Source organism: Lagenorhynchus albirostris, chromosome 1 (genome assembly GCF_949774975.1).
Source record: "Lagenorhynchus albirostris chromosome 1, mLagAlb1.1, whole genome shotgun sequence".
Lineage (NCBI taxonomy): Eukaryota > Metazoa > Chordata > Mammalia > Artiodactyla > Delphinidae > Lagenorhynchus > Lagenorhynchus albirostris.
This window is the reverse complement of record NC_083095.1, coordinates 9,587,248-9,731,426: the sequence shown is the minus strand read 5'-3', so window position 1 is coordinate 9,731,426 and position 144,179 is coordinate 9,587,248. Positions and strand designations below refer to the sequence as shown.

General features: G+C 43.1%; 1 protein-coding gene across 2 annotated transcripts; it reads right to left on the bottom strand.

Moving 5' to 3' along the window:
- Positions 1–63,298: 63,298 nt before the first annotated feature.
- DICER1 (dicer 1, ribonuclease III) lies at positions 63,299–130,561 on the bottom strand. Of its 2 annotated transcripts, none has more exons than XM_060165143.1 (30): positions 130,327–130,561; positions 113,365–113,428; positions 111,968–112,068; positions 107,887–108,075; positions 107,079–107,241; positions 105,968–106,098; positions 104,915–105,049; positions 104,295–104,455; positions 102,141–102,309; positions 100,378–100,850; positions 94,527–94,659; positions 93,051–93,293; positions 92,265–92,419; positions 89,581–89,713; positions 88,537–88,612; positions 87,727–87,866; positions 85,300–85,479; positions 84,858–85,071; positions 84,501–84,654; positions 83,334–83,516; positions 82,950–83,055; positions 82,337–82,512; positions 80,591–81,371; positions 77,618–77,773; positions 73,709–74,594; positions 71,458–71,726; positions 68,805–68,967; positions 68,638–68,713; positions 67,653–68,285; positions 63,299–67,169 (listed from the first exon to the last, which is right to left on the bottom strand). In XM_060165143.1, exons 4-29 carry the CDS (start codon positions 108,028–108,030, stop codon positions 68,120–68,122), a joined length of 5,766 nt encoding a protein of 1,921 aa, XP_060021126.1. In that variant the 5' UTR covers positions 108,031–108,075; positions 111,968–112,068; positions 113,365–113,428; positions 130,327–130,561; the 3' UTR covers positions 63,299–67,169; positions 67,653–68,119. The 2 variants fall into 2 exon arrangements, with proteins under 2 accessions (XP_060021126.1, XP_060021206.1); XM_060165223.1 differs by lacking the exon at positions 130,327–130,561 and adding an exon at positions 116,468–116,557.
- Positions 130,562–144,179: the final 13,618 nt, after the last annotated feature.

The following is a 144,179-nucleotide window of genomic DNA, read 5'->3' as shown; positions in this document are numbered from 1 at the left end:
CTGGGGCCAGCTGCCCTCCTTTTAGGCTGCAGAGAAATCTCTTCCATGCTCTAAAATAAATAAATGGAAGGAAAATTAATAATTTTTGTGCGTCATGCATAAAGCCAAAAAGCAAAAATATCCTCCTTTTTGCAAAAAGCGGGAAATGCTGAAATGATGAACTACGTGTCTGAAGTTAACCTACTGACGCGTCCCGTCAGATAAACAGGCTCTTATGAAAGTAAATTATTTCTCGGTTGAGAGAAGATTCAGACTGACCAAGGAGAAGGAGACATTTGTCTCCAGGCCCATCAGCTCCAGCATTTAAGCCACAGGTTGGGGGGAATGAGCTCAACGAGACACCCCTTCGCCCCTTCATTAATTTCCAATTCCATTAAGAAGCCGATCTGCTCTGATCGGCCCCTTCGCCCCCACTTCCAGCGGCCTGATTTCGGATGCAAGTTACAGCTCTGGAGTTCAAGTTGCTGCCGCTTAAGAAGGCTTATTTTGACACAGTAATTACAGGGCTCGAACGATGCTTTACATTAGAGTATAAAACACTCATTAAATTAAAATTCTTCCATGAAATCATGAAAATAAACAGTCTGTCCAAACTGGCATCAACAAATTCACAGGGCGTCTCTGCGTTTTCTCAGGCCCAGGCTGCATTTAACCATGAAGTGTGAACGGCTCACATTCCTCTGAAGGCCGCATTCTGCTTCTTTTTAAGATTATTGCTTTAATTGTTTTTACAACTTGTAAGATTTTAAAGCTATTAAGCTTCAAAGTTGGGGGGGTGGGACAACTTGAAATGGGGACCCTTGTACCCTGCTCAGCTTGCTGGTGGGGGACAGGTCACCCCTCCTAGCCCCAAGCCGATTAAAATGGAACAATTAAAATGCAAGGGATAAGAGGGGATGGATAATTTTTGCACAACCCCTTGAAGGATAGAAAATAAACCACACATTTCAAGGGTTTTAGACAGGAGAGGAGGCAGGAAGAACATCAGGGCAGCATGGTTTGGTGGAAAGAGCAGGGGACTTAGAGCCAGCCGACTGGACATGAACTTGGCAACTGGCTTTTCTGAGCTCACTTTCCTTATGTATAAAATGAAGCGTGATGTGGTAGCTATGCTCTATAAATGTCATCACAAACACTGAGTTAGCCAACATCGAACCATTGCTCTTGGGAGAAACATAGGGTCAGTCTCCCGAGAGCCTCTGATCACAATATTTTCATCAACTGATCAACACGTAACCTTGTTTTATGTGTGTCTCTGTTTGGAGACACCTTATTTAATAGGTATTGCTGACTCATCAACATTGAACTCACGGCCAGCGTAACTCACATCTGAATTAATGCACGTATTTTCTCAGTAAGACACATTACAGCCTTCTTGACCTTGACAGCATGACGCATGGGGGCCACTGTAACAGGGATATCACCAACAAAAGGTGCAAAAATGCAAAAAATAGAGCGCTAAATAGACTGCAACCAGGACCCTTGTTTCCAGCCCGTGAACAGAACCTGGAAAGCAGAGCATTGCCTCGTTCAACCTCGGGTGTGAATATCCACACATTAGGTGACCCAAAGGTTTCACTGCTCTGTGCATGCCCATGGAAGACTTCCAAAGCACCCCCAAGTTTGACTCGGGGTTTCAGGTAAATTTTAGCACAGAGGCAGAGTCACATATACAGACTCCACGAATAACGAAGGTTGATGGTACTCGATAGGCATGCAAAGGGGGGTTTCTTAAAAAGAGAAAAAGGGAAGGTAGACACTTTGCCTTCCTAGCCGGGGCTTCAGGGAATGGAGTGGAGATGACACAGTGTCACCTGTATCAGGAAGAATAAACCTCAGTACTGCTCCCTGCCACCTACAGAGACTGGAGGGACACGAGTTGTGACAAACAGTTTGTTCAAGTTGCAGGAAAAACAAATTTTAAGACGCAGGGTCTCTAGTAGCTTGTTTAGCAAAATATGTTGATGGGCCAAAGGCTTTGTCCAATAGGTGGGGGGGAGAAGCTCTAGAAAGAGGACAAAATTGAAGCAGGGATTGTTCAAGGTTTCTAAGGTATTCAGAGAACGTGGCAAGTAGGTGGGAGGAGAGCTGTGCAAAGATGTCCAGTATGGCTAAGTTCTCCTGATGAAGATGCAGCCTCCCCTGACCAACCCGTATTCCATTGCAAGCTGTGTGCATCACTGTGCTGCCAGGGCTGCAGGTTCCATGTGCTCGAGCTCCCATACCTAGGGGGATTTGGGGGAAAAACAGGTTGCAGGAGGGACCAAAGAGAATGGACCAGAACACAGGAGGTAAGTTGGGGGAAACATGGAGAAGCTGCTAGAAGCAGAGCTTAGAGTTGGTGAAGATGAGGAGAAACATACACTCTAGACAGAGAGCCTCCAGAGAAATTGGTTGGAGCACGCTGATGGGGGTCCCCTCACACATAGGGTAGGGGTTCAAGCCATTCCCCTTTGACTGTTCAAAGGAAAGGGGGCCCCAAAAGCAGTATTAGGAAACACCCAAGAGGCTAATACTTGGGTGGCTACGAAGATCTAAAATAATTTATCCAAAGTGCTCAGAACATAATGGAGCTTAAAAAAGAGTAATGTAGGCATAACGGTTACAAATAAAATGTATTGCCTTTAAATTCCCTGGAGGTCCAGTGGTTAGGACTCCACGCTTTCACTGCCAAGGCCCCAGGTCTGATCGATGGTAGGGGAACTAAGATCCCGCAAGCTGCGAGGCATGGCCAAAGGGAAAAAAACATGTATTGTCTTTCCTTTACCTCCAATTCTCTCCCCTGCCTCTCACAGTATGACAACTCCTCAGAACAGAAACTGAGTCTTTGTCATTTCTGGATCTGCTGTGCTTAGAAGGAGGCCCGGTACACAGTAGGTACTCAGGAAACATTTATCAAAAGCAGAAAATGACCATGTATTACATGAAGACCATCACCTGCCTTCTGAAAGGAAGCGTTGCTGTGATGGGAAGAAATTTGCAGGGCCCACAGCCTGGAATAGATGCCCAGTGTCTCCAAAGCCAGTACCAGAAAATAACCTGGCTCCCCCAGGGTCCCAGACTTTCCAACCAGGGCCATGAGGAGCCCCAGATGGCTGTTGGGTGTGCTCTGGGAACCAGGGGGACAGGTCAAGCAGAGGGAAGACCAAGCAGGCCTGGTTCAGGAAGCCCCATTCAACATATTCCACCAGCCAAGCAGCAAAGCTAGAAGTTTCTTAGATTATTCAAGGTAGTATTCAACAAAACAGAGATCTTTGTTTTAAAAAAAATAAATAAAGCACACATTTGCACACTGCTTATAGCTGATCACTTAATAATGAAGAGAAGAAAACTGAGATTCAGAGTGAAAGGGACTTGACCAACCTCACGAAACAAGAAAGGTACAGACGTCAGCCCCAAAGCCAGGCTCCACTATCCATTATACCTCCTGGCATATGTCCATTTAAGTATGCCTTCCTTATATTAGTCAGGATGAACTAGACCAGGCTGCTGTAACAAACAAGCCCCCAGATCTCTGGAGCTTAACCCAAAACTTGGTTGCTCACTCACACAAGCTCCAGTGCAGCTCTGGGTGATTCTCCAGCACAGCCATCCTCCATGCAGTGACTCAGGATTCAGGATGTGTCTTTTGTGTGGCTTCACCATCTCAACATTCTGTCCTCCTCCATCATCAGGGAGTCCAGGGAGGACCAGACAGGAGAATCAGTCACACAAGAGCTCTTCCTTGCCTCCACCTAGAAATGTCATGCACCACTTCCTCTCACACTTCATTGGCCAGAACTCGTCACATGACCCCACCTCCTTGTGCGGGGGCTGGGAAGTGTGGTCTTCTTATGCCCAGGAAGGAAAAAAGAACCAGATATCGGTTCTGACCAGTTGTGAGTTTTTTATTCAATCCCTAGGAGAGTAGAAAAACCCTGGGACCTGGAGTCAGCAAACCTGAGTTCAAGTCCTGGTTCCACCAGGTTGTGACATGTGATCTCAAGCAAGTCAGTAGAGCATCCTGAACCCCAGGCTTCCCTCAAGTGGGTGCAATAGTCATACTTACCTTCTCTCAGGAATATTTTGAGGTTCAAAGGACTGAGGCATATAAAGTTGATTTGAAAGTTGTAATGAAGTCTACAAATGTTATTTATTTTAATCATTACCAAAAGGTTAGGCCCTTGTCAGAGCTAAGCCAGAGAATTGTTAAACCCAATGAAACCACATAATTAACTCTCAGATGAGTATACACTTGACAAAAAGAACCAGTGCAGTGCATAAACAGTACATGCCTATGGAGGCCTGAGAAAGATCCAGAACTGGAAAGAACTGGGAAGATCGTCTCCTTCCTGCTTCTCATTGTATGTGAGACTGCACCTATCATTCCAATCCTGTCACTAAAATTATAAATACCTTTGCAGACTTAGGAGGATTCACTGAACCCAACTTTTTTTGGTTTTGCTCATAATCGGCATTTAATGTTTTTATTTTTTTAATTGAAGTATAGTTGATTTACAATGTTTCAGGTGTACAGCAAAGTGATTCAGTTATATTATACATATATGTTCTTTTTCGGATTCTTTTCCATTATAGGTTATTACAAGATATTGAGGTCTTTGTTGTTTATCTATTTTATATATAGTAGTTTGTATCTGCTAATTCAATTCCTAATTTATCCCTCCCCACTTCCCCTTTGGTAATCATAAGTTTGTTTTCTATGACTGTGAGTCTTTTTCTGTTTTGTAAATAAGTTCATTTGTATCATTTTTGTAGATTCTGCATGTGATATAATATGATATTTGTCTTTCTCTGTCTGACTTACTTCACTTAGTATGATAATCTCCAGGTCCATCCATGTTGCTGCAAATGGCATTATTTCATTCTTTTTGATGGCTGAGTAGTATTCCATTGTGTATATATATCACATGTTCTTTATCCATTCATCCCTGGATGGACACTTAGTTGCTTCCATGTCTTGCCTATTGTAAATAGTGCTGCTATGAGCATTGGGGTGCATGAATCTTTTTGAATTAGAGTTTTTGTCTTTTCTGGATATATGCCCAGGAGTGGGATTGAATCGAACCCAAGTTTTAAAATCATCATTTGACACTTTCTCCATCTTGTTCATCCTGGAACTTCTTGTAATGCTTAGCTGTCAGCAAAATGCAGTTGTGATGGAAAAAACATGGATGGGATTCCGGGCTGTTGAGCATAAATTGAGATAGACACACGCATACCTTGCTGGTCCGGACGTGGATCAGAACAATTTTTTTTTTTTGGCCGTGCCACTCGGCTTGTGGGATTTTAGTTCCCCGACCAGGAATTGAACCCGGCCATGGCAGTGTAGGCACTGAGTCCTAACCACTCGACCACCAGGGAATTCCCCAGAACAATATTTTTGAATAGAGTAATATCAATTAATATATCAAAACCTTTGACTCAAGAATTCTATATTGAGGACTCTATTTAAAATACATACATAACATAGAGTTATGTACATAGATATTAACCATAATATTTTATATAATCATGAAAAATTTTAAACTCTTTAAATATCCAACAATGGGGGGCAGTAAAGATAAAGTGGTGGAACATTATGCAGCCATTAAAAGTAATAACAATAAAGAATTTGTCATGAAATGAGAACATGTTTCTGATAAAAATGTTATAGAAAAATAGCATTTATTTACTTTCTTCAATTTCAATGAGAAGCTACTATCTACCAGGCTAGGAACTGAGATGAAAAGCATTTCTTTCTTTCCTTATACATTTATTCAAACAAAATTTATTGATAGCCTGGTATGTGTCAAGCACTCAGCTAAGATCTGGATACAAAGTCATCCATTTACTTATTCATTCATTGAATATATATATTTTTGAAAGCTTCCTAGTCAGGCAGTACAGTAGGAAGTAGGAAGCAAAATTGCATGTTAGTAAATAATACCAATGTGGAAAAAAGGTTGGAAGGAAAATACACTAAAATGTTCATAATGATTAACCCTTGGAGTGGGATTCTGAATAATTTTTATTTTATTGTTTATATTGTCCGAATTTTCTGCAATGGATATTTGTTACTCTTGAAATCAGAAAAAAAAAATGAATAGAAGGAAATTTAAAATCAGAAGTGGGGCATAGTTGTGAACATGAGTTTGCAGAGAGTTTTGCATGGGGGACAATGAACTCAGATGCAAACCTTGTCCCCCGGCTCCAAAACAAGTTCCTGCCCATCTCTGCTTCCTTCTGACACCAATGGCATTTGTTTTCTTAATGAATGGGGTTTAACTGTCCTTCCATGTTGCAACTAGTTTTCTCTTTGAAACAGAAAAATCACAGAACTTTTAAACAGATCTGAATTTGGGCCCTAGCTCTGTCACCTACTTGTTAGGAGACCTGGAAAGAAAATTGTTTAAACTCTCTGGGCCCCTACTTCTGGATCTGTAAAATGGGGCGATAATAGTTCCTCCTTAGCTGCCCATGCTGGGTAAGTATGTAACGCACCTGGTGCATAACTGAGAGATGTTCATCACATGTTATTTACCTCCCCTAAATATCCCCCATCCTCCATCCATTCTGGGAAATACCAGGAATTCTGATATGGTATTCTAAAATATATTCAAGAATAATAGACTTATGAGAAATATTCCAGGAGTCCAGAGATAGCTTCCAGGGTGGATACACCATCTCTGTGATGTCCTCATGGCCAGGATCTTTCTCCCTGCCAGATAAATGGGTGGCTCCCATCCTCTTGGTCTCAAAACCACTCCTTTTGAAGCCAGAAAGCAATAGTTTTCCCAGTAATCTGAAGTTACAAGCTGCTGTTTTCTCCTTATTGAGTCAAAGGGCAATGCCAGCTGCAAGGGAGTCTGGGAAAGTAATTTTAAACTGAGAACAGTGCTATCCTGAACAGAATCCGAGGTTCTGTTTATAAGGAAGAAGGGAAGAGGGTAATGAGTATGCAACTGTGTCTGCTGTGGTTTAATATCCTTTACCAGGAATGTGGCTCTGGGACTCTGTTCAGAAGAAGTAATCCAAAATGACTTGATGTATAAAGACATTTATCACTGAATTATTTTTAATAGTAAAAAGTTGAAAGCAAATTAAGTATCTAAAAGAAGGGATTGGTTAATCAAGTTATAAGGTACATTCACTCGATAAAATATTATGCAGCCACTAAAATTATTCTTAAGGAGACTAGGAGGCAACTGGAAAAATGCTTATGCTATTATGTTAAGTGAAAAAACAGAATATAACATCATCTCTACTCATGTCTAAAACTATGTAAAATATGTACACACAAAGAAAAACACTGAAGGGAACTATAGAAAATGATAGCAGCCCGGACCAGGTGACAGTGTTGTGTATGGACAATTTTTTTTCTTTATTTCAAAATGTTCTGCAATGTTACTCGATTATTTTTTCCAATAAAGAAGTTACCCATCAAAAATCAAATTATCCGAAAAGCCTAGCAGAAAATACAATCAAATATTTGTCAGACTCCGGGAAGGGTGGTGATCTTCTAAGCTTTGAAGCCAAAGAAAAAATTTGCAAAGGAAAAGACATGCAAGTCCGATGAAACAAAATATAAACATTCTGCCAAATGTAAGCTTTAACCAATACACTTTATTTAGCAAAAGAAATCATTTTAACAGTACACACACTACTGGCAATGTTACGTTGTAACCCTGGGCTGGCTGGCGGGGGAAGATGGCGTGAGGTTTTTGGAAGGCAATTTGGCAACATAAATCAAGAGCTGTAAATACCATCACAGGTTTTGTCTTGGCATGACCACCCTGGAAACCGTATGCTGAAGACACGGTTCAGTAGAAGATAAAGCTACATGCAGGTTGATTTTCCTTGCAGTGTTGTCTATAAATGCCACTCTTGTAAAGCTCCTCGTGACATGCCAGTGGCTTAGAAGAGCACACATGACACTTCCTGCAATACTCTTCAGCCTTATAGTATGAAGACAATGCCGTAAACTGGAAACGTGTTTTGCTATAACAACGGATGTTAAAGAATAGAGTGGACAGGGCTGCAGAGGCCACTTATTCAAGAAGCATTTATTGAGCACCTACTGTGTACTAGATGCTAAAGCTAAGCACAGGGCTTTGGGAGGGTGACTGGAGGGGAAAAGTGCAGAACTTTTGGTGTGCAGTCACGTGACTGTGTGTAGGTGTGTGCACATGTGTGTGAGGTGTGATGCTTTGTGATGTGGAGGGTGTGTACAGGGCTGCATGGGAATGTGCAAGGTAAGATTATGGGTGATTTGTTTTCTCTGTTCAGAACTTTATTATAGTTGTTATATTACTTTTAAAAGAAAAATTTTAACTTCCAAGCCCAAGAAATTGAGAAAGGGCATGTGTCTGAGTCATTTAAAAATGTAATCATCATCCCAAAAGTTGGATATTTAGACAATTGAGAGCAAAGTTTCAGCCACCACCGTTTAGAAATGTAACTAGTTAAGCAACAGGACCTACTGTATAGCACAGGGAACTATACTCAATACTTTGTAATATCCTATAAGGGAAAAATATCTGAAAAAATATATATAACTGAATCACTTGACTGTACACCTGACATTGTAAATCCACTACACTTCAGTTTTCAAAAATTTTTTTAAAAAAGAAATGTAACTAGTGCTGCTAAGGACCTGAATTTTTAATTTTATTTATTTTACTTAAATTAAAAAACTGAAGCAGTATAAAATATTTTCTGGTAAACACTCGTTATATTCATTACCTATCATTATCATTAATTAAAATGAATTTTACCTGTTTGCCTTTCCTTTTCTATTATGGCTACCAAAAATTATAAAACTCATACATACCTTCCATTATATTTCTATTGGACAGTGCTGTTCTAGATGTTAATCTTTGCCAATTATATTTTACAAAAATATGTTCTAGTTTGGAACTTGTCTTTACACTGTTCATAAAATCTTTGGGTAATCAGAATTCTCTACCTCTGTCGCTTTTAGGTAGGGAAAGATTTCTTAAAGATGACCCCCAAAATCACAGGCCTTAAAAGAAAAGATTGATAACTTTGAGTTCCTCAAAATTTTATCTTAAATTTTATTCCAAAACTTCAGAATTTTTGCCTGTCACATTGAAATCCTTGATCCATCTGGGATTACTTATAATTCACAGCATGAGGTAGGGATCCATTTCTTTTTTCCAATATAAATTACCGTTTGTTTCAGTCTCATTTATTGACCAGTCCAACTTTTCTTTCCCTCAGTCTGTCAGCCTATCCCATACCAGGTCTGCACAATGTGCTAGTCTGTTTCTGGATATCTCCTCTGTTCCTTTGGTCTATTTGTCTGTCCTTGTTCATACACACCACTGTCTTAATCACAATCATTTAATACTCCTAACACCTGCCAGGGTAAGTTACCCTGACAGCTCTTTCTTCTCCAGGAGGGTCTTTGTTATTCTTGGCCTTTGGATCTTTTGTATAAAATTTAAAATCAACTGTCAAATTTCTTCCAAAAAATAGTGGGGAAAACCCCTGGGAGTTTGATAGAAATGGCATTGGATCAATCAATCAATTTGGAAAGAACTGATGTCTATCAAATAATAAGTCTTCCATACATGTAGATGTACATCCTTCCATTTATTTAGATATTTTTAATACCTCTCGACACATTTTTATAGTTTCTGACTTTGTCTTGATCTAATTGTCTTGTTCTATCCCAAGATACCTTAATTTTCGTTGCTGGGGCAAATGATGACCTCTTAATGCATTTTCTAACTGTTCATTGTTGATATGTAGAAATGCAATTAATATATGCATATATTGCTTTTTTTTTTTTTTTTTTTTGCGGTATGTGGGCCTCTCACTGTTGTGGCCTCTCCCATTGTGGAGCACAGGCTCCGGACACGCAGGCTCAGCGGCCATGGCTCACGGACCCAGCCGCTCCGCGGCACGTGGGATCTTCCCAGACCGGGGCACGAACCCACGTCTCCTGAATCGGCAGGCGGACTCTCAACCACTGCGCCACCAGGGAAGCCCCATATGCATATATCACTTTTACATCTAGTTTATTATTCTGCTCAGGCTGCCATAACAATACCACAGATTGGATGGCTTAAACAACAGAAATTTATTTTTTCACAGTTCTGGAGACTGAAGTCTGAGATCAAGGTGCTGCCAGAGATAGTTTCTGGTGAAGCCTCTTTCCTTGGATTGTAGACAGTTGCCTTCTTGCCATGTCCTCAAATTACCTTTCTTTTGGACACACATGGAGAAAAATCCCTGCTGCCTTTTTCTCTTCTTAGAAGTACACTAGATTAGGACCCCACCCTTATGATCTCATTTAACCTTAATTATCTCCTTAAATGACCTGTCTCCAAATATAGTCACATTGGGGGTTAGGGCTTCAACATATGAATCGCGGGGTGGGGAGCACAATTCAGTCTATGACATCTAGTAAACTCGTAAAATCCCCTTATTAGGTCTGATAAATTTTCCATAGATTCTTTTAGATTTAGGACAAGAATATCATCTGTGAATAAGGACACTTCTGTTTCCACTCTTTACATCCTTTATTTCTTTTCTTATTTTCTGTTTTGACTAGGACCTCCAGCCAAGTGTTAAGTAGAAGGAATGATAGAAATTTTTGTCTTATTCTTGATTTTAAAGGGAAAGATTTTAACATTTCGCTATTGAGTAGGATATTTGGTAGAGGTTTTGGGCATATACTTTTTGCCAACTTATGGAAATTCCCTTCATAGCTGCTAAGAGTTTCTACCATAAATTGAATTTCATCAAATGCTTTTTCTGGAAATATTGAGGTAATCCAATGGTTTGTCTCCTTCAAGCTGTTAACATGGTGAATTTTCCTAATATACTTTCTAATGTTAATTCAGCCTTGCCTATCTGGATGACATTTAATTTCATCATAATTTGTTTTCTTTTTTTCAACATTTCTGGATCCAGTTCACCAATATTTTGTTTAGGATATTTGCATTTCTGTTCATGAATGATATTGACCTGTAACTTTCCAAAACTTAGCAGCTGAAAACAATAAACATTTATTATCTCACAGTTTCTGTGGGTCAGGAATCTGAGCATGGCCGTAGCTTCAGTCTTATCTGATGGCTCAAGTGAGGAAGATATGCTTCCAAAGAGATCTTAGTGAATTGGATCCAGAAATGTATCTGATCACAAGGAGGAAAAGATCATGATCAATGGCTACTCCTTCTCTCCACGGAGTGAGCTCACCAACAGCCGGGTCCCCCATTCCTCTCCCTCCCCTGCTCTCAGCCACAAAGCAGGGATCCTGGGTTTTAGTATCCCAACAGCATTCACTAGCTATGTGACTTTGGGAAAATCATTTAAACTCACTCTCTTTTCTGGGTGGAAAATACCTTGGTCTTTTGAAGAAGCACTTGAATGTGACAGATCAGCCTCAGATCAGGTCTGAAAAGAAAAGGCAGAAGAAAGGGATAACGAAATGACTCTGCATAAGGAAACGGGCTGGGGGTTTTGTCCCTGAGAAGTAGAGGAAAGACAAGGGCTCTTATCAACAAGAATAACTAGTATTTAATTTTAAGCTCTTTATTATATAAGCAAATTTGACTCAATAAAGTCTGACACTCTCAAAGGCCTAAGGACTCTGTGTGTGTGTGTGTGTGTGTGTGTGTGTGTAAACCAAGGAAAGGAGATGAGGCCCACAAGGGAGCCGGGTGCACATACAGAAGAGAGACAATCTCTGAACTGGGTCTACTCAGTCAAGACAGCAGCTCCGAGCTATGGAAGCATAGCCATCTGGAGCCCCCAGAAACCTTGAAAGGGGAATGAGTCCACACAGAACGTGGAAGGAAATCTTGAGCCCATCTTTGTGGTTCTTTACAGGCATGGAGTCCCAGTTGTCATGGAGACTGGAGGGACCTGCTTCCCTGAAGAAGGTGGCTTCCTGGTGGCTCTTACAGCTTGTCCCCTGTTCAACAGCCTTTCTGCACTGAAAAGGGAAAGACGTGTGTCTCTCCGTATGTGCAAAGAAGTGTTATTCTCCCTGAGAAACAGGACTTGGGACCATAAAAGTTTTGGGGAAGAAAGCATAGGGTCTGGAGGGTGAGGAGGCCTCCTGGTCATCCGGGGGAAACTGGGTTCCCGACAGCTCCACACAGCCTGCTTCTGGAGTCTTCTCTCCTCTCTTTTGGCTTTGGAGGTCTGAGCAGTCCTGGAGCCCCACCTCTCCTTTCCTCTGGACAAAGGTGGCCTGGGCTGGCAGACATCGAGTGGGATAGGGACCTCAAGTTAAGGCCCCTATGCACAGTCCTGGAAATCCTAAGCTGCTGTCTACAGGGGAGCAGCTGCTCCATGGTTGGAAGCCTCAGTCCGGGCTCCCCGAGAAGGGCTGATGCAATCATGGTGGTTGGGAACATTCTTGGAACAGCTCTGTTCCATCAGAGTCCTCAGTTATGGCTGCTGGGGCTTCGTCTGAAGCTGTCCCAGGAGATGGCCTGCTCGGTAATTGCCCCGTTTTATCTCAGGATGCAGATCCGGAGGCTGATCTCCCAGACTTATGAAGTTACAACCGGCTCAATGCTTTTTCCATTTGCATAAAGCAAATCTGAAACATACACGTACATACATTTTGTCTTAAACTTGTGAAGATGTACAAACCCCAGCAACGCCAAGAGGACTAAACTCCTGACCGTTTTATGAATCCAGGTTGTGCATCCCAGACCATCTGGGGCGGCGGCGGACCTGTTTCCGTGTTCTCGCAATTTCACGGGAATGTCTTTCGTGGATCATGTTGGGTTTTCCCTGCTCCAGCCACACACATTAGTGGATGGTGGACATCCCTGGGGGACAGCCAAACTGTGCCCAAACCATGCCACCACTATTCCACAGAGTCCTGTGAGCTGGCTTGTCATGTTCACAGTGTCCCCCTCCAGCCTAGAACCTTGATATTTTGATACTCCACAACCTTGAAAGATTCACAAATGTGAACACACGGTGCCTGAAAGCATTGTCATGTAGCCCAGCACTTCCCAATCCTCTTCCAAAATTGTGGTTCATAGGAAGCTGATTAGTGGGCTTCAAAACAAAACGAAATGAAAGTGTTTATTAAATGCTGGGTTAAATTTTTTAAGAGTTCTTAACCTTTTTCTGCAGGACTTCTCAGAGCCTTTAGTATGCCAAGGTGCCTTGTGAATTTCTAAGAGGGGGATACAGTATGTAGCATTTCCCAAACTAAGGACCACAGAGCCCTTTTGTGGCAGGTGCAGTGGGCAATTCCTGTTTTTGCTTTCCCAGCATCCCTTCCCTCTTTCAGCAACAGATTCTTCTTGTTTCCATGGTGGTTTGAAGGGGCTGAATCTGAACCTCTGCCATTTCCCTCATCACAAAAATAAACAGGTGATTCAGGGCTGGTCTAAAAGAGTCCTCCTTGGAAACTCTCTGCTGGCTCTATTTGTGAAGAAGTCCTTTTTTTGTCGGAGTTACTGACCTGATAGGATCAACTATCAGTGGGACTTAAAGCTAAGAGGCACAACATGGTCAGGGTCTTTGGATCCAGCCATGCCTGAAGCCATCTCTTCCTCAGACTCAGGATTGGGTTTTGTCCCAAGGAGCAGGAAAAGCCCTAGCTGGTACAGAGAATAAGCTAAGGGACAATATTGGTACACACCAGAGAATGCCTGTGTTGATCAGGATGCTTCCAGCTACAAGGAACAGTCTCCGCCCCTCCCCCTCAAAATGGCTTCACCAATACAGAACATAGATTTTTATTATCCAACCAGAAGCCCCTGTAGGGTGGCCCCTGGTTTGGTGAATACAGATGCTCAATGTTGCATCAAATAACTGGTTCCTTCGCAGTTTCCATCCAGGATGGGGTCCCTTTAAGAAGTGTCACTTGGGCTTCCCTGGTGGCGCAGTGGTTGGGGGTCCGCCTGCCGATGAAGGGGACGCGGGTTTGTGCCCCGGTCCGGGAGGATCCCACATGCCGCGGAGCGGCTGGGCCCGTGACCCATGGCCGCTGAGCCTGCGCGTCCGGAGCGTGTGCTCCGCAGCGGGAGAGGCCACAGCAGTGAGAGGCCCTCGTACCGCAAAAAAAAAAAAGTGTCACTTATACTGGTGCCTTCACATTTCCAAGCCTCAGTTTCCTCATTTTTCAGGCTAAAACCTTGGAGTTATCCTTGATTTCTACCTCTTTCCCCTTCTCATCTGCATCCAACCCATCAGCAAATGCTTGGAAATAGCTGTGTAAACTGTGTGGTCCAAACCACCCTCATCTCTACCTGAAATTTTTTTAAACAGCTTTATTGAAATGTAATTTACATACATTTCATCCATTAAAGTGTATCATTCAGCTTAGTGTACAAACATCACCACAATCTAATTTTAGAACATTTCCATCACTCAAAAAAGAAACTCCCTATGGTATAGCGGTATCCAGCACCCCCATCCACCACCACCAGCTCCAGGTAACCACTAACTGTCTTCTGTCTCTATACAGTTGCCTATTATGGACATTTCATATAAATGGCATCATACAATATGAGGTCTTTTGTGACTGGCTTCTTTCACTTAGCATAGTGTTTCCAAGGTTCATCCATGTTGTAGCATGTGTCAACACTTCATTCCTTTTTATTGCATAATAATATAAATAATAATATAAACAGACCACATTTTGTTTATTCATTCATCAGTCGATGGACATTTAGGTTGTTTCCACTTTTTGACTTAAAGGAATAAAGCTGCTATGAACATTTACATATAGGTTTTTTTGTGGACGTATGTTTTTACTTCTCTTGGGTATATACCTAGGAGTAGAATTGCTGGGTTGCACAGTGACTCTGTTTAACCATTTGAGGAACTACCAGATTGTTTTTCAAAGCAGCTACACCATTTTACAATCTTCCTAACAATGTATGAGTGTTTCATTCTAACGAGTGTGAGGCAGTATCTTCACTATAGTTTTGATTTGTATTTCCCTGAGGATTAATGATCTTGAGCATATTTTCATGTGCTTGGCTATTTGTATATCTTCTTTGGAGACATGTCTAAATTCTTGGCCCACTTTTTAATTGAGTTCTTTGTCTTTTTATTAATTACTGGGTTATGAGAGTTCCTTATATATGCTAGATACAAGACCTTTGTCAAATCTGATTTCCAAATATTGTCTCCCATCCTATGGGTTGCCTTTTTATTTTCTTATCCTTTGAAGCACAAAATGTTTTAATTCTGAGGAGGTCCAATTTATCGGTTTTTTTCTGAGGTTACTTGTGCTTTTGCTATCGTATCTAAGAAGGCTTTCCCTAATCCTAGTTCACAATAATTTATTCCTATATTTTCTTCTCAAGTTTATAGTTTTACCTCCTGCATTTAAATCTTTTATCCACTTTGAGTTCATTTCTATAAAAGGGGTGAGGTGAGGGCCTGACTTCATTCTTTTGCATGCGGATTTCAAGTTGTCCCCATACTGTTCATTGAAGACACTATTCTTTCCCCCATTGAATTGTCTTGGTATCTTGGTTGACAATCGATTGACTATATATTTGAGAGTTTATTTCTGGACTCTCAATTCTATTCCATTGTTCAGCATATCTGTCCTTATGTCAATGCCACACTATGTTGATTACTGCAGCTTTGAAGTAAGTTTTGAAATGGAGAAGTGTGAGTCTTCCAACTCTGTACTTCTTTTTCAAGATTGTTTTGGCTATGATGGGTCCCTTGAATTTCAACAGGGATTTTAGGATCAGCTTGCCAACTTCTGAAAAAACACCAGCAGGGATTTTGATAGGGATTGTATGGAATCCATAGATCAGTATGTATAGTATTGCCATCTTAACAATATTAAGTCTTCTGCTCCATGAATGTGGGATATTTTTCCGTTTATTTCAGTCTTCTTTAATTTCTTCCACAGTGTTTTGTGCCTTTCAGAGTATATATTTTATACTTTTTAATTAAACTTCTCCCTATTTTATTTTTTTGATGCTGTTGTAAATGGAATTGTTTTCTTAATTTCATTTTCAGGTTATTCACTGCTAATTTATAGAAATACAATTGACTTTTGTATATTGATCTTTTACCTGCAATGTGGCTGGACTTGTTAAAGAGTCTTAATAAATTTTCAAAGGATTAGTTAGGATTTTTATACACAAGATCTTGTCATTTGCAAATACTGATAGTTGTACATCTTCCTTTCTAATCTGAATGACTTCCATTTCATTTTCTTGCCTAATTGCCCTGGCTAGTACTTTCAATATAATGGTAGATAGAATTGGCAAGAGAAGATATCCTTGTCTTCTTTCTGATCTTAGGGAGAAAACATTTAGTCTTTCACCATTAAGTATGATGTTAACTGTGAGATTTTCATAGATGCTTTTGTCAAGTTAAGGAAGTTCCTTTCTATTCCTAGTTTGTTGCGAGTTTTTATCATAAAAGAGTATTGGATTTTGTCAATAATTTTTCTGCACTTATTGAGATATTCATGTAGGTTTTTGTCCTTTATTCCATTGATATAACAATTGATTTTGGATGTTGAACCAACCTTGCATTCCTAAGATAAATCCCACATGGTCATAGTATATAATCCTTTTTATACACTGCTAGATTTGGTTAGCTATTATTTTGCTGAGGATTTTCATCCATATTTATGAGTTATTAATCTATAGTTTTCCTGTAATATCTGTGTTTAGTTTGGTATCAGGCTAATAGTACCCTCACAGAATGAGTTGGGAAGTGTTCCCTCCTCTTCTTTTCTGGAAGACTTTGTGAAGATTTGTTATCAACTCTTCTTTAAGTGTTTGGTGGAATTCACCATGGATCCTGAGTTTTTCTTTGTGAGAAGTTTTTAAATTAGTAATTCAATCTCATTACCTATTATAGCTCTCTTCAGGTTTTCTATTTCTTCATAACTCAGTTTTGATAGACTGTTTCCTGGAATCTGTCCACTTCACCTAAGTTATCTAGTTTGTTGGCATAGTTATTCATAGTATTTCACTGTAATCCTTTTTATTGCTGTAAAGTTGGTTGTGGTGTCTTTCTTTCATTCCTGATTTTAGAAATTCAAGTCCTTTTTCTTTTTCTTTTCTTTTTTGGTCAGTTGAACAAAATATTTGTCAATTTTGTTGATCATTTCAAAGACCCAAGTTTTGACTGCATTGATGTTTTTCTATTATTGTTCTATTCTCTATTTCATTTATTTCCTTTCTAATATTTATTATTTTCTTCCTTCTTCTTGTTTTAGGTTTAGTTTGCTCTTCTTTTTCCAGCATCATAAGTAGGAAGGTTAGGTTATTGATTTAAGATCTTTCTTTTTAAAATATAGACACTTACACCTATAAATTTCCATCTAAACATGACTTTAGCTGCATTCCTATGTTTCAGTATGTTGTATCTTCAATTTCATTAGTCTCAAGGTATTTTCTAATTTCCCTTGTGATATATTCTTTGACCCATTGGTTATTTAGGAATATGTTGTTTAATTTCCACATATGTATGAATTCCTCTAATTTCCTTCTATTATTGATTCTAATGTCATTCCACTGTGGTTGGAGAACATACTTTGTATTACTCCAACCATTTAAAAATTTATCAAAGCTTGTTTTATGACCTAGCATATGGTCTATTCTAGGGGAATATTCCATGTGCAGTGAGAAGAATGTGTATTCTGCTACTGTTGGGTTTTATGGATGTTTGTTAGATCTAGTTGGTTTATAGTGTTGTTCAAGCCTTCTAATTTCTTGTTGGTCTTCTGCCAGTGGAAATTTAACCTTATGAGCAAGCTGGTGACTGGGGCCCCAGTAATCTTGTCCTGCTTGTAGCCTCAAATGGGAGGAAGGGGGAGAGGGATCGATCCTATATTCTTCACTCCACTCACCCAGAGTAGAGCTTTTGTCATGCTAAGCTGGGAGTGGAAAGGAGGGGGTGGATTGTACATCCATTGTCACAGATTTAATAGCTTTTATTTTATTTTTTTATTTATTTTTGTGCGTGTGTGTGGTACGCAGGCCTCTCACTGCTGTGACCTCTCCCGTTGTGGAGCACAGGCTCCGGACATGCAGGCTCAGCAGCCATGGTTCACAGGCCCAGCCGCTCCACGGCATGTGGGATCCTCCCAGACCGGGGCACGAACCCGTGTCCCCTGCATCGGCAGGCGGACTCTCAACCACTGCGCCACCAGGGAAGCCCTAATAGCTTTTATTGAATAAATGTCTCTTTATTTGCTGTATGCCCTTAGAGTAATTTCCAGAGATTTTAATTGTTGTGTTTTTATGATTTTCACTAGTTGTCATTATCTCATTAGGGAGGGGGTTTGCAGAGCTTCTCACACTGCCATTCAGGAAGCTATTTCCTCTGCCATGAATTTTTGCAACAACCTGGTAACTGGGCTCCCCATTTGCACCCTTATTCCCCTACACCCATTCTCTACCAGCAGTCAGATTGATTCTCAAAAAGCATAAATCAGGTCATGTCACTCCCTTACTTATCACTTTCCAAAGACTTCCCATCAATTTTAGAGTATCAGTGGCCTCTTTATTCCAGAATATTCCAGCTACTGTCTATCCCTCTAACCTCACAATGCATCACTCCTCTCCTCATTCTGACCATATGAGCTTTCCTTCTGATCTCAGAATATGCCAGACTGTTTCCCACCTCAGGGCTTTGCACTTGCTCTTCCTTCTGCCAGGAACACTTTTCCCTCCAACTGTCACATCACTGGCTGTTTCCTGTTATTCAGGTCTCAGCTGAGATGTCACCTCCCCAAAGAGGTGACCATCCATTCTATCAAAGTTGTTCTCCCTCCACCCAGAGCTGCATGTCACTTCTCTTCATCATATTGTCCTGGTCCATTTTCTCCATGGCTCCCCTCACTCCCTGAACTTATCTCATTCATGTATCTTTTCACTTTCTCATTATCAGTTTTCCACCAGTAGAGAATCCGAAGGCCTGCCATCCTATTTCCCACTTTTTCTCCAGTACTTGAAACAATGCCGGACACATTGGAGGGGCTTGGCAACCAGCCAAATTCAGCACTGGATTTTATACTCCTTTTAGGTAGTTTGATAAGTGTGACAGTTAATTTTACACATCAACTTGGCTAAGCTACAGTGCCCAATTGTTTATTCAAACATCAGTCTTGATATTGCCGTGAAGATACTTTTTAGATGTGATTAATCCTTAAACAAGTAGACTTTGGGTAAAGATTAACTTTTAAATCAGTAGACTTTGAGGATAGCAGATTACCCTCCATAATGTTGGTGGGCATCATCCTATCAGTTGAAGACATTAAGTACAAAGACAGGTTTCCTGAGGAGGAGGAATTCTGCCTCTAGACTCCCTTTGGACTCGAGAATGGCAATATTAACTCCTGCTGGAATTCCCACCTTGCTGTCCTGACTTGCAGATTTCAGACTATCAATCCCCACCATCACATGAGCCAATTTCTTAACATAAGCCTCTCAATAGAGAGATAGGAAGAGAGAGAGAAATACACACACATATGTACATATTCCCCACCATCACATGAGCCAATTTCTTAACATAAGCCTCTCAATAGAGAGATAGGAAGAGAGAGAGAAATACACACACATATGTACATATATACACACATACATCTTGTTGGGCTGTTTCTCTGGAGAACTCAGACTAATATGATAAACGTCGGTCCTACTTTAGGAGAAGGACTGAGATTCCTCAAAGGCAGGAACAATAACATACCACACTTTCCATTTCTCCACGTCTCCCCAGCACCCAGCGTGACACCAGCGTACAAGAGCTCCTCCATGAGGCCTTGATGACTTGACTAATAAATCAACAAACATCTCTGGATCTTCTTGCATATGGACCCTTCGCAGCTGTGCAAGAAAGGGAAAAAGAAAACCTATCTGTGCCCCAGGTTTCCAATCTGTTTCCTTTAAAACCAATGACGTTTATATTATACGGGAGCCTCTTAAAGGCAGCAGGCTTTAGCCCATTGAAATTGAGTCTGTAAATGCAAAACATTAAAAAAATAACGAATTGGTATTTGATATTCCTATATTTCAATATTCCTTTGATATTCCAATATGAAATTGAAACTGCTGGGGTTTTATGCATTCTTTGTCTTTCCTTTGATTTGGCAAACTCGTTGCTTTGAATATGTTTGCTTTAATCACTGGACCATGGAGCAGGAGGGATGTGCATCTTGTTTGGGGAGGGGCTGGAGCGGGGGTGGTGCAGCCATCTGGGCCCCGAAAATGACTGCCTTCTGCGACTCACTGCATCTTCCCGCTGGAACGCGGCTGGTGGGGATTGCCAGGCCCGTGGGGAGGGGCGGACTTCCCTGGCCTTGCTCCAAGGGGGACACTTGAACCTCTCTACCTTACAGTTCAAAGGCAGAAAAGCAGAAAGAGCAGCTGTGGCAGGGTCCCTGGCAGGTGTCAGGACTGGGGACAAGATCCTGGGACATCTGATCGGCCACAAGTGTGCCAAGTGCCCGCTGCCAAGGTTCTGTGCAGGGGAGTCGGGGGCGAGGAGGGGTGGAAATATGGGGAAATCTCCCCTCATTAATCAGGCAGGCTTCTCCTAAAGAGAAGACCTGACTTTGATGATCACAGGGTGTGGACGGTAACAGTGTTGATGATGTGACAGGGGAATGATAGAGCTACAATGGCCCATGCTTATTAAGCCTTAACTACATGCCGGGGATGGTACTAAGCTCTTGAGATGGACTGCCTCATTTTACCCTCAAAATAACGGTCTCCATTTGCATTCCCTAAAAGCAGACCCCCCGAGACCAGGACTCGGGTGCGGTTTTTCATTTGGAGGCTGTCCCAGGAACAGTAAGTAAGGGATGGAGCAGCCGAGCAGGGCAGGAAGTGTGTGCTAATGCATTAGTCACCTCTACAGGCACTGGGGCTCCACCTGGTTGGGGACCCTCTCGGGGATTATGGAATACACCTCAGAACTGCCCCATTGGACGACGTGGAGGCTGGTGCATTTATCCACGGACGCCCCACTCCCATTGGTGGAGGGTTTCTCCAAGGGCGAGAACTTCCCTGCAATTCTTGAGTTGCAGTAGCCAGCTGGGGACAACCCTCATGGTGACCTGGAGCCAGACAACGCCTGTAGGCAGAGCAGCAGGGCGACCCAGCCTCTTGACAAGGAGAGCTATCCTCCAGCCAGAAACAGTCCACCACCACTAAGGTGAACTTGGAGATGGGCCGAGGAGATACAGGACCTGGCATCAACAAAATCTGCTACAGCACTTTTTGGATAAGTATTTTTATGAACCCCATTTGCCACAGATGAAGCTGAGGTTTAGAGAAGAGACCAGCTCTTGTCCAGGTTTGTCTGCCTAGAAAACGTACATAAACCTCAGCAAATGTTTACTCACCACCTACTGTGTGTCTGATGGGCTCTGCAGGCTGGGAAACAGATATGATGACGACAGTCCGTGTCCCCAAGGATGTCGTGCAGGACGTGAGCAAGCAAACCCCAGCCCTGAGTGACACATGCCACCTGAAGGCAAGGACAGAAGGAACACGGGAGAAGGGAGGCTCCTACTCGGCAGGTGGGAGCTGGAAACGCCCCCTGGAAGAGGTGACAGCTGTTATGGGGGTGGATTTTGCTGTATATCGTTTATTTTTATGTCAAACCATCCCGTTTGTTGAAGAACAATTGAGAAATATCTATAAGCAAAACAAAGCTGGGAGACTTGTGCATGGTCCTGGCTGAGGTCCCGGCACCCTCCACGCCCTGGGCCTTGGTAACCCCACCCGCCTTCTGCGCAGAGGAACTGAGGATGGCCGGGGCCCTCACCAACCTGACAGCCAGGCTGCCCCCTTTCTAAGCGCTGGTTACTCTTCAGAGGGACCCCAAGCAGCCTGACGGGCTAGCATTAGGGGAGTTGGCATGGAGTTGCCCTGAAGGGGGACAAACGAAGGAAGAGTAAGGACTCCGAGAGCGGAGCCCTGATTTCCACCGTGCAACCAGCCACGTGCCCCAACTTTCCTCCCACCGAGCCTGACCACCCAGTGGATCCAGCCTGCAGGAAAGAGCCCCAAGGCCGGGTGCCGTCTAAGTCCCCTTCGTACACTTGGGATGTCTTTGGGTGCAAAGGATAGAACCCAACCCAAACTGATTTGGACCAAAAGAGGGTTGATGGGTACCTATAGGGGAGTTCAGGGGTGGCTCCGGTACCGGGCACAGGCTCCCTGGGAGCCCCAGGGTGTCAGAGGAACACGCCCCTCGGGCTGGACTCTGCATCCCCCGTGTGGGTTCACTCCATGCAGCTCTGGATCCTCAGTCCACCAGCGCAGCCAAGGGGACGTCCTCCTTCCGGAAGGTTCCGGCCGAGGGCTCCCATTGACCGAGCTGGGTCATGCGCCAGAAGGAGGCTGGCCTCTGCTTTGCCTGACCCGGCTCACTGTCTGGGGTCCATGGCGGGCTCAGCCCCAACTGAACCGTGTGTACTGAGACCGGAGAGAGGCAGGTCCCCAAAGAAACAGGCTGCTGATGCCAGGAGGACCGACACGTGCGGGGTAGAGGAGGGAAGTGGGCTCACAGGCAAAATGATGATGCTTCCAGGAGGGGACACCTACCCTCACTCTTCTGTGGGGAGGAAAAGAGTGTCCTTGTGGAGGGTGTGTGTGTGTGTGTGTGTGTGTGTGTGTGTGTGTGTGTGTGTGTTTGAAAGGACATGTGTGGGCGTAGTATGGGATGGGAGTGAGTACTGGGGCATGGGGGCGGGGGACGAGGGAGGGGGAGGGGTCTGCGGGTGGCTGCAGGGGCCCATGGTGGGAGGAGTCTGGCCAGCCAGGAGGACACGCAACGGGGTCCTGCCACTCCCCCGCCTTTCCCTGAGGCTTCCGGATGGCCCCGAGGACGCAGAGCCGCAAGTGGACACAACAGGCCACCCACACGCCTCCCCGCTAGCCAGACAAGATGGGCCACGCTGCCCAAGGCTACATCTAGGAAAGGTCTGCACCATGGCTGGCCAAGGGGCTTGAAGACAGAGCTGCAGTCCTGTTCGGCCCTGGGCCACCCTGTGGCCCCGTGTCCTCATCTCCAGGACAGCACACCCGGGAGGGGACTGGGCCATCACACATCCCTTCCCAGAAGAGGGGCTCCGAAAGCAGGCAGCACAGCTCTAGATCTCAGGCTCCCAACCCAGGTCCAGCCCAGGACTCCTGGTCAGTCAGCTCCACCACTTTCCTACGCCCAGACCCCTCACTTTTTCCACTGAGGGTTTCAGCCTCTGCTGGAAAGACCAGCTCCAGCCTAAATCCACCCCTGAGCTGGAGACTTACCCTTTGCTTCTCTTTAAACAGCACCAACCACGCCCTCGGGCTCCCCAGGTATTTACAGGACAGAAGAAAAACCAAACGAACATTCTAGAAAAGGAATGTGGCCCAGGCTGGAGCAGTGGTCCCCAAGCCTTGGGTCTCCCAGATAGTTTGGGCAAGGGTAGGGGGAGCGTTTGTGCTCCCAGGAGGGGTACTGGGTGCCTGTGGCAGTACGTGGAGGGGTGGGGAATGCCAGGTCGGTGGCCTCAGGACCATCCCACACCCTCTCGCCTCCTGACTTAGCGCTCATAGACCTGGACCTTGACCCGAAGGATGAGCGTGACACAGAGGGCGTAGAAGCGAACACTGTTAGTCAATTCATCGTGCCTGGCTCAACACCAAAAAGGATTTGGGGCAGCATGAAAAGATGCATAACGTGTAATATGAAAATGCTGTGAAGAAACCAGCCAAAGGGAACCAGAACAGGAGGAACAAGATGAAGCCCAGAGTCAGATCAGGAAACAAAGATGAAACTGAGGTCCCGGGCGCTTGGGCCGTGGTGGCCTGCAAGTTGGAATTGCACCTTCCAAAGAGCAGAGTTCTCTACAAGTTCTGTCACCAAGAGCCACAATATTTAAAACAGATGGGAGTGGGGGAGGGGAGAACTCAGGAGCCCAGGCTCCACCCTCTCCGCTCCTGCTGCCCCTCACAGCTGCCCTGAGCCGCCCCCCAGACCCCCAGGCTCCAGCTCCCACCATCTGGAAACCTCCACACTGGTTGGTTCTGTCTCCTGTGCGCTCACAGCAAACCCCTGGGGCTGGAGCAACCCAAGCTCTGCCTGGGACTAAAGGAAGAGAGAAATGTCCCCCTTGGGTCCTCACGGGACATGCTGCCATGAGCCGATCATAACATCCTGACAACATAGAAGTGGGTTCTAGGTCTACTTCCCTGTCCTGTGAGGCCCCTGCCGTGCCAGGCACCTCCCCATCCCTTGAGATGGGCCCTGTCCTCCCCCCATCAAAGAGGAGCACATAAAGTGTGACAGCCCAGGACTCAGACTCATGCCTGGCCCTGCCACCTCTCTGAGGGCTGTCCTTGGGAAAAGAGAGAGGCTGGTCCAGTGTGTCCTCAAACCCCAGAACTGAGACCGGGAGGGCCCGCCTCACGGCCAGCCATGTTCACAGTCAGGACCACCCACAGCCGGCTGTCCAACACCACTGACCCAGAGCAGCACAGGGGACCAGAGGCCACAGGGTCAGGGGCTCCCACCCACCCCGAAGCCCTGTGCACCCAGAGACCAGGGGGTTTCTCCCTCCAGCATCCCTTCACCTCCCCTTCTACCCCACACATCTGGACACCCAGACGGGAGCTCGTGCCCTTGCTGACCTGGACGCTGACCTCTCTCTGAGGTCATCTGGACCCCGCACTGTTCATTAAAGCACAGCCATGACTCTCCACCACCAGGGGACAGGGTGCAAGGGAGTTAGTTTCCTCTGACTGGTCGCCTGGCAACGGGCATCTCTTTTATGCCCTCTCTGCGGTGCACATGTCATTGACGGGAATTCCTCTCCTCTAACAGTTTGCGTTGTCAGAGGGCAAACTCTGATGAGTAGCAAATGTCTCTGAGTTCATCAGTAATAACCCCCAGGAGATCACGCGGAGGAAGTTATCTGCTACCAAATAATAAAATATCTGCATCTACTTTCAGAAGCTTTGGACGGCAAAGAGAGACCGCCAGGGGACTCCGAAAACCTTCAGACAGGATCTGTCTGGCTCGTCCAGCCTAATTCATAGTGACTTAATACATCATGGGGAAGGGGTGGCGGGGCCAGGAAGCCTAGCACAGCCAGATTTCCTCGATATAAAATACCATCAACTGAAAGATTTACCAACCGTTCAGCGAGGGGCTAGGGGGTGAGTAGCCACACAGATGCAAGATGTACCCTGACTTCAAAAACGCTGCAAAGTAGAAGGAAAGAGAAAGATCATATCCATTTCAAATGAAGGAAATATGGTAGATTGCTGCCCCTTTAGACCCGCCGTCTTAGTTTCCAGCCCCTTTCCCTGGGTCATGCTTTTCAGAGGTCCAGTAGCCAACGTGCAGTATGAATCACACACTCTAAAAATTAAGGAGAGAATGTTGCAGGCCCAACACATCAAAGGGTCCCAGGCAGTCCAATCCGTCCCCTCAGCCCGCTGTACTGCCGCCCCCATGCCTCACAGCCACCCAGCACTGTCCATGTGTCCCCGGACAAGGAGACGCTCAAGGAAATTCAAGGAAAGGGGAGAAATGAACAAGCCTTTATGGGGCACCTGCCCCGGGTCAGGCCTTACTGGATGCTGGCATGGCCAGGCTAAATGAGACCCAATTCCTGCCCTCAAAGAGAGGAGATGAGAAGATGATGATAACCCCCTGAGTGCCTGTTGCACCAGCCACTGTGCTTGGTACCACGCACAGAGTATCCCATTTGGTCCTTGCAACAGCTCCTACAGATAATGATTATACCCATTCTACTGCTGAGAAAATAAAGGCTGGGTGAAGCTAAGTGACTTCAAACACTGGTCGCCAATAGAAGGCATAGCCAGAACCTGGACTGAGCCACTGTCCCCAGAGCTTGTCTGCGTTCTTTCTACCACCTCAAGTAGCCTTTTCTCCATAGCCTCAAGCCCAGAGCGCCATCGCTTAGCCCAAGATAGTGTCAGGCCCTGAGGTGTCTCCACACGCGGATCACATCTCTTCCACCTCCTGACTCTCAGCCTCTCCAAGCTGTCCACCTGTCTTAACTTCCACTGCCAAAGACTTAGACCAGACCCCCATGGTTGTGGTCCCAGGAGGCCACCATTACCTCCCAAAGAGCCTCCTGGCTTCCCTTCTCACCGCCGTGGTCCAGTATCCACACCCCAGCAAGCACGGTGTTTGTAAGACACAAACCATACATTTCTCTTCTGTTTAAATGCTCTGAAGCCTTCCCCTTGCCCTGGAGGCAAAATGCTCCGCCTATGAGGACTCACACGATCCAGCCCAACCTGACCTCCACCCCCTGGATCACGCTTCAGCACTTCTGCGTTCCTTCTATCCTTCCAGAATGTGCAGTTCTTTCCAGCCTTTGAGTCTTCACACATGCTGTTCCTGGGCCTGGAATGCCATTCCCCTCCATGAACCGACACCTCTTCATCTTGCTGGGAAAAGACTGAGGCATCCACGCTACCCGAAGTTATCTTCTCTCCCAGATCCTGGCTCTTTTCCTTAAAGGCCTTATCACAAGGTATAACTATCTATTTTCCTGTTTATTTGTTAAATATCGTCTCCTTCACTGAGCCGTAAGTTCACTGGCCTCTGGAATTGGGTCTCTTCTTCACCATTGAGTTGCCCACAACGCATAGAGTCGGTGCCAGCCAAATGCGCTGATTGAATGTGTGAATCAGTGAATCGGAAGAGGGTTGCCGGTCACCATGGTGCGTCCTCTGCTGACCGGCACGAGGCCTGGCCATCCCTTGTCATTGTGTCTCAGGCAGCTACCACCGACTGGGCAGACTCGACCGTTCTGATGGGCTTCGGATGACACAAACCATGGTACGTCCACCCTGGGGACTATGCCTCGGTCACAAAAAAGGAACCAGCTTGAATGGATCTCAGGGGCATCGTGCTAAGTGAAAAAACCAGTCTCGAAAGGTTACATACCATATGGCTCCCGGATATGACATCCTCGAGGTGAGCAAATCATAGAGACGCAGAAAAGATAAGAGGTACCGGGGGGTCCGGCACGGGGAAGGTGGGTGTCACTAACCCGGGGAAGCAGGAGAGAGTTCCTTGAGGCACACGATCTAGATCTTGATCTTGGTGGCGGTTACATGAATCTACAAATGGGATAAAATGCCATAGAATGATACACAAAGACACACAAGAAATAAAACCACGTGGACACATGTAAAAACTGGGGAAATCCAAGCAGAGCTTAGAGTCCTGGTCCCTGCAATGAGCCGAATGATGTGCTGGTTTTGATAATACACGTGAGCTGTCACCACTGGCAGAAGCTGGGAGAAGGGTACACAGGACCTCTTGGGACTATTTTTGCAACTTCTTGTGGGTCTGTAATTATTTCAAAATAAAGAGTAAAAAAATAATTAAAATTTAAAAAGATAGAATTGATGTGTGACCCCAGACTCAGGCTCTCCATACCCACCTTTCTCCCCCTTCCTTCCTTGGGACACCAGGTGACACCTGCCCCAGGTGGTTGCCTCCCAGCCAGGAACTTGCAGACGACCCAGAGCCATGGACCAGGCTCCCCCAGGAGGAAGGGACTGGACCCTTCAGACCCACCCCCCGGTGTGGCTGGATAACACGTATGTAAGTCGGGCACCCTACACAGTCTCATTTTTGCACCAGATTCTGAGGGAGGATCCCATATGTTTCTGGTGTGATCTGAGATCCAGTAAGAGAACATGTTCCTCTGATTATTTGTTGCTCACACCCGAAGCCCTGCCTCTACGTCTCAGAAGCAGCATCTGGGGAAATGGCCACATGCAAACCCCACACTGGAAACCTTCCCTGTAGACCCCTCCCTGACAATTTAGGAATGAGGAGTCTTTAACTGAACCGCTTTGTCCCAGAGAGGCCAAAGCTTTTATCTATCAGCTGTGTCACAGGCCACAGGCAGAAAAGCTGCTGGTTTTTGCTGAGGGTGAACCCTTGCCTGTGCCGGCTGCGTTAGACCGTAAGAGGGATGCACACGGAGGCCCGCTTGGGTCTGTGGCTCAGAGATGGCAGGTCTGGTTCGAGTTTGGTCCAGATTCTAGTGGGGAAAACTGGAAAAGTAAAAGTAAGTTCCCGGCTTGTGGCCACACAGACAGCAGGGACTGCGTCTACACTGACACAGGGCTGTGGGCACAGTGTTGCCTTAACCCTTGGCTAGACTGAGCACTGATGCCTACGCAGGCAAAGTGCGGGCAGAGACGGGGGTCTCCGGGGTGAAGCGAGGGACTGAGCTGGCCTGGAGTAGGAGAATGCCCACTGGATAAGGACTCCATGGGGTCCTAGACCCGGCTCTGCCCCCGATTCACCATGTTACCCTCCATAAGCCCCTTCCCCTCCCTGGGCCTCAGTTTCACCATCTTCAAAGTGCCCTGACTTCTGAGGTCCTCTTCAGAGCTAAACATCTACCCGCCTCAGGGTTTCTCAATCTTCGCACTATGGACACTTTGAGCCAGAACATTCTTTGTTGGGGGGGTGGGGGGAGAAATAGTGAGCCCTGGAGGATGTTTAACAGGATCCCTGGCTTCTGCCCACTAGGTCCCAAGAAATATGCCCCTCTCCCCCCTACAGTGTGATGATCAAAAATGTTTCCAGACGTTGTCAAATGTCCCCTGGGGGTAAAACCGTCCCTGATGGAGAACCACTGCCCTAGACTCACGGACGCTCAAATCAAGGAGGATTGGAGAGTCCAGACCTGCCTGAGGGCGGAGCCTGTATACCTCCTCCATCGGGCCATCTTCCTTCCATCTCGGCTCCAACATCCTCTGCTCTGGGAATTCTGGAGCAAAGTCCTTCCCTCCAGGACAACACTCCCCGGTGAAAAGGGCTCTTTGAATTGAACTGTAGTGTCCATCACTGTTTAGGACCATCCAGAAGTGGTCTGTGCCACCCCTTGTGTTCCAGGCCACTGTCTATTTGAAGAGAACCATAATTTCCCTTCTCTTGTCCAATGCTACACTTGGGAGAGGGCAGGCACATGCTGATGTAGAGGGGAAGAGGTGGCCCCCACTGGGCTCCGGGAAGGTGAGCCCGCCCCACTGCTCCAGAGCCTGACAACCAGAAACGACACCTGCCTAATGCGATGGATCTGCTGCCTCACTGCTAGGTTAACGACCGACCTTGGAGGGTCACTAATAGCCTCCCTAGGTACAGTGTCCTTACCTGCCCTGCTCTCTACGTGGGTCGATGTGAAGCACTAGAAACGAGTATAAACCAAAAACACTGTAGAAATGGGTGTGATTCTCTCAGGGTTTTCCTCTTTCCCCACAGACATTTTATTGCATCTAAAATGCCCTCATCTGGGACAAGAAATAGTCACAAACTACCCAGGACGGATGACCCAAGAAATCCTTTATGTCAGCAGGAACAAAGCCTTATTAGAGAGGCTCTCCTTGGACACTCCCAGCCTGAACTCTATCCTAAACTCTATCCTCTCGCCCTGCTCCATCTTTCTCCTTGGCACTCACTGTCCCCTGGCAGGGAGTACACATCACATTCCCCCTTCAATGTCAGCTCCATGAGCTGGGGTCTTTGTCTTGTTCACGGCCATCTCCCCAGTACCTCGAGAGGATGTGCAATACACTCTTTTTCTTCGGTATTTATTTTCTTTATTCCCATCATGAGAATTAGTTTGTGTTTCCCTTGGTGAATTTTGTTTTATTTTAAAAAAAATTTTATTGGATTATAGTTGATTTACAATGTTGTGTTATTTTCTGCTGTACAGCAAAGTGAATCAGTTATACCCACTCTTTTTTAGATTCTTTTCCCGTATAGGTCATTACAGAGTATTGAGTAGAGTTCCCTGTGCTCTACAGTAAGTCCTTATTAGTTATCTATTTTATATATGGTAGTGTGTATATGGCAATCCCAACTTCCCAATTTATCCCTCCCCCCACTTCCCCCCTGGTAACGATAAGTTTGTTTTCTACGTCTGTGACTGTATTTTTGTTTTGTAAATAAGTTCATTTGTACCGGTTTTTTTAGAGTCCACATATAAGCGGTATCGTATGATATTTGTCTTTCTCTGACTTACTTCACTCAGTATGACAATCTCTAGGTCCATCCATGTTGCTGCAGATGGCATTATTTCATTCCTTTTTGTGGCTGAGTAGTATTTCATTGTATATATGTACCACTCTTGTTACATGAAGGCAGAGACACTGAGTGAGTTTTCATTGGGGAAGTGGCCAGTGGAAGGCAGCCAAGTGAAGATGGAGGACCTAGCCTGAGCTGCCAATGAGCTGGGGTGGTGAGGATCTGGGTGAATAGGGTGACATTTAGAACGTTGGTGCTGGGAGCTTGAGACACACAGGGACAGAAGAAGAAAACATAGAATGCTAGGCTTGGCAGCAAACTTAAAGGCTCCAGCTGCCACCGTTACGCACACGGGATTATATACGTGTCACCTACCATGGCAACATACATTAGTACATGAATCGATATATAAATACAACTTTGAAAAGCATTTAATTTATTTTAACATATGTGAGTGTATGTAAACAAACCAGATGTTATTAATTATAGTAGAAATGGCTCAACAAATCATTCTAATAATTACTCAATGGACGGTTGATTCTTTTTAATTTTTTTTATTGAAGTACAGTTGATTTACAATATTAATTTCTGCTGTACAACAAATTGACTCAGTTGTACATATATATACATTCTTTTTTAAATATTCTTTTCCATTATGGTTTATTAGGAATGGACGGTTGATTTTTAACAATTGTTGAGCGATCCTTTGACCTGGCTGTTACTAACTAAATGACAGCCCTGTCCAAGGCATGGTTTGACATGGGGAACCTCCTGTCAAACTAAGGCCCTGACTAGGCCTGACTAGGGCCTTAGTCAGCCCTGGCTGCAATCATGAAATACCCCTGACTGGGTGGCTTAAATGACAGATATTTATTTCACACAGCTCTGGAGGCTGCATGTCCAAGGTGCTGGTAGATTTGGTTCCTGGTGAGGCCTCTCTTCCTGGCTTGGGTGTCTGTGTACATTGTGTGTTCACAGGAGTTCTCTGTGTGTGAGCAGAGAGTGAGCTCTGGTGACTCTTCTTAAAAGGGCACTAATCCCATCATGCGGGCTCCACCCTCATGAGCACATCTAAACCTAATCACCCCTCAAAAGCCCCGCCTCCTAACACCATCACATTGGGAATTAGGGCTTCAATATACCAATTTGGTGGGGGGACACAGTCAGTTTATAGCACCCACAAACTCTCCCAGGGGCCTGCCATCAAGAAACATTAGGACCCTGGTGCCAAGCAGGTGGACAGTAGCACCATCTGTGTGACCAGACCACACACCCACCTGGACACCTGACCCCACGTGACCCCACCACGTCCCTGACCTCATCCCCATCACTGTCCCCTCACCCCACCCCTGCCTGCACCTGTCCCTTGACCTTTGCCTCCGCTGGTTCCCCTGCCAGGGGTCCTCTTCTCCCAAGTACATACATGTCCTTCTACGTGGAAAACTAGGTGGGTTTTCACTCCAAGGTTAACTTCCCAGTTAAACCTGCCTTGGCCACCCTTCCTGATGCTTTAGCATCCCCACTGCTGACAGCCCCTCTGCCTCGTTTTCTCCCTGCATGGGGCCCCAGCTGGCCTTCCATGCTTTGTGAGTTGGGAAGGAAGGAGCAGAGGGTGAGGCCCTCCTTTGCGGAGCCAGGTGGATGCCATAAAGTGGCCTATGGCCGCCACAAGAAGGCTGCTCCCCAAGGACTACCAGGTCCTCCCTAACGAAAATAGAACAGTATTTTAAAGGAAAGCGGAGGCCAAAGGAAAGGAACTTTCCCGAGGGCCCAGCACCTTCTGTCTATTATCTCTTTCATTCCTCCCAAGAACCTATGAGACAGGTGTTTTCACTCCCACATTCCAGAGGTGAAATCCCAGGCTCAGAGGGTTGAAGCTCAAAGTCACAGAATCATTAAGCAGAGTCAGCCCAGCTCTGAAGCCCGGGTCCTCTCTGCACAGCCTCTGCATCTGTGAAGCAACGATCACAAAAGACGGAAACCAAACCCTTTCGGCAAGGAAGCCTTCTTCTATTCATGTCCAGCCCGGGAATCCAAAACGCCTGGATCTCAGCATCTTCAGAGGGACGTTGGCGGTAAAGACCTGACACTTTGGAGCCACGAGCTTGCGTCCTCCCACCGAAAGGAACCCAGACCCTGTGCCCTGCTCTGTGTTCCTGCCCGTCAAAGCTGTCTGCTCCCATCAGGACAGGGTCCCTGACGTACAAAACCCAGGCCCTGCCTCAGGCTGGTTTCAGGTTTCTACAACACAGTAAATCGGCATGTTTTTATTTCTCCATCTGTAAACATCTCTCCATCTAATACAGTAACTGCTGTTTATACAGAGCTATAAAAACAGAGGTCAGAGCACAATAAGCTTATAGTCTTACTTCAATACATCCAGCCCATAATAAAATAAAATCTTACAAACCATCCAGAAGACCCGTCGAGGCGTTCTTTAAGAATTACTGTCTGTCGTGTGTAAGGATTCTAGCTGGGCATAATATTTTCCACAGCTGTCAGGACCTATTTAAAAGGCAATATCCTTTTGCTGGCATTTGACTTAGACTCTGTTTATACCATGTGGAGGATTGTTAATTCTGCGACATCTGACTCAGGGGTGTTTGATTACACTGAGGCCACCGCCAAGGGGACGACGCATGATGTGGTGTGAGGTCGCGCGGCAGGACCGCGGCCCCGCTCTCGCCAGGCTCCCCCTTGCTGACGAGGTGCACCTGGGGGGATGGGACCCAGCAGCGGGGAAATGAGACGGTCTGCTTTCCAGGCAGCGTGGGCTGGTGGCTAGAGGAGATGTGGGGCAGGATAGGCAAGACGTAGTCCAGTCACATGCCGGTGACAAGCCTTGGGCGAGGTCATTTGCCGCTTGGAGGGTCAGTTTCCCAGTTCGTAAGTGGGGAACAAGCCTGTACCTTACAAAGGGTTATGGGCTGAATTGTGTCCACCCCAAATTCATATATGGAAGTCCTAACCCCCAGTGCTTCCGAATGCGACTGTGCTCAGAGATAGGGCCTTTAAAGAGGTGGCTGAGTTAGAACGAGGCCATATGGGTGGGCCCTAAGCCAGTCTGACAGGTGTCTGAGAAGAAGAGGATGTAGACACACATAGTGGAAAGGCCAGGTGAGGGCACAGGAAGAAGACAGCCATCTACAAGCCAACAAGAGAGGCCTCAGAGGAAACCAATCTAGGCATGTGTTTCCTACTGCTGCTGTAATAACGAATGAGCACAAACAGTGATTTAAAACAATACACACTTATTCTCTTACAATTCTGGAAGTCAGAAGTCCAAGATGGGTCTTACAGGGTTCAAAGCGAGGTGTAAGCACGGCTGGTTCGTGCTGGAGACTGTAGAATCCATTGTCTTGCCTCTTCCAGCTTCTAGGGGCCACCCACATTCCTTGGCTTGTGTGCCCTTCCCCCGTCTTCAAAGCCTGGAGTGGGGCAAGTTCTAAGCTCGCCCTCCCTCTGACTCTGCTTCCTTACGCCAGCGCGCCTGACTCTCCACTGACTCTGCTTGCATCTTTGCCCCGCACAGTTTCTCTCCCACTAAGCAGCCCAAGTGACGCTTATGATGTGTATTTAGATCCTGACACTGCACTCTCCAGGGCTTCACCTCCTGGGAGCTGAGCCGGCCTGGGGCGGCCCAACAGCCCCTCAGGCTCCAGCTCCCGATGCCTCTGGCCGCCTCTCCTGCCAGCCGTCCCTCGCTAAGGCCGCTCCCCTCACGCTGACCTCCTGCTTCTTTCTGGATCGTGCCAAGCTAGTTCCACCTCAGGGCCCACGCCCTCTGCACATGTCACCCGGAGACCCTCACTGCCTGCGGAAATGCCCCTTTATCAGAGAGCTCCTCCCTGACCCTACTACCTAAATAACACCCCAATCCCCCCAGCTCCCATCCCCCCGCAAACCTCTCCATCCTCCCCTGACTGCGCGCTTCTTCAAAGCACTGATCACAGCCTGTGGCACATTCATTTGCTGACTGTCTTCCCCACGAGGGTGTCAGCTCCGTGGGAACAGGACGTAGTCTGGCTGCATTCCCACAGCTGGCCGGCCCAGGAGGCCAGGTACACACCGTCAGCGTTGAATAGACACCTTTGAGTGATCTGTGGTTGACGTTGAAACATGAGGAAAATCATTAAGTGGTTCTTTTTTTTTTTTCCTATCTGCTGTGAATTTTATTTTATTTTATTTTATTTACATCTTTATTGGAGTATAATTGCTTTACAGTGGTGTGTTAGTTTCTGCTTTATAACAAAGTGAATCAGTTATACACATACACATGCTCCCAGCAAATGTCTGAGCTGGAAGGCCCGTCAGGATCGCCCTGTCCTGCCTTGCCCCACCTTGCCCACCCAGAAATCCCCTCAGTAAAAAAAAAAAAAGAAATCCCCTCAGTGCTCTGTACGGCAGGTGGTCCACCTGGCCTCAGGTTGAAGAGCTGAATTTCCCCAACTATCCCAGGATTCCCTCAGTGGCAAGGACAACATAGTCATCTTTTGAATGTCAGGATTCCAATAAAGAGCTTGATATAGATTGGGCTTTCAGTATACGTTTGAAGGATAGATAGGTGGATAGTTGGGTAGATGGAAAGGTAGATGAATGGAAGAAAGGTAGTTTGGTGAATGGATAGATGGATGTGTTAGATGGTTGGATGGATAGATGGGGGTGATGCAGAAGATAGATGGGACCCAGGCTGAGAAGCAGAAATTTGTCCCCTGTGGACAGATCCTCCAAGATGAAGGGGAGGAGAAGCTGAGCCCTGCCCAGATAAAAGATAGAGTCCACGTATTTCTTATTCTCGAGGTCAAGGAGACCTTCCTGACTATATGTGAACAGAAAGGCTCCTTGGACGTCAAAAACAGAGTGATGTCAACCTACCCATAGACCTCTTCGCTGGAATCCATCTTGGCTAAGAGATGCGTGCACACACATGGAAGGACCCTGAGATAAACCAAATACAGACTCAGAACCAGACAAAGCAAGATGATTGGCCGAAGGAAACCTGGAAGAAATATCCCACATAAGTGATTCAAACTACCACGAGGGCGCAACTCTCTCCCTGAGCCCACCAGCATGTCTATCCATACGTACTCTTTTTCCTCCTAATAAACACTTTACTTGTTTCACTACTTCCGTTTCTTTGTGGACATTCACTTTCTACAAAGCTGACAGGCCAAGGGTCTTGTCACTGGCCACTGGTCTAGAGGCTACGATTCAGCACTCTCACTGCTGCAGCCTGACTTCAGTCTCTGACTGGAGAACCGAAATCCTGCTTCAAGCCGCTGCAGGCCAAGGCCACCTGGGATCAGGTGGATGGATAAATGGTTGGTTAGGTGGATGAATGGATAGACGGATGGATGGATGAATGGATGGAAGGATAGGTGGGTAGATACATGGAGGTATGGATGGAAGGATGGATGTTTAGACGGATTGATGAATGGATGGGTAGCTGGGTAGATGGATGGAAGGACGAATGGATGGATGGATTGGTGCATGGATACATGGAGGGATAGGTGGGTTGATGGATGGATGGATGAATAAAAAGATGGATGCTTGGATAGATGGATGCGTGGATGGATAGGTGGGTGGATCGATGGAAGGATGGATGGATGGATGGGTGGATGGATGGATAGATGGGTAGAAGGATGGCTGCTTGGGTGGATTGATGAATGCATGGATGGAGAGGTGGGTGGATGGATGGCAGGTTAGAGGGTAACAGGCATGGTTGGATAAATGAATGAAAATCGGTGACATAGAGCTCATCACCTCCGAGGCAGCCCTTGTCCATTGGAAAGAAGGGATGGACACAAAGCCCTTCCCTGAGTTGCACTGGAGCCCATTTCCCTGTGTGTCACACTGCTGTTGTCCCAAGAGTTGTGTTCTTTTCATCTTCAATGGATTTTGGGGCAGAAAAAGAGACTGGCAATTTTGTTATCCCTCGTCTGCCCTCAGCTAACACCTCTGGTAGAGCACCACCTACTGGGCTGTGGCCCGTTAGGTGCACTTCCCCCATGCACCGTGGGCTCTCAAGGTCCAGCACAAAACTCAGGACATCATGCTGCAGTCACATAGGACAGCAAGATCCCACCCCACACCTGCCCTGCTCGTTCACACTGTGGTGACCGCATTCTGAAGGAACTGTCCCCCAAGGGCCGTAGGGAGCCATGAGAAGATGCAGCTTGCGAGCCTATAAAAAGAAGGCAAGGCCAAATACTTCACGCCTGCCCATTCCAGGAGATCAGCAAGAATCACTGGTGTGATGTTTTTACAAATGTATAGTAAATACCAGGCCCACATTCTCACCTACTTAACCTTCAGAACAAACCAGTGAGATAGCATCACCACTCCATCCTGTAGACTGGAGAAATGGATGCTGAGTTCAGACTGGTCTGCCCGAGGCCACACAGCTAGTACAAGGTGGAGAAGGACCTGAACCCTGCTCTCCCGCCAACCCTGTCTCTACAGCTCCACACTGTGGGGAGGGAAGGACGGGTCACTGGCAGGCACCTGTAGAAGGAGCTGCAGGCAGGACAAGGCGGACCTTTGTGGGGTCCCAATTTCTGCTCTGTTCCTCTGGAGACCTTTGAATATTCCAGACAGGGAGATTCCCAAAGGCCACCTGTTACACAGGGAGACCAGCACAGATGGGGAAACTGAGGCATATAGCAGGAAAATGCCTTCGCCGTGGTCACAGAGCAAAAACATGGCAGAGGTGGGCCCGATCTCGGGCGTTTTGCCCTGTCCCTGCCCAGACACCACCCGTTTTCCTGCTCTGCAACCTATTTCACCCCTCACAGCTCCCTGGCTTGACCCCCTTCCTGGGCCATGCAGGGAGCCCATTTCAGGTTGCCGAGTCCTAGGCTATGACTCCTATGGTGACTTCCACTCCCGAGAAGATGTCTCAGTCAGGGTTTTTCAGAGAAACAGAACCGATAAGATATCGATATGTAAATATGTATATATATATGTGAATTAACTTCCAGTTATGGAGACTGGCAAGTCCAACATCTGCAGGGTGGGCTGGCAGGCTGGAGAGCCAAGGAGGATGCCAGTGCTTCAGCTCAGGTCCAATGGCGGTCTGCTGCAGAATTCCCTCCTGCTGGGGGAGGTCAGTCTTTTGTTCTAGGCAGGGCTCCACATTAGGGAGGGCAATCTGCTTTACGCAAAGTTCACCAGTTTAAACATTAATCTCATCCCAAAACACCCTCACAGAAACATCTAGAATAACGTTTGGTCACGTATGTGGACGCCGTGGCTCAGCCCAGCTGACACACAGAGTAACCGTCACAGAAGGTGGAACCATCCCCGCAGCGCTCACACAGCCCAGCAGCTCGAGCTAAGGCGCCACCCGCAGCGCCACTCCTCGCCGGCTGTGGGACCTGGAGAAGTCACCTCGTGTGTCCACTGAAGATGGGAGTAAGAGTCCTGTACCTTGAGGCCGGGGCGGATTGAAAGTGACAGTGCTGGTAAGAGCTCGGCAGGTGGCCCGCACACAGGGATGTCCAGGAGACGCTGTTTCTCTGCAGCAGCTGCAGGGCCCCATTGGCTACTGTGCCGAGGGCCTGCCCCACACCGTCCACTCCCCTACTGCTCTTCCACTGGCCTCTTTGCGTCTCACAGCTGCCCTTTGCTGAGCCTTTAGCTTGACCCCCTGCCCGCCTCCTTGGGGGCTGATCCGTCACTGCTGAGCTTCTCCACTCAATTCTGGATGCTTCAGCCCCTAGCTTCTGATTCAGCCACGCCCTTTGGACCCCTCCCTGGCATCTATCCATGTGGCCACCAGCACAGCCCACCCTGGAGCTGATCCCCGTTCCCCCGTCACACACATACACACCCAACACATACACACGTGTGACATACACACACAGGCACCTAAACACACACATGCGCACACGACCCAACCCACATGCACACACACACACATATGCACACACAGTCCAGAACTGGGCAGCTCTCCTCTCCTGATTTCTAAAAGAAAGCGTTTGGTGTATGAAATCCCCTTTCATCTCCAGGTGGACATGCGAGCCAGTCACATCCAGCCCTCTTAGAGGGCTGTCATCCTGAACTAAATGGTTCTAAATATTATACAGTTTTGTTCAGAAGTTGTTTACAGAGACCTCCTCTGTGCCCGGGCCAGCGCGGCATTCTGCGTGTATAGACCCAACAGTGAGAATGTGGGACGTAATCTTCTCAGCGTCACGATGTTACTTTCAGGGGTGATGTGGTCGAGGAGCAGACGGACGCTCAGCACAGTAAAGGGGCCGACGGCCAAGGCACTTTCCTTCATCCCACGGTGACTGAGCCCCTGCCCGTGTCCCGGGGGCTTGACTGACCCCTCTGAAATTTCCCACCTGAGCATGTCATGGTCCCAGCCATGAGCTGCCCCTTGGACGGGTCCCATGGGCTGTCCCGCCCCCAGTGTTGCAGGAGCCCCAGCTCCAGGCATGGTCCGTGACTGCCTCCCTCCTCTGCCCTGGGAATGCTTCTCTGCAGAGCCAGAGGTGGGGCCCCATCGCTCAGAGAGCGGCAGGACCCTAACCCCACGTCATCTATGACCAAGCATCATGAGCGGCAAATCTGTACCAGGCCCAGAGACACTGAGATGGATCACCATGGCCTTGTCCCCAGGGAGGAGGATGGTTAAACAAATCCCCTTGGATTATAGGAGCTGACCTTCAAGGCCACTCTGGCTGTTAGTCTTATACACAGGGAATGTTCTACATTCTTTCTAGACTGGCAGCAAGCTGTAGCTTATGAAACTTTTACAGGTAACTTCATCCTAGAAAACTGCTAGAAACCATAGCGACACAAAAATTGTTGATAGAAGAACCCAGGGTTTGTCCCAGACATGAATTAGGGCCTCAGATGGGCACCAACAGTGTGTAAGAACCCAGCCTCTGAAGTCAGACAGACCTGGCTTCTAATCCTGGCTCTGCTACTAGCAGGCTGTGTGACCTTAGGGAAGTCACTCGACCTCTCTGGGCTTCATCTCCTTCATCTGCAAAATGAAACTGATGACAGTCACACTGACCACAGAAGGAGAGGTGAGGGTGAAAACATCACACAGGTACTTACCGGCAAACTGCCAGACAAATAATAAGTGCTTCTTACATGTTTGTTGTTATTATTATTATTATTGAAATGTGTTCCTGGACATATTTCATATATGAAACCCCATCCACCGCAGCCAGCCAGCCACAGGGCCAAGCAGCTCACGGCAGCATTTTGCCTACAAAAACATTTTGGTGCAATTTTCTGACCCGCAAAAATATTTTTACAGCGAAAACGCACGTCTGGCTTGCACTGCTTAGTCTCACTGGCTTGCGTAGCTTCTCAGGAAAATAAACACAAGTGAATTTGCGGACACCAGGGGATGGACCCAAGTCAAACAAACGTGGCCCCGGACAGCCCCCAGCGTGGCCCCTGCCTGACCCAGCCGAGCAGAGGAAATCTCAGACCAGGTCGCCCGACGCGGTCTCCTGAGAGGCCACGGGACGCAGAGCCTCACAGTCTGATGGCGGCTGGGACCCCGGGCCAGAGCCCACCTCTGGCTTCTCAGAGGAGGTGACAAAGCCCAGAGCAGGAAGGGGACCTGCCCAAGATCACACAACAAGATTGAGTCTGCTCTTTTCTTCACTTGTTTGGAGATTTGATATTACTTATTGAAGACACAATGATTTTTTAAATTAATTAATTTTTAATTGAAGTATAGTTGATTTATAATGCTTCAAGTGTACAGCAAAGTGATTCAGTTATATATATTTTTTTTTCAGATTTTTTTCCTTTAAAGGTTATTACAAGATATTGAATATAGTTCCCTGCACTATACAGTAGGTCCTTTTTGTTTATCTATTTTATATATAATCGTATGTATCTGTTAATCCTCTACTCCCAATTGATCTCTCCCCACTCTTTTCCCCTTTGGTTAACCACAAGTTTGTTTTCTATGTCTGTGAGTCTGTTTCTGTTTTGTAAATAAGTTCATTTGTACTGTTTTTTTAGATTCCACATATACGTGATATCACATGGTATTCATCTTTCTCTGTCTGACTTACTTCACTTAGTATGATCATCTCTACGTCCATCCACGTTGCTGCAAATGGCATGGTTTCATTCTTTTTTATGGCTGAGTAGTATTCCATTGTATATATGTACCACATCTTCTTTATCCATTCATCTGTTGATGGGCATTTAGGTTGCTTCCATGCCTTGGTTATTGTGAATAACGCTGCTATGAACACAGAGGTGCACGTATCTTTTCGAATTAGAGTTTTCCGCACACCAATTTTTTAAGGAGGCCATTCAGATCGCTGTAGGGAAGGAAATGCAGTTTGGGGAGACGGCCTGATGTCCCCAAGGTCATCATGTCCAGGGTCCAAGCTTCCTTCCTTCTCTCTGCTCTTGGGAAGCCGCTGCCTTGCCCTGGATGACTGTTTCCCAATCAACCTACTTTGTCCAGAAAGACGGTGGGAAGGTAAGGAATAAGCACACGTTTGGACAGAAAACAGTTTCCAGCATCACAGTTGATTAAACGTGTGACCACAGACATGCTAGTAAATGCCTCTACGTTCCACCTTTGTCCTTTGTAAGATGCCAGGGACAGACGAACAAGCAGTGACAGCTCTGTACAATGGAATATTACACAGCAAACTGCCCCCCCACCCCGCAACACACGCTCCCCTCCGACGTGCTGAATCTCCCAGACGTGGGTGGAGTGAAGGAGGCCAGGCAGAGAGGCCTGCTCCATTTTGTGAAACTCAAGAACAGACAAAACTCTGGGGGTGATAGGGGCCAGAACAGTGGTTGCCTCTGGGGTGGGGCAGGGGCTGAGAGGGCACCCACAGGGGGAGGGCCTGAAATACCCCACATCTGGGTCTGGGTGCTGGTCCCTGACTGCTACATGGGTAACAATGTACCCAGCTCTACCCTGAAGTTTCCCGCACTTTAGTATTTGTAAACCAGGCCTCGACACAAACAATTAAACAAACAAAACAAACAATTAAAATGACAACGACAGAAGCAGCTGCTGTGCAGAGGTCAGCGGCACTGCCGACACGCTGTGGGGTATTTCATTCATTGTCTTGATCACTACCTCGAAATCGCACGTTTTTCTCCTGCGTAGATTCCTTCGTGCCTCAACTGTTCATTCATCCGCTCAGTGGCCCTTGGGCTCCACGAGGGAATTTGGTGCAAGGCACCGCGCGATCGGGCTAGCACCTCAGCCAAACCACTCTGGCGCCAGTGGAGAGGGAGGAGGGGCCAGAGGGGAGGCTGCAGTGCTGACGGTGCCGGGCAGGGGAGCAGGAGACAGGCACACCTGGCCTCTGCCCTCCTGGCATACGCCAGTCTCCAGCAGGTGCACACGGCACTGCGATCAGCACCGTGACAAGTGCTGCAGGGGAAAAGCAGGGGCGCAGGACGCGAAGGTCAGGAAGGCCTGGCCTTGTCTGGGGTGCAGGAAGGCCTCCCGGAGGAGATGGCATCTCAAGGACGAGATAGCAATTGACCAGAGGAAAAGGGGGGTGGGGGAAGGTGCGCCAGGTGGAGGAAACTGCATGGACAAAGGCCCTGCATGGATAAGGGGTGCGCAGGGAGCTCTGGCGGACGAGAGGGGTGTGGTGCCTGCCAGCGGGGAGTGTGGGCAGAGCAGCACGAGATGAGGCGGGAGCAGCTCAGGCCAGGCCTCCAGGCCGCGGTGAGGATTTGGGTCCTTCTTTGAAGATGGGCCAAGGGGCTGGGGCTCTGAGAATTAAGCAGGAGCCTGACTTGGTGGAAACTAGAGTTTTTAGCATCATTCTGCCCACCAGGTGGACAGTGGCTTAGAGGAGGTAGGTCTGCACAGGACAGGAGAACTTTAGGGCCTCTACGAGTCGTCCAGGCAAGAAGGAGAGACTGACCACGGAGGTGGAGAGAGAACAGACCTCCTTTACAATCCCCAGGGCTTGGTGACCAGGCTGGGTGGAGGGTCAAGAGAAGGAAGGATTCCGGGCGATGCCCAGGTTTCTGCTTGAAGCACCTGGGTGGAAGCAGCGGAGGAGGACAAGTTTGGAGCCCATGAAGACCAGAATGTTCTCCTCCCGACATCAGCCCTTGCAGACCCCAGTTTGGATCGGTCACCCCAATTCCTGTGGAAAACCCAACTGAGCTATAGGCACTGGAGAAGCAAGTCCATCCATCCTGCTACCTTCCTCGTCCCAGGCCCGGAGCTTCTGCAACACCACATGCCTGCAAGTCACCAGACATCTTGGTAAAATGCAGGTTCTTGTTCGGTAGGTCTGGGCTGAGCCCGAGAACCTGAGGTCAAACAGCCACTGCTCTTGGTCGGCGACCACACCCAGTAGCGAGGTGTTTGCAAACTCCGCCTGGGCTGAGTGGCAGGCCGGCCGGCCCCCGCCTGGGCCGACCAGGAGCACAGTTACCGCCAAACAGTTTTCCTCTTGCCTGTCCCCACCCTCAGAGACAGGCTTTCCTCCTCTCTCTCTCCCAACCCCATCCTTGGCTGTCCCCGGGAGTCCCAGTAGGCTGGCAGTGACGTGCTCAGGACCACGTCCTCTTGGCCACCAGGTGTCTGCTAATTTTCTGCTCACCTGCTCCAGGAGCCCGGGGCCACCACAGGAGCACGACCAGGTCCTGCTGCAGGGAAGCTGAGCTGCGGGGCCCGAGGAGCGTCCAGGTAGACACGGCCGAGTGGTACTAAGGTAGGTGTGCGTGGCGGGCGTGAGCCATGAAGGGACCCTAGCACAGGCCTGGAGGTGGATGTGTGAGTCAGTGTCGTAGGGCGGCCGTAACGAAGAACCCACACGCTGGGAGGCTTAAAGCAGCAGAAGCGCATTCTCTCTCGGTTCTGGAGGCAGGAAGTTCAGCATCGAGGTGGCGGCAGTGCCAGGCTTTCTCTGAGGGCTTTGGGAAGAATGCTTCCTTGCTTCCTGCATCTTCTGGTGGCTCCTGGCAATCCGCGGTGGTCCTCGGCTTGTGACAGCCCAACGCCAATACTCGCGCCTGTCTTCACATGGCCTTCTCCTCTCTGTGTCTCTGTGTCTTGGCCTGGCCTTCTCATCAGAACACCAGGCATGGGACTCAGGGCCCATCCTACTCCAGCATGACCTTGTTCTAACTCAATTACATTTGCACAGATCCTACTTCCAAATAGGGTCACATTATCACGTATCTGACGTTAGGACTTCAACACGTTTTTGAAGGGACACATTCAACCCACATGAGTGGGAGGACCCCAGAGAGTGTGTCAAGCCAGGCGGGAACCAGGGGCCTCCCGGAGACGCCCAGCCAGGCGGCCCCAAGCAGCAGGCGCGTCCCTAAAGTGTGCGGACCGGCTAGAAGTCTGCTCTCTCCGCAGCCCCTCAGGGCCGCCGGGCAGTGAGGTCCTGGCCTGTCAACTCTGCTCCGTTGGCTGTAAACTGTTTGTAAGGTTTTAAATAAACAGCCACAGTCCCGAAGTCTGGTGGCTCGCCACTTCTCAGGGCTCTGGTAGTTGTCAGCAAACTCCACAGTCCCAGAGCCTGAAAACTAACCAATGGGCAGAGCCACCCACAGAGGCCAGTGAGGGGTGCCCGCGGGGGCCGCCCAAACCGAGCACCTCCCACGGCCCTGCCGGGGCCAAACCAGCAGTGGGGACGCCACCAAGGAGACCGGGGACGGCGGGTTCCTCTCTGGTTCAGACGCTGCCTGCAGGGTGGCAACTCAGCACCTCCTTGCCCCGCCGGCCTCGGTTTCCCGGGCTGCACAGGGAGGTCCCGTTCAGCCATCCCTCGGGCGGCTGGTCCAGGAGCGGGTCCTTCCCTTCTCCGTGACAGAAGTCGGGGGGCCTCGGAAACATGGATGCCCGTGTACCCTTGTAGCCCCGGGGCTGGTGGCATGTCTCAGCCAGGGTCACTCGCTGGTGGGTCCTGGGCAAAGTTCAGCCCCCAGATGGGGTTATTTGGGCTACGAAATGGGGGATTTTAAGCATTTTTAGATAGTGGCCAATATTTTAAAGTGAGGAAATTTCATATGGAAATCTGGATTTCACGCTTTTCATAAAATATCCCATCTGGCCGAGGGGAGCCAGCACCGCCTCCCAAAAGGCCACAAGCATCTGCCCTTGTGCTGGGGTTTCCTTCCGGCAAGCTGAAAAGATGGTGGTTCCCGTGCCCGGTGCCTGTATCAAGTGGGAAAGGAAGACATCAGTTAGAAAGGCAATGTTTCCTCCTGGGTGTATAGCCGGGACAGAGGAAAGCTCTAATTAGAAAAGATACATGCACCCCAATGTTCATAGCAGCACTATTTACAATAGCCAAGACATGGAAGCAACCTAAGTGCCCATCAACAGAGGAATGGATAAAGGAGATGTGGTACATATATGCAATGGAATACTACTCAGCCATTCAAAAATGAATGAAATAATGCCATGTGTAGCAACATGGACGGACCTAGAGATCACCATACATGAAATAAGTCAGACAAAGAAAGACAAATATCATATGATATCGCTTATATGTGGAATCGAAAAAAAATGTTACAAATGAACTTATTTACGAAACAGAAACAGACTCACAGACATCGAAAACAAACTTATAGTTACCAAAGGCAAAGGGGGGGTAGGGATAAATTGGGAGTATGGGATTAACAGATACACACTACTATATACAAAGTAAACAAGAAGGACCTACTGTATAGTACAGGGAACTATATTCAGTATCATGTAATAACATAGAAAACAATCAAAAAAAGGATATAGGTATATACATATATATGTATAACCGAATCACTCTGCTGTACACCTGAAACTAACACAATATTGTAAATCAACTATACTTCAATTAAAAAGAAAAAAGAAAGGCAGTGTTTCAAAAAGAGTAGTGGGATGGGAGGGACGGCCTGCAGAGCTTCTGGGCTCGTAGGACTCCTTTTCAACAGCCGCAGGTGCGCCCCGCATCCACGTGGAGACTTCCTGGATTACAGCCCACCAGCGCTTTCCCCGGCAATGCGCTTCCCCGACGGTTCCACCAAGGGCACCAGTCAAAGTGGCTGTTTGCCTAGAGGTTGCAACGTGGGCTCTGACTCTGTAGGAGCTGGAATACCAGCTCCACTCTCACGGGCTGTGAGGCCTCGGGCAAGCGTGTGACCTAAACCTCAGCATCTTCCTCTGTAAATAGTACCTACTGCAGGGAAACGAGAGTAAGTGAAGACGATGCACGGAAAACGGGGAGCCGGCTAAGTGGCAGCTATTTCTTTGCTGTTACGGTGTTTTTCTTGCTGTTGCTGTTGGTAGGCATCCCAGGTCTTAGTTTCATTCTCCCAGAAGCAGACTCTGAGATCAGGAGGCAGATGGTTGGTGGGAAGGAAGGATCCCAAGACACACCATGGTGGGGGGGAGGGGTGGCAAGAGGAGACAGGGAGGCCAAGGCAGCCAAGAAGGGGTGCATGATTAAGCCCTGTATCACTGTGGGCAACTGCCCCCCACTCCTGCTGGGGCCTCCGGGACCAATGCAGCCCACAGGCCTCACAGTGTCCACCCTTCCCCCCACCACCTGCGTGAGCCTGGGAGCTGTGGTATTGACACACCCATGCCCGCTGCTCATAGGTTGAGCCTACCCCCAGAGACTGCTCATCTCCTGGCCTGCATGGGGCTGGGTGGTGTGGGCTTCTGCAGCCAGAGAAATGCCGGTGCCAACATTTGTGTGTTGGGTGGTCAGACCCGAAGGACTGAAGGTGAGGAGATCTGGGCAGGACACCAACTGCATCGGCTAGAGCTCTTGTTACTCTTTTATGTGGATGCAGGATTTGTATTCAATGCCATAATAGGTCCGTGTTTATTTTAATATAAAAGTATTTAGAAACATGTATATATTGGGCCCCAAGAATTGAGCAAATCTGGCATTATTAAAAAGTGCTTCATTTTACCCTGCAACTCTTTGGACTCCCGGGCACACTGATAAACACACACACACACACACACACACACACACACACACACACACACACACACACACACACACACACACACACACACACACACACACACACCCCAAGATATCCATGACCCAGTTTGTGAAAATAGGATCAATCTCACCTCGTGTGAATCTCACACCAATCTTGTGCATTAGGCATATTTTATCCCCACAGGTGAGGAAATGGAGACCGAGGGTTTGCGGTGACTGACTTGCTTAGGCCTCAGCTAGAAAGTAGGTGAAAACCTCTGGAAGGTGGCCCTGCAGCTGCAAGACCGTCTGTCACACAGGCTACAGAGGGGGGCTGCCGAGACAGGTGCCCCAGCTAGGCTCAGAAAGAGGACCACCAGCAAGAGCTCTAACAGAAGAAGTGGCGGGACCGGGGCTCGCTGGACGGGGGCAGGGGAGGAGGAGGGAGGGAAGGAGCCTGACTCCCAGGTTTCCAATTTGGAGCACTGGATGGACAGAGGTGCCCTCAGTTAAGACAGGAAGCACAGGAGGAGTGGCTTTGGAGGGACTCAGAAGACGACGGCGCTTCATGAGCTGACGCTGAGGGCCATCCGAGGGGAGAGTCCAGCAGATGGACGGATAGATGGGTCTGGAAGTGGGAAGACTGGTGGGACTGGGGACTCAGACCTGGGAAGCCCTTGCCATAATTACTGAGAGTAATTATGACCATGAGGGTAGAAGACATCACCCAGGGAGAAGGAGGAAAGGGCAGGGGAGAGCAGACCCCGGGGCAGAGGAGCTCCCACATTCAAGGTCAGGCAGAGGATGAGCCAGTATGACGACTAAGGGTGGCCACAGTGGCCAGGGACAGCCTGGATCAAAAAGGACAAGGCGGTCGAGGGCAGAACGTTAGCCCAGAGCCTCCCTGGGGCTGGTACACAGTCTTGCTCTAAGATGACTTTTTTTTTTTAATTGAATGAAAAATTCTTTAAATCCTGTAGTGCTTCACAGTTTTCAAGAGTTTCACACACATGGCTTCATATAATCCCATAATTACCCTTTTCTCCCCCTACCCCTATCTTGCCCCTCCCCCTTCCCTCTCCCCACTGACGACCACTAGTTTGTTCTCTGTATCTGCGAGTCTGCTTCTTTTTTGTTTTATTCACTAGTTCGTTGTATTTTTTAGAGTCCCCATATAAGTGATATCATACAGTATTTGTCTTTCTCTGTAAGACGACTTTTTTGATTGAAAAAGTGCGCGAATGAATTGCATTTCCTTAGCGCTTTGCAGCTTGCAAAGTTCCGCCATAGCTCTGGGCCCATTTGACCCTTGGAGGGGGCAAGCAAGACTGACCCCGGGCCTCCAAAAACTTCCTCAGTTGGTGGCGAACTGAACTTACAGGTGCTTCATGGGGTAATTTCTCCTGCCTTCAGCCGGGCAGGACACTTGGGCCCTTCCCTGGCTCCCCAAAGCTCTGTCTGGCCCTGAGGGCAACTAATTGGTGCCCTGGGCTTAAGCGCTTTCCCAGAGCCCCCGTCTGCCCCCGTCTCACGCCCCTAAACCCTGAGCTGGTTACTTGCACTGAGTGGGGCTGTTTGCTGTGTGAGAGCTGATTGGTTTTTGACAAATCCAGCTTGGCCTCTTTTTAGCACCTACTCATCCCCCAGGGGCGGGAAACCTGATATTTTAATGATTTACTCCAGACCCTTTGGGGCGTGGGGCGGTGATTGGTGAAGCCAAATTCCCTGCGGAGGCAGGCCTGGTAGATGTAACTAGCAGGCAGGACTCTCTGGGTTGGGAAATCAGGTGCTGTCAGCGCACAGTGGGCTGTGCCGTTGTTAACCCACTTCCATTCCAGCCGGAGCAACTCTTCATCTCCCAGAAGCACAGGGACAGCCTGCCCAGTCCCGGAAGGAGAGAGGCTTTCAGGAGAGGGGGCTCTTTTGCGTCACGACTGCACAAACGTTTCCTCTGTTTCTGTTTGTTTGGCCCCCACTTGCCTGTTTTCCCCCCACTTGCCTGTTTTCCCCCAACCCTTTTTCTTTCTTCCCTAAAAGATTTTCCTACATTTTGCTGATCCTTTCTTTGGATAACAGAATCTCAGAGGAAAAGAGAGGCAGAAGTTCAACCTCTTTGTTTTATACATGGAGAAACTGAAGCCCAGTGAGGATAAAAGACTTACCCAAGGTCCTACAGCAAGTTAATACGATCATTATCGTCGCCACTACCATCATCACCATCATCACCACCATCGGCCTCACCATCACTGTCACTATCACCATCACCACCATCTATTTGTTTATACCCAACATTATTTCAAAAAGGATTTAGGGCACCTTAGCCACCATGATCTTGGGTCTACAGACTCCTTCTTGGGCGTCCTCCTTCCCCCATCTCATCCCCCCCCTCCTTCTGCAGGTCTTACACTGCCTCTTCCTCCCCCACACCAGGAGATGCCTTCTGTCTGTCATCTAGGAACTTCCCTCCAGTTCTCCTACCCCCTTTCCAGTTATTTCCCATGTATGACCTTCTTTTCAAATCCCCTCTGTCTCTACTTCTTCCTTTTGCTTTGGGGATGCTAAAATAGAAGGATCCTGGCGAAGAAACATGTAAAACACAGAGGATGGGGGCTGGAGTGGAAATGAAGACGGTAGCACGTGGTATAAAGTGAAAGGGTCCCAGGCAGGCTGCCGCTTCAGCTCCACGGCCAGGTAGGTGGGGACACAGTCGAGCCACTTCCCATCTCTGCGCCTCAGTCTCCTCGTTCAGAAAATGGTCTGAGGAGAAGGAAGGAAGGACTTTGCTGGAAGATCTGAAAGCCCCATGCAGTTTTCACATTGCACGATTCCAAGAGCATGAGAAGGAGGGAGGAGGGAGGGGGCCCCTAGTCTGGGCGTTCCTTGAAGAGGGCAGAGGAAACTGTCATCACAGCCCCCAGCCTCTAAAATCTGGGCTGCATCTCCACACCCCACTGGGGGATTAGGGTTTCAGCTCCCAGCTCTCCTGACAGGCCCTTCCTTTCTCTGGATGCCTCTCACTGGAGCCTCCTTACGTGGGGCCCAGCGGGCTCACTCATGGAGGCATCAGTGTCCTGATCTCTGCAGAACAGCCACCCCGGCAGGGTCACCCTCCAGGCTGTGCCCTCCTGGGCCAGCTCCTGAGTGCAGAAATCTCCAGCCTGTATTCTTCCTGCCTCCACCCTCCCCACGTCCTCTTCCCTACGCTCCACCCTCCCAGCCTTTGCTCTGTGCAGCCTGACGCTTCAAAATGCAGGGTCCAACTTCAGCTGGATTTGGCCAGAAAATATGCATCCATCACAGCTGCGTCTTTGGAAGGAGAATGAAATCCACAAACTGTCCTCCAGGAGCCTCCCAGCCGGGAGGAAGGCGGCTCCACTCTCCTCCCCAGAGTGATGAGCGAAGGGACAGATGACTTCAATCTGCCTGGGGGGCCCCCTTGAGCCCAGGGCAAGGGGCCCAGCCAAGGCCTGAGTTATGCCCGACAGAGCAAGTCTGACAGGCCGGCCGGGCTGCCTTCCCCGAGGAGGCCTAATGAGGCGCTTCCAGTGAACGGCTGCAAGGAGAGGAAGCCAAAGCTCTGAGGATATCGGGGGACCAGCTCAGTCCTGGACAACGGACCTGGCCACGCCTCGTTCCAGCAATCCATCCCCAGCTCAGCCTGGCAGCTCTAGTCTTCTCGGATGTTCGCGGCTCCCAAGGGCTGCGCCCTTTCGGGAAAAAGAATGCAAGGTGGCCCCGAAATAAATGGAGGTGCAGCGCCCTTCCCCTCGCCTGGGGGTGATGGGCGGGGATGCACAGTTGTCTTCCAGACACAGATGAGACTTCAGTAAGGACAGGCACGTTTACTGCACATGCACTGTGCCAGGCCCTGTGCTGGGCACTAGAACTTCTGCTACGGTGTGGTCACAGTCACTCTCTTGTGGTGAGGTCAGACAGCTGCTAAGAACAACAATCTGGGTTCGAACCCAGCGCTGCCTGAGTCCAAAGCTATGCTTCTCCCTGTTATGTCATGTCGACTCCATCTCCGACCATTCGCTCCAAACAACCTACTTATCACAGCGATGCGAAAACCGAAGTCGGGGGTAAGTGGCTTCCACAGATCACCCAGCAAATGTATGGGGCCTAGTCCTCTGTGGCCCACGTGAAGGCGGGTGGATGGCGAGGAGGTGAAGGAGGAAGGCCGCAGCCAGGCAACGGCGGTGATGGGCCAGCTGAGGAGTGAGCCAGGAGGCCAGGGGGTGGGGTAGGTGGGGACGGCGCCCGACGACGAGAGAGGAGGCGGAAGACGTTTGAGGAGGGCTGGACATGATCTGAGCTGCCAAGAATTCCGCCAGCTGCACGGGACAGGGACGGCAGGACAGGAAGACCGAAGACGGCGCTGCGGCTTAGGGGCCAAGAGGAGGGGCCAGGTGGGCCCGAGCGGACGGCAGAGCCCGGAACGGTCACAGAAGGGTGCTGAGGACAGGAGCAGGGCAAGGTGGCCTGATGTTTCTGGAGATGGAGAAAAGCAGAGGAGAAATGGGTCATCTGGGCGCAGGCTGGGTTTGGGGCGAGCTGGGGAGGCGCTGGGAAAATCAACCTGGGGCTTAAAGTCAGGGCTGGAATGTGGATTTAGGAGCCACTCTGCACATTCAACATTCATTCCTTCATTCATTAAATATGCATTGAAACAACCTCCTGTTTCAGGCTCGGGACTAGACAATGAGGGAGACAAAGATGACTTTGCAATGGTCCTTGCGCTGCAGGAGCTCAGACTCCCCCATCCCCGCAGCAGGGGTGACAGTTCAGAGTCCTCACCTTCTCCTTCCTCTGAGACAAGACCCAGGATGCCCTCATCTCAACACCCCCCAGCTCGGTCCATCCCCCTCTCCATCACCCCATAGCCATAACCCCCATATCCTTATCCCATCTCCATCATCGCCTTCTCCATCACTCCCATCTCCACCTATCCCCATCTCTATTCACCCTCCATCTCCATCACCCCCACCTTCATCTACCCCCCAACCTCCATCACCCCCTTCCCCATCCATCCCCATCTCCATCACCCCCATCTCTCACCACCCTCATCTCCAACCATCTCCTATCTAGACTCCCCCATCTCCATCTACCCCTTTCCCCATCCATCCTCTTCTCCATTCACCTCCATCTCCCTCATCCCCATCTCCATCCACCTCCATCTGCCCCCATCACCCTGTCTCCACCTGTCTCCCATCTCCACCACCCCTGTCTCTATTCCTCCCCCATCTCCATCCACTTCCATCTCCATCACCTGCGTCTCCCTGGTCCAGGTACGGGTTTCGTCTCACTGCGTCACTCTCTGGTTGCCTCCGTGCATCACCTCCCCAACTGGACTGGCGTCAGCTCTGTGGCAGGAGCCACCACCCCCCCACACACACCCAGGGCCCATCGCACAGTAGAAGCGCAGTAAGCAAATAAGATAACCTTGATTACGGTGCCTCTTTGTTACCAAATAAAGATCCCCACTGACAAATAATCATTGAACTGTTCCAAGTTTTGGGTTTTTTTAAAGCAATGTAACTCCCCAAATTTGTGGCTGAAGATAACTCTTTGGGATCAGCTCCCCCATTTTGTTTTCACATTCATTCAGCAACAGACGTGGCCACCCTGAGTACGGATACAGAAATGAATCTGCCCCCAAGTGGCTCCCAGGGGGATCCAGGAATGCAAAGAGTAAGACTGATAACATGTGATAGGTGTGTGAGGCAGGCAGACCCAAGGAATGGTTCTGCCAAGAGGAGGAATCCAGGAAGGCTTCCTGGTGGTGGTGGTGGTGTGTGTGTTGGGGGGGGTTCCTTGAGAGCTGGGTAGGGCCAGCCAGGTAGAGAGAGAAAGTTGTTCTGCAGAGCAGAAGCCAGGAAGTTGAGGCCATGACTGTGGCGTGTGTGGGGAGGCTGAAGAGTATGGATTTGCTTGTTTGGGGGTGGGGGTGGGGGGACTGGGGCATCTGCCAATCTGTTCATAACATATGGACCAAGCTAGGCTATTAGCCTTATTGGATTCTGGAGTTTCCTAATCACATTGTCATTCCAAATCAGTTCTTCTGGGCAACATTCCCAGCCCTTAAACTGTCTGGCACGGATGCCCAATTGACTTCCGGAGTCTGAGCTTCCTGGAAAGCCCGCTCCTACCACTGCTCCAGGGTCCTGCCAGCATCCACCTCCCTTCCCAGGTGCCCCCGATTCCGCCTCCACCCACCTTCCCCACAATCCATCACTCCCTTCTGACTCTGGGACCGCTTTGGTACCTCCCTTGGGGTGCAAACTGTGTTCCGGTTGGTTAGTCGGATGTTCAACTATTTCCTTACCCCTTTGTAGGAGGCAGCACAGCATAGTGGGCGAGGGCGCAGGCTCTGGAGTCAGAACGCTCCAGTGGGAGGGCAAGGGAGGAGTTGGAAAGCTTCCTGGAGGAGGTGACCAAACTACGTCTTGAAGGCTGAATAGGAGTTTGCAAGATGAAGAAGGAGGGAGGAGGGAAGAAAGTTCAGGCAGAGAAAGTTCCAAAAGCAAAGAGTAGAGGTATGAGAATATTTGGCATATTCAGATCCTGGTAAGAAGTTGGGTGAGGCGAAGTATAGGATGTTTGGCTGACTAGGACATGGAGTTCCTGGGGGCTGGATCAGATGAACTGCCCACAGAGTATCTAAGAAGGCAGCCACATCCGAGGCCCCCAGCAGACGCTGGCCGTGCAGCCACCTGGATGACATGATACCTTTAAACGTCTCGACCCTCCAAAACACCAAGGCATGTCCTAAAAGAGTTTTCTAAGTGACCCTCCCAGTGAGGAGCGTTCTGGCCGGACCCCGCTTAGCCCTCCTTCTCCCCTCCTTTCCCAACGCTCCAAGTCTGCGATCCTATCAGTCATCTTTTCTTTTTTTTCATTCATTCACTCAGTGATCATTATCCTCCACCCTTCCGACGCTTCAGACAGGCCGTCCATTTAATTTTGTAAAACTAAACAGCATGCTGAGTTCTTTCAGGACGCACTCGGAGTGTGATATGTTCTGGGGAATGTTTTTCCGAGCAGTGAAAAATTTAATTTTTTACCCCAGCATCAAGATGTGTCAAACATAATTTATGCCTGGACATAATTCATCCCTAAAGATAAATATTGAAACCCAAGAGAGGAGAGACGGCTGCAGAATTGCCAGGGGCGGGGGGTAGGAAAGGGGGTCTCCCTTCCCGATCCCACCACTGAAGGGGTGAAAAAAGTGTAAACTAAACGCAAGCAAGTAGCTAACTCCAGGTCTGGTCCCAGTCTCCTTCTACAACCGCTGCAGACTTTTTTTTTTCCTTTTTCTTTCTTTTTTTTTTTTTTTTTTTACAAGCCTCTTTTGTGTCTGTTGAACTGTTGCTCTGTCTTGCATAAAGTCTCTTGCCATACAAGTCTTCAATTAAAGTCATCTGCTGGTCTTTGTCAGCTGAGCTTGATGCTGTCAAATCAGGCAGAGCTCCTTAAGCCAATACAAGTCATTAAGGAGGAGGTGAATTAGAGATCCGACATGGCGGACAGGAGCCATCCATAATCAATTGATATCTTCCTCTGCTGGAGGCGGGGTCTCGGTGAGCCCCCTCCCCATTCGCCTCATCCACCGGGGCCTCTACCCCTGGATCTAATTAGGCTGAGGCTCAGCAGGTCCGAGGCTGTGCTGAAAGGCCATCAGTAGGCGAGCCCATTAATAACTCGCCGGTGCCCTGCGTATTGTAATTGTCAGGCTGCAATTTACAGTAATCCTCTGATGCAAAAGCCTACATCGCCGCAGCTGATTGGAAATTCATACACCCATTTGAAAGAGAAAAACGCAAGATGCATGGGTTAAAAGGCCAAAGCATGCAAGTGTGTGTGTTGAGTGACAGACATTTTAGTACTAGCCTGGGACCATATTTTAAAAGGTCACTGAAAACTCTTGGCTCGGGCCCTCCGACAAACAATGAACGTTCCCTATATTTATTTGCCATCTCTTTGTTTTTACAGCACGCAGAATAAATGAGTTAAATGACGTTGTGCGGGCCTGCATATTGTCAGCACAGGTTATAAGTCATTATTAAACTCCATCAAATCAAACCAACCCCGGTCAAGGCAATGAGACTAAAAGTTATTTGCATTCCTTCTGTCATAAAAAATCATATCCCCTTACTCAAGACTTTCGTTTCTTTATTAAATGCAGCCACGAGAGTATTTCAGGTCTGGCAATAGAAGCTCAGGGAAAACCTTCTCAGTATAACTCAGTGTAACTGCTTAGACCCGATTCCACTAAAAAGTCCCAGTTGAGCGTATCTGGGCACTCAATCAAGACATACATATTACTTTTAAATAAGATTAGCCTTTATATTTTGCTGCTTAAGTTAAAACTTTTCATGTCATTCTCTACTTTTATGTAAACTCCAACATAATTCTGTTTTAGCAAAATACTTCAAACAAATTAAAAACCTCAAGTCGAGCGTGTCCTTAACAAAAACTTTCTTAATGGCATCACAGTGTGTTTGCTGACACTAAAACACTTTTAAATAAGATGGATTTTCCCTCCATTTCCCTGCATCTGTAATTACTGCCGTGCAGAGCCAGGTTGCAATGGCAAAAGCAGTTTTCTGTACTGCAAGTATTATTTGACCAATAACTTAACCAGTGACCTGCAGCAACTGTGTAAAAATTCGTCTGTCCCTATCTGTCTCCAATTGGGTTCTACGTTAGCTGTGAAATGGAAAGTGATGGACGGGGACTATTTGGGGGAGGGCTACCAGGAAGCCAGAGGGTAGGTAGGTGGGCAGGAGGGGCAAATGCGTCCCACCGAATGGCCCTCATGTGGCAAATCACAGGGTTGTTGATCATGGTGTCTTTCTGAACCTGGGGAATGGCTGGGAGGAGATTAGGGAGTCAAAGTAAACGACTGGACACTGCAACCACTCCCAATCCAGAAAAGATGTCAGTGGTCGTTATTAAAAGTGTGAGGATTTGGAAAAGCAAGTGTTTTGAAAAATGAACTACAAGCAACTTCAGTGCCCATTCAGGTCACTGATCACATGAAGGGGAACTGAAGATGTGTCCATGGTGTCTTCAGTTTTACACCCACTCAGTGTACTCAGTGGTACCTGCAGCCCCAAGCAGGTAACACTCCCCACATCTTATACGTCCACTCAGGCACCTCTACCTGCCCGTGGCATGCAGCACACTGCCTGGGCACCACACCAGGGGCTGCCCAGTTTACCCCCTGATTTCCTACACATTATCTCATTGAGGATGCCAACGTCCCTCCAAGACAGGTAGGAATTACTCCCCATCTGACAGTACATCAGAAGGAAAGCTAAAGAGGTGAAGAGACTTGTGTAGGGTCGCATGTGTGGTGTGGCAGGCAGAATTCTAAGGTGCCCCCAGGATTCCCACCCCTTGGCATACACACCTTCTATAATGCCCTCGTCTTGAGCGTGGGCGAGACCTGGGAATACGATGGGATGTCGTTGTCATGGTCAGGTTATGTTACGTGGCAAAGGCGCAAGGATTTTGCAGATGTAATTGAGGTCCTTAATCAGTTGACTCTGAGTCAGTTGATGTTATCCTAGGTGGGTCCGAGCCTTCCCCGAAAAGAAGGACTGTCGTGGGAGAGAAGTTCCCCTGCTGGCCTTGAAGCAGCAAGCTGCCAGGAGCTCTGCATCTGCAAGAAAATGAATTTTGCCAACAACCATGTGAGCCTGGAAGCACCCCGAGCCCAGATAAGACCTCAGCCCAGCCAACACCTTGACTGCAGCCTCACGAGACCTGAGCGGAGGACCCAGCTAAGCCGGTGCCCAGACTCCTGACCCACAGAACCTGATAATGAATGCATGTTTTGAAAAAACAATTAATTAATTAGGTTGCGCTGGGTCTTGGTTGCTGCGGGCAGGCTCCTTAGTTGTGGCTCACGGGCTCCTCAATTGAGGCATGTGTGTGGGATCTAGTTCCCTGACCAGGGATCAAACCTGGGCCCCCTGCATGGGGAGCATGGAGTCTTACCCACTGCGCCACCAGGGAAGTCCCGAATGCATGTTGTTTTGACCCATCAAATGCATGGTTATTTGTAGCAGTAGAAAACAAACATGCCTGACGAGTAATGAACTCAGGGCCTCCTGCCCACCAACCTGGTAGACCTGCCCCGACACCTACGCTGTGGCCGTATTTCCACCCCAGATGCGTACTCCTTCCTCATGTTTACGGTCTACACATCAAATATAAACTTACTTTTAAGTTGCTCTTATTCAGCCATTTTCTTATCCTAAAATATACTCTGGAGTATACTAAAATCCACTTCTTGATTTGACTATTACTGTGAATATTACCGAAGAGCTTTCTTATAATTCAAAAAAAAAAAAAAACTACAATACCTTCTCTTTTTTCATTTCAAAGGCCCGCAAACAGCAGCCTTCTTGACACCAATACGAAATTTGCTTGTTAAGCCCATAAAAATTAGTACCTTATGAGTAAAATCATACCTTTAAAAACACCTAAATATTTCATAAATGCAACACACACCAAATTCCTACAGTAGATTCACTGGATTTACAGCCATCAAACTATATTAAACTTACAATATCAAGATTTATCACCTATTAAATGGAGCCTCATTTTAGTAATATCTCACATTTGATCCCAAAGGATCTCAAATACCTTTGACCCTTCACCAGGGCACTGTGCTGTAATTCACAACGAGGTAATCAAAACTCTCATTGTAATGCTGCCGCTGCTACATCTGGGAATTAGCTCACCTATCAAGGCAAGGTAGCCAGATCTGGGAGAGAAGGCAGCTGCTTTACAAAGTGCAGAAATGGTACCAAGATCCAGCCCTCGGGGGAAAATCCCACAGAGAACCGCAGATGTAGAGTCAGAGGGTCCGAGCAGGCTTCTGGGCCAATGGTTTTCAAACATGAGTTTTGGCAGTAGGTCCCTTTCTTTCCACACAATGTTCTAAGAAAGCTCAATGAATAGAACAGAGCCAACTGGAATGGCTCTGGCCGAGGAAAGAAGCAGGGGCCTCATCAGTGTTCCACAGCACACCGGGGAGACCCTGCTTCCGCTCCCGTGGCCCCTCACCTTGGTTACACATTAGGATCATCTGGGCAACTTTCTTTTAAATGCAGACGCCCGGGCCTCACCCCAGACATTCTGATTTCGGTGTGATACTAACTCAGAATCACTGGTTTGGCTGAACCCCCCCCCCCCGCCAACCACCACCTTACCTCTGAGGAACCTGAGACCGTGAGATTTGCTGAAAGAAGTACAGGTTTAAAGCTCCCACCCAGAAAAATATAGCCTGCTCTCAGAATGTCTGCAGGGATGTAATTAGCCACATCGACATTATAAATCTGGGTTAAAATGTGTGAGTTAATTTTGAAGACTTACAGTGATCACTCCCTTTAAATAATTCCTCAAAAACATTCAGGGCTTTATGAAATGGCCATATAACATGACCCACGACTCAGGAGCCTCCCTGGATCCATCATGCCAAAGAATTACGTGGTCTATTAAAGAGCCTGCAAATATCCACGGTGCCACGGACCAACAGCTCCCACAGGGAGACATTCTGTGAGAACTTCTACTCATCCCTCAAAACCCAGCTCAAGTATTGCCCCTTCCTTCCATAAAGGTTCCATTAATCCTCCAGCTTTGTTCCACTTTGCCCTGGTCAGTGCTTCATCGGAGAGGACACAGGATTGAAGTTATTTGGTTATACACAATTGTCCCCACCATAAGTTGAGCCCTGAATGCAGCATCTTGTGTTTTACTCATTTTCAAGGACATCAGCAGCATCTCTGCGTATCTTTACTCATCTGTAAACTGGTGGTCGAACCTCCTCTTGTACGAACCACAGGGACAGTGCTTAGAACAGTAAGCACTCAATAAATGTTATCTATCATTGTAATCTAACCTTGGCCACACTACTGCACATGCTGCTCGCTTACACTACCTTGTTTCACTGTCTTCCAGGCAATTATTCTCCAAAACCATCAGATTTCTTTCAGATCTGTCTTCCCTCCCACCCCCACCCGACCGGAATGTGAGAGACCTAACTGACTGAATCCCATTGACTTCGGGGGCCCGGACATTCGCGGATGATTGCATAGCTGATGAGTCGAGCGAAAGAACAAGAACATGGTCTTGGCTTCCAGGAATTCATGATCTCGACCAGCCATGACTCAGATATCTATTACTTGTGCATTCACAAGTTCAAGTTTTGTGGCTTTATCAGCTGTTGGATCCTTTACTGTAGAGAGAGGAGGCAGAGGCCTTGGGAGGCTAATGACTTGGCCACAGGGCAGGCTCCCGAGGACCAGCTGACGGCTCCTTTCAGCATCCTTGGTACAGGAGGGTTAAAGCTGGATCACCCCGGGGGCGTGCCTGGGACTCAGGAATTCCCGATGCCTAGAAATGCTCAGACCACTAGCTGACAGCACCTCCCCTTTGTCAACAGAATTGGTTTTAGTGAGCTTTAGTTCTGGAAAGCTCTGATTTTCTATTTATAAACACAGCCTCAAGCTGGAATTCTGGCTTGTTAAGGACTGATTCAGCCCTTTACTCCAAAATAGGTAAATATAAGTAAAAATAACTAACCACCAAACAAAACCCAAAGTGACCTTACGGCTCTTAAGAGAACTTAAAGCTCAAACACACTTTCCCATAAAATCAACTTGTGTCCCACTGTGTCTGCCCACATTTGAGCCTGGGCTTGGGAGCAGGGGGAACACCGAGAGCACGACGCCCCCTGTCGTGGGAGAGCACGGCTGGCCGTCGCCTTGCTTGTCTTCACAAAACAGCGCGTGGGCTGCGGCTGTACCCATTTAACAGGCCGGCCCACTGGGACGTAACAGCAAAAGCAGAACAAAGTTCAAAGCTGTGACTCTACTGGGCTACCGGCCTTCTCAAGAACTACCTTAACTCATTTAGGTCAGCTTCAGGCCGAATACTTAGTAGCTGCTTAATGCATATCCTAGACCAAGGCGTATCGATATGCTTGTTACAGCCCATCTTATTCCCAAGATCTGTGGCAACGACGGTAGAGATGCTATAACAGGATAGGATGGAGACTTAGGGGGATGAGGGCAAAGGGAAATGAGAAACTAATACAAACACAGGGTTTTATTCCCAGAAAGCAACCACCCGTTGGTTTGGCCGTGGGATGTGACAGCCTGTGATGAGGACGAGGTCTTCGTGCCCCTCACAGCTCTGTCCTCAGTACCTGGAAGAGTGCCGCACACAGACGGTGCCCACAAATGTTTCAGTGAACAGGTGACCCATAGGCCTGCTGCAAATCTGGCTCTGAGCTTCCGAACAGTCAAAGCAAAAAGGGGAAAAAAGATCAGTTACAAGATCAGTGTCCATTCAAACCAGATCTTCAGGAAAAGCACAGGCTCTTCCACACATTTCTCGACTGGGTTTTCAGCTCTGCATGAACCAACTGTGTCCGATGGACCAAAAGACCCACTCTTCACCCCAGACTATGACACAATAGTCAGGAGGACCCAGGTCCCATTCCCCTCGGTGAAGACATTGTGCAAAGCGGGGATTCTCCCCACTCTCTTCTCTGCTGCCTCCACCCTCAACCCTCTCCTGAGCCTGCCCTTACCTCTTGAAGGACCATTAACACCTGCAGATAGAGGGCACTCGGCACTGGGCTTGGCAGGGCACGTCTTCAAGTGTGTTGCTCAGGATGCTGGTACCTAAGATCGACTGGGAAGGGGTCTGTGGTCTAATAAGTTTGGGAAATGCAGCGCTCTCTCAGGCCCAAGGCACTTCAGCATAATAAAGGACCTGAGAAGCCCCGCAAAGAATCCTGTTCAACTATGTTTAACCCATAAATGCCCAAACTTAGCGAACCATGGAACCTTTTTTTTTTGCCATATCACATCTATGAACATCCCTGGAATCTACTCAAGTCTCCATCTCAAAGGCAGATTTAGGCACTGATAGGAAAGTGGGGTGGGTAGGGAGTGTTACAAGTGAGAGGCAATGTTCAGAACAAAAAACCCAGGCAACACTCAGCACTAGTAAGAGGCTCATCAAAAATTATTCCCTAAAAATGTTAGAAAAACATTTCAAGACACCAATAGCACTCGGGTGCTGCTTCATCACCTGGTAACTTCCTAGTTACAGATTCGAGGCTGTGCACACACCAACCACCACACCCGGTCCCACAACCACGGAAAACTGGGAGGAGGTCACCAAGATCAGGGAACATCCCCTTCACTTTGCACGGCATAAACGCCATCATGGGCCACACTTCTGCTGCAAGGCTGTGTGTGTGTGTGTGTGTGTGTGTGTGTGTGTGTGTGTGCGTGTGCATGCACGCGTGTGTGTACGCGTGCATGCAAAGAACACACACTTTGGACTGCAGCCCAACTTCACTCACTCATTTTGGTCCTGTTATAATGGCACCTTACAGCATAACGGGAGTGGCTTTACTGAGGTAAAAGGGCTTTCCTTTCTTTTCAAAATACAGTGAATGCAAAAGCAGGAGGGAAAAAAGCAGAGAGGTTAAAATAAACGCTTATTTCTTGTTGGACCAGGAAGAGTGTTATTTAAAACGGGGAACCAATGGCTTCTCTTACCAAGACTACTGGCCTCACGCACAGCCCTTAAACAGCCGCTGGGCACATCCCTAGTTTTTCAGACTAATGTGAGTTGGGTAACAGAGTAATGGTAGGTTTTAACTCGGGCTCTCTAACAAAGACCATGAATCTTCTCCTCAAGAGCTACTAGGGTTACATACCAAACAAAGAAACAAATCCCACAATTGCCGCCCATGTTCGTTATGAGTCACCATCTGGTTTTCTTCTCAACGTGAAAAATCTATGACACACACACACACATACATTCACATGTTTTAATTTCACCTTTATCTTAAAGGAGCCACGTAAATTAGGGAATTGTTGAATGACGGTTAAACACTCCTTTTGATTTAGGCAGATGGGTGTTCAAGGGCCAGCCCTGACTTGCTGGGACCTCAGGCAAGTTACTTCCCTTCTCTAGGCGTTTTTCCCATCTGTAAAATGGGGATTATAGTAACAATGAGCGTTCATTATGGGCTTAGGATGTGTGGGGCCCTGAGCCCAGCGTTTTACACGAACCCTCACTGAAGCCAAATGACTCTCCCTCATTGTAAAGGCAAGGACGTGGGGCTAAGGGTGGCTTAACAACTTGCCTGAAGTTGCACCGTGCCGGAAGCCAGACGCTGTGACCCCAGTTCTCAGTGTGATGCACTACACTCTACTTCCCGCCAAAGGCTACCATTTCTGTAATCGTGGTGAGGAGTAAATGGCGTAAAATGTGTAAAACATTTAGGACAGATCAGGCACCTCGTACCCGTTCAATAAATCTTAGTTAGTATAGGTCCGAGAGCCCTTATTTGAAATCCTTGAGGCCAACGTGTCTTGCAATTCAGAATTCCTCAAGACAGAATTCTCAAGGGAGTAAAAAGGCAACCCACAGAATGGAAAAATGTATTTGTAAATCACGAACTTGATAAAGGTTTAATATCCAAAATATATAAAGAACTCCTTAAAACTCAACAACAAAAAACAACCCAACTCAAAAATGGGCAAAGGACTTGAAGAGTTATTTCTACAAAGACGTACACCGGGCCAATGAGCACAAAACTCCAATAAGATACCAGCTCACACCCACCAGGAGAGCTATTATCCAAAATAAAAATAAAGAGCTGGTGAGGATGTGGAGAGAAACTGGGATCCTTGTGCACTGGTGGCGAGAATGTAAAATGGTGCAACGCTGTGAAAACAGTAGGGAAGCTTCTCAAAAAATCAGAGAATTTACCCTGTGATCTACAATTCCATTCCTGGATACATACGCTAAAGAAACGAAAGCAGGGATTCAAACAGGGATTCAACGTTCACGGCAGCAATATTCACAACAGCCAAAAAGTGAAAGCAACCCAACGCCCATCTGCACATGAACGGATAAACAAAATGTGGTCTAGATATTATACATACAACGAAAGGTTACTCGGCCCTAGAGAGGAAGGAAATTCTGACACACGCTACAACACGGCTGGACCCTAACAAATAAGCCAGACGCCAAGGGACAAACACTGTCTGATTCCACTTACCTGTAAGTAGCTAAAATAGTCAAATTCAGAGACAGAAAGCAGAATGGTGGATACCAGGACTGGGGGACGGAGCAGATGGGCGTTAGCGTTTAACGAGGACAGGGTTTCAGTTTGGGATGAAGAAAAGTTCTGGAACTAGATGGTGGTGATGGTTGCAGAACAATGTGAATGTACCTAATGCCATTAAACGCTACAATTAAAAATGGCTCTGTGGTGAGTTTTATGTATAATTTACCACAAAAAGAAAAAAGAGAAATAAAAAAGATCTACGAGTTGTTCCCACATTGCCTTGCACACAGGTCGGGAACGCTCCTGGCCGCGCGTCTACCGTGAGGGCACTCCCTGGTCCCTGGTGTCTCTGCGGGGATCACAACTCAGTCCACGCCTAAGCGGGCTGCACCCAGCACCCACCATTCCATCCAATACCTACATTACACACTAACGGATCCACAAAAAGAAACAAGCTCACTTCCATCTGGACTCTTTTCATGCACATCACAACCTGCAAGCTGATGTGCCTGGCCTGGCCTGGCTGTGTTCCCTGTTCCAGCCACAGGAAGGGAGGGCGAGGCGGCGGGAAAGGGCTGTGGCTCCCAGGCTTGGCCTGAACCACGCAGTGAATTCTGGGCAGTAACACCAACGAACGCAAGTACATAGAACTCAACCAAATTCCTCAGGATTAAAATACGTATACTTTTTTCTCCTTCAGTTTCGAGAAGTCAGAGTGAGGGGAAAGGAAGAGATTAATTTAAACTCTTATAAAGGAAAACTGAATTTTTTTTCTCATTCTAAGAAACTTATACTTACCATCTTGTTCCTACGGCAAAGGCATTCCTTTTAGTGCTTGGTTTACTGAGTTACAGAAAGGTTAGGTCAAAGCTTGAAATAACGGAATTCTTTCTTAACCAATACTATATTGGAAGTGGGTCCTAAAAACCTGGAAGCCGAACATTCTGTCCACTTGACTTCAGAATAACCAAATTCCCTTAAGGAATGTGTCAAATGTGTCACAGATAATCCAGGACCTGGAAAACATCAGTCAATGTGGCAGAATTTCAGGCAAACACACTGGTATTATTTAAATCAGAAAAAGAACAAGGCAATTGTTCGTAGGTAACTCCACCAGTAGATGGGAAGCATAACTTGGTGAACAACGTTTTATCATATTAAAGTATGCGTTTTCAGATGACCATGGAATTAAAACACTTTAAAGACATTTCTGCTACAACTATTTAAACTTGACCTGAATCAAAACAAGAAAAGAAAAAGACAAAAGGACACAAAGTGAACTGACCATAACTTTATTGGAGATTTACTTGGCTACAATTATTACAAAAAAAAAACGACTAAAGGTAATTGTGACCCATAAGGTGCAGACTGCGAACTTCTGCAGCATGATTACTGTACGAATGAATTACATCATGTTCCTTAAAAACAGCTGCAGCATGTGATGGTAAATATTGTTTTGTCAATCAAATTATATATGTGTTAGTTTTACTTGATTTTAGTCATTTTCCTTCACTCTATTTACAGCAGAAAAGCCAGAAATTTCACTTCCTGTTCACCTTTGCGTTTTTGCTATGTAACCTGCTGCTGCAGTGAATTCTGAGTGCATCTATAAAATTTAAATTGTGGGTGATGTCCAAATAAAAATGGACTAGAGAAAAAAAACAATTAACGATTAAAATATATTTACAAGTTAGCTTCAAAAGATCATTTTCACTGCTAGTGGAAAATACAATAGTCTCAATGCAAATTCCCTAGATATTGCTACTGGCGAATCCAACAACTTTTAAAATCATTTCAATATTCTTGGTCTTAAACATATCTTAAAAACTTCTCATGTATAATATAAAATAAAGAAATTTATTTGGAAATAATTAAGTTCCTGAAAAGTAATCAGTGGTTGAAAAAATATACCTATTTAAATGTAATTAAAATAACCATATAGGTAATAAACAAGACATGAGTTTCAATTCCGCAGCTAACACAAACTGGTTCGGGGCACTAAGAGAACTTCAGATGCAGTTGAAATGAAGACATCAAGGTCTCCGTTTGGTGGCTTAAATTTTGTGTAAAAGGATTAGACACCCTAACAGAGGAAGACAGAAAGTTTTAAATCAACTGGGCCTTAAGACTGAACTGTGGTAGGTCTGGGTCTCGATTAGTCTCTGCACTCTGCAGTTACACAGGCTGATGTCAGGTAATGACTAAAAGAGCCGACTGCTGGGTGAATAATTGTATTTATGAACTGAACCAACAGAACCAAAGTAGCCTCCAGTCTCTTACTATTCAGACAGGGCAATTTGAATCTTTCTGAGGGCAAGCTATTATTAAGAGAGGAAAAATATTAGTATTTCAAAAGATAATTACAGGAGTGTTAGAGGTCATTCTAAATTTAATCACTTCACATAATGTAAAAGAGAAAAGAAAAAAAAAGTAACAAACATCTTTAAAACATAATTAAGAGTTCAGTTAACAAATCTTCGTCATACTTTCACAAACAGTAAAAATGCCACAGACAAAAATGACCTATTTAAGTTGTGCAAGTATATGACACATTGCAGGCATTATAATTATCTTTTTCAAATTCGGTAAATCAAAACAGCAGCGAGGCCAAACCACATTTTTTCCTCTCAGTTAAGCATATTTTCCTTGAAATGAGGTAAAGCATGGTACCAAGTGCAATGCTTATCTGTGCTACATGAACAGAACAGAGGGGAAAAAAGCTATTACAAAACGCAGCATAGTCAGGACTGCTGAAAGTGTATTATAAAAAAAAAAAAATCAAAAAACATTTACAATGAAGGTTCATGCCAACTAACCTCCACACAATCATCGTAAGGAATTTCTGCAGTTGCTTTTCAAAACGCGCCTGCCCAGTCCTTCCCGCATGTGCTGGCCGCACAACCACACCAGGGGGGTTTCCAAATCACACTCAGTCTCACATGGCAATCACAGGAACAAAAGGATGACAGACAAGGTGGTAAAGTGGAGCAACAAGAGTGATTTTTTTCCCTTAATTAATGGATGGGAAACATTTCAATAAACGAAACTAGGGGAAAGTTTACAGCATTAAAAATCAGCAGCACAAAAGCGTTCATAACCATTCCATACGTCTAACTCATAGTTTTTATTTTTTAACTTAGTAACCAGGGGATCACAGACTGCTTCAAAGCGTGAGTCACAATTAAAATCAGCTATTGTCCTCCAACCAAAAAAATAAAAAAAGCAATAGCTGAAGTTTGCTGTTGATAAAAACATTTTGAATGGTAGCAGGAAATTTGAACCCCTGAGACTGTGTGACCTAATCTCATCCAAGTCTGAACTTTTTAGTATTAACAAAAAATACTCGTCTTAAGGTTACAAAATATACTGAGGCATTTTTCTCCCCACGGGAATTGTAACTGTGAAACAATCTGATTTTGGTGCCAGGAGGCCAGTGAATCCCTTAACACTGGGATTAGTGCATTAGACACAATGCAAGGCCCTAAGCTCCTGGCATCAGGTAGTTTATAAATTATCAAGAGATCTGTGATACAACTTTATCACGAATCACCCTCAAAAGTGAAATTCACATCCAGCCTTACTTGTCAATTGTATACATTTACAGTTACATAATCCAACAATTGCTTGGTTTTAAATTGCCAGGAGATCTTACATGGAGGTTTCTTAAAAAAAACAAATAGAAATCTAAGGTTCCAAATCAGAATTAAATATTTTAAAAACATGTCCACCCAAACTGATTTGCTCTCAAGCTCATTTAATAATTTAGATCTCAACTGAAGTTTAAGATTGGAGACAACAAATCACACTAGAGAAGCTTAACGTCCCCTTCACTCAGGTCTCCTTAGAAAGCAGAGCTGACAGTTTTCCGTGTGCACACGCACAGAGGTGTTTCTCCGGGGGTAGGTGGTGCAGATAAAGCAAGAAGTACAGTATTCAACTGCAATTTAAAACATAAATGCAGCATTGCATGAGGCATCACGTTCACAATGATGTGCTGGAAATTATTTAGACGCCTCTGCTCAGCTTCTTGAATTTCAAGCATAATTAATGGGGCAAATTGCAGCAAAACTCTACTGGTATGTTGGTGGGAGTGCAAGACTGACCCACAGCTTTTAAAAAGGTAAATTAAGAGGTATTATAGTTACAGTGCAAAAAAAAAAAATTAAAATTTCAAGCATAATACATAAACATAGCACCAAACAGGGGAAAAAATGCATGCAAAAGAACTGAGGTATTTAAATGAAGAGTGCCTACAAGTCTAATTAAAGAAACTTAGGCAAATGCCTAAAAATGCCTTTTTTCTTCCTTTTCCAAAGATGGAAACAATGAGCTAGTTTGTCTAAACTAATGGCCTAAATCACAGATGTATCAAAATTACGGCAGTTTATCGCAAACGTTAAACTTTCGTGGCATTGACAGCACAGCTTTGGTAGGTGAAATACGCATGCAACACTCTGAAAAGTACAGTAAGAAATGTATGTGAGAAGACTAAGGGTAAGGTGCTCTGTTTTGCTTCTTTAAATAAGTAACCAATCCATTATAAAATCTGCAGCATATTTTAGGTGTGATATGTCTAAAGTTTATTTTGTTAGAGCAACAGCCTACAGGGCAAAATTATTTGCCACAAACAATTTCCATCAGCGGAACTACCTAGCAGGAGGTTTTCAGTAAAATTGGGTATTTAGCCAACGATTATTTTTATGATGGTATTTTAAAAACTCCATAGACTACCTATTCTGGTTTTGAAAATGTCTTCAGTACACATATGACAGAAATTCTCATATAATCCCGTCATAAGTTAGATTACAACTATACTAGTGAGTTGTAAGTATCACGCTGTCTCAAGGTCTAATGCATAAAAACACAATGAAGGGAATGTAAAACAGTTTGTTCCAAAAAGAGCAGAAATGAAAGAATATCCATGAGGGTTTTACTCTTAAGGCAAGAACCTCTTTTATGCAAGACAACATGGCATGAGAAAACTAAAATGTGATTTGCCAACATGCCAGCCAATGTTAATTAAAAATCTGTCCCGTACTATTAAGTGCAACAGCGACCAGGAAACATCACCTTACGCGCTCTGACGTGGAAAGACAACACTGGCACACTTCTCTCGCAAACTGCATCGCTCTGCTCAGCTCTCTCAGCTCTCTCAGCTCTGCTCAGCTCTCTCAGCTCTCTCAGCTCTCTCAGCTCTACTCAGCTCTACTCAGCTCTACTCAGCTCTGCTCAGCTCTCTCAGCTCTCTCAGCTCTGCTCAGCTCTACTCAGCTCTCTCAGCTCTACTCAGCTCTACTCAGCTCTACTCAGCTCTACTCAGCTCTCTCAGCTCTGCTCAGCTCTACTCAGCTCTACTCAGCTCTGCTCAGCTCTACTCAGCTCTCTCAGCTCTGCTCAGCTCTGCTCAGCTCTACTCAGCTCTACTCAGCTCTACTCAGCTCTGCTCAGCTCTACTCAGCTCTGCTCAGCTCTCTCAGCTCTACTCAGCTCTCTCAGCTCTCTCAGCTCTCTCAGCTCTACTCAGCTCTCTCAGCTCTGCTCAGCTCTGCTCAGCTCTACTCAGCTCTGCTCAGCTCTGCTCAGCTCTCTCAGCTGTCTCAGCTCTGCTCAGCTCTGCTCAGCTTATCGACCACGCGGGACTGGCACCGCCACACACACCGTCGGGCGTCGAGAGCTCTCAACAGAACCCTGGGGGCTATTCCAGGTTTAAGCTCCTTGGCCTCCGAACTCTAAGCAAAGCTGACAGAATTAAACTAAAACGAAACAAAACAAAACAAAAACTCTCAATAATTTCTTTGAACACTTGCTAAATGTCATCAGTAAAGCACTCTTGTGATTTAAACAAAGCAGAAGTGAGGAAAGAAGACAAGATTGTGTTTGTGCAAAAAACTAAAACTACAGTTAGTTCCAAAATTTTTATACATGTGTTAAATGTTTTATTCTGTAACCTATCTTGTTATCAAACAAACTTTAAATTCTGCCTTCAATTCGTTCCACTCACTATCAGTTTTAAATCATCCTTTTCAACTTAAATATTTTCCACCTTAATTCTGCTTTTTTTTGCTTTTTTTTTTTTTTTTAATTTTAAAAAGGGGTTTCAGCTGTTGGGAACCTGAGGTTGATTAGCTTTGAGGCTTCGTAGGGCTCTTCTTGCCGCTGCAGATTTGGCAATCCTGTAACTTCGGCCAACACCTTTGAATTTCCCCTTTCCTACTACTTCCACGGTGACTCTGACCTTGCCATCGTAAGTTCTCTCAGCCGGGCTGTAACAAAGCCAAACAGCTTGAATTAGAAGTCAGAAGTATTTATTATTATAGTCAGTCAGCACCAAGTATGTACTCTCAGGCTGAGAGTCCCCGATACAAGCTGACACCACACGAAGGAAACATGCGTTATGACTGCTACATACTACCGACAGACAGGGCTGCAGCTCTTTCTCTCACTCAGCGTTACTTTACAAAACAAAACGAAGTCAATCGGGCTACAAACAGCAACTGCACAAGAGCATGTCCCAGGGTAAACATTTTTCAAAATCATTCGTATATGGCATCTTCGAGAACTCTTCCCCCTTGTTTTTCAGTAATTTAACTGTTTTCCACACATATTTTTGCTTACCTAAATTTGGCGGTTTCTGGTTCCATTTCAAGCAATTCTCGCACAGGGGAACGGGGCACATTTGCAGAAAATTTTTCTGTAATCAAAATGAAAGAATAATGTGATTAGTACCCTTGAAGTTGTTTTTAATTGTGATTCTGCCTCTCTCGAAGGGGAGCCAACTGTACCTATCAGCGGCCGCATCATAGGATAGTACACCTGCCAAACCATCTCCAGCGACATCCCGCTATCCATGTAAATGGCACCAGCAAGCGACTCGAAAATATCCCCCATGGCCTTTGGAACTTCAATATCCTCTTCCTTCTCTTCATCCTCCTCAGATCTCCTAAGCTATTATAGGGAGAAAAGTGACTCGTAAGCAAAAAGGCCGCTTTGAAAGGCAGTCTACAGAGATGTGTTCCTTTTCTTGGATATGACTCTTACTATATCTTTAACAAGGGTAACAACATCAAACATTTATGACATGCCAATTACACCGTTAATAGGTTCTTCACAAACGTTACCTTACCTTAAAAAAAAAAAGAAAAAGAAAAAAAGCCCTTCCCTATTTAGTATTCATTGTCAACAAAGGAAAAAAGATTACTTCCAAATAAAAACAAAAACAACCCTAACACAAACTGGAAATAGGCAATAAATTGATGGAAAAAATTTTCATATTTCACTCATAATCACAGAACTGCACACTGAAACAGGTCAAGCCCCTGGCGGCTTGGCAAGGGGCAGGCAGAAGACTCATCGGGGCAGCGCAAGCAAGGGTGTACGCTGCCTTGGGGAGTGGAAACTGCCACTTCTTTGACAGGGAAATTCTATTTGGAAGATATTTTCCTCCAAGCTCCCCTTTTATTAAACCACTTAATAAATGTTCACTATGACAGAGAACCTGACACACAGTAGGTATTCAGATTAATAGAATAAAAACTCACATACGTATCAAACGCCTTTTAAAAGTTCGTAATTCTTTGATGTGGCAATTCTGTCTCTAGGAATTCATCTTAAGGAGGTAACTGGATATTTAAGTATATTTACCACATCCACGTTTATTACAAACCCTAACAAAAAATACCTTAACCACCCAGTCGCAAAGGATCGTTTAAACACATTACATTATAGCCATATACTCACTAGCGTGCAGCTACTGAAAGTTGTAATCCCAATTATTAATGATCGGGAAAAGTCATCCACAATATATTAAGTGAAAAGAATAGGGTATGGTACACTATGCATGCTATAATTTCATTTTATATCGTACATAACTTTATGTCTATGTACATTAGCAATAAGACATCACAAAATGTTAATTTCGGTTATTTGTATTTTCTAAAATACACACACATTACTTGTGAAAGAGAAATAAAAAGAAGAGGGGATAGTAATTTCTAAATGGATGGTTTAGCCACACAAAGTTCTATATAATAGATGCTGACTACCGGAAAAAATAAGATACTTACTGTTGTAGATGGGAATTTTTAAACTTATCAAGTTTAATTCTCTCCTTTTACAAATGAGGAAACTGGGGCCCAGAGAGGTGGAGAGACTTTCTTAAGATCAAACAGTAAGTTAGAGAAGCCAGACCATGACATTCCCAATCAGTTTTTGTAACTTCTATACATATGTTTATATAAATGAAGGGAAGGAAAAGAATGAACAAAAACTAACAAAGCCAGTATGTCCAACTGTCATCAAAAGAGAACTTTGGGTTTAGCTAATTCCTCAACTTCTAAGCTTAAATATTTCTACAGAATGAGACTAGAAATAATATTGAATATATCTGAGATGGTTCTAATTCCTGGTCTCACCGCTAGCTGTGCTCCAACTCAGACCATTAATCTTGGAAGAGTGTGCAAGGGTGAAAGGGGAGAGGAAGGGCACTGCCTACTGATTCCCCTTCAGCACATCCTCCATCCCGTTCAACATGCTTGACCCTTCTGCCCCGTGGCTACACCTCAAAACCCAGGCTCTTCATTTCTCTCACAGGAGGCCAAGGAAATGCACTACTCCCTAACGACGGTTTGTGTGATTAAAAAACAGGAAGGTACAAATTAAAGAAAGAGTAATTAAAATGGCTACCAGAGTTATGAATGAATTCCATGACTTATAAGAAATCTACAGAAAGAAGAACAAAGGAATCAGAATGAGGAGAAGAAGAAATGCAAGTGCTCTCCTGGGTACCCAGGTATGTGGATGGATGTTAGCGAAGGATTAGAGGAGATTGGAAAGATCTCAGCAAAATCCTTTCCTACAAAATTTCAAAATAGTTCACAAACACATTAGAATTAGCTCCATCACCAAAGAACCTTTGGCTGAACTTACAGCAGAAACCTCTCAAATTCCAGTCCCTAAAAATTTAGAAGTTTGGGTTTTAAATGAGATTTTCCCATTTCAAGTAGAAGCAGAATATACATTTGTGATGCTTACCTGAGATATTAGCAAATACTCCTGACCTATTTTAAACAGAAAGAAAGACAGAACCAGCCACGCCGAGCTCTCACTGAGGTTAAAGCTTCTCTGGGGGCAGGGGGAGGGCTGCACCTCTCTGGCGTGCCTAAACGCCTGGAGCCCGAATCAAGGACTGGGGGTGGTGAAGCAGCTGAAAGCCCCCTGGCTCCCTCTCCTCGCCAGAACGACCACAGTATGAGTGGTCAAGTTGAAAAGGCCTCCCCCTGAAGACTGAAACCCATTCACTTCTCCCTGGAAAACGCAGAGCGTGCTGGGGACCACAACCCTGGCCTTCGGCTGGCTCTCTAGACAGCTCTGTCGAGAACCCTAGTCGGAAGGCTTATTTTAAACACTGACTTCAACATATCTTAAAATGGCACTAACCTCAGAATCCATCCCTTGCATTTCATTCTTCTCGAGCTGAAACTGCACAAAATCATCGATGACGTGGAAGAGCTCAGGAGAAACTGCTTTAAAGTACTTGTGGTAGTCATACTTCACAGCCAATGATGCAAAGATGGTGTTGTTGACCAGAGCCGAGCGCAGGTCAGTCAGGACCCCTGGGGAGTGCTGCCGTGGGTCTTCATAAAGGTGCTTGGTTATGAGGTAGTCCAAAATTGCATCTCCCAGGAATTCTAAGCGCTGGTAACAATCTGAGGGAAGATCCAAAGTGAAGCCCTGAGCTCCGGCAAAAACGTTTCCACAATTTTCAAATAATAACTCAGATAAAGAACTGATCCCCCAGACACACTGAAAAGACTTTTATTGGGATTCGTTTTCATATATATTCTTCAGTGACAAAATTATTTGACATCATACGGAAGCCTCTGGAAATTAAATTCTAATGACAAATTAAGCATATTTCTTACATAGAAATTGGGGTCATAAAATTTTTAAGTGGCCAAAAGACTAATGCTCGTTAAGAAAAAAGCATTTCCCAAGTGACATCATCATCACTCAACCCTTTTCCTTCGGCACTGTGCTGGCCAGGCAGGTGCTGGGGCACCTTTCTAAAGGCTCCATCACACATCGTCACCTAGCAACGAACGCCAGACCCTGCACATAGTCCTGCCCCACACTCTGCTGTCACCCCTGCACACTGTCCACTCACACTCTGGAAAGTGTGGGAGTGATACCATGCCTCGCCACTCCTGGGTTACATTTGCTACACAAGATGACAGTTAGTACAAGACAGTTTTCTTCTCAACTTGAATGAAAAATGTTGAATTTCACACAAACCAAGAGGCTGAGAAAGGAGAGTCGTGGAGGCGAGCAAAGACCTTAAGCAAAAATGATCGATGTCAAAATGTGAGAAGTTATCGACACTGATCAACACCTCCATCATCTCGCAGTGATTAAAAAGAAGCTGTTCAGGTGAGATGAACTGGGAGATTGGGACTGACACATATACACTATTGATACTGATATAAACATAGATAACTAGTGAGAACACACTGCATAGCACAGGGAACTCTACTCAATGCACTGTGGTGACCTAAACGGGAAGGAAGTCCAAAAGAGAGGGGAGATACACACATTTGTGTGTGTGTGTGTGTGTGTGTGTGTGTGTGTGTGTGTGTGTGTGTGTATAGCTGATTCATTTTGCTGTACAGTAGAAAGTAATACAGCATCGTAAAGCAATAAAAATTAAAAAAAAAAAAGAAGCCGTTCAATTGTGGAAACTGAGGCGGGAACAGAGATAGTGAGCTGCCCCCGCACAGCCGATGAGCTCAGAAGCAGGGCCCGAGGCAGACTAGAACCCAAGGCTCCTGCCAGTACAGCATGGTAGAAAAGGAGGCCTCGTTTCTTCTCCACAAAGAAAAACAGGTTTTAGTTTCACCAGCCTTTCTAGTCCAGAGTCAGATAATTTTTCACTTTTGGTTTTACATTTTTCTGATCATCTTAACCTACACTGTTTTTCTTATACAAACTTTATACTCGGCTTTGGTTTTCTGAATTCAAGCGCTTATTACTCTGACACAGAGAAAAAATACAGACTTTAGCTGTTTCGAAACCTGAAGCCGATCTTGGTTTTAGGCGCCTATTCTCCCTTCTAATCGAATGGATTGGGAGCCTATTAAATAAAGGAGGAAAAAAAACACGGAGCACAGCGCAAAGCAGAAGGTGACAGCAGAGTCAGAGCAATGAAACCTTCCTGTGAAAGAGTTTCTTTTAATCGGTTCATCTTTAGATTTTAAAAGACCTTAAAGGGAGGGGACTTTCTGTTCAGGAAGAACAATAAAAAGATATGGAAAGACATCCAGAATATACGAATAAATTATTCAAGAACCAAAAGCAGCAGTGACCGGGCATCAGAAGGACAAGGGGGGGGGAGCATAAAATGGCAAAAACACACCGAAATACTAAGGCCCGAACCTGTCTAATTATGCTGCATAACAATGACAGAGACACGAGGAGCTAAGATAGCTCTGCTCCCAGCTGTCAAAGGTAAGGAACAGTACATGCTCCCAAAAAGAAAGGCTGCTTTCACTTTCTTGTGCTTCCTCCCCCCACCGTGCACACTAAACTCTAATGTACATGCATAGATTATTCTTTTTACATTATTCTACAGAACAACTCCATTAACACAAGGTCTCATTTTCAGAGCAGTGAGCTCTGGTCTGGGGCTCCTTACCAGTGATAGTGTTGTAGTGGTAGGAGGCGTGTGTAAAAGCCTGTAGTAGGTAAGCCTTATTCTTGAATCTGTAGTTGATTTTCTTTTCGAAATTTTCAAACCCCGAGATAAGGTGACTCAGTGTCCTATCTGCATCTGGGTGATCAAACATGCACCTCGGCGGGATCTCCAAACACCCATACTCCACGTCTTTCAACACGGAGGAGCGGGGGCCAGCTCCAGAGGCGGCAGCGCGGCTCCCTGAAAGGTTCTTTTGTTGGCTGGTGAAATTCTCCCTGGTCGGGCACATGGCCTTTTCCCGATCAGTCCTCTTAATTACCGGGAGCACCTTCAGCCCCAGCGAACAGAGGAAAAGCTGAGCAGCCCTCTCGCCACAGCTGGTTAAATAGCAGCCCAGCAGGGCTTCCACACAGTCGGCTATGCTTTTGTCAGCAATGCACTGCTCGGTGTGCAGGTCGTAAGAAATGGACTGTTTCCCTGTGTCAACACCACAGTTTTCTTCTGATGGATTCCAGAACCCCACCACAAAGTCATCCTCTTCAACAGCTTTGCTAGGATCCAGATAGCACATTGCATCCCAAGAGCTATAGTCAAAATCCTCAAAATCTGATGAAAACGGTATACCACCTAAGGAGGATTTTTTGGGCATTTTCCATTCATAGGCGGAATCAGTGGCTGAAAAAGCAGAAAGCGAGATTTTCTTGACAAAAGCTCCGGATCCCATCAGCATGCTGTCTATGAACTTGATGTGCTCCTGGTCGTACTCCAGGAAGTCCTCCTCGTCGTCGGCGTCCTCCTTCGGAGCCCCCCACGTCAGGCCCCCCCCCTCCTCCTCCTCTTCGAAGTCATCGTCCAGCTTGCCATTAGCCAACATGCAGTCTTTTGTCTGCAAGAGGGAGAATGGGGAAGGAGGGGAGACATAGCTGCTGTTTTTAAAAGCGCTTGAGACTCAATAAAAGCAAGGGTTATGGATAATTTCAAATGACAACCACAAATACTAAAAGGCAACTTTCAAATCATGGCCATTTGTTTTCAATTAACATAAAATAAGTTATTTAATCATATAAACAAAGTAAAACACGTTCTTTGAATGTCCATTTTCTGAGTTATAAAATGACCTTTATCCAGTATGAAGCTTTAAGTCAAGGATATAATTTTTTTATACATGGATATAAAGTTTAAAATTAAGCTCCACAAGGCAAAACTTCAGCTAAGAATTCTAACTGTAGCAGGAGACACAAGGAAAGCTCTCACATGCTGATCACAGAGAGCTTCAAGTTGGCTGACAAAGTTTTAAAATGTTTTTTAAAAGATTTTCAAATTAATAAAATTAAATTCCAGATGTAGAAAAAGCATTATCTTTGCAATTAAATAAGAGAATAATATGTAAACAGATAAAATTATTTTCTTTACAACATTAAAAATGTACAGTGGGGTTTCATAATAAAGTTTTGGTCCCTATTTCCACTTCAAAGCTCATTCGCTACAATGTAAAACTAAACTACTTTGCTTGGAAACTAAAAGTGATCACTGTGAACTAAGCTATGAATTTGAGAAATTATGCTTTTCCCTTTCGGTGAGCTAGAGTAATCAGGGTAACAGATTATAGCATAACTGACAAAAATAGAAGACAATTTAGACTAACATGAAACACAACAATCCAATTTCTGTCAGAAGATCTTTGCTAATTCCAATTTCTTTGGCAAAAGCTTATTTGTGAATGACAACCTTAATAATGGGCCAGGATTCAGTAATGATGTAACTTTTTTGCAATGCTAGAAAGATACCAAATTTCTGTTGTTCAATAAAAAAATAAATAAATAAACAAGACTACTTGGGGGGGAAAGGCGGGAGGGAGTGCTTCAATGAGGGTGTGCTTCAATTTCAATAGTGACAACTTTGCAGAGTATTCTGATAAAAAGGTTTTCAAACTTTGTCAACCATTTTTTTAAATGCTGCAAATATTCTCATTTTAAGCCAGACTCAAAAGAGATACAAACAGTGCATTTGTTTGAAAAGAAATAAGTGCAATGAGCCAAGCCATCCATATACCTACAACTATCTGTCTGTATATTTTAATTAAAAAGTTTACAAATTTTTTTCAAGAATAAGGAAGAAAACCAAAAAAAAAAAAAAAACCTGAAACGGTGGACACCTCTAGGGACTATTACCTAATAAAAATTACACTTTCCCAAGGTAACGTGAGATGTTTTTGACTAGCTGGTCCTTAGGAAACAAAGGCCAAATTGCAACTAAAAAAATAAATAAATAAAGACTAAATAATATTTTTAATTTTAAAAAATCCTTATATATCTTTAGTAAGATGCTATCATAACCAGACACTGGCAAAACTCACAACAAGGGCTGGGTTTTATCAACAAATAAGCTGTGTAATCTTGGGCAAAGTTCATTAATGCCTTTGGGTTTTGGGGTTTTTTTATCTGCAAAATAGTGGGAGTCTGCCTCACTAAATGGTTTCCAAGAGCATTTCAAGCTCTCAAAGAAAACCCCCCAAAAAACCCAAAAAAAACAAACACAAACAAACAAATAAAAAGCAAAACCACCAGCATGAAACTCCTTTTACAGTTCAAGTTCACTTTCCACCTGCGTTATTCCCACCTTCGGCGTCTGTGTGCAAAGCTTTCACTTAAACCTATCTGCTGAGGAGCGAGGCAGGTAGAACAGGAATGGATCCAGCATATGCTTTCCAATATCATATAATGGTCCATTTCAAGAAGCAGAAATTATTAAATGAAAATATAAACAGTATTTAATGTATTCTAAGAACCAAAGTGCCAGGTCATTTGAAATGTTAAGGAAAATAACTTCATGTTGTATCTTAAAATAAAAAAATTTTTTTTAATTAAAAGGACATGCTAACATCACCTCTATGCTAATTTTTTTTTTTTTTAATTTAAAGAACCAATGATACTATGAAACAGGATTTATAAGGCAGGATATGTGTTACTGGAATGTTTTCCAAAGAAATGCAATATTTCCTCTAAAGTTCTCAAAATCTTACACATGTTCCTCTAAGGTTCTATTTCTAAATTAATAACATATATAATTTTTCTAACCCAACTTGCATTAAAATATTCTCTTAATGCTTTTCCAGATAAGTTCAATTTCTGTAGTAAGTCGAATACTGCATGAGTTAAAAATATACTCAATGAATAAGTAAAAATCAAAACAGAGTCACAGAGCATGCTACCTGGAAATGAAGTAACAACGAGCCAGTTTATCATTAGTGCAAAATAAATGCCTGAAAAATGAAACTGCCTGCGAGATGGCCTCCCAGCCAACCACACTGGACAGACTGCTTCCACAGCTCTCCGGCTCGCAAGGCCCTCCGAGGTGCCCTCTGGTGGCCTTCGAGACAGGACAAAATGAAGCAGCTGCAGCTAACGTTTGGAGACTTAAAGTCATTGGCAAGATTTTAAACTATTTCCAGAAAACTACCTTTATGTATTTTTTTTTAAGGTCACAAGAGGAGAAATAGTCCTGAAAAAGCCCTGAGCTGCAAAAGCAAGATTTTACTGAAATTACTGCACATACAGATTGGAGATCATAGGTCACTGAAAAGTCATTTCACTGAACAGAGCTAAGGATCTACAATAAATCGTAATATGTAATATTAAAGTGTAATGTTACAGAGCTTTGCTTTTTTTTTTTTGAGTCACAGCATCAGATACTCTTTTGCCTTTGGAAAAGGAAGATCACAGAAATTGTTCTCCATCAAAATTACAACACTGTTCTAAATTCATGAAAAGACATCTGTTTAAAGGAATTAATTCAATATATTGAATTTCTACTCTACTATAAACACACCAGGGAAAAGAAACAAAAAATTAATAGAACAAGACTCTGCCCCTCACCAAAAAATAAATCCATCCAGTTACCAAAACTTACTATTTCATCTTTTTCCCATTTCTCTGTGTTACTTTTGTCTTGATTTACTACATAACCAGGAGGAAGCCAATTCACAGGGGGATCAAATATTGACACCACCATGCGGCTGGGCAGCCCCTTCTTTTTTCCAAGCCGATACAGATTACAGTTGCTGACCTTTAGCAGAAAAAATTTATAAGATACTTATCCATAAACAGTCACTGCTGAAATTCATATAAGGCATTAACATAATTTTTTAGCTAAACATTCTTCATATTCCACAACTGGTCATCAATTATTCAGACTGTATAGTTTCTCTACCTCTTCATAATAGGAAATATTAAATTCTCATGTAATCCGATGATATAAAATTCAAACTGTTAATTGGGACTATCAAAATAGAAAAGAATGCAATTCCACATAAGTCCAAGATGTCACAATATTCTCAATGAAATAAAAGGAGGAAATACCATAAACTCTAGCTATAAAGTGAAAATTGGCACTGAACTGAGCTAAAATAATTTTATGTTCCTAGAACCTAAGCTATAAATATGATTTCGACTGCAATGCTTTCTCAAATATTATTCCTTAGTTTTGGATGGCATTTCAAGATATTTTGTTCAACCATTTTAAAATAGAGCAAAAGGCAATAAAGAAAAGCTCCATGTTTACTGTCATCAATAAAACAGCTTTACTGTCTACCCTCTAGTCTGTTTCTCCTAAGGCCTCCATCTCCTCCTTAATTTACTCAAAGCCATGTTTCCATCTCGTTTTTACTTGGAAACCAAGGTTTAGAACGCTCAATCTCATTTTCATTTTCTAAAAACTGGGTTCCTTTTTATTTAAGTACTTCATGAGCCCTTTTTCCACGTAACTCAATACCCCTGAACAAGCACCCACGTCGGAGAGGTGCTGGCGGGCAGCGAGGCAGAGGAGCGGTCCCTGGAGCCCGCAGGCTGGGCCGGGAGCCCCCCATGATGCTCACCCTGGGCCGAAGCCCTTTCCCACACCGCCTGCATGGCTTAAGTACACACTGGCTTCCCTTTCCACACCATGGGAACACAGCATCACAGATGCCAACAAGAGGGTAAAGTACGACAGGGGCGTGAAAGGGACAGAAATCACATTCAAAGTCCTCAGAAATGGTCTGCCGGGTGGAAAAGGAAGAAGAGCTCAGTAAGGGCCCACGTGAGGCACAAGGTGGGGCAGGCAGAGCTCAGCCCGCAGAAACGGGGCGAGCAGCGGGGAAGGAACGACAGCAGGTGTGTGCGCGGGTCCCGCGAAGGACAGCCAGGGGCGGCAGCCCGGCCGGGACCCTTGGGGGCGGGGGGCACCCTGAAAGGGCCTTCACCACCATGCTGCGGGAGCAACAGTGATTTCTGCAGCATGTAAGGAGTCAGAGCTTTCTGAGCAGACGATGGATGAACTTTCAAAAAGGAAAATAATTTCCTTCTTACCTAAGAGTGTGCGCTGTTACTTTGTGCTCATTCTCAGCCTCTGATACTTTCTTCCTGCAACCGCCCCTGGGAAATCTCATTTGTTCTCAATTATCACTCTTACGAAGACTGTTTCCCCAGACTGCACCTAAGTCCTAAATTCTTAATTACCTGAACATTCCACTTCCTAGTCCATGAGGTCTAAAAACTCTAGCCCCAACTCTTACTCCTGTACTTCCGTCTTCCTCAGCAGCAGCCCCGTCAGCAGCCCCAGCCGCTATGGTCGTTAGTTCTGCGTCACCCTCTCTACCGGGAGGCAGCAGAGGAGAGTGGGCGAGGCTATGGGCTCTGGCCTCAGTCACGCTCCCGACCATCCCAGACTAGCTGGATGACCTGCACGAGCCAATGAAACTCCCTAGGCAAGAGTTTCCTCAACTGCAAAATGGGGACATGTCATCTACCGCTGAGGGGCACGCTGAGAAGACTGGAAAGAGCAGGTGTGTAAACACTCAGTGCAGTGCCTAGTGTTACAGACAACTTCAGAGGGAGGTCAGTGTAGTGGTCAAGAGCGAGGTCTCTAAAGCCAGACTGTCTAGACCGTGCCACGTACTTGCCATGTTAACTTGAACAAGGTAATCTCTCCTGCCTCAGTATCCTCAGCTATAAAATGGGGATGATTAAAGTATACACAATTACAAAAAAATAAAATAAATAGAAGTATACAGAATTAAATCAGGTAATTAATATATGTAAGGTGACGAGGGTAGTGTCTGGCTAGAGTAAGTACTCGTAGGTGTCGGCTAAGAATCTCATCGCCTCTGAAATCTCACTGCCCTCAGTGCTTTCCTTGCTGCCAGACTCTACATCTGTCTCATTTTCCACTTAAGCTTAGACTTCTTCAAAGGCCCAAATGATCACGCAGCTCGGTTAGGTTTTGCTTTTCAACTCATGCCGCATTCTGCTTCCAGCCTGACCATTTAAAACTACCGCTTTATTAATATTAATAGTCCCTTACACAAGAAGTACCCTCAACACGCACCTCATTCAAAACAGTGCCGACTCTTCAGCCTGGCACCGAAGACCCTCCATAATACAGCTTCAGCCCACCCGCCTTTTTAAGTCTTTTCTCGGATCTTTCCCCACTTTCTCCACAGTTTATTCACCGAGTCCTGACACGCTCTGCCATATGTTCCCTGTTTACACACTACAAACGCACCTCTTCTGTTAACGCCTCCCCTGATCACAAGTGATATTCCTTCCTTCTGAGCGCTTAGCAGTTTTGTGTGTTACTTGTCAAGCCGGTGCATGGCGCCTTGTGACATCTCTTTTATCATCATTTAAATATTTATCTCCGTTACTTTTCTTCCCTCAATCTTAATTCCATGCTAAATTTAGTGTCACTCCCACGGGGGTACAGAGGAGGCTCTAGCTGCCCTGTCGGGTGTGGCAATCCCTGCGGTAACACTTTCCTCAACCTCTGAAATTTATCCGATGCTTGAGACCACTTTTATGCACACTGAATAACATAACTGCTCAAAATCAAAGGACGCTTTCTTACCTTTTTGCTTCTCATATAGGAAAGGCGGCCCTCGTGAGCATCGGGGTAAGTGCAAAAGAGATACGTGGTGATGGCATGCTTTAGGAAGGAGTCGCCAAGCATTTCGAGCCGCTCCAGGTTAAATCCATCACTAGCATTTGAAAGGGTCAAAGCCTGAAGAATAAGTCCAGGGTTTGGGCCAAGCGTTCTCGAGGAGTACCCGGGAGAAGGGCTCTGCTCAGAAGCCGTCCTGTCCGTGAGCGCCTTACCAGTCTCTGTAGTACCAGGCACGGCGGCCATCGTGGGACTTCCATCTGAGGTAGATTTGTTAGCATTTCCATCAAGGTATTTATTACTCAGTAGAGTACATTCATCGCTGGGCTTGGGCTGGTTCTCATAATTGTATAAATTCTGAATGGGATATGAGGTAGTTGGTTGTACAGGTATTTCCTGCTTGTAGTAACTCAGATGGTTTCCTTGGCAAAAGTCTCTGTTAGCTAAATCGTAACTGCCATTGGCGAGATTTTTATTGTAAGAAAGACCATTAATTGCTGTCAGATCTGTTGAAACTTCAATTTGGAGCTTACCAGGTGACTCGAACAACGTTCTGCAGTTCACAGACATTTGGTCGTGATTTTCTAGACAGGAGGTTCTATTAGCACCTTGACGTGCAGCATTTTCAAGGACGACAACTGTGCTGTGCTTACAGTGATTCTCATTTTCAGCTGAAGAGGAGTTAGCAACTGAGATGAAAGATTTGCTGTCAATAGATTTTTTCCACCCGAAGTCTAAGTTGGGGTATCTGCAAAGACATTTTTATAGCTTTTCATCAGATCCTTCAAAAAGGCTAGGCTTAGAGCAAGAGCGATTTGAGTAAAAATTAAATAAATGAAGATCCCTATAAATATACTCCTACCTTAGAAGATAAATAAGTTTCCAAGGCAGAAACCAACACACCTGGAACTCTGCACAGTGTAAACCATCAAGTGGGACATGGGTCTCTGCACGGTGTAGGGCTTAGCTCATGAAGCCTGGGGCCAGCCTACGGGACCTAGAGCCACCAACTGCGAGGGCTGGGACCCGAGGCCAGCCAGGTAACTAGCTGGGTAACCTGGGACAACTTACTTCATGTGTCTGTACCTCAGCTTCCACACCTGGAAGAGGAACTAACACCTCTTACACCACAGGATCCTAACAATGAAATCATCTGACGTGAGCTACAGCATCTAAGCCAGTGTCTGACGCTGTAGTAAGTACTCAATAAATGTAGGCGTGATCACTGCTATTATAAAGTTCCTCATTTCCTGAACCATCTTGGTCTTGCCAACTGGCTAATTTCTTTAGAATGCAGAGTCCTGACAGGTGAGAAGAAAGTAATGAAGACAGAGACCACACAGAGGCAGTTGCTCTTTCATGTACATTTGATTTCATAAAAAAAGGAAGCGTCTTAAAATGTCAGCAGTGGCAAACAACTGTTTTCATTTTCACTTTAACTGCCATCTCTGAAGGGGGAACGACTGTTTTTGACCTCAGGCTCTCCTCTCCAGCTGTAACTTCCCAAGAATGTTAGACTCATTGACCCAATGTATAGATTTTCACTTATGAGTCAAGCGATGCATTTATTTCACGTATTAGATAGGCATCCACGTTTCCTTTCTAATCTTTTCAAAATTATTCTACATACAATTAAAATGTGAACTTAATTCCGCTCCTCTGCCAGCAGGACCTCACGAGCCGAGCTCTTCCTGGCCCACAGCACAGGCGTACCTAAAATCCGCGGGCAGTGACCTCACTCCCACACCAGCGTCGCCGGCTGTCTGCGCTCTTAGCTCCTCTGCAGTCAAAAGGCAGTGAAGGCGATAAAGTATGCTGGGGAGACAAACCGCTTTTCTCCACAGTGATGCTGGAATTGGATGTATAGCACAGAGTTCTGGAACCAGTATCTTTGAGTAAGCAAAAATGTGGATAAATATAAATTGTGGATAGACAAATAGAAAGCAAACACACAAGAGAAGAAAAAATGAAACTTAAGGCCAATTTCACTAATGAAGAAAGACAAAAATCATAAACACTAGCAAGAAATCTTAAAAATATTCTTTAAAATAACCCTTTAAGGAAAATGGGATTTATCCTAGGATTTACATGGATGATTTCATGATATAATTGCTATCAGTGGATCAAGTATAAAAGCCAAACCTCTCACACTTACCAAAAAGACATTCAAATGGAAGTCAATACATCATATTAATTAAAGCCAAACAAAACCTAAGGGTTGGGCAACTTCCAGAAACCTCACGAATCACTCAATTCACTTGATAAAATAAAATTCAAACTTATCTTTCAAAACATTAAGTTATGCTAGTCACGATTAACTCACTACCTGTTTATTCTGCAGACTTTCCCATTTGGCTTTCCTCTTTTCAGCACTGCTTAGAGGAAGAGCTTTCCCCTTCTGATTCAAATGGCGAGGTGTCAGAAGATTCAGTCTATAAAAATTTCAAAATAATTTTATCCAACAGACAAAAACAAGTACACTCTCGCAGTGGTTCTAAAACCTCAGTGTGTCTACAAGTCACCCAAAGAGCTCATTTAAACTGCAGACCGCTGGGCCACACTCTGGGCAACTTTGTGTGCAAAGGACCTCCTGAGTTCAGAGCCCACATACAGGTGGGCTGTGTGGACTGTGAACCTCCACATCTGCCTACTGACCTCTGGAAATAATGCCACAAGTAAAATCAAAATGTCATTTCTAGAGCTCCTTTACCTTGAAGATGTGTGGTCCACATCCAGCAGCGGCTGGTTGAGATTGGTCAGGTCAAGGTTATACTTTGTTTTATAATATTCTGCAAAAGTTTCATATTCAGGGGAAGGAAATTTACTCAGGGGGGTAAGATCAGTGTACACATCAGCTACATAAAATCGATGAGGCTGATCAAAATTGCGGTATCTAAAAAGGGAAAACAATCAGTGACTTTCTGGTTTAAATCAACTATTCTCAAAACACAACTGTTTTAATATGCAGTGAATGCAAATTATTTGATTTTAAAGAGTTCAAAAAGGTTAAAAATAAATAACATTAAAGAAACTTCAATTCTAAATAATACATTTCAAGTGGATTTAAGACGAGAAGAACTACATTTATATCAAGTAAAAACTGACTCCCCCCTTTCCCTATTTTACTACCGTCCTTGTTCTAAATATCTATACTTTGATAACACATGAAAGCTAAATGGCACCTTTAAATATCTCTTAATTTCATCAGTATAAATAGTATAGAAAACTTTCAATATCTAAACAACCAAGTAAATACTTTGTATATTACTAATGCTAAACATGAAAGACACTTGCCACATAAAATGTATTACTGCAGCATTTATGATATTGATAGGTTGGTGTTAGCTAACATTTAAAATATGGCTTTGAAGTACACAAAGAAAAAAGAAAACAAAAACAAAAACCGAAGACTGAATTGCAGCCAGTACTTTACTTCTTTAAAAAGTGCAGTGTTTAATTTTATTGATTAAAAACTCCATCCCCTAAATTTTTACAAAATAAGAAACAAAGCATAGTAATTTACTGTTTTCACTGCACTTAATAACACTATGCCTTTGAACAATTCTAATAAACTATTATTTACACCCGAATTCTTTAAGACTGGGGATTAAAAGGATGGAGGTTTTAAGAAGAAAACCTATCAACATCATTCAGATGATCTGACCTTCACAAAGTCAAATCCCTTCATCAACAGTGTTATGGGTTTTGTTTTTTAAGTAAGTAAACTGGAGAGAACAGGTCCACCATGAAGAGATACCTATATTTTCTACTAGTAACATCAATGCCAAAGTCACAGGTACTTACATTCCCCATATGAACAAGGGAATCTTCTGAAACGACGTATCACCACCACTTAGCCTTCCACTTAAAATCTTACCTTGGAATGATAACTGCATCTTGGTAATCTTCTAATTTAAAAACAAAGGGAGTTTCTTTTGAATACTTTGTACTGGGAATGCCTATGCGAGCTTCAGACTTCTCGATATCTTCCATGAATTTAAAGTCAATGTCCAAAGTGCTGGAGTCATTAACTTAGGGAAGAAAAAGACCCTTTAGCTTGTTAAAATACAATAATACAGGTAAGATCTTTACTCAAGCTATATATTCATTACATGTGTCTAATTCAGAGTTATCAAAGATATTCCTGTAGTTTATACAATAAGCTCATTGTTAAGCAACAGTTTCATTTTCTAGCTAGTATACAGAAACACTTTAGAGTCTGGGTCCTTCTTACCAACATTAAGAGGTAGAACACAGTATGCTGAGTCAGCGTCTGTGGGTTTAAATTCTAGTGCAGGTTTTTCAAGCCGAAGAATATGTGAGAATATATACTGGTGAAGTCTTGTAATCAACTCAAGCATTTGTAGAGATAACGTGAAACCAGACTTCTTCAACTCAATAGATATGGTAACCTCTCCAGAGCGTGTGTACACAGGAAAGTGCGGAATCTTAACAAAAAGAAAAATAACGCACCCCCAAGGTTAGCAGATGTTTCAGTCCATTACAAACATTTAACTTCAGAAAAGGAATGGTGCTTTGTATCAGGGGAACAGAAGAGATACCTTAATTTTAAAATATTAAACATTCGGAGGTAACAAAAGATAGTTAAAGTAGCTTTTCCTTTTTTAAAAAGGAACAAGACAGTTCAACATAAACAGTTATTATGAAATGTCTACCTGAGGTATGGGTTTGGCTGTCAGTATTCCAAAGCATCTTGTGGTATCCTCAGGGGGATAAAGCTTCCGCCTTCTAAAGTTGAGTTCATCAGGTAAAGGTGTCGTTAGAACCATTCCTATCACATACAGGTAACAAGGCTGATCGGGCTTGGGGTAGCTATCCCTCAAACATTCTGGAATCTGGGATTGGAAAGAAAAATTAAGCATCAAGTTCAAGTGTATTAACCTCTTTTCCAGATGTTGGCAAGATAACAAATTTATTCCTGGCTTTACTAAAAGCTGATGAGAGAAAACTGAGAAAATATCCAAGGCAGGAGACCTCCTAATTTCTTAACCTCACTGGACAGTCGGCACTTCTGGGTCTGCAAAAGTATATAAAACCGTCAAACACTGCAGGGTCTTTCAACACAATACTGTGCATTTGATCTATTTCTTTTGACTAGAGAACAAACTCTTTTCTTTCTTGGGTTTCTTAGTCTTTACTCACTTGTAGAATACCAGAAAATAAAGGTAGCCAAATTTTTAAAATCCCATGTAATCCTGAAACTCAAAGATAACCTTTATTAACACTGTGATATACTATATCATCTTCCAGACTTTTTCTGGAATAAATGTATACATTCCAGAATAAATGTATATAAACATACACACATACATATTTTTCACTACAAATGGAATCACAAGAAAAAGACTGTATCATAACCTGATTTTTATCTCCAGTTACTACAATGAGAACATCTTTCAGGGTCAACACAAATCAGTATCATTTTTAATGGCCATCTCATTGAAGGCGTAAACCATGACTTAAACTAAGATTGCTTCTGAACTTTCAATAATCATACAACCTCACCCAATAGTCTTGCAGTTTCTGAGGCTCAATAATATAAATAATTATGCCCACAGTTAAAAGGTACAGAAATGCTGGCTATGGGATAATTATAGTTAATAGAATATCAGATAATACAGAATGCACCTATTAATTAAACAGGATACAAAGCAGTACTATGCTTCTCAAAACACTTATTGGTGATAACATATGATGTCATATGAAACTAGTCCAGTAATCTCTAGGATAAATGTTAGAGCAGGAAAACTGGATATGAGGAAATAAGCATTTCAGAAAATCGGATAACTTAATTCATGATTTTTGAAAAACTGACATGATTTTGAATCTTGAAAATGCTTAGCTGGGTGCAAACTTTTTAAAAAAGTAAAAACTCAATAAAACTGCAAAAATAAAACAAAAAAATCATACATTTAGGCCAAGATCAAAGTACACAGCAAATTTTTGCTTCTGTTTGGGGTTTTTATAAGGTAAAAATATTGACAAATATTTTTTAAATAAGTATTTCAGCCCAGTATGGTTACAGCTAGAACTATGCCACAGATCCAGCTAGACACAATACATTGAAAAAACTAATTTTAACTCCAGTCTAGCCACATCCTAACTCCCGACAAGTAACTGTGCTTGCACCTGCTGGTGTGCCCCTCATCTGGATGGGCACTTGCCTGTTTTATCATACACACCCTCTACGTTTTAGCTCCAAACATAAGGTAAAGCAAGAACCTTGACACTAAAGTGAATGAAACAAAGAATGTCCCTTTAAATGACATTAACACACTCTGGATAGAATCTGATAGATGAAATTGAGCTATTTGTAATGACGTGGATAGACCTAGAGTCTGTCATACAGAGTGAAGTAAGTCAGAAAGAGAAAGACAAATACCGTATGCTAACACATATATATGGAATTTAAGAAAAAAAAAAATGTCATGAAGAACCTAGGGGTAAGACAGGAATAAAGACACAGACCTACTGGAGAACGGACTTGAGGATATGGGGAGGGGGAAGGGGAAGCTGTGACAAAGCGAGAGAGAGGCATAGACATATATACACTACCAAACGTAAGGTAGACAGCTAGTGGGAAGCAGCCGCATAGCACAGGGAGATCAGCTCGGTGCTTTGTGACCGCCTGGAGGGGTGGGATAGGGAGGGTGGGAGGGAGGAAGATGCAAGAGGGAGGAGATATGGGAACATATGTATATGTATAACTGATTCACTTTGTTATAAAGCAGAAACTAACACACCATTGTAAAGCAATTATACCCCAATAAAGATGTTAAAAAAATAAATAAAAAATGAAAAGCCAATCAGAAAAGAAAAAAGAATCTGATAGATGAGTCCAGGAATCCTTTTGAGAAGAAAAACAAAAGCAATGTCTGAAATGAGAAAGAGTACACAGTGTCCACATGACAGCGAAGGGGCTGATCTGAGAGAAGCTGTGAACGAGGGAGGGAAACGAGCTGAGATCCAGAGTGGGCTAAACTACAAGGGTTTTGGAAGCCAAGCAAAGGAACCTGGACTTGATATAGCAAGAAATAAAGTCAGAAAGGCTAGATTTTTACTCGGTTCTAACCAATACTAACCGCTTTTGGGTAGCACTGTCTTCGTTTTGTGGAGCCTGGTCTTCCTGGAACACTGGTCTCTTCTTCGTCATGTAAATCAAGCTCTTCTTCGTATTTAACAGTCTCTTTCCCAACTGGCATCAAATGGTCATCCAGTTCGCCTAAGAAATGTAAAGAGAGTTAACAAACAATCCTGATTTTGCCTCTCTGACTCATCAGTGAATAATCCAGAGGAGCACTATGTTAGGAAGCAACTGGAAAAGTCATGAAAACTAAAGCATCTGTGCCTTTAATAATACAAAAGTTATCAGATGTGATACTTAAAGTAAAGTCTATTGACATTTGTATATTCAATATGATCAGGATTATAAATTCTGTTCTAAGATTAAAAAATAAAAACATGAACAGAAAACTAGCACATGTCATCCGTTTACAAATGCCACTGGAAAACGAGTCTTCCCATTAAAAAACAAAAGTTTTAATTTGTACACTAACATAGACTAATTTGAGACCGATACATTAAAACACAAAACACAAATGTTCATGATTCAACAGTTACTAGAAGACCTTTACGTACTTATATACTGAAAAGAGGTCAGGAAACGGGAGCAAATAAATTGTAGCTGTTAAGCTGTGGAAAACAGAGCTCCTCCACCTTACACGGGATCTTCAGTTACACCATACTTAAACCTGTCTTCACCGAAGCACACCAAGAGCAACAGGCTCACAGCCCGCATAATCCTTAGGCACCTATGAAGCCCTTGATGTGCTTTTGTTCTACAGTGTTTTTAACTTTATTTTTATTTACACGCGCCTTTCAAACACTCTTACCAATTTTGTGCAGTTTTTCACAGCAAATGAGAGCTACGACTCTTTCAGCCAATCGTATACAGCTCATTGGGGGACCCTGAAAGTAACAAAAAATGTGACCATTATATATGCAAGAAGCTGTATTATCATTAGTGCGTAAAACATATATGAAACCTCTACCCCGAAATCTTTAAAGTTGAAATTTACCAGAACAATGTTTCATTTTGAAAAACGTCAGCAAGTTTAAAAAAATCCTAATCTCCATAATTTGAAGAGCCATCTTTAAAAATCCTGCCCAGGGCTTCCCAGGTGGCGCCGTGGTTAAGAATCCGCCTGCCAATGCAGGGGACACGGGTTCGAGCCCTGGGCCGGGAAGATCCCACATGCTGCGGAGCAACTAAGCCCGTGCACAACTACTGAGCCTGTGCTTTACAGCCTGTGAGCCACAACTTCCGAGCCCGCATGACACAACTACTGAAGCCCATGAGCCTAGAGCCCGTGCTCTGCAACAAGAGAAGCCCCCACTCGCGGCAACTAGAGAAAGCCCGTGCGCAGCAACGAAGACCCAACACAGCCAAAAATAAATAAATAAAAAAGCCTGCCCAGTAAAACCTACATAGTTATAACTAAGATTTTACAATTTTGATGAATTTAAATTTTAGTAAGAACTTAATGTATCAGTATTGAGACTAAGAATAGCAGTTACACAAAGGCTGATTTTCAAGTCAACAACAAAATAACTAGAGCAACCCAGCTGCATTTAATGAATTCTGTGTCACTGTAAGTATCTAAGCCACAGATCAATGATTCTGCCAGAAATGTTTATAGCAGTAAGATCTTAAAGGAAACTTCAGAGGTTATCTAATCTAATTCTGGGAGTCTACGAATTATATAGTCTATTGAAGATTGGAACATATAGTTGACTACAAAAGAGATTTACAAATTTACTTTTTAAAGTAGATTTAAAGCCAAATTTATCTGCAACTTGCATAGCCTTAGAGAAGTTGAAAACAAATCTATTAATGACATATTTTAAGGCACAATCATTTCTTTTTCTAAACTTACAACAATGGAGGCTCGAAGAGGTGAGTTAATTGGCAGATAAAGAGTTGAATAAAATGTACCATCAGGCAACTCTCGGGTTCTACATTTAGGAGCCAGGTGAGTAAACGGATCACTTGGTAATCTAGCACAGTATCTGTGAAGAAAAAGAAATTCTGATGCTGAGTCTACAACTGAGAAACAGAGGAAAAATTTTTTATTGATATTCACATTCTAAAGTTTGATTTTTTTATGCCCCTCTTGCCCTCTACTGGATTGGTATTTATATGTGGAGTCTGAGCTACACTGCTTCAAACTTGCAATAAGATGGAACAGTACATTTATACACATAATGGAACATTCTGCAATGATGTTCTTTCTGTATCTGTGCTGTCTGACAGGGAGGCCACTGAGCACGTGCAATGTGGCAAGGGCAGCGAAGGAACTACATTGAAATTTGAATGTAAATAGCCATACGCGTCTAGCGCTATGACTGGACTGTGCAGAAAGTACTGCTCAGAACCCGTTAAGGGAATAAACTGGCAGTGATGGTCCTTAATGACCTTACATTTGCCCACAACCGCTGGGGTCTATGCAAGGACGGCATCAGAAGCGGGCCCAGTGTTCACACAAAGGAGGGCAGCAGAACAAGACGACCACCCAGCAGCAGCACAAGGAGAGCACTGCAAGCAGGGCAAGAAGCCAGCCTCGAGGGAGCTGGGGCCCAAGTCAGGAGGGTGCTGGGACAGGAAGCCAACCCAGTGGGGGCCAGGACACACGCAAGGAGGGCAGCGGAATGGGCAGCAACCCTGCAAGGTCAGGACCTGTGCAATGAGGGCACCTAAACGTGGTGGCAGCCCTGCAGACTGCTATATATAGGGAGACTGAACAGTCAAGTAATTCTTTTGAGGACAATGGGAATCAGATTCCTCACTATTAAAAAAGCCAGGAACAAAGATGGAAAAAAGGGAAGCTAGAATAAACCCTCTGGTGTCATGCTAAAAAATGGAGTAAACAACAGACAGGTAGTCAGGTACAGAAATAACTACAAACGTGTATTTATATAAATGTTTATATAAACGTGTATGTGAATAGGTATAAACATTTTCTAGCTCCATCTACGAAACAGCCTGGTAGCAGTAATACTCCAGAGGCAATGAACACACCTAGTGCGCGGATCTTGGTTTCTAAACACAACTCATTCTCCACTAAAAGGAACCAGGACCTTTTGGAGAAATAGCCGATATCTAGGCTGCGGCAGGGAAATTATGAGCCTAGAATATCTTAGTGTGCCATAAAATACAGAAATGTTCAAAGAATAATGGCGACATGTTAAAAAGACATAGAAGCTAGAATGAAGGGGCCCCACCAGCCAAATTTTACACAATTTTAACAACAAAATAAATGACAGCAAAAGACTATAAATGACTGAATAAAACAGAAGCCCATTAGTTCACATTGGATAAAAAAATAAAAGGAACAAATAAACGGAGAGAAGAGAAAGCTCTTCCTCACAGTAAAACGACAATAAATACCAGAAAGAATAATGCAATCGGAAAATCACCATTTTGCAGACATCACAGAAATAATCAATTCAGGCAAGAAATATCAATTGAGTACTGACACTGATGGGTGAAACTGGGAAGAGGAATAAATTTCATATAATCTCAAAATATCTCCCCACGAAAGTCACTAATTATAAAGGGGGAAAAGGCAACTTTACAGTAGAGAAAGCTGGCAGACCTTACGTAAGTGATCAAAGTCACCACCATAATAAGAGGACAAATAAACACTGAGGGACCCCGTTAGAGAGAATGAAAGGAACACAGCATCACTTCCATGATATGCTGGCCAAGAACACATAACCTGGGTCTAATCATGAGGAAATATCAAATAAACCCAAACTGAGAAATGACTGGCCTGTCATCTTCCAAAGTTTCAAGGTCATTAAAGTCAAGAAAAGACTGAAGAATGGTTCCAGGTTGAAGGAGACCAGAGAGATGAGGAAAATGGGTACAACCCACGATCCTGGACTGGACCCTTTCACTCCAAGAACATTCTCGTGAAACTTGAATGGGTCTCTCTGGGTGAAGGGTATATGTGAGTTCTCTGTAGTACTCTTGCAATATTTTAAAGTCTAAAATTGTTTCAAAATAAAAAGTTAAAAAGAAAACCTTATGTTTTCTGCTCCTTTATTTTGCCTCTGCACAAAATTTATCCTGATACATAATCTAGCTATGTATCTGCTTTTCTTAGTTGTTAGACATGTTATCACCAACTCAGGACAAAGTAAAACAGAACATACTCCAAAAAAAAAAAGGTTAATTTATCATAATCTTCCATTACTGCTAATGGAAAATTCAACATCCACCAACATTCATGACACAAAACAAGTTTCAAGATTTATAAAAGAGTGAGTGTTGCAAAATTAATTTCAATCTAATTAAAATACGCATGCCTTCATTATGTCAGCCTTGTCAATGAGAACTAAACATTTATTACTATGCAACACTGGTTTTGCCTTCTGACAAAAAAGAACAATGAACCAAAAAAAGCAACTTCTTTTCCTTCTCTCATCAAAGTATCACAGGCCATAAGCAGAAAGATTGGTGATTGTTTGCAAAAGGTAAACAACACAATACTTATAGGTTTAGACTTAAATCTCGCAGTTCTCACAGGCTTTCCATGCAAATGATTTGATGCCATACCTATTGATGTGCCCAATGGCCGTGTTGATTGTGACTCGTGGACCACCATCATCGGGCCTCAACACATATGGTGGGAAAACATCATCATCATCCACAACAGGCTCAATGTCAGTCTCACCAGTATCAACTGACTTGGAACATTTGTTTCTCAAGATCTGAACATTTTAAAAACAGAACTTATGAGAACAAATGCTTTTTCTGCCATTAGTTGTCTGCTTCTGTACCTACAGAAAAAGCTCTCTTGACATGAAACATCTCTCCTAAATACACTGCAATACTCCATAGTTGCCTGCTGCTGAAAATTTCTCCTAATTAATCCTTTCCAGCTCCAATCATGTGGAGAAGTTCCCCATACAGGTAACAAGGCTTAAAAGGTACTGTACCTACCTACACACACACACACACACACACACACACACACACACACACACACACACACACACACACACACACACACACACACACACACACACACACACACACACACGATCCCCAGTCTTTCATGAGTATAGGCGCTATGTCATCACTCTCAAATCACTCTGCATCTCAAACAATCAACTGTTACTACACTGTCCACATAAACAGTACACTTCGCAGGTCTTCCTCCCCAATAATCCATATGACCATTTTCACTGCTATTTTCCTGTAAAATACTGCTGGCTCTGTGTAATTACTCTCAACTTTCTAATACTGTACACACTGCACAGCTCTGTTGAGACTATTCTCTGAAGATAAAACTATTGCTAAACACATAAAAACAACTTAAAGATAACACGTGAATCTTACCTTTTCAATAGCTTTGTATGTTTTAAGGTCCTCTTCAAAACTTTTTATTTTGTCTGTATCTGCTAACATTACATAATTAGAGATCGGTGCCCTCGCTCTTCCCTTAGATTGAACATAGGATCGATACTCTGTGGGCAGATCAAAACGAACCACCAAGTTGCATTTCGGTATGTCAACACCCTCCTCCACAATACTTGTTGCAATAAGCAGGTTGGTTTCATGTGCTCGAAATTTCCTAAGTACCTGAAAAAAAATCCACCAAGGATAGCAATTCTAAGAAATTTTCCAAAGAAAACAATGTAGTAAAATTAAGGGACAACTGTCATTTCTGACAATACTCTGAGCACGCTTAATCCAGGCCAGGCTGAAGATGATGATAACACCTCACAGAACTCGAGACGCATGAACACGCGACATTTTCAACTGAATATGCCTTGAAAAATCCAAGTGTCTTTCTATTTTACAGAAGCACCCACGGACAAATCACAGCCTTCAAGATGAAGGCGCTGGCTTCTTTAATAACCAAAGTGACCAAACGAATCCCCTTCTGGAGTCCTGTTGCCATTCTGAGCCTCCGTAATGGGATCTTATGGCTGTGAGTTTGTGCCAACATCCCTCCAAAGATGTCAAAACTCTTTCACTAAAATCCCTAAATCACTTGGAATTAAAAATTACAAGCAAAGCATTACTTATCTTCTGGCATCTTGGGACACATTTAAGGGATCAGAAATGATTTTTTTTTAAAGTGAAAAATGTTTTCATACCAGATTTAAGGTAACATCGTTTCCCAATCCAGAATAAGTTAAATACGAAAGTAAGTTGGGTTTCAGACTGATCTGTCAGACTCTGGCTGTTAGACTCCCCAAACTTGGAATATTACCAAAGAGCTATCACATAGAAATGACTTCAACGTGAATTATTCTGCTACTTTTAAGTTAAATAACAAATTTTAAATAAAAAGTTTTTACTTGCAAGGTGGAACACTATATTAAGTTTTAGCATCTTTACAATGCTATTTCCTATACCAAAATCTTAAAAAGCATGAAAAAAATTAGGCCAAAATCTTTAAAATGTATTGTTATTTTTAAAGGATTCAACCAAGGCAGGACTTTAAGTAGAAAACAAAACACTTTCTAGGAAAACATTTCAGTTTGTTGCTTCAGAGTCGTATGGAGTCAACAGGAGTTAAGTTTACACAAGCTTTCTTTTCCTATAAAATGCAGTTGTGTGCCATCAGCCCGATAATGGAAGACAAAATGGGTGATGGCGATTAAGACACAGAACTGATTTTCCAGATAGATTCTCAACGTATGAATCACTATACAGCTACCGCAAAGGAGACGGCTAGTTTCTGTATGAACAAGTACTCTATATTCCCAAAAAATGCAGAGGAACTACGAAGAAAGGAAGTTCCTATGGGCAAAGTTTGTGTATGTTCTGAAAATTGTTATTGTACAATTATTTGAACTTAGTTACCTCTTCCTGCTTTCTGAATTCCGCTTCCATCTGTTTGTTGCGAGGCTGATTCTTTCCAATGCCATGTCCAGTTATAAAATTGCTGCTGATGTAAGCCAGCTCTGGATCTTGTTTGCCAGCTTCCTTTATCAATCTAAGAAAATTATACACATTTGGAAGTTAAGCACTGCTGAGGGAAAAAAATTTAAACTTTTGTTTCTAAGGTCTCCCTTAAAATGGAAATACATATCCTTTTGCCAACATACCTAACAAAATAGTCGGTATTTTTTTTTTCAACCAGCTTAAAAAGAAATCACTGTCGCTCTTCTCTGAGTCGATCTGTGGACCAAATACTTATAACACCAAATACAGGGCTGATTTACACTGATGAATGAAATGGTCACAGTCCCTCAAACTTTCTAATTTGGCAGTGATGACCTTCATAGAAATGTGGCCCAGGAGGGGACAGCACTAGGCAAAGAGAAACATGGATTCCTCATGTATTTTGGCTTTAGTCCAAGTCTTATAATGAAAAAACCACACACTCTTTCTCAACGCACTTCCCTAAGCACACACACAACTTGCAGCAATGGTCATGCCCTTGTGTCCACGGCCAAACTTACGCAAAGTACCAAATACCCCAAAGGAATACTTCATTCTCCTCTGCACGTAGTAAGAGAGTTCCAGCTGTGCATGAAAAGAAGTGCATTATTTCTTTTAGATTTACCCCAGCACTCTGTACCACTGGAAGCACGGCTCTAGGGAAAGTGATGCCTCCATCCACTGCTAAGCATCTCCATTCCCAACACTCATGTCCCTGGGCAGGCCGCTGACCACAGTTCTGCATAAAAGGCCACTGAGCTTCGGCACTGCAAGGCCAAGAGAGTTCCCAGCCCATCCTGTCAGGAAAGATCACATACTCCCGAGCTCATCTCCCTTTCTGCCTGCACCTCTGTATTAACCCAGAACGCTTGTCCCCTCAGACGGGTCCTCCACTAAGAAACAGAAAAGAGCTACAGGACGGGCTCACATTACAAGGGTGCAGAAGGTTAACAGTTAGTGTTGCCATTACAGCTATTTTGGAAATATCCACATTCAAAAACTCAGCACACAGGATAAATGGTTCCACACCTGACCTAAGCGATTCCATATGGTTCTTCTGAAGTCATACAACATAGTATAAATTCCTAATAGAAAATTGCATTTTTAAGTCAAACCATTCTTTTTTTTTTTCCCCAATAAGTACATGAAACAGGCTAATATCAAAGCCCTGGAAGAAACCTTGAAGGGCCATCTAGAATATCTTCCTGCCTCCAAATCGGTAAAACACTTGTGTGTCTAGGTTAGTTTGAGAGTCTGCTCTATAGTTTAAGTACTTAAAAAGTTCAAAATCAGAAACTTCTTTAATATGTTCCAAGATCCGTTTAGTTATTATAAACTTATGATGTCAGTAACAGAAAACAGTGCTACATGCAAACAGCATGCCCCCAAATCTAAAATGTGAAATTAATTATCTTAGAAATAATATATACTTCCAAATTTTAGTGTATGTAAATTAGCATCAATGTGAACATAACTGAGGTTTAAAAAAATGCATTTCAAGTTACTCCTAATTAGGTATACAATGTATTTTAATTTGCCTAAAAAAATAAATCTGGTAGACTTCAACTAGCTGAGAAACAGAAGCACTGCAAGTACATTTATTTCTCCTTAATCAGACTCTCACCAGTATGCCGGGAAGAGAAGAAACAATGTGCACATTAATAATAAAAAAAAAGTCTCTTATAAGCAATAGCTGAATTCTATATACCTATGCTGACAATGTTTAAAGAGAAAAATTTCTCTATCAGATAAATTTAAGAAATCCCTGCAAAGTTATGGGCTTCCAGAGAAACAAAACAAGGTCTACTGTTGTCAGGGAGCTTGTTACTGAGTAACACACACTGCCTAGAGATCTCACAGTACCACAGAATTGCTGGGACAGAGTCTTATTTGTTTCTTTTAATTTTATACTGAGTTTATGTGAGTTGTTCCACAAGCAAGCTGTTTGATAAAGAATGCTGTTCTCTAGTGCACAGAGTTTCTCAAACAATCTATAGCAAAGAACCGGTTATTTTTTTCCTAATTTCAAACTCACCCGAAACCAAAATTTTTGTAAAATTCCACGAAAATTAACTACTAAGAAAATGTAACTTTAAAAGCATTAAAATTCAACGGCCAATTGTATAACATTCAGCAGACATAAAAAACTAAGAGTTTATGAATATAACTGTATGACATTCAGAGGACATAACTGACTCTTAAAACTAAGAGCTTATGCTTGCCCTCAATCTGTATCTCACTCAGCGCAGCTGGTACAGACCCACAGGTCACGGTGCGTGTGCGCACAGCCGCCCCAAGCACAATGTCAGGTGGTAAGACAGTGTCTCTTATTAACAACCCAGTAAGAGAGGGAGGTATTATTACTATTTTATAGATGAAGATGCTGAGACTTTAAAAAGGTAAATAACTTGCACAAAACATACACCTATAAAGTGAGTAGAAATAAAAGGAACCAGGGCTCCTTGGAGAAATGGCTGATCCTATGCCAGAAAAATACAAGATGAGCCTGGAACATCTTGTAGTGCCAGAAAGGAAGGAAGTGTTCAAAAAACAAAAGGATGAGGGCATGTCAAAGGGACACAGGAGCTAACCTCAAACAGCCCCCAACGGCCCAGCGTGGAACAACTTACACAAAAAAAAACAACAAAAAAACTAGTATCAGATTATAACCGAAGTATAAAATAAACACGAGTTCACAATGATAAAAGAACATGATTCAACAAATATAAACAGATAAACAGGATAAAAGAGACACACTTTCCTTACAGAAGAATTTCTGTAACATACATATATAAGCCCCTCTCCAGGAATGAAACTGAATCCCTCCCTCCCCAGAATAAACTAGATTTGGTGACTTGCTTCCAAAGAATTAAGTAAGAAAAGAGAAAAACAATAACTTTACCGTGGAGAAAACTGGCAAACGCAATCATAATCACATGATGAAGTCTAACATCACCAGTGATGCTCTGTGTTAATACCATGAATCCCTCTGAGACGAAGTGACCAGAAGGGCACTTCACGTCTGTAGTATTCTTCCAAATCCTAAAACCCAGTCTAATCCTGAGAAAAGCATCAGACAAATTCAAACTGAGAGACCTTCTACAAAATATCTGATCAGTACTCCTCAAGAGTATCAAAGTCATCAAAAACAAGGAAAGACGACGCTGTAACAGACCAAAGGAAATCAGGGAAATGTAACAACTAAATGAACTCTGGTACACCTTGGATTAAAAAGAGGACATTAATAGGGACTTCCCTGGTGGTCCAGTGGGTAAGACTCTGCGCTCCCAATGCAGGGGCCTGGGTTCAATCCCTGGTCAGGGAACTAGATCCCACATGCATAGCGCAACTAAAGATCCTGCATGCCGCAACAAAGATCCCGTGTGCCGCAGCTAAGACCCAGTGCAGCCAAAACAAATAAATAAATATATATATATATATTTTTTTTTTTTTAAAAAAAGAGGACATTAATGGAAAAACTGGTGAAAGTCACACAATACTAGTAAATTACACACTGAAAAGAGCTCTAGACTTGGAGAGTGGAAACCACTTTCTGCCACTTGATACTTGCATTACTTTAGGAGGTCACAAACTGAGTGTTATTTTCCTCATCTATGATATAGTAAAAACATCTACCTTCTTCCCTCATGGACTGTTCTGAAATTTTAAAAAATATATAAAGGTAAATTATAAATGATAAGGCCCTAAACACAAAAGGCAAAAGAAAAACTATAAACAGAAGACTGTACACATACTACATTATATATAGAAGTAGCTGTGATTTATTTTTTTAATTAGGAGGATAGAAAACTGCCTGTGTATTACAATAGCTTGTACTCCCATTAAACTGTTCACTGAAGAAGGGTTTTTCCTCCCATTAAACTGATGGAAGGAAAGAATCTGGATTTCAGGAAGTTTTTCTAAGCTTATTAAAAAGCTTACCGGGACAAGACCTCTATTGTATATTTAATTAGCTGCCCATAAAGCCAAGCCTCAAACCGCTCCTGATTCATCATCCAACACTGAATTCCAGCCACATTTTATGAAAGTTGATCACAACTAATCTGATCCTCAAAGTCAACAGGAAGTAACATTGACTTCTGATAAACCTTTTCAGGCTGATATTCCTGCAGTGAAAGCGAGTACATCTCTACACTTAAAAACGCATGCAGAAAAGTGGGGAAAGGAAGAAAATGAACCCCGACTTCTCTCCAAGCCCCAGAAAATTTATTTAATTCTTAAACCATCCTGTATAGGGGCAGGGAGTACGTCTATAACTTGGCTTACAACTGTGCCAACGCTAAACTTTTCTGACCCCCAAAATGCCTTTCCCCCATTCTAAGAAACAACCCGAACAGATACGCACTCCCTGGACTGTCTCCTGGCAGCCTTCCCAATGGAAAGCACTGGTTTTTAGTGTTCTGTCATACCCAAGGGCATTATGATTACACAAAGAACTGAAAACTAGGAGGCAGAATATCAGGATTCTAGAGTTGTCTCTGCCACTGACTGGCAATTTAACTCAGAGCAAATCACTTTTCCTCCTGAGGCCTTTCTCTTTTTTATAAAAGTAAGTGGCTTGGATTAGATAGTCAGTGAAGTCCCTTTCCAACCTTAAACTTCTGATTCCAATGTAATTCCCTACCTGAAGTTACTTTACCTCCTATTCATCACAAGAATCAGGCCCAATGACTATGAAAATTACCAGACCGAAAACCGCCAGATGACTTCCCCAGAGTCCAATTTCTCGTTATTCAAGTAAGTTCTCGAGGCCCCCAAACAGTCAGAGCAGTTTGAAAAAAAAAAAAAAAAATCCCAAATTACCTCAGGAAACAAAGCTTAATTTCTCCTCAGAGATCAATACTTGCAGAAAAGGCTCTTAGGGATCAACTTTGGCCAATTAATGGATCTTGTAGAAAAGTAGATTGAAGTGCAAAATAAGGACCCTTTTTGGCCCTTGTAAATAGTAGAGCATCCATCCACAAGTCAAAAGAACCATACAGTAAGTGACCATTTGACACAAATCTGAAGTGTAGCTCCTCAGCTGGCTGGGTCTATATTCAGGAAAAATACACTTCTATTGAAGAAGGGGGTAGGGTGGGAATTCACAACCTTATTGGCATTCGCTGTCACCTTTGCCAATATCCTCTGAATTCCTCCCTAACATTTTTATTTTCCTCTGATTCAGAAAATTTTAATATGTAGTCTATGAACCAATCCAAATTTCAAATCCAGCTGCTGAAAACTTTTCACTGCAAACGTGCCAACTTGAATCGACATTTGGTAAGGAAAAAAGCTAACACAGAAAAATTAGCCACAGTAACACCCCGATAAAATTTATCTTTAAGATTTACCTGAAGGAGAAAGCTTGGTGTGAAATGCTCAACACAATGCCTAACACATCATAGTCACAGGTTAGTAAATATCTAACTGAATCTAACAATTAATATGAAACAAGGAATGCTTTACTGTAATGTAACAATTTTTCTACACTTGCACTCTATTTTAATGGATTAGAAAAGATTAGCACCCTTTAGGGGAAAAAACCTCAGTCATATCAAATCTAGCCTTCGGGGAAAGCTACTGTATATATAAACATCCTGTCAATCCCAGTATAGCGTAACACATGAGTTACGGGGATGGTGCCAAAAGTACAGGACACTTACATAAAAGCCTTCTGGTAGCTCTTAAAGCTATTACAACATATCACTTCACAAAACAAAGAGCTGCCTGTTCTACTATGGGAAAAATGTTAATCTTAGAGATTTACCTGTTTAAGACAACTGCTGTATATCTTCTTTCCACAAAAATAATTCCACACAAAATATTGGTAAATGGAGAAGGAAAATTTGTCTCTGGCTTTTCTTTTTCTTCAATTTCTTCATCCTCTTCATCATCCTCAGAATCACTCCAAGACACGTAATTATCCTGATTCCTATTATTATACCACTCAACGCTTTCAAACTGCTGTCGCTCATACGGTTTATATTTGCGTAAGATTTCAAGCAGTTTTATTACTTTCGGAGTTACAAATTTCAGGTCAAGTGAGGCAGGTGAGAAGTGCTCTTCACATAGTGCATGGATTTTCCTTAGGAAAGTGTCTGTAAACAATAGAAATTTCCTGTGCAGCTCCTCTTGTTCGTGTTTGATATATTTCTGTAGTTCTCTTACCATCATTCCAGCTACTTTATCTGCACACCAGGGTCCCAGAACTACCAATACCGCACGACAGTCTGAGAGTATCTACAAAACAATGTAAAGGCCCAAATGCTAAACAATAATCATGTAGTTATTTTCATATGGAGTTTAACTGGGATTTAAGTTGTCTTTAGTCTGCCCCTTCAAAATAAATTTACCCCTCTAATATAAACACTGAGGTTAATTCCCCAAGGTTAGGGGGAAGGGCCAATGGTCTTTTCAAGCTCTACTTTTTCACATATATGCCCAGAACCATCCTTTTGTTTTCCCCAGCGAAAATAATCAAATAAGAGAAATTAAAAGATGCAATTGTATACAGTTAATAAAGCAATTTTAGAACTGTGATTAGTTCAAAGTACAACTGAGTCATTTACTTCTAGGTAAATATGCAAAGAACTATGTAGCAGAATATACATATACATGCAAATGCAACAGAGTATGTAATTTTATTCTAGGTATCAAAGAAAAACAAAACAATTTTCCTTGAACTTTATCTATGCGCAGAGTGCCACATCTTACAAGCCGAGCTCAGAGCAGAATGTAAATCCTTATTAAAGCTAAAAACTGAGGGACTGCCAGTTCTGCAGGCAAGTAAAAGACACACTGGGTTGAACATGGACTTAATGAGAAGACAAGTGTTGAGCAGAGCCTGGGCACTGCTGCTCCAGAAGAAAACCAGCAGGAGAGAATTAAGACTTAGATTCAGTACAGTGCTACCGTTCACAACTGGCTGCAAAGTCCTGGGACAATGGTTCTCAAGTTTTAATGGCATCGGGATAACTGAAGGGCTTGTCAAATCTCAGACTGCTGGACCCCACCCACAGAGCTTCAAATTCAGCAGGTCAAGGGTGGGGCCTGTCATCTGCATGTCTAAAAAGTTCCAGAGGGAAGCTGCTCATCTAGGGCCCACACTTTGAAGGCCACCGTCCTAAGGAATTGCTTCTCAAAGCTGCGCTGTTCAGGGATGACAAGCTCATATCCAGTCACATACAAAGAAAGAGCCGAAGAATTCATTCAGCCCGGGGGTTTGATCAGGAACTAATTCATCTGACCAAGAAAAAAAAAAAAAAAAAACTGGACTCACTTCTTATACTTAAATAATCATGAATCTCCTTAAACCAGGGAGGTCTATATTTAATAATATAACTGTCTGTCGGGTAATAGTACACTCAACCCAATGCGATACATTCAACGAAAAATGTCCAGAGATAAGAAGGTAAGGCCTTAAACTAAAATGTATATAAAACAGCCTCATTAGAAGAATATTCATTTCAACATTAAAAATAAATAGAAGCCTTTTATTATACTCCCCATACTTACTTTGTATATGCTTACCTGTTTAGAAATTAAAGTAGAATCTCTTTCTTTTGAATGTACAGATATGTTACAGTCATTGATAAAATTAAGTGCTTCTTCTAATTCCATCAGCAGTCTTTCATAAAGCCCACTTCTGTCAGTAAATGGTCCACAGTCTACCACAATCTCACATGGCTGAGAAGTATATCTTTAATATCAGAAACAAAAGTTGTCAATACACAATACACAAATTCACTCCAGCATTACAATCCATTATATATCTAAACCAAAAAAGAAACTTCCTATTTTCATTTGGAGTAACAAGCAGGCTCACAACAAGCATTCCTAAAGTGGTGCTCCTTCTATCCGTACTGTGTTTGCCTGTTAGGTCTCAATATGAATTTTGTTACTGCATTATTATCCCAGGTTTTTCATTTGGTTTTTTAGGTTTAGCCTTTCATCTTTTGCCCCCTTAGGCATCATCCAGAATGAGAAACAATGTTAGTCAAAATACTCAAGAAACTCAATAATGATGATTTCTCAGAAGCAGAAATAGGGAAGGGGGAGGGGAGAAGATCATAGAGAGGAAGTGTTACCATTAAATTTATCCATTTCCACACTATTTGAAAACGTTTAGCATTTGCAAATGTCAGTTTTATTTTTAATGTGTTTTTAACATATCTTCATAAGGAAACCTCCTCCAAATTTCAATTACATTATCATTCATGTAATTGGATCTTTCATGACTTTCATAATACGACAAGCAGAACAACACACAAAATCCTAAAAGCACATATAATAATTAATTAAGGAAAAGAAACACAATAAAGACATATTTAAATACTACAGTTTTCATTATTCCCAAAGAGAATTTTTAAGAGTCACATTTTGAGAATTAGGTAATGCCAGACTCAATAGATTACTTACCAGTTTTACCCAAACACTCTAATACCACTGCTTCTCCTAAAGACTTCAAGTAGTACAGGCCTACCAATCTAATTCAGGTCAGATAAAAGCAAAAGTACAGCCTTTCACTTCTACATCACAGACTGTCTTAGCTCAGGAAAATCAGAAAACAGCATGTCCTTAAGGCCATGAGATTTGTATTTCACCTTACATTTGGATTCGTAAGTTTTATGAATCTACAAGTTACCTTTTCACCTCACTCCACAGAGAACTCTTTACAAAATCCTACTAAATGACACGTACACCACAAGGTGTTTTCCATGCCATCAAAGAATCCCTTGAAACACTAATGCCATTTTACAGGCTCAGGAACAATAAATGACTCACTTGAAGTCACATGGCTTACAATTAGTGGAGCCAGTACTCAAAACCCATGTGTGACTTAACTTCATAACCAGTACTCAAAACCCATGTGTGACTTAACTTCATAACCTTCATAACCTTCATAACTTCAAAACCCATGTGTGACTTAACTTCATAACCAGTACTCAAAACCCATGTGTGACTTAACTTCATAACTTCATAACCTGAGAAATAAGTCATCTCTATTATAACTGTTCTAAGAACCACCGCTTGGTAATCTTTAACCTTGTTAAAGGCTATATCTAATAAGGGTATTTTAATATGAATTGAATTAGTTATATTTATTTAAAAACCTCATTTATATAGGCTCACTTCCACCAACTTAGATCAAAAAGGCTGTTTGTGTCTGCACGTTTTAATGAAACTCGAAACAGCAACCCCTTCGAAAAGAGACAAACCTCAAAGTCATAAACATCTTCTCAGAAATTTACACCCACTTTCAAAACTAGAGGGTGTTTCCTATTATTTTAAAGCAGGTTGTAAAATATTGAATCCTGTAAATAAATAAATGCTCTTTCAAAGCATCATGTGGGACACATGGGTCAAAACAACAAAGTGTCCACACTTGTAGAAAAGGACGCCGATTTCCTGAGTTCCCCAGTCCTCGTCAACACCAGCAAATAGGATGGGCCCGCGCTTATGAGGCATTTCCTCTTAAGGCAGAAACACCTCCGTTACTCTCTGTGGAAATAACGTCAGATTCTTGCATTCGAAGATGACTATCCTGATAAGGAATTCTTAGCCTTGCTCTTTCCTTTTAATAGCCATTTGTTCTCTTAGAGACTATCTGCAAAGCACTGAGACTGAAGGCCTAAAACTGTCATAGCAGGTCTCATTAAAGCCAAGTCAATACGAAGTGCATACCTGTCTAAGACCACCAAGTCAGTTGCAGTTTCAGCATTACTCTTAAGAATTTTCTCCAGTTTCTGAATCTTTTCTTCCAATTCCTCTGGATCACATTTCCCATTTAAAATGGAAGCAGTTAGTCCCAAAATACGAGGACATGATGGACAATTTTCACAGAGCTAACAAAACAAAAGATACTGACAGTAAGGGATTCATTTTGCAAGGCCCTAACCAAAGAGACAGCATCCTAATAAAACATGTCAAGAAGACCTAACAAATACTAAAATTATCACTTATAGAATTACTGTAGCTTGTTTAAAAGATCAGTTTATCAAAAAGGAACATTTAAATATGCTATGATGGATCATGAATTCACTTATGATAGATCATATAATTTATTGATTTATATTATGTTTAAATTTTTATTATAGATTTAGAACTTGTTATAAATTTATTACAGTTTAATATTATAGGTTATAGATTTAAATGAACATTAATTTAATATTCATTCATTCATTCCTACACTGGAACCAAGTTCCCCAAACTGGTAACTAATACTGCTTTTGATCTATAAAAACATTGCTTATACTCAGTAATTTGACCTGCATTATTAAGACTGATAAAATCTAAAAACTTACCTTCATAATTTCTCGGTAGGGGTGGTCTAGGATTGCAAGATGACACTCATCGAACACCAAAAGGTTAATGTCTGATAGTGATAAGTAACCATTTTTCAAAACATTCAAGGCGACATAGCAAGTCATAACGAGAACCTAAAATAAAGCTGCTATCAGTATACAACACATGCCATTCACCTGCCTGGACACACTTCTATGAAATCAGATTATGAAACCACTGTATTTTAGGTGAAGATTAAGACACTCATCAGTAAAAATTAAAACCCAAATCCTCAACGTATGGAAGCTCGTACTTGAGAACCAAGGTGTAAAATTAGGAAAACGCGGAAAGAGACAAGAAAGAAAATTTTGATAATGGAGATCATGTTTTTATGATAAATCTACTAAATCTACTTCAGGTTTTTAGGTTCCTAGAGCCATAATTTTGACTGATAAGACCTATCAGTTTTATCACAGTTTTTCCCCATCAAACTGACAAGGTTTTCTGGAAGCAGACAGGGGCTTATCATTCTGTGGATTTTAAGTGCTTTACTAATGAGGGCTTTACCCCAATATGTAAGACATACTAGCAAACTGGGGACTGCTTAGGTTAGTTAGGAAGCATCTCTTAACCACTTCAGATCCAACACACGAAAGGCCCTCAACACAAGCTGGCTACATGGAAACGTCTACGAGGAAGTCTTCCATCAAAGACGCTAAGATCTCAACCAAGAAACGTCTCCAGTTTCAAGACATTTAACTCAAGAATAAACTTTGTGAAAGCAAGTTATCTGCAAGATGGAAATAGGTCATAGGAATTTGTGTTTTTCAAGCAAGTAAATCATACTGTAAAAGCTGTTTCTTTTCTATCGCATAAGAGCAATACATGTCAGTAATTTACCTGGCTTTAGGATGAGATTATAGTAAGAAAACACATGAGGGCTAGCTTCTAGGCTGACAAAGTACAGAAAAGTAGAGTTTTCAAACCTAATTCAGACAACCAAGGCTACAGATCATCTTATAAACCAAGGACTTGTACAGATTTATTAAGTGAAAATTCTCTACAAGTCTTACCTGGTGCTTAGTAAACTCTTGGTTCCATTTCTCTTTTGTCCAAGATGCACTTACTTCCAGGTTTGAGTATTCCCCAACCTTGAGATCTGAGTGAGTTCTGACAGCTGACACTTGTTGAGCTACCTGGTTTGCTGATTACAAATATAATATTCCATGTAAATATGAGAACTCTTCCCTAAATGGCTCTCTGGACTACTAACAGTTAAACAGTTAAGGAAATCCTTATTATTATATATTACACCTGACCACCAATTTTTTAGATAGCCAATTTAAAATCATATTTTCACAGTAATCTCCAAAACACACTTATTAGACTCACCACCCCACCCTCTGTCATTCACTTCAGAGAGCCTTATACCACCTTCCTTCTTTAAAGGTGATTTTTCCCCAATCTAAGAATATAATTTCTAGGTTGGAATGGCAACTACTCCAGATCCACCCTTCCTGTTTTCTTCAATAAAATCAGACTGTATCACCAAGAAATAAGACAGACTAATATGTATTTAAAGCACATGAGAACATCACATGCTGAGACAATCTAAAAAAAAAAAAGAAGAGGAGTGACATGGTTATATTAGTACCCGAGCAGTTTATGTTCACATTTTATACTTTTTAGTTTAATATCTAATCCCAAACACATAAAACCCAGTACTTTAAACTCTTACTGAATATCTAACTTTTAAGTTAAGCATCTAACTTTCTTTCTACAACTGGTATAGCAAGATCATAAATCAAAGTTACCTATTTCATAATCAAGCACCTTTTGATACACTGTGTGAAGCTAAAACATCAAAAACAAAAATAACTACTTAGATCAGATTATATTCCGAAAGTAATCCTTCAAAAAAAATGCAGAATCGGAATTAAATGCAATTACGTTTTAGAAAAAAGCTGAAGTTTAACACCTATGAAGTAAGATGACTAACATTTAAGAGAAATACTATAAAGCTAAGAAATAAGACAGAATGATATTTCTGCTTCAACAAACATTATTCATCAACCTCTCTATACTTTCAAGAGTTTAACTTAATACCCACAGAAAAAATCTCCTTAACCATAAAATCTCATCCAGTTTTCCTCCACACAATTTGATAAAATAATTTTTTATTACCAGAGTTGACCAAGAACACCGTCCTTTTGCCATTTCTGTTGAAGTCTCCCCTGATCTGATAGGACAGCTCTTTAGTGAGTAGTACTGCAATAAACGTCTTCCCTGAGCCAGTGTTTAAACAGACTATGGTATTATGATCCAGAGCTGCTTCAAGCAGTTCAACCTAGAAATACAGTGGGAAAAAGAGATTATACACTTCTTATCTAAGTACAGAATTTACAAAATTGGATTTGTTTTAATTCAGAAAATTTCACTGTTTTCTAAAATCTTCCTCCAACAAATCTGCCCCTTCAAAAAGCATACGTTCTACATCTTTATATAAGAATAATAATCAGAGGCATTAAAATACCGGTTACACATAGCTGTGCTGTGTAAATGTGTTGAAATGGCATTTACAATTTCTTTAAGAATTATTTTCACAGGGACAGAAAACTTCTCTAGAATAATATGAACTGAAATGACTATAACCATGGTTCTTCTGCCAGTCCAAGGTTGTTCAAACCAATCTCAATTCCTACCCAGATCATGAGGACAGACACACCCAAATAGATACTAAGGAACAGTGAAGTTTTCACAGGGGAAAAAAAAAAAAGAAAAAGAAATTTCACCAATAAAACTATCAAATCAATTACCCAGCAGATGTTAGAAAAGAAAAGGACTATTAAGAAAAAAAGTATCTGGAATGAGAAAATTAATCAGAAGAGGAAAGCTTGAAAAGGTAAAGGAGTTTTATATAAGTTGTGTCAACTGTATGCTAATTTATTCCATTTTAGTGAAAATGCTCCAGTATTAGTGTTCTCATTAGTACCTGATATTTTCTTGGCGTATAAATGTTATCATGAATTGCTTCTTGTTGCCATGGCAGTCCAAAGAAAGGACCCATTGGTGAGGAAGCAGGGGTCATGAGCTGCAGGCCTGCCATGCTGAGGGGTTGCAAAGCAGGGCTTTTCATTCATCCAGTGTTTCTTTCATTGCATTTTTGTTCTAGCACAGCTTACTACAAAAGGGAAAAAGAATACCATTACACAACCATGCAGGGTTAAAAACAAAAGAAAGCACGGAAACAAGAGGAACATCAGAATATCATTCCTATGGGCCTTTTCAAACTCTTCATAATTGCTTTAGCTTTTTCGTGATCTAAGAGGATCGTTTTAAAAGTCAAGCATTCTGTACTCGCCAACCCAGCAATTCTACACCTAGAAACCTGTCTAAAAGAATTAGGCGGCTGCACAAAGAGGTAAACACATGAATATTTATCGCTGCATTATTACTTAAGAACAAGAAATAACCTTAAAATGAATTAATCAAAAATTAGCTAAGTAAATTATGGTCTAGTCTTAAAATAGAATACTATAAATCCATAAGATAAGACAGATCTGTATTTACTGACACAGAACTGTGTCCATAATATACCTTTAAGAGAAAATATGTACAGTATCGATGCCCTGTAAAATACGTGTATATATACAAAACATGTAAATACATACGTAAATATATTTCAAACATTCTTTGTAAATTCTATGACGCTACTATTGATAAAATAATGAGAAAACTGTATGGAAGGCACTTCGCACTGTGCCCGCACTCAGGAAGGATTCAAATGCCTGCCAACACTTGGCCATTTTACCAAAGGACCATAAACACAGACGGTCATTCTTCTCAATTGACAACCTATCACAACTGCACAGCTGCTCAACTACTTACATATGTATCTTTAAAATTATTCATATCCTAGATAAATTAAAACAAGGCAACACCATTCTGTGAAATAAAAGTTATTTCATGGTATCTAAGCACTCTTCTATATTGCATATATTCTTCTCCAAAGATAAAAATGATTATGTAAAATGAGAAAATAATAATTCAGTCTTTTTAAAATTCCTAACCTGCAGATAGAGGGTTAGGGTTTCAAATCTCTATGTGAAAGTCCATCATCAGCACAATTTACCTGCCTTGTAGAAGGGAATTTTCTCCCTTGTACTGCTTTGCAGTGTTCATTGTTATTACTCTATGACACTGGAAAGAAAGAATCCCCACTCTTTGTTCCTTGACAACAAAAACTCTGAATCTCTTGACATGTTACATTTATAACCATTGTACAACACAGTGACTTAAATTGTTGCAGCTAATCCAACAAGAAGTCTCAAGAGTAGAGTCTCTTTTATGCATAAGTATAATACCAAATTCTGATTTCAGAGCTCAATTCAGTTGACAAGAATTCAACATCCAGCTAATACAAGTAGGATCTCAAGTAAATGGTAAAGGGGCAAATGGCTGCAGGGCCAAGGACCTCAGCAAGGCAGGCGTGTCCGTGGACCAGACAGCACAACCATTCTCATTATCCCTCTCAGAGGAAGATGGCAAGCACAGCATTCCAGAGTACATTATGAAAAACTATCAAGTCATTATTTTGCCTGGGTCAAGCAGAACTATGTCTTTCATGAGAAATAATGTGCTCACCCTCTACTGAATCAAAGTCCCAACAGCCTTTCCTTTTACCCCTTTTACACTCAGCATTCACTTCTCCCAATTCTACAGGCCCACAGGATAAACACCCTCAGGTTGATCATTCAAGCTTCCTAACGCCGCTGCAGAGAACCTGAAGCGGAAGGCTATTTTACCTAACTTCCTAAGATCCAGCAGGTCACGCTGAAGGCCCAAGAGATTTGCAGGCACTTCCCACCTGCCTACCATTCTTGGGATATCTCTACGGTCCTCCTTATCCACGGGTTCCACACCCGCAGGTCGAATCTATCCTTGGTTGGATGAATCCAAAGATACGGAGGGCCAACTGTACTATGCAAGGGACGTGAGCATCCATGGATTTGGGCATCTGCAGGGCACCCGGAACCAATTCCTGTGGGTACTGAAGGACAACTGTACTTCTCCTTCATTACTCCAGGCTGCTTACTGGTAGGATGATTTATCATTGTTAAGCCTGACACCTCACTTTTCACCCAACCCAAATGTTAATCCAAGACCAAACAAAGACATGGTGGAAGGGATCAGGAAAGAAGCCTAAATCCTGGTGGTGGATGGAAATTTTAAAAGGAGAAAAGAGGGCTGCAGTGTAAATCCCCAAACACACTTCTTCCACCTCCAGAAACCATGTACAGCAGGAACCCTCCTTCCTATCACTGTCATCATTTCTTTTCATGTAGACAACGTTAATAATAATGACAGTGCCAGAAAATAGTCTAAAAAGTAAATGAATGTCCTATTTTTAGAACAGTCTAAAAAATAGTCTAAAAATACTCTATTTATAAATATTTAGTTAAAAATTTATTATAGACTATATAAAGTAGTTTAAAAATAAAGTCTATTTTTAGAATAGTCTAAAAAATAGAAGAATGTTCCTTTTTTGCTGTTGTTGTTCCATTTTCTTAAGGGGGAACTATATTCTTCAAAATTATCAGTATCAGTACAAAGAAAAACTATGAAAATGTTCCCGATTAAAGAAGACTCTAGAGACATGACAACTAAACGCAGTAACTGACCTCAGACTGGATCCTTTCCTGAGAGCAATGCCATAAAGACCATTACAGAGTCCACTGATAAGGCTGTAGATACAGCAGTGTTACATTCACTGAGTTGATAACCGCACCATGACTATGTAGGGGAGCATCCTTATTCTTGACAAATATATAGGGAAATATTTAGGAGTAAAAGGGTCATGTCGTATGCAACTTATTCTCAAATGGTTCAGAAGAAGAAACTACACGTAGATATACAGAGAGAGAATGGGTGCAACTGATAAAGCAAATGGGGCAAAATAGGTAAAGCACATATTCTTTGTCCTAATCTTATTTTCTGTCCGTTTGAAATTACTTCCAAATAAAGAGTTTTAAAAAGTAAATAAATAAATATTACCCATTAGACTAGGATCTCCTTGAGTACAAGAGCTGTATGTCTCACACATATTCCTACCACCTACTGAACCAAATCACACCCCAGACATGGCAAACAAAAAAATACAGGTTCGTAAAATGCAAATATTGCCCATGTGCGTGACATGAAAACCTTCAAGCAGTTTCCATTTGCCTTTTACAACTTACATCACATCGCATACATTCACAGGGACACATACATACACGGCTTATCCTTTTCCTGGCGCACTGGCAAACCTGCTCCACGAGAACTAGACGTGTGTCTCATTCTTTGCAGCTCTTATTACCTGGTATAATGTACCATATGCACATTTAAATAAATATCTGATGAACTGAATCAGAGATTCATGAATGTCCACACAATACCATACAGAACAGAATCATAGTTCAAAAGTTATTTCTACAGTATTTGGTTTGGAAATCCATACCCGCACCACTCCTACTCACCCTGAAGGGTGGATACAAGACAGAGAATTTGCAGGGAAATGGAGGACGGCAATTGAACCCACCCCGTTACACTTCCAGAAGGTCACAATATTTAAATTAATTTTCATTCATTTAGTACACAGTGACTGGCCCCAGCGATACACTATCTATTTGAAGACAGCAAATCCAACATTAAAAAACTCAACAAGGAATCCAATAATGTGAAAACTGAAAAACCTATAATTTTGCCAATTTTTACTTTCTTTGGCATGTTTAAATAGATTTTTTTATCTTAACTTGGTCTTAATGAAAAGCTCTGAATCCCTGCTGGTAAGTGAAAGTTCTATAGTTTCACAGATTAACTGACTATGGTTAACTGCTTCAGCAGAGCCAACACAGTAATCCACATGACTATTTTCCAATCATAGATTTCAAATTTCTGGTCAAACAATTAACACTCATGAAAGCTGTGAGGTTGTTTCATAGCTTTTATATGGTTCATTTAGAAATAACTTAGTAAAACACATGAATAAAAACTCTCTTCCTCTTTCCACATACGATAAAGCCCAGATTTACCGTCTTAATGTTTGAGATCTCTGTGTTGCTGTTGTCTGAACTGCATTTTGACATTGTGATAGCAGTTTATTGGAAAATCACAGCATACCCAAGCTTCTGCTCTAAAAATAAATGCAAAAATAGCCAAGTTTAAGACTCCTGTACTTAAACTAAATATAAACGCATCTACAAGAAAGCCTTATGGATATGAAAAGCTGAATAAAAGGCCATTACTTTGGATTAAAATTTAAACAAAAGACATCTGGGTTATTTTAGGATACTAAGTCTTATTCTAAAACAAAGAACAAGAGAATGAGCTATAACAATAGCATGCCTAATTCCCAGAGACTGGGGTGGGGCGTGGGCTGTCTTGAGAAAAGTTAGAGGAAAGATTTAAAAATGAATGCAAGGAAATCAAACAAAGTACATAAATTCTAAAGACAGTGATTAGGGAAATGGAATAAATAAATAAATAAAAGGACAGAGATGTGTCATTTCCTAAGTTCATATACACAAAAGAAGTAAAGAAGATCCCCAGAAGAGTACCTGGCTGAGTAATCCAAATCACCCGGCAGCAAGTTTTCACTACAAGTATGAAATCTATCAGCAATTTCAACTTCTCAAAGGAAATTAAAAATACGAACTCAAAGAACAATTTAATCTAAAGATAAACTCTTTTATAAAATTCATTTATGAATAAAAATTTAAAAACACAGTTCAACAATGTCAATACTGTGGAGAAATTTAAATTTAGGGGTGGTCCTAAATAATCCTAAGAGATTATAAATCAAAATCAAAATTATAAGTCAAAAAATAAGGAAGCGTAGGGCTTCCCTGGTGGCACAGTGGTTGAGACTCTGCCTGCTAATGCAGGGGACACGGGTTCGAGCCCTGGTCTGGGAAGATCCCACATGCCGCGGAGCAACTAGGCCCGTGAGCCACAACTACTGAGCCTGCACATCTGGAGCCTGTGCTCCGCAACAAGAGAGGCCGCGACAGTGAGAGGCCCGCGCACTGTGATGAAGAGTGGCCCCGCTTGCCACAACTAGAGAAAGCCCTCGCACAGAAATGAAGACCCAACACAGCCAAAGATAAATTAATAAATTAATTAAAAAAATAAATGAGGAAGCATAAAGTACTGAGGTGAAAAGCTTGATTTAATCAACAAATGTTGCTTTTTTTAGATTTGATACCGGATTTCATTTATGCTCCTTAACTGCAATGCTTCTACTACCACAAGCTCAGGAAAAACAAATTGGCAGTGGTTTCTTTTCACTTATTTGTGTCTAGTCTAGTCTAGTCTATAGTGCGTGCATGGAGGTTGAACTTTCTCATTTCATACACAAATCGGTTTCGCTAATAAGGTAACAAAGCAGAATGGGGAAACCTTAACACTACTTTAGTATGTACATATTTACCTCAAAATGCTGATTCTAAGTTCTTTCAGTTTCCAAGTCTGTATTAATTCATACCCTAGGTAACCTAAAAGCAATCAGAGAGAATATTTTAGAACATACAACTCATTTTTAAAAAACAACTTTAAGAAATTTCCTACTTGACAAACTTTTCTGATATTTATCTTATCAGAATAAGATCTCTGATAAAAACAATTTTTGTATTTATCTATTGGGAATCAAGAAAACAGTGTATGTATGAAACGGCTGCCCTTTAAAAATTAGTATTTATTATGTTCTATTACAATTGGGAATTTTTAAGAGTTGTTAGTACAATCCAATTAGATATAAGGAGAATTCCTGGAAGTAAATTACATTTCCCCCCCAGTAAAATCTGGCTTTAAAAATACTAAAAGAGGGCTCCCCTGGTGGCGCAGTGGTTGAGAGTCCGCCTGCCGATGCAGGGGACACGGGTTCGTGCCCCGGTCCGGAAAGATGCCACATGCCGCGGAGCGGCTGGGCCCGTGAGCCATGGCCGCTGAGCCTGAGTGTCCGGAGCCTGCGCGTCCGGAGCCTGTGCTCCACAACAGGAGAGGCCACAACAGTGAGAGGCCCGCGTACCGCAAAAAAAATAAAATAAAAAAGTACTAAAAGACTACAGTAAGTCAGTACCATGCTTTACATGAACTTATAACCCCTTACTCTCCTAATGAGTAAGTTCGTGTTTTCAAAAACTACCTCATGCTTTGACTTTTAATTCCGTTCTGTACTGCCACCTAGTATGATGCAAATGCAATACACCAACTTGGCCTGATGTGTCACACTCGACATCTTTCCAATTCATATTCACCTCTTTTCTAGAAACACCGTAGCCAAAATAATAAGCTGATAATCCTTTAAAACTTAATGCAACTCCACTATTACAAAATTATTGTTGAGTTATCCAACTTACTTCCCTAGACAATTCTGTATAGAGATAAATTAGAAAGTTAACATGCCAAGTACAATGACAACTTATGTTCATACTACGGAGCCAACAGGTCAAGTTTTCTAATTTTAATTGATGACTACGATTTAAATTACATACATGACTCATGTTTGATAGGTCCCTTTAAGATAACTCTGAAAAAGACATGGCACATACCAGATGCTCAGTCAAGTTCTAGTATAAACCAACAAACTTAACCTAATCTAGCATCTAGATCCTATATATGGCTGTACTCTTTCAGACAAAGGCTTGTAACAACAGACAGCTAACCCTCCTAGTTTGAAGTCTAAAGGCATCTAGAGCTTCCTGGTGCATATTTTCAAAACTGGTAACAGAAAACTTCCAACTCATTCATTTTATTACGTGTCACAGATTCTGATACTACTAACTTTACAAATATTACTGTCCAGATTTCATTCCTACTCTCATGAAGCCCAAAATGCGCAACTACCATGAAGTTCCATAGTGAACATAGTGAACACAACATCAATACTGTGACATTAAAACACTGTCAAAAATACTCCTGGAAGCTAACAGATAAAACTAAAAAACGTCTGAAGAGCTTTTAGTCTCTAATACAGTAACAAATATGCTATGGAGATCCAAGACATTAACTTTAACTCCAACCAAAGCCAAGAGCATCCTTGGCTATGGATATAAAATAACAGGTTTATAATACAGGTTGCTGACGTAAGGACAAATTAAACATAAGCGGTTCAATTCTCCCACTTGAAAATAAAGGAAAGAGACTCTTTCCCCTCCTTTTTTTTTCCAGAACTTCTTTTTCAGTCCTTTTGTGCTGTACTTGAATCTTTATAAAAGCCAAATAAGCCTCTAGCCAGTCTCACTTCTCAGGAATGTTTCCTTAAGATATGTCATCACCAAGAAAGATAATGCCCATCTCCCAGTTTCCTAGGATGGCCTAATTTGGCAACTGACTCCAAATTGCAAAACCTACCACCAGTCATAAAGACACGAGAAAAGTAGCAATTTTATCTTGAAAACATGGGTGTAAAGTGTTGTAACCACTTAGCTATACAAAAGAATAAGGTTTCTGTCTTTGCAATCTCTTTAGTGGATAGCCTGAGATACACATCACATTCTAGTTTAATGCTTACTCAATAAAAATTCTTCCTTCCCTTCTACATTTTTGGAGACATTTTCTGGGTTGGGAGGAGATTTTGTTTTTAATTACATTTCCCCAACATTAGCTTTAAAGAAAAAAAAAACAGTCCAATTCTCAAAAAGTATTCACGCCAAATAACAAAATCCACTTCTTGAAACTTAAAACAGTAGAAAAATCCTAAAATATACTGCTCAACTGCACTGGAGAGAGCAGTTTTAAAAATGAAAATAGAACTTAAGTGCGCAAACACCTCCTCTTGTTCCTAAAAAGGAATCTGCACACAAGAAGGATCCAAGGTATTTACAAATAACTCCAAACAACCTCCCTTTTCTAAATTGAAGTTAGAGGAGAAAGAGAGGAGGCTGTTTTAAGTTAATTCCTAAGTCAAGCCAACGCTCTCACTTCTTAATATTTTGGAATATAGTCATTCCCTCCTCACCGAGGCCCTCTGATGTGGGAGGGACACTGGGTAAGGCCACTGGGGATGTAGAAAGCAGTCTTTTCTCTTTCTTTCTTTTTAAGTATCTTTCATTTAAAATAATCTGAATGCTAGCAGAGTCCAGTGTCAGGAAGACCAAGGTTTATCAGACTCTACTACCTCTCTCTAAGGTTGTTTCCTTGCCTATAAAATAGAGCACCTATTATGACGATTAAGTAATTAAACACATAATAACCTTGGTAGAGCAAAAGTCCTTGCACAGAAAATGTTCAAAAAAAGATAGTTTTAAAGAAACCACACTACCATCTCTATCTACAACCACTGTTGTCATACAATTCTTAAGACTTTAAGGAACTCCTTAAAGAACCTAAAATGTTGTATCAATCCTAAGATTCAATATAAAAAAATTATTCTCATACAAAGTTAAAGTACTATACAAGATTTTATACAGTATTTTTAATCAGATGAACCTGAAAAACCACACTACCTAGTCATTATGAATTTCCAGTTCGATGAAAATCAAACAAATTTAAATCACAAAACATGGTATATAATGTAAAATGAAATTAAACACCTTTGTGTCCACTAGTCCTCTTTAAAAGCAAAAACCAAAAAATACTACGTGCTACTTCTGTTTGGCTCCCCAGACATCACTGCAAACATGACTGAACTGTTTCTTAGGCAATGAAATGGTACACAGCTGGGCAAGTAACCGTCGTCATCATCATCATCACCATCAGACAAGTTTTGAAAATATAAAATGCAAGAAAAGAGAAAACAAAAAGATAGGAAACATCCAAAATACCCATTGTACATAAAATAAATATTTCAAGGATTTATCAACTATTATTTGGTGAATATAGATTATGAAATGACTAAGGTCAAACCAAAGAGTGACAGACCAAAGAGAAAAGGGATAATAATTTCAAAAATTTAAACACTGGAATTTTTAGTCTTAGGTAGTTAAATACACAGCACAAAAGAAATATTTCCATTTTCACTTTTGTCATATCTGTCATTTTTAATTAGAAATCCTTGCATATAAATCTAGCTTACAACATTAACACAAACTACATTCAGATATGCACCCTTCAGCATTACCATTTATAATAGCAAAAAATGTCCCTCCCACCTCCCCCAAAAACTCTAAATGTCTAACAATGAGTGAGGGAATGGTTTGGTAAACCATGGATGGCTCACTTTGTATGAACTACAGTTCAACTGAGCTATTAAAATGATGACAGTTTATAATAAACAAAAATGCTTATGTTATGGGATTCAATGAAAAAACTTTTATTTGCAGGAAGATCTGATTGTGTCCTCAAGTTAAAAACTAAAGAAAAGAAGAAAGGGAGGAATGGAGGGAAAGAAAATTGCACCCAAAATTGAGGCTGGGATTACTACCATAAGTAATTTCTTTCTCCTTAAAACTTTTCTGCATTTTAAAATCCCCTACAATTTGAACACTTTATTACTTTCAGAATTAAACACACTCTTAAACTGAGGATGAAGACAATAAAGATATATGACTCTGTCTTAAGTATCGGGGGAAAAAACTCCCTTCTTAAGCCACTGAATGTGGTAAAATTTACCCCAGTTTCTATAACTTAAACCACAAATTCACCAGCCTTCTTTTCCTGCACTACTCTATGAACCAAACAAATTTCTGCATTTCTCTAAAATCTGTAGCATAAACATATTATATTTACATTTCCATGTAATTATGCCTAAAATGGGATTTGTCCAAAATTGAAGTTGAATACAGGTCAAATACCATTTTAACAAATTCCATCCACCAAAATCTCCATATAGAAAGTAACTCTAGGCTGCCAGCCAATGGCCCACTTACTTGGAATACTTCTTAAAAAGACAACATTCCAACACATCAAAATGGCACAGATACCCGCCCCTGCCCTTCAAGTCACCTATAATGACCTTACTTTGCAATTTTGTTTTCAGAAAGGTAAATATTTAATACATCACTAGCTTCCAAGGTGGGTTTTAAGGTTAATGTTTGATTCCAAGTTTCTGTACTTTACTCAAAAATATTGTTCAACAAGTGCTAGAATGTTACTCAATTCTACCTTTTACAACACATAAGAACATCCACGAGGGAAAAGGGTCCACAACTCTCTATGTCAAGCTGCTTTAAGATGCTACAATGTGAACATTTCACTACTAAAGAGAGGTCAGTTCTGAGACAAAATGAGCCTAAGAAACGTATGATTATGGATGGACGCTTAGTCAATGTTGAGTCAGGAAGCAAACACATCAAAGTTCCAGGTGAGAGGCAGAGCCTACACCACAGCCACGTGCAACCACTCATGCTCTCTGCTTTCCCTGTAACTCCACGACGAGTGTATCACAGCCTCCACAGATGAGTAGTACAAAAAGTGATATTTAAAGTGGTTTTCCCCACTTAAAAAATTCTCATTGCACCTCCTGCCCCTCAAATTATTTGTTCATTCATTCAACACGTATTTATTAAGCAAGACATCCCTAATGCAAACTTGTATTCTGGAGAATGTGAGAACTTGAGTTCAGTTTTGAAGAATGCATAGTAATAGCACTAGTTAGGGAGAAGATAATACAGGACATCATGGGGACGGGGAGACAGCATGTGAAGCAGCATTTAAACAGAAACCAGGCAAGTCGAGCTGAGGGAATTACAAGCTGTGTGCTGCAGCGCAGTGTCCCACAGGAGAACAGCAAGACCATGAAAGTGGTAAGATAAGCAGGGGCGAGACCATAAAGGGCCTTATACACAGCTCTAAAGGGATTAGAATCTCGTCCTGTGGGCCTTTTTAGTCTCAGCATACACCAAGGGTTGTCACCTACTTAATCTCAGCCTAAGAATGACTCTCTATCAAGGCCCATAGACAAGAACATCTGAATACAACGAAGTAACAGACTCCTGAAATTTACTCTTTCCTTTACAGGGGACATTCCTTTTCCTGGTTACAATCACTGCCTCTACGAATACAGGTTTGGCTGGAGCTGTCCCTGTTGGTGCACTGAAATCCCTTGTTCCAGGAACCACCCACCCACCCAGTCCAACCACGGAAGAACCAAGATGGTTGGTCACCCCATCTCTAGCTCCAATTCACTATCCCTGACTGCCTACAGTACATTTCCACTTGGAGATCAAAGGAACTTCTCCAAAAATTCCAAAAATTCTATTAATCTAAAAAGAAAGATGAAGATCTGTTACTGCTAAATACAATTAAGATCACACCCCCTCACACAACCATTCTTACAGGAATTCCAGAGATGCTTCAAGAAAGAAAAGCAGCATCAAAATAAATGCAGTCTCCTAAGGTAACAACTCTTATTTCACTCAATTATGTTACAATTAAACCCAATATACATATATTATAGAAAGAATCCAGGAAAGGAAGTAGGCTCCAAAGTCAGAGTGGTGAATGAGCCCGTTAGCTCTAAGACTGCGGGCAAACGACCTCATTTCTACAATGGCACCTACACAGATGGCAGCCCCTTGGCTCCTCCTTCTCCCTACATAATCCACAACACACACATTTAACTGTAGCGTAAGTCAACTACGCAAATCACTAAAAAAAAAATAGGTAAGATGTTTGTTGTGGAAAAAGGAATTGCACATATTGGAGAGAAGAGGTGAGAGACTGCGGGAACCATGCTCAAAAAGACTCAGAGCCTCTCTTTGAGAGTCAATTAAGAGTATGCTACATGGTTCACAAATCTGGGGACTACTGAGAATGGGAAGAAGAGCAAGAACCAAAACTATAACTGGTCCCACCTTTCAGAATTGTTATAGTCCTCTTTAAAAAAACTGGCAAGCGCCCACACTGGACCAAAGGACAAAACTGGCGGCTACCGTATCCTGCAAGGATACCGTATCCTAGTGCTTTTAATCCTACATTGTTTGAACATGAGCAAAGCCACGAGGATACCCCATACGTATCTGCTTACACATGATTGCAAAGATAAAGTCTGGCACCTCTAAGGGACCTACTCAGTAAGTAAACTGTCTGAATGGCAAATAGACAATGTGACTGAGACACAGTATCCAACACTAAGAGCAGAAGAAGTAGCTGTCATTTGCCAAACTCAACCTCTCGCCAGGGACTACCAACAAGCATCAGTCCCAGAAAAAAAACAAAGGGATTAAAATCAAAAGTAGAGTACTCATGGAGCGTAAAGCTCCAGGTGACTCTGGGTACGAGAAACGTGATGAATCAAACCAGGACAGCAAGACAGCTCAAAACCTTCAATGAATTCCCTTTGCACTTAGGATAAAATCTAAAATCCTTACTATGTGTGACCCTGCCTCTCCCTCTCCCTGACTGGGGCTGGGTAACTCCCCCGTCTCCCACTAGTCACAGGGCCTTAGGCCCTCCACCAAGCTCTTTCCTACCTCAGAGCCTTTGCACACACCATCCCCTGGCCATCTGCTCCTCAATCTTCAAGTCTCAGCTCCAGTGCCACATTTTCACAAAGTTAACAATATCAGTTAAAAGACAGTAATGTAATATATATAATCCATATGTCCAGAACCAATCCGAGTACCAGGCACAAGCAGGATCTATCTGAATACATGAAGAAAGGCTGACAATTCTCACCACTAATAGGCAACTCTTAGGTAGAGGCCATTTGAATATTGACTGCCCCCCACCTCCCGGAAGGTTTTTAAAATACTACTGTTTCATACCTTAACTACTTATTTTTATTTACTATCACTTAGAAACAATCCTTCCAAGAACAACAAAGAATATGTTAAATTATAATTCATTAGTCAAATTTATCCAGAGTGAACTTTGGCCAAAGATTAAAAATTTAGCTTCCAATCTAATTAAAGATGTCACATACTGACAGCTTTTGAATATCATTTTCATGAAACTAACTCTATTAGTTTTCAGGGAGCTAAATTTGTCCATATAAATCATACTTGTGCCTGAATTCTAAGGACATAAAAAACCTAATTTCAGTGACATTAAACACTTCTATCCTTCCATACACCACAACAAAGAGTATTTTTTTATATTAAATCATTAAATGACTCTCTTAAAAAGTTGTAATTTTTTCCACATAGAGCAAAGTTTTATCTGGTTATGTTGTTTTTTATTTTTGTTTTTTTTGCCGTACGCGGGCCTCTCACTGCTATGGCCTCTCCCATTGCGAGGCACAGGCTCCGGACGCACAGGCCCAGCGGCCATGGCTCACGGGCCCAGACGCTCCGCGGCATGTGGGATCTTCCCGGACCGGGGCACGAACCCGTGTCCCCTGCATCGGCAGGCAGACTCTCAACCACTGCGCCACCAGGGAAGTCCTGGTTATGTTTTAATATCAATTATATCTTACTCTGGAGAACACTTTTGATGATATGGGCAAATTTCCTGAAAAATACAATTTACCAAAATTAACATCTAAGAAAGAGAAAATGTGAAGAAGTCTATAGCTTTTAAAGAAATTTAATTAAAAACTGCTTATGGGGCTTCCCTGGTGGCACAGTGGTTGAGAGTCCGCCTGCCGATGCAGGGGACACTGGTTTGTGCCCCGGTCGGGAAGATCCCACATGACGCGGAGCGGCTGGGCCCGCGAGCCATGGCCGCTGGGCCTGCGCGTCTGGAGCCTGTGCTCCGCAACGGGAGAGGCCACAGCGGTGAGAGGCCTGTGTAACGAAAAAATTATAATAAATAAAATTAAAAATAAATATAAAATAAAAGAGAAGTAAACAATCCTTAATACAATGTGTAAAAATTCTTCATATACCATGGCAAGTATGAAATATCAAAAGCTCCCAGAGTAAAGAAGGAAAGGGAGAAAATTTACCTTTATTGAGCACTTATATTCTATTATCTGGTTTAATCCACAAAGCAACACTAAGACAAGTTATCATCTCCATTTTAAAGGGATTTGAAATAACTTGCCCAAGGCCATGTGGCTAATGAATGGGAGAGGTAGAACTCTGCTTAAAATTTTGTCTGATTCCTATTTTTATTTTCACAATATACAAAACACTATGGTCTCAAAGGAAGTGCCCATTTACACCGATCTGCCGGTCAAAATATGTATCTGGATATGTTCCTCTTGATCTCCTCAGGGGATTGAAAAAGAATGTATCCATTTTAAGATTAACAGATGCCCACTGAATATTTTACTTTTAACTGAATCTGCATAAACACATATAAGTAAATATTGCTTTAATTATAAAGCCTTAGCAACTGAAATCAGCCCTGACTATGGATATTTCTCTTGACCTTTCTAGTTTAGGTGCTCAATAAATACACAATAACAGACTATATATCTCACCATTTTTTTCAATACCTTTATTACATTTAGCTGAAGACTAAACGTGATTTACTGCTTGACACAGAAACTACATAATGACTTCTTTCTCTAGTGAAATGAATTAAGTGCTACCTTAAGACAGATTATTATAAAGGGGGTTCAGACATAGTGAAATAAACTAGATTAATTAATATTATAGAAACTATAATGTACCATGTAACTTTTTCTTCACTCAATATAGACAACACAGGTAAGCATTTTGCCAGAGCATTTGCTGCTCAGGCAAGACACAGATTTCATACATGTATATATGTACGTATAAGTGTATGTTTTGCATGTGTACATGTATGTGTGGGTACATGCATGCACGTGCACATGTATAAGCGTGTGCATGCTAAAGAGGCCTTAGGAAAAATTTTTTTTTCCCTACTCCTGGCCAAAATATGGACCCAATTCATATGTAAAAAAACTTCCCGGGGACTTCCCTGGTGGCGCAGTGGTTAAGAATCCGCCTGCCAATGCAGGGGACATGGGTTCGAACCCTGGTCCAGGAAGATCCCACATGCCGCAGAGCAACTAAGCCCATGCACCACAACTAGTGAGCCCACGTGCCAAAACTACTGAAGCCCACATGCCTAGAGCCCGTGCTCCACAACAAGAGAAGCCACCACAATGAGAAGCCTGTGCACCACAACAAAGAGTAGCCCCTGCTCTCCACAACTAGAGAAAGCCTGTGTGCAGAAACGAAGACCCAACACAGCCAAAAATAAATAAATAAATCTAAAAAAAAAAAACTTCCCTGAATTCTCCTAATGTTCAGCAACAGAAAAGCTAGAGATGTACAAAGATTGATTTTAAATAATAACAATATATATTCTCCTTCAGAAGTCTGTCATATGTCAACAAAAACTTTTTTTTACAAATTATCCCCAAAAGAAAGCACCCTTTGACAATGCTTCATTTCACATATTTTATTGAAGAAGGTTTGGAAACTGAAGTCCATGTGTTATGTAAGCAATAAAGAATTACTCTTTTTAAGCACTAATAGCATTTGGAAATTATAGCTTGCCTTAACTCCAGTAGAATTTACACACTACATTTAAATGCCTAATTTAGGTTGTTCTATTATTTGTTCATATGTTTTTAATCAACAAAATTATGCATTTTCCTCTGAACACCAAAATTATGTTTGGTCTAAGATCAATAAATTACTTGAGTTTATTATATGTAACAGGTACATATAAAGATTTTAAAATTAGGGTTTTTTTCTTTTTAATGTTTAGCTATACAATATACAAGACCCTTGGAAAAGGTAGGTAATCCCGGTAGTGTTATATACAAAATATAATAAGCATATTTTTTAAGATTTTTTTTTTTAATGTGGACCACTTTTAAAGTCTTTATTGAATTTGTTACAATATTGCTTCTGTTTTATGTTCTGGCCTTTTGGACACGAGGCATGTGGGATCTTAGCTCCCCGACCAGGGATGGAACCCGCACCCCCTGCACTGGAACGCATAATCCTAACCACTGAAACCCCAGGGAAGTCCCGTCCAAAAATATAATAAGCTTTTACAATTAAAATACGAAGGTGCCTATCAAATACTTTCTTCCTCTTTAATAGTACCAGAGGCCTCTCAGTGGGTTACTTGCTCTTCACCATATTGATCAGATCAAGAGTTTAAACAGTTCCTATCAGACTCTCATTCATTCACAATCATTCACTAAGCTGTACTAGATGCAGGGATAAAAGATGAAAAGACTCAACTGTCTCTGAAAGATTTGGCCGTCCTTTCAAGGCACAATCCAACTTGACCTACTTTCCAAGCCTTACTTCCCATGGTTTTCACCTTACCTTTCCTGCTCCGAACAGCTCACAATTCCATCACCTACTTTCTTACACTCACTACATACAAACCTCAATGCTCAGTAAATGCAGCCTCTCTTTTCCAAGTCTCACATGTAGTTTAGATTCAGCCTGAAATGGAGAAGTCCCTGAATTATACAGACGCTTCAAAGATTACCGACTATAAGATAGCCTGGAGCCTTACAAATGTTCTCATTTTAAAAGTGAGAAAACCAAAACTAAGTCTAGAAAGGCCAGGGTGACCTGCCCTTAACATATCTAGTTATTTAGAAGCAAAGCCAAACTAGAACACAGGTTTCCTAACCACTCGTTATTTTACATTGTTCATTCATTCCACCAATTATGTCTGCCTCAATTATCTGAAATTTTTTTATCCTTGGTTAACCTATTACTTGTCTTTATTTGTGTTCATATAGCTACATCAGCATGTACGGATGGGGTTCAGCAGGCGTCCCTGCACCTCCTATAACTGTATATAAAATTCTGAATATGCACGTGCACGTTTTTCTGGGGATAAGATTCGTATCTTTTGTCAAATCAGGAGTCTCCAAAGAATAAGAATCACTGGACTATAGCAAGTACATACGATATATATAAAGTTTATGCTGCTTCAAAATATAGATTCAAGGATGATGCATTTATTCATACATAATAGAAGAATGATAGTTATATAGGGAAATTGAGCAATACTTAAGGCACTATTATGCTTGGTCACTATTATAGAGACCCAGCTAAGGTAGCTGAACCATTTGACCCAATACAGACAATCCTCATATAGAATACCTGTCTGTGAAATATTGCACTCAAGCCCTCTTCTCTTTTTCATCTTCCATTATAAAGCTAAGTATAACATCTCAATATTCATAATTCTGGGGGAAATCACAATATCATCAAATCACATTAAGAATATATTCTTGAGCAAAATTTCCTCTAATGTACGTATCTGAAGCAAAGTAACATCAGCTAAATTTTATGAAATGGTGGTTATGTGACAGAACTGGGTTAAGAGTTTAAGAAACTCACTTTTTCCTCACAGCCTCAAGAAGTAGGTACTATTATTATGAGCGGATTTCAGATGAGGGAGCTGACTCAGAAAGGCTGCCAGACACCCTGTGCTCCTCAGCTAAACTGGAGGAATCAGAATTTGAACCCTGGTCTCTCTGACACCAAAAACTTGCTCTTAAACGTCCTTATAATGCTTCGATAAAATACTAATATTTAATTCTGCAAAATGGAAAAAGCTTAAAATACCACTAATCAGAGCTACCCATGAGTGATGGCAGTGTAGCAGGATGGGCGAGAGGAGAGGCCACGCGCAGCTCTGGGCTCAGCATGTTAAATTCGCCCTCTCAAAAAAAAATCTCAAAATATCTCAAAGTCTACTGCCTTTCTCTTTCCCTTCAAACAGAGTTACTGATCTAACTCCTTAATCAAAGAACCTTTCTGCATCATGTCAAAGATCAGTTCTTAAATTGAGATCCTTCTCTCATTATCTGAGTTCTTTAAGCACATTATTTTTAAAATTCTGAACTGGTGTGCTGACATATTCTAATCAAAAAAGAATTTCCAAATGTGTTTTCTAAATTCTTACTTTATTGCACACATTGAGCCGTCACCTGAGAAAGAACCGAGGGTTAGCCAGCTTCGGCAATGAGAATGCCTACAATACCAGGAAAACTCCCAATTTCACAGCAACTTTCTTCTATGAAATCCTTCTCTCCATCCACAATGTCTCTGTGAACATAATAAGTCCTCACTAATGAAGAATGAGGCAGCATGATCTGTCCAAAATCAGAACAGTAATGATCTTTTTAAAAGCCTTAATATACAAGCAATATTATTTTCCATAAAACTGTTAGCTTCTAAGTCCTTTAAAAGCTAATATAAAAGTAATTTATTCACTCAACAAAGATGAGCACTGTCTTTACGCCAGCACTGCTCTATTCTACCCTTACTATCCTTACCATTCCATAAACCTTAACACGGCACATTTAGTGTCACTATGAGCTTCAAACACCAGAACAGCAAGGCCAAAATTCAAGTCTTTCGTGTCTTATTTCTAGTAAGTCTTACTGACAGCCTCAGACAATGTTTTCTTGTGGCATCTTCTTAGCCACCTACTTAAAATGTATAGCAAATTTGCATATTAAAGGAGAACCAACAATTCACTGACAATTCTAGGAAAATAGGAAAGCCATTTTGTACTCAAAATTTATTTTAACAAAGGCCTTCTTACATGACTGAAAATTTCAATTTCATCAGCTGGACCTCAAAAATAAGGCTATACCACTATACAAGCAATCCTACTTTTTAGACCAACACACAATTCCTAAAGACAGGCAGAGAGAATCTGGAAAATCCTGACTGCCTGTACTATCCAGAAAAGAGTACATTGTGAATGGACTATTACTCAGCGTCTGTCAAAAGCCTGAATGAGACAACTGATATATGATGGACATCGTCTGAAAGAGAAATTAACTAAACTCATGAATCAAATCACCAGAACGTGTATACCTACATTACTAACGCTTTTCCATTATATCTGAGGCCTTTATCCAGTTTCTCTAAAAGGGCATGTGAAAACTATTTCTCCATCATTTATAAAATGTAAAACGTTTTCTCCATATATTGTTAATGTCATTTTACGTAAGAATTCAAATGCTTATTCATCATACAAGAGAAAAGTCTGCTTCTCCTGATTAACTGCTATACTTCCTTTCACCAATCAATACCAACTATAATTAGTTCTGTTTCCTCTTTTGCTTTGACTAATAAAATATTAAAAAAAAAAACTTTAGTGACATGCAGACGCTAATTATCCTTGCGCTGAGCTTCTCATCTAATTCCCTCCACACTCTACCCCTCAACCTTCACCACTATTTTCACTGTCCTCTCAAACATCTATCGTAAGACCATCTCAAATCCTTTCTCAAAGCAGACAAATAATAAAACACATACATCCATCGGGCTTTGAGAATGAGCTGAACTCCTGAATGTCCAAAATGCAGAGCACAAGGATAAATCACTTGGCTCCAACTTAACTATTTACACAAGTTAAAAAGGGACCTGACCAGTACCTTCCTCTGACATCAACAGAGCAGAACATAGCTCCATGATGGATCAACTGAATGAATTCAGTTACTTGCCAAACACTGGTGGGAACCGAGATCATAAAAACAAGTAAATCCTGGGCCTCAAGAAGATTAAAGTCTTCTATTAATAAAAAGTTCCTATTTGTAGGGAAGTATAACCACCTGGAAAAACCCTGAGAAAACTCATACTGCAATAAGTTCTGAGACTAGTGTTCTGATGATCTAGAAACAATCCGACCGCTTCCAGGTATACACAAAAGAAGCAGAAGCTGGGGCTCAAGCAAGTATTTGTATACCTATGTTCATAACAACATCACTCACAAGGCCAAAAAAGTACAAGCAACCCAAGTGTCCATCAAGGGATTAATGGATAAGCAAAATGTGGTGCATACATACAGAATGAAATAGTATTCAGCCTTAAAAAGGAAGGACATTCTGACACATGCTACAACGTGAATGGATCTGGAAGATGCAATGCTAAGTGAAACAAGCCAGTCACAAAAGGACAAATGTTGTACAATTCTGCTTCAATTAGGTTCCAAGAGTAGCAGATTCATAGAGACAGAAAACAGAATGGTGGTTGCCTGGGCCTGGGAGGAGGGTGGAATGGGGAGTTAGTGATTAATGGCTACAGAGTTTCAGTTGAGAAAGATGAAAAAGTTCTGGAGATGGATGGTGGTGATGGCAGGCAAACAATGTGAACGTAATTAATGCCACAAAACTGTACACTTAAAAATGGTTAAAGTGGTACATTTTGTTATATTTTACCACAAAAAAAGTTAAAAATCTTAATTATTCAGATAACCAAAGGTCACCTGAACATTTAAGACAGAGTTCCATTCATTAAACAAGTATTAACTAAAAACTTACCTGCAAGTTACACAGGTTTTTTCCCTAAAATCCACTTGGAACAGCAATGCAACGTAAGGAAGACAGCCCACATGCAAAGATTTTTAAATCAAACCATGATTCAATCCTGGCTCTGCCACTTCTAGATTCATAACTCTCTGAGTCTTAGCTTCCTTGCATGTAAAATAAGACAATACCAAGTCTGTCTCAGGGTCACGGTGAGGATTAAATAAGAACACACATAAAAGCACCTGAAACATCTTGGCACACAGTTAAGGAGGAACTTCTTATGAATAAATGTTTTCCCTTCTCTCCTCTGCCACAAGTAATGACCACAGGATGCTAGGGTCACAAGGGAGAGAATGTTGATGAAATACCTATTTTCTCAAACGAAACAAGCATCTCACACATCAGACAGTGGCAGGGAATAAATCTCTCAATGCCATAAAAGTCATCCTCCTTTGAAGACAGCACTACACTGAAAGTACTACCCACTATATACTACCACAAAATCACTATCAAATAAGAATCATGAGCCACATCAAAATACAATGTCTTCTAAATCAAGACAATAAAATTCAGCAATGGCAAAACCACCTCACTTTACAACACATACACAGTGCCACAGATATAATACAGTAGACAGAACTTAACCTTTAATCATGAGATGACAGCATAAAAAGTAAAACAAGCCCTTATTGAAATAACTACAGGAAAAGAAGGTCTTTTCTCCCCAAATTAAATGTGCTCATCTTTTCTTAAATCAGCATTTTGATGCCTTGAGTAAGTCCATTATCCAACACTGCCATTTAAATGTTCATAAAGATCATATTAAAAGCAATCTTTGTAGTGTTTCTAATCTTTAAAGTTTTATAAACTATGTCCTAAAATAAAATTTTGAAATAATTATATATGTAAGTATACACAGCATATATTACATATAATATACATATGCCACAGATAGCTACTAGCTAGCTTTAAAGACAACACTGCAAAATAAGCTGATTACGGCAACCTAGTTCCCAAAGATATTAATACTAAAATTACTATTCACTAGCAGCCTCATTCAGCATCTTGTACCATCATCCACCCTCTAATAAATTATTGGAGCTCTGGGTTAAGATGGATATTTTTATTTCAAAAATTTAATGTTTAGGACACTATATTTGCAATGGAGTTAACCTTTTATTGAAGCACATTTTTTAGAAGTATTTTCCGAGTGACTCCTAATTTGTACCCTTTTCCATTCACTGAGTGTGCTGCATTTGAAAAAGAAGCAACACGAAGACAACTGAAAATCAGAATTGTGAAGATTCAGAAAAGTTAAAGACCAAAGCACGTCAAGAAGCAAAGACTTCAAAGTAATATTCTTTAATCAGATGAGTATTTTTTAAACCGTGATAGTCACAACAATAGACTTATCATCTGGGTTAAGTAACGTGTCCCCATAAGCATGACTTTCTTCACAAAAGCACTGACTAAACACTGTACAGCAAGGAGCCCCACTCATCTCTGTCTTTGCAAATCCTCAGGCCATTAAAGATACATTAAGTGGTCTGTTAGTTCTGTACTGCGGGCAAAGCTATCGGGCAGCTCAGCTTTTCCGGAAAATCTACAAAAAATCTGCCGTGCCAACTTAAAACATACACAGATTTCCCCAAAGACTGAAAACCCTCAAGAAAGCCCCTTTGCAGAGTCCAGGCGTGCTGGCACAAAAACACCGGAGAGGAGGGGCTTAAAGATGGCCTCGGCCACCCGTCCCTGGGGACTCAGATCTGGTCACCTGCCAATAAACACAAACAATCCTCGCCGGGCGCGCCCCGAAGTCTCGCGCTTTCCTGCCAGCGCGGACGGCCCGGCTTCCTTTCCTCCCGCCCCCTCGAAGGTGTCCACCCAGGAGGCCCAACGCGGCCACCGCCACCAAGCAGGCTCCCGAGGATGCTCCCGAGACGCGGCGGTTGACTCCGTACCACCGTCGTGTGCGTAACCGGACCTGTCAAACCCCCACTCTCCGCGGGCCGGGAGCGACCTGCGAGGACCCGCTCCACTCCGGGAGCGGAGGCGCCCGCGTCCCCGTCCCCGTCCGGTGCCAGGGCGACCGCACAAAGTCCCTGGGAAGCACCGAATCAGGATGGGCGCTGGGGTCGGGGAGGCGCAAAGCCCGGCGGCGTGGACGTCCGGCCCACAGGCCGCGTCGCCCGGGACCAGGCGAGGCCGCGCCATCTGTCCGCGCGAGTCTCGCCACCGTAGGCCCCAGGCCGGGCGCCCACGCGGGCCTCGGAGCCCAGGCAGGCGCGGGGCCAGGCGGGGCCGCTCCCCTCCCCGGACACAAAGCGGCTCCGCGGAATCCCGCCTCACCTGCAGCACGGGGCGCCGCGGGCCTTCGAGAACCATCGGACCCCGCTCCGGCGCGCGCGTCACAGCCCAGGCCTCCCGCTGCCGCCCGGCGCCGCCACCGCCGCCGCCATTTCCTCCCGCTCGCCGTCGCCTCGTCCCCGCTGTCAGGTTACTCCATTCACCTGGGCCTGAAGCAGCCTGCGCCGCGCTGCGCCGCGCCTCCGCCGCGACCCCTCCCGCCGGCGCTTGCGGAGACTGCGCAGCGCCCTGCTCGCCCGCAGCCCGCGCACGGCCTGCGGCAACTGCGCACAGCGGCTTGGAGAATCCGACCGGCGTCCGCACCGCCCCCTCCGCGCCCCCACGCTCCACTCGCCCCGCGCCGGCATGAGAGCGAGCCTGTGATTGGACAGAGCTCGGCGGTGAAAGGTTAATCCCGGTCCCCCAGCCACTCAGGAGCCGGGAGACAGTGGACGCGAGCGGCGGAGGCCCAGGCGGTGTTTGCGGCCCAGAGCCGGGACGGTACCCGGACGTTCCACTGCCCGCCGCTCGGCACCTTCGCCACCATCCCGGGCCCGCGCGTCGGGGTTGCGGACGCTCGCTTGAGTCGGCAGAATCTGCTGGCTCTCGGAATTCGTCCGCCTGCATTGTTGCCCCTTCTGGCACCCACGGCCCCCGGCCCCCTAAACGAGGCCCTTCCCCATGGTCGTAATTGTTGTGCGCAGGGCTCGGATTTCCTTTCGCCGCCCCCGCACCTTTTTTAAAGGACCGACCCCCTCGCCTGCTTTTCCCCTGCGTTAGTGGTCCAGGGCCCTCCGCATGTGGGGAGACAACTAATCCCACACCCCCAGCCCCACCCCGGAACAGGGATAACCAGAAAATGAGATGGGGGCAGCGGCCCCATTTATGTAAATTGGTCATTTGCATAGGTCAGAACAGTGTATTTTATCTTGCAGCTGTGAATTAAAATACAGAGATCCAGTAAGTGACTGGCTAAAAGAAAATTCTATTAATTTATCCCCAAATGTAGGCCTGTCTTCCGGATGACTCACCTGATAGATTGCTTTACTCCAGGCGAGGTATGGTAACAGCAACCATGCTTCTGCTAAGAGTTAGCCGTTAGCACACATTACGTGCTAGACATGTCTGGAGCGGCGCTGGTCCATACAGCAGCCGCCAGTTCCGTGTGACTATTGAGCACTTCAAATATGGCTAGTCCTGGTCGAGATATGATAGCTGGAAATCAGACGTATGTGTTCTTTACCACAAAAGAATGTAAACCATCTCACTAATATTTATTATATTGATTACGTTTTGAAGTGATAGTATTTTTGACATATTAGGTTACATATGGGTTTCATTTTTTTTTCAGTGTAAATACTAGAAAGTTTTTCATGTCTTTTGTGGCTCGTATATATTGCTATTGGACAGGCTGTTCTAAGCTTTGATTGATATGTGGACCCTGTGAGTAGACGCTGTCTGTGATTGCCCCCCATTTTAACAGATGAAGACAATTCATAACCTCCAGCAAGTAAGCTGCTAATAAGCGAACAACTGAAATTTGAACCCAGGCGGTCTGGCTTCAGGGCTGGTGTATTCAATCACTACAACGCCCACATTTTGGTCATATATTTACTGTGAATTGGCAAGACGTTTCACATAAACAGAATGTTCATGGGCAAAATTAGGAAGTAGTCAGAATGCACTTGGCGGACCTCCATAAAAATAACTTTTCTTAAGTATATACAGCACTTATATTGCACTGTAGGCAGAAGACCTCCCCAGTAATATAAATAAAGCCTTTTTGGAGATAATCCTTTATGAGAAGGATGGCCTCTTAGGGTGGGAATAGGCACTGGGGTTCACTACAGTGGAAATTTGTGGGCAGGTAAAATTCCCATCCCCTCCTACAGTCGTCTCAATCTGTCAAGACTAGCTGAGCTTCTCCATCAACAGGTTTGTCTGATTTTCAACCATTTTTTGAATTTTTAAAAAGAGAAGTGCATATGTATGGTTCATTAATTAGAAAGCATAAAAAGGTATACAGTAAAAAGAATTCTCCCCACACCTGTCCCCATGCTCCAAACAGGTAACCACCGTTTCTTGCTCCTTCTCCTAGAGAATTTTTGTATGCGGTACAAGCCAAGACATTCCTCATTTACAAAAGTGGTAGTGTGCCATGCACGTTTACTATGCCTTGCTTTTTTTTTTTTAACTTAGTATATCAAGAATATATGTCTGTAGCAATTTATACAGAACTACTCGCTCTTTTTTTCAGTCCCCATAACATTTAATGGCAGGGATATGCCCATAGTTTATTTAACCAGTTCTCTACCGAAAGATGTTTTGACTTCTAGTCTTTTGCAATTAAACATTGATCCTCTTGGACCTGATTCAGTGTATGGTGTGAGGTATGAATCCAATTTTTTTTTTTCCAAATGGCTACATAGTTTGCCGTTTATTGGCCATTTGTTGAAGAGTTCACTTCTAGATTCTGTGTTTTCTTCCAGTGGTCTATCTATTCATGCTCCAGTTGCTGGTTTGTTTAAATCTGTAGACGTAAAACCTTGTAAGGGATAGTGTTTCACACTTCGTTTGGATCACAAGAAATCTTAGAGCTAATATTTCAGCGCATGTTAAGCAACAGTACAGTACCATGTGGTATGTGTTTTCTGTGGGCTAATTTTTTATTTTCCCTTTTCCCTGATTATTTCCACAATTTGTTTTATTTTTTGTAGAACAAGCCAGGATATAAATATACCTTCGTTTAAGACTCTATTTGCATGTAACAGAAACCAACCTGAAGTAGCTTAACCAAAAGGGAAGAATTTATCATAAGGATGTAGGAGCTTCTCACAAAAGCTGCGAGCAGGCATACAGCTGCACCTTAGCAAAAGGCTAGAACCAGGAGTTGGAAAGTTTCCAGGAACCCAGAAGGTACTCTCTGTGTCCTTCTTCTGTGATTATTTTCTGTGTGCCTGTCTCATCTGTGCATCCCTCTCTAGTGACTGGTTCTCTCTACTCTTCTATCTACACAGGAGAATATAGGCACCCCCATAATTCAGCTAGGAATTCAGCTCAGTGTGGGCGTCAGAGCCCGAACAAGGGGGGGAGTCGGTCCAGCAAAGTCAGGTGACTTATCATGTACAGGGAGACTTCACAAAGAAAAACTATGTTAAGAATAAGGCGAGCCAGATTTCTCACTGTTGGAGAAGGGGGTTAAAATGCAGAAAGGGGAACAGCAAGAAGACTTGAGTGATTGGATCAGAATTGGAAGTATTGATGTGAATTCAAAGTTTTCAATATATATAGATATAAAAATAAATATACATGTGAAAGCATCATATATAAATAAGCCTGGAACACCTTATTGTGCTAGAAAGTATGAAAATGCTCAAGGAATGATGGAGAATTTCAAAAGGACAAAGCAGTCAGCTTGAAGGGGCTCCCAATGGCCAAATATGGGACAATTTTAGCATCAAAATTATGATAGTAAGAGATTCTATCCCATGGAATAAAATAGAAGCCGTGAGTCCACACTGATGTTTCTTAAATGAATAATCAAATAGGGGGAAAAGATAACTCTTGCTTAGATCGCAACTAATAAATTTAGCAGGAATAATGGAATTAGAAAATCATCATTTGGCAATCATCAGACAAGAAGTATCGGTGTTTGCTAAATTTAGTGGGTAAAAGTTGAACAAAGAATGAGATATTTACATAGGTTCAAAGCATCTCCCCATAAAATTCTTATTTAAAAAATGAGAACTTTACAAAAGAGAATCTAGCAGACACCACCTTACTCAAGTATTCAAAGTTAACTGACATACAAGGAGTCGCAGACACACACCCCACTAGTGCCATGTGGTGCAGCTATAACAGGGGCTTATTGAGGGAAACTTACATGCAGACAAGTGGCAGAATGCACACAATCTCCTGAACTTTCCTTATGACGCAGCATAGTCCAGGCATAGCTGTTGTGTGTGTACCACGGTCAAGTTTCCAGGCCACAGTTCCAGCAGGACGAGGCCTGCCTTAGCCAGCAGCCAGATGGACAGACAGAGCCAGAGCCCAAGACAGAAAGCGTGCCCCACGCCCACACTGCATTAATATTTATATGTTAGCCTAACTGGGGTTAGGGAATTCCCAGTTTCTCTAGCAAGGAATACATCAAGGGAAACCCCATGAAGGGCAAAAGTCTGCTCAGAGGGTCCTAGAAACAGCTTTGCCTACCCAGCCCAATGTCTTGTCTCCCCACAGCCCTGCTCAGTGCAGCTCAGCCAGCTCTCACCTCTGCTATGAAAAGAGGGAAGGAAACGAGTCTCCAGAGACATGCAGATTTGTCTCTGAGCATTAATGTCACAAGGGTTGGAACAAATCGACACCTGGTGCTATAGCATCACTTCTGCAGTATTTCTGCCAAAAATGCATATCTTGAATCTTAATAGGAAACATCAAACCCAAATTGAGAGATAGTTTACAAAATGACTGGCCTATAATCTTCAAAAATTTTAGATTATGAAGGTCAAAAAAGGACTAAAAAACAGTTTCAAAATGAAGGAAACTGAAGATATATGACAAGTACAAAGTATAATCCTGGTTTGGCACTTTTTGCACTAAAAGATATTATTGACATCACCGGTGAAAGGTGAATGGGTGAAGGGCATATGAGAGTTCTTTGTTCTTATGTATTAGTCAGGGTTCCCCAGAGAAACAGAACCAATAGGATATAGAATAATAGATGGATGGATGGATGGATAGATCAATTGATCGATTGACAGATAGATAGATAGACAGACATAAGAGGAGATTTATTCTAGGAACTGGCTCCATAATGCAGTTATGGAGATGGAAAACTCCCACAATCTGCTGTCTGAAGCTGGAGAACCAACAAAGCTAGGGGTATAATTCGGCCTGAGTCCAAAGGCCTGAGAACCAGGGGGCTGTTATTGTAAGTCCCAGAGTCCAAAGGCCCAAGAACTAGGAGCTCCAGTGTCTAGGGCAGGAGAAGGTAGGTGTCCCAGCTCAAGAAAAGAGAGGGAATTTGCCTTTCCTTTGCCTTTTTGTTCCATCTGGGCCCTCAACACATTGGATAATGTCTACGCACATTGGTAAGGGTGAGGGGTCTCTTTCCTCAGTCTACTGAATCAAGTGCTAATCTCTTCCAGAAACACCCTCACAGACACACCCAGAAACTTTGTTTTATCAGCTCTCCAGGCATCCCTTAGGCCAGTCTAGTTGACACATAAAATTAAACATCACAAATTTTTTGCATCTTTTATGTTTGGAATTATTTTCAAATAAAAAGTGAAAATTAAAAGCAAGGAAAACTGTAGAAAGTTCTAAATAATTTGCAAAAGACCTTCTAGACCTAATACATGAGTTCACCAAGATCACTGGATACAAGGTTAATATGCAAAAATCACTTGTATTTCTATATAGCATCAGTAAAGAATTGGAAATTGAAATTTTAAAATATCACAGTGATCAAACACATGAAGTATTTGGGGATCAATCTAACAAAACATGCACAAGTTTTTCATTGAAAAATACAAAACATTGATGAGAGAAAATAATGAAGGCCTAAATAATTAGAGATACCATGTTCATGGACTCAGTATTATGAAAATGTCAATTCTACCCAATTGATCTATAGATTCCAATCAAAATCCCATCAGGCTTTTTTCGGGTAGAAGTTTACAAGTTGACAAGTTGGAAGATGCAACTACCGGATTTCAAGACTTACTATGAAGCTGCGGTAATCAAGATAGTATGGTACTGATGTAAGGACAAACATCTGGATCAATGGAAAATAACAGAACATCACACACACACACACACACACACACACACACACACACAAGACCCATACATATATAGTCAATTGATATTTCCCAAAGATGGCAAGGCAACTCAATGGAGAAAGGATAGTCCTTTCAACAAATAGCGCTGGGACAATTAGACACTTAAAGACAAAGAAGAAGGAGAGGGGAGAGTAGGGGGATTGGAGAGGGTAAAGAGGAGGAGGAGGAACTCAAATGGATCATTGGCTTAAATGTAAAACCTAAAAGGGTAAGACTTCTAGGACAAACCATGGGAGAAAATCTTTGTAACCTTGGGTTAGACAAAGGTTTCTTTGATACGAAAAAACTGTAAACCAGAAAAGTTTTTAAATTGATAAATCCGACTTCTCAAAATTTTAAACGTCTGCTCTTTGGAAGATGCTGCTAAGAAAATGAAAGGCAAGCACAGACTGGGAAAGATAATTCTTAAGTATGTACCTGATAAATTATTTGTATCCAGAATATATAAAGAATTCTTACAACTCAATAATAAAAAAGACAACCCAACTAAAATAAATGGGCAAAATATTTGAACAGAAGCATTATCTGTGAAAATATACAAACAGCAGAAACATAAAAAGTTCCTCAACATCATTAGTCATTAGAAAAATGTAAGTTAAAACTACATCGCGGGGCTTCCCTGCTGGCGCGGTGGTTGAGAGTCCGCCTGCCGATGCAGGGGACACGGGTTCGTGCCACGGTCCGGGAGGATCCCACATGCCGCGGAGCGGCTGGGCCCGTGAGCCATGGCCCCTGAGCCTGCGCCGCGTCCGGAGCCTGTGCTCCGCAACGGGAGCGGCCACAACAGTGAGAGGCCCGCGTACCGCAAAAAAAAAAAAAAAAAAAAAAAAAAAAAAAAAAAAAACTACATCGCGTACCTACTAAAATGGCTAAAAAACTAACCTTATGGCTAAAAGGACTGACCGGAATATAGAACAATTAGAACTCTCATACATTGCTGATGGGAATGCAAATAACCCCTCTGGAAGACAGTTTGTCAATTTCTTATAAAATTAAATATATACCTTCCATATAACCTAGCAATCTCACTCCTAGATGTTTACCTTAAAGAAATAAAAACAAATGTCCACGTAAAGACCTGTATGTGAATGTTATTGCAACCTATTCACAGTAGCTGAAAACTGGCAACAACCCAAATGTCTATCAGTTGGCAAATAGAGAAACAGATTGTGGTTCAGCCGGAGAACGAAAGACTATGCAACAGTAAAAAAAGGAACGAGCTATTGATGTAGGCAATGACACTGTTGAACCACAAAAGTATTAGGCCAAGTGAAAGAAGCCAGACACAAAAGGTTACATCCTGTAGAATTCCATTTATAGGACATTCTGGAAAAGGCAAAACTATAGGGAAAGAAATCACATCTGTGGTTGCTGGGGGCAAAAGGTGAGAAGGAGAGGTTTGACTACAAAAGGGCTCCAGGGAACTGAAGTACTAGCAGCCAGGTAAAGGATAGGAAGCAGTCCAGGTAGAAGGAACAGGATGCCCAAACCCCAAAAACAAGGAGTTATGGCTCATTCAAGGAATTGAAAAGTCCAGTATTGACCCAAACAGAGAGCAAGAGACGAGAGAGAGGAAAATGGCAGCAGAACACAAAGGGACGTGTGTATCATGTTAAAGATTTACTGTTTCATAGAAACCATAGAAAAGTTCTTAAGCCAAAGGTGATGTGATCAGATGTACGTTTGAAAAAGTTAACTTCATTCAGCCAGTGTAGAAAATGGAGAAGAGCAAAACGGAAGTGTTTGTTAGCAATAGTGTGAAAGATGTGGTGGCTTTGATGAGGTTAGGCTTAATGGGAGAGAGATGTAGCTGAATTAGACATATTTGGGAGGTAAAAATGTAAGTGTTTTACTCTCCTTTTTTATAGTTGTGGTTTCAAGACCACCAAGGCTCTATTTTCTAGAAAGTTGAAGGTGCAATTAGAACACTGCCAGGCAGTAGAGCTTTTCCACCTGACCAAAAAGCCTTGCTAACTGTGATTAAGATTAGCAGTCTTTGTCACAGGATTAAAATTTTGTTGTTATTTTGCTCTGTTTTTAACAAAATACTTAAAACAGCTAAACATGAAACTTAATCTACTCAAATAGCATCTTCAGTTAGAATAAAATGTGGGGAAAAAATATACCAGTTGGGGCACATTCAATATCTTTTTCATTGCCCCAGATCATAATTATATCATGCCTCTCTTTAGACTTAAGTGAAATTAACTCAGTATTTCTTGGCATCTCCTTTTTCAAGTTGACTTTTACTTCAATGATGTCTTTTGCCTTCACATCAGTACTGAATCCCTGAGGCTTGTTTAATTTAGAACTAAAGAACCTTTACCTCCAGAGTATGCAATCTTTTACCAGGAAGTTATCTAAAACTACTTTCTGCTTTTCCCAGTACCTTGAATAGCACTCCTACAGAGTTTCAGTATCTTTTCACTCCTACAGGGGAAAATAAAACAACAGAAAAATTACAGCCATGTGGTACTCACATCAGTGTCACAGCATTTGATTGACTTTTCGCACCAACTGGAATAAAACAATTTTCCTCTACCTTAGCATCAGCTCTTTTTCATTTGGAAAACACATAATCTTAATTTATATTGCATTTTACTTAGTAAACAACATTCACGCGGTGTTAGTACTTCTGATAAATGATTTTCTAAAGAAGCTAAGAATTACAAAATCAAGTTTGCCCAGATTTTTTTTAATGTGGTTAAACCAAACTACAGACTTTAAAATTGATTTTAAATAACTTTATCATTCTTTCTCTCTTCACTACCCCTCACCAACCTATTTTCTTAGACAAATTAAATTTATTATGGTTTTTCCTCTTAGTTCTCACCCTCACAGATTTTCTTCCATGCAATTCTCTTACATCTTCCCCGTGTGACACGAGCCAAGCAAATCAGAATAAAAATACTACCAGGGTAGTTCCCTGCTGTGATCTGAATGTTTGTGTCCCCCAAAATTTATATGTTGAAATCCCAAGTGGATGGGTTTTAGGAGGTGGGCCTATACAGGTGATTAGGTCATGAGGGTGGAGCCCTCATGAATGAGATGAGTGTCCTTATAAAAGGAGCCACAGAGAGCTTGCTTTCACCTTCTACCATGTGAGGACACAGCAAGAAATCAGCAGTCTACAACCTAGAAGAGGGCTTTCACCAGAACCTGGCCATGCTAACACCATAATTTTGGATTTCCAGCCTCCAGAACTGTGAGGACTAAATTTCTCGTCATTCATGTGAGCCTGTGGTATTTTGTTATAGTAGTCCAAACAGACTAAGACTCTCCTATGTACATCCAGTATCTGGGAGAATTTTGACATACTGTATTAGCTTGCTATGGCTGCCATAACAAAATACTACAAACTGGGAGGCTTAAACAACAGAAACGTATTTCCCAAAGTTTTGGAGGCTGGAAGTCCAAGATCAAGATGTTAGGAGGTTTCGCTTCTTCTGAGGCCTCTCTCCTTGGCTTGGAGGTGGTCACCTTCTCCCTTTGTCTTCACATGGTCTTTCCTCCGTGTACCACGGAGGTGGTATGTATGTCTTTTTGTATGTCTAATTTCCTCTTCTTGTGATGACACCACTCATTGAATTAGGGCCCACCATTATTTACCCATTTTACCTTAGTCACCTCCTTAAAGGCCCTATCTTCAATACAGTCACATTCTGAAGTACTGAGGGTTAGGGCTTCAACATACGAATTTTGTGGGGACACAGTCCAGCCCATAACACTATACAATGCTTCTGCCATCAATAAGGTCTCAGGATGCACATAACTGACCCCCGGAATGCCATCCTGACCTGAACACTGGTGGCAGTCACCTCCTTTGCTTGTTCAGTGTCCTATTATCACCTTCTCTCTTACTTAATAATTCAGAGGAGAAAGAGAGGCTATTAGGTGTGAATTCCCTGAAATCTCTAGCACCTAAAAACTCATTTCTTTTCAGATCTAGGGGCACCTCTGTCTATGTCATATACCACATTGCTTCTAGGCCAGTTTTTTTCTGACACAGAGATCTGATTAGCTCGTCCCACTGCTCAAACTCTTCAGTTGCTCCTCATCCAAACTTTTGAGCATGGCACTCAAGCCCCCCATGACCCAGCTTCGATCTGGGTTTCTGGCCTCCCATCCTGCTCCCTGGACGCCTTGTTGCCTAGGTTCCAGCAACACTGACCTCTTCGTGCTGCTGGGAAAACACTCTCCTTTCCAAAGGCAAGGTGTTTGGGTCCCTGTGTTTTGACTTATTAATGGAGTTATTCTCTAGGTACTTGCTGGAAAACCTTCTCCCCTTGTCTCTGTCTGCAGAGCTCCTTGTTCTTCAAAACTTTGATTGATTATGACCTCATCACGTCACTTCCCTGACTCCTCTCCCCCAAAGCGAGTTCATGCTTCCTCCTTGGTCCCCCAGCCCACTTGCCCGCTAAGCCGAGCTCCTCAAGGACACAAATAGTGGTGCTTGTGTCTCACTCATCCCTGTATCTCCAAAGTCCACACACAGCAAAAGTAAAAAGAAAGAAAGAGCATGGGGGAGCGAGGAGGGAGAGAGAGAGAAGAGAATTCAAGTCTTTGCATGAGTGGCACTCACCACTCCCTTCGCGCTGTGTCTCCCCACCTGAGCTGGCAGCCCCTTGGGAGCAGGAAATGTGCTACATTCCTCTTTGTACCTCATGCACATTGCATCATTCCAGGCACAAAGCAACAGCTCAGTAAAATCCTGCTGAACAAATGAACCCTGAAGGCAAAGACATCTGTCCTTTCGAAGTGACCATCACTGAACCGGCTTTTGAACAGATACCAAATAATATAGACTAGGCTGGAAGCAGAAACAAACGCATTTCCACAGGCTTCATCTGTGGCCGCCTCTCGTGGAGCCCCAGGTTTCAGCTGCAGGCTTCTTTCCTGAAGTAGACCCACTTTGAAGAGCTCTACCGCGTGCTCTGTGGAACCATGAGTTTTTAGGGTGGTGAAACTATCCACATCTTGTCTTTCCCGTGCGGTTTGGCGACTGGGCAGTGGAAATGTTTCTCCAATTTCCCACCCACGGTCTCTCAGCAAAAATCCAGTAGCGTCTCAAGAATGTGCACCTTGACTCAAGTTGACATTTCCTTGAGGCCTCCCCCCAAAATGAGCTGCGCCAGGCTCCCTTTGACTGTGCCAGGCCAAGGTGAGCTATTTCCTCAGCAGTCCAGCATTGTTCGGAGTTTTGCTTTGGGAATGGCATTGCAGCTCAGATGTGCTGCAGAGCATCTTCTGGCGGGAGCCATTGCTGTCTGCTTTAAAGCCACAGAAGCCTGAACTGGTGCTGCCAGAAAGGCTGCAGCCCAGTGATTTGTTGCAGACACGCTGTTTTCTTAGTTGATTGTTCATTACAGCTTGTCTGTATCAATCAATTTTGGGAGGTGGCAACTAATAAAAACCAAAACTTGCTACCTTAATTGACAAAGGGATTTTGTTGGAAGGATACTGTTAAATCCCACAATATATCCCTGTTGTATCCGAAGGATTGCTGAATAATCTGGGGGGAGGGCAGGAAGCAGGAGAGGTATGAGAACCTTGGCCGCAGAAGTTCGCACACCATCTCTCTGGCATTCTGCTATGTATGTGACTTAACACCCACAAGTCCCAGCTCAAAATTCCACAAACCTGGGAGAAAGAATCTGATTGGCTCAGCTTAAGTCATGTGTCCACTCTTAGACCAAGTGAAAGAACCAGGGCTGTTGAGTCTCCCACTATAGGTGGGTGTCTTAGTTTCCTATCGCTGCAGTAACAGGTTACTGCAAATTCAGTGGCTTCAAACAGCAGAAATGTATTCTTTTACAAGTCTGGAGGTCGGAAGTCTGAAATCAATTTCATTGGACTAAAGCCAATGTGTTGGCAGGGCTGGTTCCTTCTGGAACCTCTGAGGGGAGAATCCATCTCCTTGCCTTTTTCCACTTCTAGTGGCCACCTGTATTCTTTGGTTCATGGCCCCTTCATTTATCTTCAAACTGCATCATTCTGCTCCCAACATTACCTAGCCTTCTCCTCTTCTGTAGTCAAATCTCTTTCTGCCTCCCTCTTGTAAGGACACTTATAATTACCTTTAGCATTGACCCCGATAATCCAGGATAATCTTTCCATCTCAGGATCCTTAACTTAAACTCATCGGCAAAGTGCCTTTTGCCACCTAAGGTAACGTTCATAGGTTCCAGGGATTCAGACTTGAACATCTTTGGAGGTCATTATTCAGTCTACCACAGTGAGATAGGTTTTCAGAGAATGACAGGTGGACAAATCATCCCAAAGATACCCACTCCTGTGGTATCAACTGATGAAATCAAGTGATGGCTATGCCCCAAGCATTATGCTGAATACCTTACATGCATTAATTTATTTGACTTTCACTGCTGCTTTAAGAGCGGCTGTTATTATTATCCCAATTTTGCAAACAAATTGGCTCATAGACAAGGACACAGATTATCAATAGAGAATTTGGTAATTAAGGACATAGTCAGACACCAGTTAGTAGTGGACTTGGGATTTAAACCCAAGACTGACTTCAAGGGCTGAGTCACTAGACTTTTTATCCCTAGGCTATGCTCTCCCAAAGCCAATCCATAATGTTTCCAGGTTCATCGACATATGGGAGACGCTGGGAGATTTGTAAGGACAAATTCTAAAGTGGACAAAGTTGTCTTCAACACTCTTTATGACATTTTTTCCTCTCCAACAACCTTTTCCCAATACTTCATGCTGCTCCTTGGTAAATTCAATCCTTCCTCCAGATTTCCCTTCCCCAAATAAAAACACGTGATCCTGACTCATCCCACTTCGTTAAGGTGACTATTTAATTATTGTCAAAACCTGGGCAATAGTGAAATAGGACAATATTAAAAATAACATCAGAACAATACTTGTAAACTGTCACTGTCCTAGACAAGCTGGGTGTATAGTCAACGCACACTTGTGTGTTCCGTGATTTATCTCCTCAGGGCCCCATTTGCAGGCAGCTCATTGAAAGCAAGAAGGAAATAGGACACTGCAAAGTTTTAACGGATAATGGTGGGTCATTATCCCTCTCAGGGGTATGTATTAGTATTCTGAAAGAGATTTCTGGAATCACAATGATTTTCACTCCAAAAGGGAAAATCACAAATGATAGTATTTCCAGTATTGAGAGAGCCTGTGGGCTAGGTATGTGTTTGGGGTGGAGGAATGATGACACAGGGGAACAGCAGAAGGAAAGAATATTTTAGGTGGAGGTATTTCTATACATCTCATGAAAAACCACAACAGTAGAAACTCCTCTGCATTCCCTAAGGCTAGTCTTAGTCTTAGATCTTCCCACCTTTGCTCTTGGCTATCTGATGCCCTTAATGGCAAGTCATCATGGGTCTCAGCAGTGGACCAACGAGAAAAGGCAGAGTAGGAACTGGATGGGGTCGGGGGTTGTGAGAGTAGGGCACCTGTAAACTAGAGTCAGCGAGGTTCCCAGGATGCAAAAGATGTTGACAGGTCTGGGCTTGGTCCAACAGGACTTAAATCTGTTGCATGGGGCCCAGTAGCAGATAAGATTCTCAGACAGCATCACGACTTCACATAATTTTCTAGTTTGTGATTAGATTCCAACTGGTAAGTGAGGATACTTAGATAACAGTGTGGGGCTCCAAGGAATGAGATAGAAAAGGCTGAGCAAAATAGCCAAGTTCTAGCCTAGTTGGCAGGGTCCAGGGCTGTTTTTGTTTGTTTGTTTGTTTGTTTTGCAGTACGAGGGCCTCTCACCGTTGTGGCCTCTCCCGTTGCGGAGCACAGGCTCCAGACGCGCAGGCTCAGCGGCCATGGATCACGGGCCCAGCCGCTCTGCAGCATGTGGGATCTTCCCGGACCAGGACACGAACCCGTGTCCCCTGCATCGGCAGGCGGACCCTCAACCACTGCGCCACCAGGGAAGCCCCCAGGGCTGTTTTTGAACCTTTGCTTAGAGAACCAGGAGACAAACCAAGAACTTGGGCAGAAGCCCAGAACCATAGATTGGGG

Excerpts from the sequence above, each read along its gene's own strand:
- DICER1 (XM_060165143.1), bottom strand. The coding sequence starts at position 108,030 with ATGAAAAGCCCTGCTTTGCAACCCCTCAGCATGGCAGGCCTGCAGCTC. Across the intron at positions 106,099-107,078 it reads GGTGTTCTTGGTCAACTCTG|CAAACCAGGTAGCTCAACAA; the intron begins GTAATAAAAAAT and ends ATTTGTAATCAG. Across the intron at positions 87,867-88,536 it reads TGAAAAACTGCACAAAATTG|GCGAACTGGATGACCATTTG; the intron begins GTAAGAGTGTTT and ends TACATTTCTTAG.